This window comes from Rissa tridactyla, chromosome 1 (assembly GCF_028500815.1).
Source record: "Rissa tridactyla isolate bRisTri1 chromosome 1, bRisTri1.patW.cur.20221130, whole genome shotgun sequence".
NCBI classification, from domain to species: domain Eukaryota; kingdom Metazoa; phylum Chordata; class Aves; order Charadriiformes; family Laridae; genus Rissa; species Rissa tridactyla.
The window spans coordinates 167000081-167126632 of record NC_071466.1 but is presented as its reverse complement, the minus strand read 5'-3'; the positions used below and the strand labels follow the sequence as shown (position 1 = coordinate 167126632).

Sequence of the window (126552 nt, the reverse complement as noted above, 5' to 3'; positions counted from 1 at the left end):
AAATACTAGAGAAGAGAACTCAAAAAAAAAAAAAAAAATTGTAAAAGAGAAACCAAAAACTAGAAAAGAGATTTCTGCTCCTGCCATGCTGATAAAATAAATGCTGATCTATGGTGCCAAAGCTTTGAGTAGATGCTTAGCTGATGTCACCGAAGTGGTTCCAAATAAGTGCAAATAAGCAAAAGTGCTAACAAAGCAATCAGATACATCTGTAAATACAGCAGTAAATTTTATCTCCTAATATGGCACCAGATAGATTTTTATTTTTTCCTTAATGATTATTATTTCTTAAAGAATTTATAAAAATAATTGTATCTTACAACAATTGTATCTTACAAAATCAGAGCAGGAGAATCAGGAAAAATAAAATTATACTAAAAATGTCATTTTCATAGTTTTGTGGTTAAACAGGAGCTTTAAATGTAGCCTTTCCCCAAAAGCTTTATGCTTTAAATGCTGGCTTTACTTGGTTACAAAACAGAAAAAATCTATCCAAAATATTAAAAATAGATTTTGAAATATTTGGAACACACTACATACTATTTTTGATGCCAGCTGTGCTCAAAGCCTTGATCTGTTGTGTAAAACAAGGAAGAGAAATATTTTTTGGTGTGGATTTCTGACTTGATAGATACTAAATGCCATTTCTGCAATCAAAGTGATTTCAATATAAAGTACTAATGTTTTTCATTGTTATCCCGTGCAAGATTAAATTATTGATTAATCTGTTCTTTTTTACTATTTGGCAAGCAGGAAACTTTAAAATTAGTTGAGTTTTTTTGTCGTTTGATTGTGCATATATGCTTTATGTTTCCTAAAAAATTCCTTGCTTGATTCTTACTGATTGACAGCCATTACAAGAAAATGATTTACAGTGAAATGCCGCCTTTGCATTGCATTCGCTGCCACATTTTGTAAACCAGAGCCATAGAGCTGAAGCTCTTTGATCAAACAAGCACTATAAATACTACTTAAGCAAATCAGATCATTAACTGGCTGCTGGGTAGGAGGTGTTTCCTTATTCTCTTCATGACACATAGTACAAAGCCTTGATTTTCTACACATTGGAGAAATTAAATAAGTGGAGGCCTCTCCACACATAATTGCCAGTTTAACGGAGCTCAATCCCATGTGTAGCGCTTCTTTCGTCAGAATTTTTTCTTAGGACTCTGTGCCTGCTCGTTTTCCAGGCCCTTTCTGGTGCAGCCATCTCTTGCAGCTCTCTCTCTTTGATTTTCTTTCCTACATCAGTTCCCACAGGCAGAGCGTGGCTGTGTAAAGTGGTAAAAGGGCAACAAAAATCAGAGGGCTCTGATAATTGTTTGTTTTTTTTTTTTTTTCCGGTGATACTTGGTAAGAGAATGCTGAATTTAAGACAGTGGCAGCCTGAACTTTGTGCCTGTTGCTCTTCAGCTGAAGATTGTTGCTTTGGCATTAGGGGCTGCAGAAGGGAACCTAACCTGAGGCTCTGCATCTCTGCTCTATGGTCCAGCTGTGGCAAGCTGCCAGGCTGCGTGATGGACGTGGCTGATGAGTGGGCTTGTGTTTCCTTTGCTACCTGTTCTGTGGGCAGCGTGAGGCTGAAGGAGAAACGTTAAAAGCAGCTGTAGGTAAGTGATCCAGAGGATTACAGAATCCAGATCCTAAAGTGGTCATAGAATGGTTAGAGTTGGAAGGAACCTTAAAGATCATCTAGTTCCAACCCCCCTGCCATGGGTAGGAACACCCCTCAATAGACAGGTTGCTCAAAGCCCCATCCAGCCTGGCCTTGAACGCTTCCAGGGATGGGGCATCCACAACTTCTCTGGGAAACCTGTTCCAGTGCCTCACCACCCTCACAGTAAAGAATTTCTTCCTGATATCTAATCCAAATTTACCCTCTTTGAGTTTAAAATCTTTACCCCTTGTCCTATCTCTACAATCCCTGATAGAGTCTCTCCCCATCCTTCCTGTAGGCCCCCTTCAGGTACTGGAAGGCCGCTATAAGGTCTCCCTGGAGCCTTCTCTTCTCCAGGCTGAACAACCCCAACTCTCTCAGCCTGTCTGCATAGGAGAGGTGCTCCGGCCCTCGGGTCATCTTCGTGGCCCTCCTCTGGATGCAGTGCTCCAGGTGGGGTCTCACGAGAGTGGAGCAGAGGGGCAGAATCGCCTCCCTCCACCCGCCGGCCACGCTTCTTTTGGCACAGCCCAGGATGAGGTTGATACAGCAGCAGCGCCGAGCAGAGGGGCAGGTTTCAGGGAAGGGCTGAGAAAAGAAAAAGAAAGGAGAGTGGAAACTGTCATCTGCCAAAATGACAGAATATCCAGTGCCAGCCTCATAAGCACAGAACCTATTTTCTTTGAGATCGTGCCCCCCGCCCACCCTCTCTGTTCTAATTCCTAGGGTGCCTGTGCAGAGGGTGCTGGCTGCGGCTGTCTGATGAAAGAGCTGAACTGGGTCTGACAACTCCTGCCGCTGACAGGCAGCTGCTGGAGCTCAGATTTATTTTAGCCATAACACACGTATTGGAACGTTTCGTTTCTGTGTGTCCATTTTTGGTTGGAAATGACTGCTTTGTTAGATTGAACGATGGCGATTAGAAAGTTGAATAAATTACTCATTTTTTTTTTTCCTGTTTTGCTGTAGCAGACATTTTCTGGTGAAAGGTAGGTAAAATATTCAGTATATAGAACTACATAGAGGCTATATTGATAAAAAGGAAACTTTATTAAACCTCTGTGTTTTAAACCAAATTTATTCCAATGAGAATATTAGTCCTAGTAATTGCAAGTGCTGTCCTGAGCTGTGCATTACTGGTCACCACGTCCTTCAGGATGCCACGGTTGAAGAATTGCGTTCTCCTTCAGTTCTTTTTTACGCACGTATTGTAAGGTAAGAGAAGGTTTTGCTTCACCAGTGTTGCTCAGTTTCTTAACTTTGAAAAGCTAGTGTTTTTAAATGGAAACAGAACTGATAGCCTTTCCACTCTTTCAAAAAATCTGCAGTTGGTTCTGGGTGCTTAGCCAGCGATTTCGGCTAAGTTTAGCAATATTGTTAAAAGTCCTGCAAAAACACCTGGGTTTTGAATTTTCTAATTTATAGATTGTAAGATATTACATTATATTTAGGCACTAACATAGATTGTCAGCACTTAAAATACTAATTTCAACCAACAGACTTATTTTGCTCAGTGAAACACAAAGCTGACTTGTCATTTTAAGCTGTGTCTCTATGCCATAATCAATTTTTTAATGAGAAGGAGCTACATCAAATTTATTCTGGGGTTTATTTTTTCTAATATAAATAAGCCTTACCTGCAGTTCAGCACAAACCCAACTCCTTCCAAGGAAATCGTAGCACATGTAGATTTTAAGCTCCGCTTTTAAGACCAATGTGAGTGCTCAGTCGTCCTTCTCCCTCATCCCCTCTCAGCTCTTTGCAACTTTGAACCTATTGCCCACTTTCAACCCTTGTTTGATGAGAGGGTGATTAAAATACTAAAGGTAAAGGAAAGCTTCTAAGTTATATGGAAACCATTGGTACGTTAGAGGGACCAGCTTCGCACTTCAAGTGAGGGAAGGGCTGTAGAGTGAGATTGCTCCTATTGGACACTAGAAAATTAATGTAAGGCATTGCTCCAGGAAGGCAGGTTTTATAAATTCTCACCTTCGTATAGTTGCTGGCTCAGATATTTCCTTACATATTGAAAAGATTTGAGTTTTGACAGTACTCAAAAGAAAATAATTTTTTTCATTAACTTCTTTCATGATGTTTTCCTTAAAAGAGTTCAGATCTGGGATTAGAGGGACACAATGAACTATATGGTATAATCTGGTGACTCAATCCAGCAAGAGACTGTGTTCACAAGTCAGGTATTACCACAGATAGTTTTGAATAGGACGTTGTGCATGTACGGCCTGGCATAGATCATCGGTTACACACGGAGAGAGGACAGTACCAAAGACTATTCCCCTTTAAAATCTATTTTCCTAATAAGGGCAAAAGGTAAAACAGACGAATTGAAGGGATGAAAGGAGTTTTTGAGTAACTTGTAACAAAAAGCTCTCTAAAAACATCAAAGCAGTTTCTTGCTGATATTGACAGGCTTTAACAGGCAATAAGACACCTTAACTTTCAAAATGGTCTGTAAAATACAATAAAACTACCATAAGGTGTCACTATAACACAAGCTTTCAAATAAATTGCGTTATAGAAATGTTCTTATCGAGCTACAAGGCTTTCCTCATACTGCTTTCTGAAAGTAAAATGGACTTATTTTTAAATAGCGTAGAGTATTCCCGTATGCACAGAAATCATCATATTCAATAATATACTGGCTTTATTTTTTCCTTTTTTTTTTTTTTTCCCCTCCCTGTTAGGTGTACTGTCACCCTTTCTTAGCATTTAGACCCATTCACTTTTGGGAGAACAGTGAAAATTAGCCACAAAAATATCAGATTAAGAAAACTACACTTTTATACAGTGGTTATTTGGTCTATATATGGAACTTTTTTTTTACCTTAGAGAGGTCTTCTATGGAAGGGGTTCATGCTTAATATATTTACCTGTATGAAACTGAAAATTAAAAAATGTTTTCTAGCACTAAATATATCTGTAGTAGTTAGTGCAATGATACAGAAGCACTGCCCTTTTGAGGGGAAACAGATATGCTCCACAAAATAGCTTTCCTCATAGAAATGCTTTAAAAAGCCCTCCTACGTACTGTCTAAGGTGTAATAAATTACCATTTAATTAGCAGTTTTCAGTAAGGAAAACTATAAATCAGAATTTCTATTTCCATTATTGTTTTATTTGTTGTTAGCATCCCAGGAACCTCTATATTTATTTATTCTCCAACTGTGATCAAATTTCTCTAACAGTTACCTGATCAGGAAGCAGAAACTAGAAACTAAAGATGAACTTTTTAGCCTTTTGAAACGAATGTCGGTTTTGCCACAGACATCAGGGAAACAAACATACCATCTCAAAATTTGATTTGGGCTGACTCAATATGAAGTATTTTGACGTGGCAGGAAAGGACTCAGTTCTTGTATAAGGTAACACAGAAATCAGAATCCTGAAGTCTTTGAATCCATCTTCATTTATGGATGAAAAGCACAGATGTTGTAAAGCCATAGATTTCAAAACATGAAGGACAATTTTGATCATTTAATCTAAACCCGTGTATAACAGGAGATCCCAGGTTACCCCTTCTGTCTTTGACATCAGATGCTGTAGATCTTGAAGGCTGGATTCCTACAGTACACTTCTTTTATGTAGTATAAGAATGACTCTTACAGATGCCAATAGAAATCGGGTCTCCAGTACTCCAGGCACTACACAAATACAAAGGGAGAAATAGTTTCACCCCAAAGTTTCACATCTAATGATTACATATGTTTGTCATCTGAGTGGACCTTTGCACGTGCAAGGTGCTGAAAGAAAATCCTTTGAGAAGATAATATGGAAACTCAGCTAGGAACCCTGATCTCACCTTTGGAATCCTGAACTCATACCCCGATGCCGATAATCCCGTGTTTCCAGGGAGCACGTAGCTGACGCAGGCTCCAGCAAGCACATATGATGGTAAGGTTTGTGATTTGAAAAGTATTATTCCTTGGGTTAGCTTTTAAACTCTGCTTGATCCTGAGTTTCATGATGAATGACGATCTTCATTCACACTTATCTTTGCACGGCCTGCGACATGTCTAAATGCATGTTCTTTTTAGCATGTCTGGACACTTCTTTTCCTGTTTCTTTTATTTACTGTATCTATAGTTGTGATTTCTTTTGGAAATATAATGAAAGATGAAAGAGACTCTCATATGAAAACCACTGTTAATATTTTTTTCTTTGGAAGTAATTGGTTTCAGGAAAAAGCTAAGGCTGCTGCTGTCCCCTCCCCTGAAGAAGCTGACCGTGGGCAAGAATCACCTGAGCATTTTTGTTCCCCGAGGGCTGTGCCCTAGTCTCAGAAGTGCAGTATTACAACTCTTGTCTCCTACTGGAGGACTTTTATTTGCCTTGTTTAATGCTCTGTGTCCTGAGGTGAAGTGACAATTTCAGCTTTGAATGATTTCAGTGCTCCCTGCAACTTCAGAAAGGAAGAAGGTAAAATAAACCCATTTAGAGAAGAACTCTCATGCTTTCTAAGAAATAATCTTGTGATTTCTTAGTGCCCCAAATGTGATCCTAGCTTTGTGTCCTGCTGCTATAAAACATATGTGATCATCCTGTCTCTTCCTCTGTGTCCTCTCTTAACTTTCAAGCCAATTTCAATCCTTTTTACAGGAGTAAAAACTTCTAGGACCCTAAGTTGCTACGTTTTATAAAAAATAAGCAGCAGGGTAGCACACACATGACAAGTTACCAAAAATCTACCAGACAACTTTTACAAAGGTCTTATCCATGGGAAAAGCTTTGCCAAACTCACACTGCTGTAGATATCAAAGTCTACCAATTGTATGTCCTACGTGCAGATGAAAGCATTATTCATCACTTCTGCTGCATTACTTTCCTCCGTTTGGAAGAAAAAGTAGGTATTTAAAACTTCCAAAGAGACTTAATCTTGAAATATTGAAATGTTTTAATTCAATTTGATTTTAAGAAATCTTAAGTTAAGTAGACTGGCAGCCAGGATTTTCTAGCCTTTGAGCTCTTGGTAAGAGCTAAAAGACAAAGTCACCTGGGAAGCCCAGAGCCCCAGACAAGTAACTTGCCTTACCAAAGGAAAGTTCCTCCAAAGGAATAACAAGAGCAAACTGCGATCCAACAAGCAGCTACAAGCACCAGGGATGAGATCGCGTGGCCTTGAACTGAAAAGAGACTGATTAAAAATTAACAAGGTTATCCTAGAGTGTCCTTGACTGCCCAGGCTGTGACAACGCTTTGCACTTGCGCATGTTTCCACTGGAGGACCCCAGCAGCCTTTGGTTGTTGTTAGGGCTGACCACACAGCATGAAGTGCAACCTCTTTATGTCAGTTCAGCAGAGACACCGAATGGTTAAATAAACTTTCCCAGGATGTTAGTGTCCGGGTGTGAATGACTACGACGATTAAAACTTTGTAAAGAGTTCGAAATTTTATATTTTACAAATACCGGGAGAAGTGGCTGCTTGCAAGGCTGTATCAGGAATCGCAGGTACGAGAAGCGCGCTGTCTGAATGACACCCGCACGTGCAATGTGTGCGCTACCCGGTCTGCACTGAAACCAGTAGCAAAGTTCTCCCTTTAAATGTGGCAAAGACTTTACCCCGACCATTATTTTGAGGAATCAATAGTAAGAGTAGCATAAAGATGATTTTTCCAGGCTTTTCAACAAAAGAAATAGCTGTAACAAATTAGGTAGCCTCTAGATGTACATTTGCCTGCCCCTGTAGAAACTCTTCCTCCAGGTGAGAGTTATGTTTCTTGCTAGCTCTGACATTTTCATGTTTAGTTTTCTTTAGGGGATGCCGCAATACTGAATCTAGCCCCGTGTCTGCAAGGCACAGCTATTGTTAGCGTGGCACATCTATAAATGCACTTGACCAGTCTCCAGGTTTTTTTACAACTCACTTTATTCTTGAGCACCCGAGGTAATGACAGTATACGAGCCCACAGCAGTGGCTGTCTGCATGCTGGTTTTATGTCCATATTTGCTCTAAAATACAGTTTTAATACAGCCTTACTAGAGGTCTTTAGGGGTATGAGTCTGTAGTTTCAGCGGTAGCTACAAGTTGTATGAGCCAGGAGTATTAATTTCGCAAAATATTTCTTTGCAAGTGCAGGCCCAAATCATGCTGTGTCTTGGACTTAGATTCCAACTTACAATCATATGATATAATACAATGTGTTTTAAGAAGGTCTGAGATGTCAGAAGGAGAATCACAACGGGGTAATTTAATTTCTGCAAAAGAAAAATAAGGCATAGGGTTAAAACAGGAAAGAAAATACTAGGAACAATGACAGCTGTGTCCATGTTAGGTCTTGTTAAGGAAAAGAGATTTTCCTCAGCTGATGCTCCAAAGCGTGTACTGGGATTAGTTGCATAGGGATTGCCACGGCCTCATCCAGTGCATCCGTGTTGGGGATTGGGTGGTGCCCCTATGGACGGTGTCCCAGCAGGAGCCGGGCACTGCAAAGCTGCTGTGACACTCTCTGCAGCGGCGTTTTGGAGTCTGGGCATTTCACTACTCTGTGGACCTGGGGAGGAAGAAGCGGAGAAGCAGCGCTGCTCCAGTCGAGCAGCCTCACTGCAGAGAAGCAAGAGCGAGTAGCACCCTTTCTTTAAGCCTTAGGGAAAGGGCCAGTGAATTTCAAAAGGGGCCACGGCTGCAGCGCTGCAGAGCTGCAGGCAGTGGAAGGATTACAAGGAGTAGAGGAGGGAGAGCTGAAACCTGCTGTGAGAAATGTACAGTTCTGCTAGTGGTGAGGTGGGCAATATGTCTAATGAGAGCCCCTCCATCCACGAGGGAATGTACCCTGCCAGATGCCAGCCAGGACGTATCTCTGAGGGAGCTGCTTGAAGCATGCTCAGATGCATGAAGAACGGACTTAACACCTCCATGCTAAATGTGATTAGGGAATGTGTGTATAACTGAACAAAATACTAAATTTCAAGCATAGCCCCTTTCTTGTGTCTGCTCTGCGCTCTCTTTAACTGAAGCAGGACCATAAGTCCAGAAAGAAGGGCAAACTAAAAACCCCTCTCCCACAGCTGCTGGGGGATACAGGTTTTGACCACCACTTTCCAACCTGAGCCCCAGGTGACCTTCCAAGGTGAATTCCTTGGGAAGGAACGGTAGGAACAACCTACCAAGATTCACCTTCCAAGGTGAATTCCTTGCACTGGAATTTGCACTGTTTCCAGTTTGGACCTGGGTTCTTACATGGTTTCAGGTGTTCAACTGCCTTAAGAGCATGAAGGAAACTACCCCAAATGCTAGCAAATAGATGTTTGTTTAAAGGGAGGACAATTTCATTACATAGTTCTACTTGTATGTATCCCTAAAAACATACATGCATACCTCTGATGTCTGGCAGTTAGCTTGCTAGGGTTCATTTTCTGTGTGCCCTCTGAAAATTGGAGACCCTTTTTTAATACATGTGTGTGATTGTGTCCTGTGCTCCTTTCCACAATGGTGACCTTGCTGGTTGGGCTGTCAGCATGCCCTGGTGGGCCAGGGTGCACCAGAGCCAGGGGTCTGGAGTGAGAAGCCAGGAGGAATTGCCTCCTCTTGCTCAGCTGTGGGGATGGCCAGATTCAAGCCTGAGCGGTGTGAGGAGGAGGAGGAGGTGCAGCTGCTCCCAGGGCAGCAAGGGATGCTGCAGGGAGAGTTTACCAGGCAGTTCTTGAGTTGGCAGTGAGAACAGAGTCGCCGTTCAACCCAACTAGACAGAAATGCACCCAGAGAAGCCCTGCTACAGGCAGAGGGGTAGGCAGCGCAGGGAGCTGGCTGCCCCCACGGCCCTGGCTGCGCTTGCTGCTCGCTATGGGAGGACCATCTGCTAGGACAAATGTGCGAGTTACCTGCGCTGAGCCTGGAGTTTTCCAACACCACTCTACAGCATATGAATGATTCAAAGAGGAGAAAGAAACTATAACCAGTTCTGCAACAAAAGAGACTAGCCAAGCAGCACTTCCTCACCTCCCAAGTACTGCTCTCTCCTTCTCCTTCTCCTTCTCCTTCTCCTTCTCCTTCTCCTTCTCCTTCTCCTTCTCCTTCTCCTTCTCCTCCTTCTCCCCCTCTCCTCCTCTTCACTTTTCCTTCATGTTTATACTAGGAATAAAGGATTTCAGTGCAGGCTGCTTACCTGCCTCACCTAACCACGAGGAAGTGATTTTTTCCAATATCCCCTTCCTTGGAGGGGAGCTGGGACAATCCAGACATTTGGAATTTGTATTGTGGAGACATTTAAAACCTGGCGCCTGGTGGCCCATGCAAGGAGCCGGGGGAGGAATGGAGGGGCGGACAGTCCTTGCCCTGCTTTGGCCCAGATTTACATCCCGCTCATCCCACTCACTCAGTTCAAACACCCAAATGAGGAATCTGTAAGTGAAAACAACTCAGATTTGGTTTGTTTCTCTGGAGGAATGGCTTTCTTGCTTTTTTTTTCCCTTCTCTCTCTGTAGAGTCTGGGCAGACCGAGCTCCGAACAGAAGTTAGGGAGGAAGCATGTCCCCTGTGCCTGGAAGGATGACCACAAGGGAGCAGGGCCACAGCAGCTTGCTCAGGGGCACCAGGCGGCCGGTGGCAGAGCAGTGGCTGGGATTCGTGGCTTCATGTGGGATGTCCCATATGGCATCTCGCAGCCGAGGGCTTCCAGGGGACACCAATTCTTCTGCTGGTGGCCTGATGAGGCACTGACAGGCTCTTAATTTAACTTTCCGTGGGAGAACAAGGGGAACATGGCAAACACAAACCTCTCCATTTTTCTAACCTGAAGATTTCTGTCTTCCCCTCCAGTCAGGGGATGGGCAAGGGCTGACAGGAGCCCAAAACCAATATGAAATTGATGTTCTATTATTTATTTTTTTTTCTTGTCGTCCATAACCCAAACCCAATAACTGAGGCCTTGCCAAAAGCAGAATTTCTTCATTTGTCTCCAGCCAACATTCAGGCTTGACGAGCGTGCTGGCCAGCTGCATTTTCACAAGCGTTTTCATTAAATACTTTCTGCCATGCTAGGAAATGTGCGTTGTCATCATGAAGTCACCTTGAGTTGGACTGGTTCACCTCTTTCGGCCACTTTGTGTTTCAAAAATGCAATGCATTTAGTTTAAAACCTGTCTTTCACTGCTTAGTCAAACAGCATCGCACCAATGCATCTCTGTGTCTGTCTGCCCGATGGCCAAGGAACATCAATAATAAATGACCAGGCTGGGGAAGGTGGCTCCGGGTTCAAACCAGTGGGTGCACTGGGGGGGGCACGTAGCGAATGGGAACTGTAGCTTGCAATAATCCCCTCCCCGCAGAAAGGCCTCGTAAATGTTTAATAAACTTCTTGCCCTGGCCATAGATGAGGTCTTATTAACGAACCGTAGTGGCTTGAGGACAGGTATTGTGTCCGTTACTATAGCACCACCTTGCACAGGATCTCGGCGTGAAAGCGGCAGGGGAGGGAAGGAAGGAGGGAGGCAGGCACTGAGGATGAGCCCCAGCCAGCCAGACTGACTGAGGTTCGCCCGTGGAGCCAGCGGCAGCCGTGTCCTGCCCAGCCAGGGACTCCGGCCCTCGGCAGCATCTCCAGCTGCCCGGCCGCAGCCTGCGGACTCGCTGCCCCCGCACAGGTACCCGGCCCCGCACGGATGCGCGGCAGAGCTGCTGCAAGTGCACCGCCGAGTCCCTGAGTGCTTCCGACGGGGTTTCACTCCAGAGCTTTTTCCCAACTGACTTTCTGGCTTTGGAAGATTTGGTTTGATTTTTTTTTTACACCTTATTATTATTTTTGCTTTTGTTTTTTTTTTTTTCCTTCCATGCTCCTTTCTTGAGCAACTGGTTGCTATTGCAGAGGTCACTGAGAGGACCGGCGGAGGCTCCCGAGTCTGGCATTGGGAAATATGACAGCAGAAGTGGATGCTCATTAACGTAAGCGATTTACTGAAGAAGAAAGACAAAATGCCTTTCAAAGTGTTTGGTTCCCTGAAGGAAAGATTTTTTAACTCAGGAAAGGAAGAGGTGAAGAACACCCTTAGTGACTCGCTGGGGAATCTGAGAAGGTAAAGTCCTACAGAAAATTCCCAGACAGGTCCATTGGTTCAATTTATTAAGGAGAAATGAAGGAGAGAAAAATGTAGAAACATAAAACAGAATTTAGAGCTGCAAAATTAATCTCTGAGTTCAAACAGTGAGAGATGCCTTGCTGCAAGAGAGAAGATGTAAAAGGAGCACTGTTACAACAGTGTATGACTATAGATGGTAGAATATTTATATTAAACAGAAAATGTGTGAAAATAAGTTATAAAGGAGTGTTCTAATATTACAAAGAGCATGAAAAAGTGTTTTAATTAAAAAACTTTTAAATAATTAAATGTGAATAATTCTGTGGTTTAGCTTGCATGAGAAAACCTGATGATTTAATGGGAATTAACGCTCCCAAATGATGCCACTCTTGAAATTAGATTTAATGTTCCTAAATTACAGAGGCTTTTATGAAAATCTTGTTCCAAATCAGTAAGAGAAAATGCACTAAGTAGAGATGTGTATGTGTGTGTTTACTGAGACTAACAAATTAGAAAAATAAACAGGAAAAGCAGCTGTTTGCCAGCAAAAAGAGAAAATATTATGGATTTTTATCTTAATCTGACAGTTCATGAAGAAACAAACTGAAAGATTTTCATTTTTTGATAAATGAAAATATGATGCAACAAATGGCCAGTTTCATAAAGTGAAAGAGATTTCTTATTTAAATGGAAGATTATTTCTATTAGTAATGGCCACTGACAACACTTATTTGTGTAATCATTAGATGAGAGCCAGAGGGTCCAGTGGCATTTCTTGCGTGCTTGATATTAAGTGTTTCAAATCTTTGTACGGATCAGGACAACATTTTAATTGAGTGTATTTTTAGTGATTGAATTGTATTTGCTTTTTATCCGTCCCATTACCTTTTTTTGGGAATGCTATTTCGAGTCGAGATACAGTTCTTGGCACATCTGAACATGCCTTTGATCACAAGAAAATGTATAATATTTTATTTGTATCATACTACAGCATGTATATGCAAGAAAATAAGCACATATACTTTTAAAGAAGTTACTGGTATACACTGGTAGATTGCCGTTACACAATTTCTATACCATGTGAATGGATTACCTGTGTTCCCCACAGTTTCAACCTAACTTTTCTTCATTTACAGTGTTATGGATGAAGTCTGACATTTTGCTTTTTTTACTATTAGGATACTCTACAGTAATTCCAGGGATTCAGTTTTTCTTTTAAAACATGAAGTCATTTATTCAAATCATAAATTCTCTTTGTTGTGGGCTCTGCTGGCCAATTTGACCAAATACACGTGGGGTTTGTATTTAATGAGTGTATGATGTGGCAGTACACTGGGTTTGCTATGTGGAAACAGTATGCAAACCTTAAATTATCCAGATTCCTCTCCTCATAGCCAGTTACCAAGGATGTCATGCTGGCTCTTACACAGTTGGTACTGTGTATCCAGTACCGGCATCCAACTTCAGCAACATTGCTACTGAATCAAACCAAATCAAATCTGAGTTGAGACACAAGAAAGTTTGCTGGACTTAATTATTTTCTGTTTTAAACCTATGCGTACCAGTGCCTTTTAGATGCATTAGCCAGTGGAGGAAATAATCCAAACAATAAAAGCTTTTTTACTCTGTCTGCAATCAGATCTAAGTAAGAACTGCTGCAAGTTGAGCAGTCTCTTAGGAAATATGCAGTCATATTTGAAGGTTTCTGTAGGGAATGAAACATGCATGTTTTTAACTTGAACTTCATTCTCTACAGCTCAGCCTACGAGAGAAAGCATACACTTCTACTTTTACATGATGGAACATACGTATCGTATATGTACCAGCTGCAACCTCGACTTTGCTCTTCATCCAATCCAACTGGTTTTAATATGGTGTAAATCAGCAAAGAATTTGGTTTATCTTCTAGCATTTGAGAGCTGATTAATTATATTAATGCGCATTCTAGATTAGGTCTCCAAGTGTGATTTCACTGGCTGCTGCGCATCGACGTGGGATCAAAACTAGCAAAGTGTGCAGAAAAATACTTTTTAGCTTTGGTAAATATGACGAGTCTATGCCTTCCTACCACATTTCACTGTCTTGCAAACAACAGAGCAGACCCAGAAGCCAGTGTCCGGCAAGACCAGCTGCCGGATACCGGCTGCCCCATAGCAATTATCCACAAACAAGTTCAAGTGCTAAAGCACGAGCAGCATAAAGCGACTTACTGCCTCCTCACAGCTGTGTAGCAACCTCAAATTATTTTGTGGGTGCTGCAAAACAAGAGTCTGCTCATGGGAGGTTACTTTAGGGTAGCTGGATCCTGGAAGGGAGGCAAGGGGGACTGAACCAGTGAGACTCGAGAGGTGTCCTCTCTCTAGGCTGTTGCCAACAGTTTCATTTGTGAGATCTTGGAAGGTGTTTTAGAAAATGTTTTAGATATTTTGTACAAAATAATTTTCTACACAAAATTTGGTTTGTTCTTGATTAGTTAAATACGGCAGGGCAGCAAAAAAAATATTAGAGAATTCAAGGTTTGGGTGAATGAATATCAGAGCTGGAGCTCCTCAAGCCTTTTAAGTTTCCCAGAAAAGAAATCTTTTCCTGCAGAGCTTCTTGGTGTGCACAAACACTTTGGGCCTTCTGTGAACTTAGTGTAGTGAAAGAAAAATTAATGAACTAAAGTAAAATCTCAGGCTCCGCCTACTCTGAGGATTTCAGGAGTCTTGGACCAGCTAATGGCAACGGTGGGCTTACTGGTGAAGTGGGAAGTGACTAAGTGGGTATACAACTCAATAATGTCACGGTTAATGTGAAAAGTCATACGGGCCACGTCACCCAGCTGCTGTATGTAGGTCTGGGCTCCCATAGGTGTAGCCCTGGCTGCTGCAGATGTCCCTTGGTGAATTATACAGCCTAAACCACTAAAAACTGCAACGTGAAGCTGGGCGATGTATCCTTGCATTGGGCAGGGCTCTTCCGCCTGTGCTGGATCGTGGCCTTAGTCCTCTTAAATTTTCCCTGTGCACACAAGTACAGAGAGTTTAGTGCACCGCAGCCCGTGAGCACTGTGATCACACTGCGGGGTGCCGAGACTAGACTGGTTTGTGAGTCGTGCGAGGTCCCTTGCTCAGCGGTGCTAGTGCAAGGGCATGATACACATGTGCAGGGCTGGGCTACAGCCACCTGAGGGGCATCCCTCCAGCAGATTGAGGCGACGCTGAGGAGAAACTGCGAGGCTGCCCTGCAGCCTGGGAGCTCAGCACCTGTGGGATGCAGTCCCACGGCGCGTATGTTGGAGACATGCCATGAGTTTCATGCAAATGCCACACAGGAACCAGCCAGAGAGGTCCCACGCACGGAGCAACTTAAAAGGGTTTGCCCGTCTGTACTGGGATTTTCTACCAATGTGTCAATTGCAGGGTTTGGTATGGAAAATTATCACCTGGGCAAATCCCTAGAGAGTAAATGAGATCTCAGAATATTGTATCTGCTTTTGGATAAATGCTATTTTTCAATAGTTAGTGAGTAGGTTTCTGAAGTTACGCCAGGATCAGCAGTAATTGCTCCATGTGATGACTGATGCTGGATTTCTAGGCGTGAGGTTTGAACATTGTGTATGGTTGTGCTGCAGCTGCCCGTGAAAGACTGTGTTATCCCTTAAAAGTCATTCTGGAATGTGTTCTAACACATGGCAGGTATTAACATTTGCCCATTATTGTAAAATCTATGTGTTTCTCATCAAATTAAATGAAATGGTATGATTTTAGTCCACGCACTTTGTCATTTAAAGAAATAACTAATTCCTATGCTAGAATCCCATAAATACAGATTGCTGAACGTGTATATGTTTTAGGGATTTTATTTATTACTGATAGGAATTTTTGAAATTTCTTTCGTTCTTCCAAAATTCTGTGTATGCCAGAGCAATGTCATTCAATAAAGAAGAGAAAATTTGCATACAGTTATTATGACATTTGGGCACAGATCATGGACGCAGATCTCTTCAAATAGCTTAGCTCTTCTTACTTGCCAAATGTGGTATGTTTGCTGAAAAAAGGAAACAGACTGATGTAAGGACTGAACATTTTCCGTGTAGGTAAATGCTCTCCTGCGTTAGTCAGATAATTAGAGAAGAGCCCTGGCTCTGAAGCGGTTTTCTTCTAAATCATTGGTGTACAAGAAGTGAAAATTTTCAGTGGCACTACCAAAATAGATGGATCAATTGGAAGACATATTTCTCATCTTTTCATGGAGTTGCCATACCTTCATTATATACCTGTTCAATAAAATAAAGCCCAAAAGCTAGGTCAGACACTGGCTCCGTGAATGTCTGCGCTGTTAATGCTTCATCCTGGCTCCGTTTGGAGTGCTATTGCGAAAGAGTTTCTCCAAGACAAATCTGCTATAGAGGGGTTAACATTAAGCTTTAAGGGTATGAAATATACTGTGTAGATTTGGGGCCATGGATCAGTCCTCAACTTGTTTTTATTAATGAGTAATTGAATACAATAGCAAAACAATTAATTGCTTTGCAGAGGCATTGTTGGCCCATAGTGCTAGTCCCGGCTCACCACTTTTAACAGTGAATTTGGAGCCGAAGGATGTTTTCATGCCTATCTGAATTGACAGCCAGCTGAAAGTGTCCGGATTGGAACAGATGTTTTGGCTTTGCATGACGTGCCTAATCTTTGCCATCTGCTCAAAATAATGCACTAATTAAAGTCTAAAGTCTCTCTTATAAATAGAGAGTCTGGTAAAGGTATAAAAATTTTAGAAATTGTGCTTTGATTTAATTCAATCAGTATCTTAGATTATGTTAGAGAAAGACAAACTACTTCTTTTCATTTGTTAATAACTCTTTTGAGATGACAACAGTTCTAAAAAACTAATTATTACATTTTCTTTTCACTTCCTGAGGTCTTTATTTTTGATATTTTATGCAGTTTACACCTACCTATATTAGCACGCAGAGCATGGAATATATGGTGTCTTCTTTTTAAAGTGCCTGACTGCATTAGTCTCTGTACTCTCATTTCACTAACAAATGCTCTTTCCCTGCCAGTGAATCATAAGATCTCAATCACCTTCAATAACGCCACAGTAATATCACATTTCCTGTGTTACCTTGCGTTAAGGCAAAGTCTTCCCTCTAGCCTGACAATGAGCTAATGATCTAACTTTGCAGTTAGCACTGCTTTGAGCAAGGGATTAAATCAAATAATCCTGGGAGTTCCCTTCTAGTCCCAAACACTCTGATTCCAGTGTTTCTTGGAAATGTGAGCTGACGGAAATTTTTGCGAAGGCTAGAGCTGAAGTAATAATGATTTGATGTAAAAAGGAATAATATAGTAAATGATGCACCAGTTAGCCTGTAGCTCTAAAGCCTAGAAATGCTGAGATTTTTAAGTGAAAATTCATATTGGAAAGATATATTTAAGTCCACAGGAAGCACCCCAGGAAGCCATACTTACCACCTATATTTGCAAACCCTTTACTATAGAGTACTATCCATTAGATTGTGGGTAGTACATTAGACTTACAGCAACTGGAGAAGGCTGTGATTAAACCAACACTGTTCTCCCGAAAGACACAACTGTGTAGATCAGCCAGGTGTGGCACATCCATGTATGCTCTGTCAACATTGCTTTATAGCCAACTTTTATATGGAAAACTGAAGTGCATTAGATTTCAAATACACTCAGTACTGGGTGTATTTGCGAAAGAAGTATTGTGTATATGTGTGAAAGAAGGAAATAAGTTACTCCTTATCAGAAGAGTGAATGAAATCATTTCATCACCTTACACAGCAAGCTGGGCTTCCTTTAGATTAAGTAACTCTTCGTATTTTCACAGTACTGAGAGTAACTCCATGGCAGACACAAAAGGGGCTGGATCCTGAGCTCACTGCTTCACAGCCATGCCAAAACTGAAAGGCTTCCTAATGCAGCTGCTGATCGAGGCCTCCCTTTAATAAACCCGTAACCTTAAGCTCATGGGTAGTGTTCAGTGGGACAGTCATGTATTCACAGCTGGCCACGTGCTTAAGTGTTTCAGCATGTCAGAAAACCCATATTCTGCATTTAAAACAAATGCATGGGAAGTTACTGTAAGGGAAGGAAGCAGTTAGCTCCAGTCCAGGGGTTTGGTTCTTTCTCTCCTCACCTTTTCTACCAGAGATATTCCTTGGTCCTGCAGCACGGGGTGTTAATAGCTCCAATCAGATTGGGAGAGCATATTAATTTTTAATTGCACTATTGTGCAATTCCAGATTACATGGAAGTGCTATTTTGTTCAATATGAATCTCTCAGCTGGGGTGCTTGTAGGAAAACGAAGGGCTGGATACACAAAGCCGGAAGAGCTGCACTCCCATGTTAGCTCGTAGCCGGTGGGCAACCTCTCGCAGGCTGAAATGGCTGGGTACCATCTGCTCCTATCCCGAGTAAACGGGAGAGCTCACACCCCTGCCACCTCCCCTCCCAACTGCCCTGCAGTTGCCGCACCAAATTTGATGCCAGGCAAAGCCCTTTCAGCCTCCGCTGCAGAGGAGTGGTGAATCAACGGCCCAGGAAGTCGCCGTCTTCCTTCAGATCTCATTTAATATTAAGCATTTTACACAAAGGGCAACACGTTCAACAACAGGAGTTGCAGGGGTTCACCTTGCGACGACCTAAGAACTTGTAGTGAGAGAATGTTTCAGAGAAGGGGGGACATGTGGCTTCAAATCTCTCCAGGCAGAGAAAGTCTGGGCCTGGCCCTTTTACATCTTAAACAGGGGCTCTGATGCCAGAGCCTTTTCTCCTCTTCACTATAGCCCTGATTTCTGTCTCACAGGTGAAAACAAATTCACAGGGAATTTTGGGCTCAGCAAAACCATGCTCTGTGCTGTATTTGCCCTTTTCTTGAAACCTGCTGCCAGCTCTGCTTAGTGGATCTAATTAGAAATCATGATTAATTTCTTCATATGTATATTTTCCTAACAACCAGCAGAATTTATCACAACAGAGCTCAATATAGCACCCATGAATATGCTCATGAATAGCCTGTGAGCATTCTTCCAGCTAGCTGTCTGGCTAGGTGGCTTGGATTTACAAACTTCAGAGTTCGTTCATGAAAACATGTAGTCTATGCTGACCTTTCACAGCCTGCCCAGCATTGACTCATCACACCACCAAAGAGACAAACGCCTCGCAAGGAGATGATTTAGCAGCTGACTGGAGCGCGTAATTTTAAGGCATTTTCATTTTCTCTTTCTTCACCCGTTTAGGAAAATTGATGGCACCAACGTAGAGGAGGATCACATTGAGCTGACAGAAGAGGGGCGGCCAGTGCAGGCAAGCACCCGCAAGCCGGCACCCTGCGACTGCCACTGCTGCGGGCTGCCCAAGCGCTACATCATTGCCATCATGAGCGGCCTGGGCTTTTGCATCTCCTTCGGAATCAGGTGCAACCTGGGTGTTGCCATTGTGGAAATGGTGAACAATAACACTGTCTATGTTAATGGGAAACCAGAGTTGCAGGTGAGAAAACGTCTTCCTTTCGCTGCTCTGAGCAGACCCCATTGCAAAATCATCAAAGTCCCAGATATCAAAGTACTGTGTATACATAGATCAAAAACAGAGATGTGTGAATGTGGATTCACATAGATGTGTAGGTGCTTAATTCCTATTTAGGTCTCTAAGTCCAATTAAAAATCTGTAAGACCTGAGGGTTTGCAATATCATAGAGGGTGTAAGCAGCAGAAATGAGAACTGAGTTGGCTTGCATGTCTCTCAGGTCCCTGATCTTTCAGTCATAGACAGATTTTGTTGTAGTGGCAGAAGCTTTTACTATTTACTATCTCTCAAGAAAGCACACTCTGATGTTACTAGAGAAGCAATGATTAATTGCTGTACGTAGCACTGCACTCACTCTATTCAGACCAGTAGGTGACTTACAAGACCTTAAAGTAGTCACTGGCAACAAGGCAAGAGGTTTTTACAGGTTATTGACAGTGTGGGTTGTTGTCTAGAGGTATTCGGATCTAGGTGCCAAGCTATTATCAAATTTGCAATATATGGCATGTATTTCTCCGCAGATGCCTACAAACCTTTAACGATGCACCCAAGGAACTGCAGGTTCAATGCATATCTTAATTTCCCCAGTCCTGCCTTCGTACATGGCAGCAATATCATAAGTCCCCTTACTGACTTTATGAACTTGAACCTCATTTACAATTGCTCTACTTGTTGATTTATTTTTGGATGCTGTCATAACAAATTATTCACAGGAATATTGACTCTTACCTGAGGATTCCCAATGGGCTGAGGTCTAGGAGGAAAGCCACTGCAGAAGGACAAAGCATCATCAGACCCTCCCAGGGCACAGAGGCTTCCGCCAGCCCATGGATTCCCTTTGTTTGTCAGCACAATCCCTAAAACAAAACACATCTTCCAGAGAGGCAGATACCTTCTGTCGTGTTGCTAGAGGTGAATGAAAAGCTGTGCAATTATTCATCATCTTGTCTCACAAATATTTTAATGTTTGGTGCAAGAAAATTGCAGAACGTGTCTATAGTAAATTTCAAAAGTTAAAAGAGTGTTTCTAAACAGACTCAATAAACCCTAGAAAGATTTACCAAAGTGAATGAAGAGTTTTCTAGTTCTTCCTCATCTGCAATCTCCTCTGACCAGCTTCTGCTGCTTAAACTTGCTGCTGAATTTGTATTTATTCAGTCTAATTCCTGCTCCCCTGGGTCCCACTGTGACTTTCTGGTTCTATACTTCACCCTGGAGCACGAGAAAGGCCCGCATAGGCTGGGAAGCTCAGAAGAGGTAGTTTGAGGAAATTTGGACAAACTCATCTCACAAATCTCAAATTATTCTGTTTGAGCATGAGCACCTCCTGATACAGGAAGTTTTTCCACGTTTCATGGTGTTTCTGCCTTCAGAAATTAACACCACCTAGTTCCACTAGGAACTACACTGGAAATAATTTTTGGAAAATTAGGTATTAAGTTACAGAAATGTAACTCACTCAGGAAAGTGGGTCTCTTGTCAGAATGCATATTGATGGGGAGGGAACTCCTTTAGCCCTCTGTAAAACATGCCTGGCTAATTAATGCCACCTTTCTCCCTGCAGGTCAAATGATGAGCTGTTTTTCAGTTTGCTTGTTTGGGAAAAAAATCAATCTACCGGGGAAAACTGGTTCTTCTTTTTACACACAGAAAGTAATACAGAAAAAAAGAGATGTTAAAGTTTTTCGTTCTAGTTTTCGTTCTTCTGTAGTGTTCTAGTGACAATTTTAATTCAGAATCTAAGAGACGTCTGTGCTACTTCCTCACATGATGCTTAGCCACCCTTCCCTGCAGTGTGATTAGCATATAAATGATTATGAAGAAAAACATCATGGTTTCTCTTTGCTCCAAAACAGCTCTTTTGAACTGAGGGTTCAAGGAGGAAAAGTTGGCACTGACCTTACGTTAGTGTACTCATACTGAGCCAGGCCCTGTCCGACCTCCCAGAATGGCGGGCAGGAGGGGCACCTTGGATCCACCTTCCTTTTCTTCACTTCCTCTATGTTTTGCCCTGGGCTTTGTCTATGCCTCCTTTGAATAAAGTATGTCAAACAGGGTCATCAGGGAACAGGAATGACCTTATTCAGGAAGAGCCTTGGGAAAACTGAAACTGCTTGGTATCCAAGGATGGAGTGTAGGCTATTTCTCTTGGCTGCAGACATTTTTTGGCTAGGAACCATCTGTGACCTGTGGGTGGCCGCCTGCATCCAAATCCATCCCTACAACTGGCATCACTTTTAATAAAAGACAAACTAGTCAGATATCTAGTGTTACCTAGTTTTATTTCCAGATTGTCTTGTCTTCAGATGTTACCCCTCCCCAACACCATCCCCCTTCCCCTTTTCTGCTCCCATGCCACTTAATGCAGATGGTAGATGGTTAGAGTTTGTCCCTGACAAGGAGAACCACGGATAAGCCCCACCAGGAAGCTGATCAACCCAAAGGACCTAAGCAACCTTGATAATCTTGGGGAAATGGATATGTCCATTGGAAGGCATCAGGTCCTTCTTACAACATTGAGCAGCCTTGAAAACAAAGGTTTCAGGACTAAGCAGCCCAGGGGGGAGCAGTGACAAGTGGCAAAGATGAAGGTCCAGTGTTAGCTGCCCTCCACTCCTATCCCCCCGACTGAAAGCTAAGAGCAAAAGCAGTAATCTCACATGGGAATCGGACATCCTTTTGCCTTAACTGGGGGGTTTCAAGGTCAGCAACACCAGCCAGTACAAAGAGGCTGCCTCAATTTGGAGGAAGGGGTGACTTCTGTGTGACTTCCAAACAGTGGTTATCTTACGATGAGTATGCTTCATCTTACAGCTTTTTTTTTCTGTTTCCTTTACAGAAAGCCCAATTCAACTGGGATCCAGAGACGGTGGGACTCATTCACGGCTCTTTTTTCTGGGGTTACATTGTCACACAAATTCCAGGAGGGTTCATCTCAAACAAGTTGGCTGCTAACAGGTAAGAAAACAATAATCAAAAGAATTAAGCTTTACAGCAAGATGACTGTTTTACACTGTTTAAATGGTGATTATCAAAATAGTGAATTAATGTATTTCAGAAATAATACACATCTGAAACCGAACATGCAGTATTCATGCCTATAACCAAAAATGGGACGAGATTTCCATTATGGGTCTATTGCTGACTCTCCCAATTTCTTTAGTTCATCTCAAATATTTACACATTGCTTCTCTAAACAATACTGCTTTCTGGAGAGTGTTAGGAAAATCACACATAATGCTTCAGACAATGATTGTAGCATTTGTCTTTCAGAAGTTGCCTTAGTGCTTTTTAGCTCAGTTTAACACCAAACAAGAATTTTCCAACAAAATTTGACCTTTCTCCTTTAAAAATTCCCTGTGGACTGAAGCTGGGCAGGTAGGAGTTACAGAACAATTTATGTTCTGGAGACACAAATCCATCCTCATGCACACAGATATCTTTGCCGTGGCTGATACAGTACTGACTATAATTAGGATTGCCTAAAACTTCTAATAGAGCCTCATGATTTATGTTTGGTGAACTCTGAGCATCTATACAGGTTTCTTCTATGCTCATTGTGTTTGCGGGCTGATTTATATTTTTTTTTAGTCCAACTGCTTTTGAAAATGAGAGTAAAAAAAGTAGCTAATTTTGCCAAAGCTAACTTTGGTTTTGGGCTTTACTTCAAAAAGTCTTCAGAACTTGGAACATGATCACAAGAGAGAAGGAGATTGTCTGAAGACAGCTGGTTGTGAATGAGCTCATGAGATGCGCATGTTAAGGGCATTTGGGATCTTCAGATAAAAAAAAGATGGTTGGTACTCGCGTCATTCTCTGCAAACAAGACGTGACATCTACAAATGCTCTCGGAATTTGAAGAGGTCTTTAAGACCAGTTATATATTGTTTTGCCTCAAACCAAAATACGTTGTTCTCTGCATTCTGCAAAGAGCTATATGTGCTACAAGACTGCCTGGGCGTTCTTCCCACCCATATGCCCTTATGGAAATGACTCGAGGACAGCGAATAGCCCAGAAGTTCAGTCCCAACTCCCCTCTGTCCGTAACCAAAAGTTACTCAGCGTTCAGTTTGCACTGCTTCTTCAACACTACTAACACCCTCAATTATTCATTTCTCTACCACACAGAAGCGCCTAAGCTGAGTACTTTTCCATCTGCCTAATAAGCCAAACAAATTAGCTAAGCTTAATCATTTTCCCAGCATTTCTAGTCTTGCCACCAGCTTTTGCAGCAGAAGGGCCCCAAAACACAGATGTGCACGCTGTTGGCTAAATAATTCGGCATAGTATTAGTTTTGCTTTTGTGTCCTTAATTTTCTTGCAAACAGTAAAATCAACCATGTTTATACTGTAACTCAATGTTTTCTGTCAGTGGACTACTTCCTTAGGTACATGTTGTGCATATGCACAGAAAGCTGTATTTCTGTCCCCATGAGAGTTTCAGACTCAATCTAATGCTATACTACAACATCGTATTATGGATTTGACTATCGTGACCAGGTTTAGGAGTAGAATTTGCTGAGGAACAATGATAGCCCAAAAGCTGAGCTCAAAGAGAATTTCTGTTTGCACTAACAGGATTCACAGGTCTGGCTAACTCCATATTTTTTTCCTTTATTCCTTGTTTACCCAACAGCTTGGGTAGATTCACCAGGGGTGCTGAGTTTCTGTTTCAGAGGGGCTACTTGCAAAGACATGGGGCAGGAAACGAGGAGATCTGGGGCCAGTCTGTGAACCCACCACCCGTAGAAAGACAAATGCTTTCTTTTGTCCCAGCTGCACTCCGGCAATGAGATGTATTATTCCAGCCTATTACTGACATTACAGATTTAGGTACAGGCTCTTTTGTTACCTGTTTAAGTCCTGCTCAGCACTGTGCAACCTTGAACATACATGGACGCCCCCACCCCCGGCACTTCTCTAATGCAAATAATTATCCGTAATAATGTGGGATTCAAATGGATCTCAGAACAGCTGAAAATACTAAGAACTTTGCACCAAAACCATCTAACACCATGTAATTTGCTTTATATATTCATCCAAATTTGTTTGGTCTGCATTCGTGAACCATTTAGTGACGTTATCACTTTAAGTCGCTGCTTATCCTCAAACATGCATCTAAATGTAATTTCATCATTGTTTGGCGGTGACGAGAATACGTGAAACATAAGGCACAATCTGATTTCGGTTTTCAGTAAGAGCACCCTGCTGGGCAGAGGAGTCCGTTGCTGAAGAAGTCTGTTTTGATCCCAAAGTGGCAGCTGGCCAGGGATCATGATGGTGAGGAGAGCAGAATATGCGAATGAATTGAAAAGAAATGGGATATTTTTAGTCATGGCAGGGACCCGCTTCTTTGGGATAAGTGGCAGTGAACTGCTGGAAAGATGCTACCTCTTTGTGGAAACACTACTCAACCTCTTAAACGGCAGCAGAAGAGTGCCTGGTTCCGACTCCGTATAAATGATGCATTTACAACCTTGGCATATTAAGAGTTGGCGCTAAACGAAGGAGCAGAGATTGGAAACTCAGCCTTCAGAGCTAGCTGTTTGGATAATTCAACATGTTCTCTTTCTTACAGCTTATTCTTTCGCATGCCTATTCATTTACATAATTTATGGTAGTTCCCTGAGACTGTCAATGGCGTTATGATAACAGACCTGATATTTCTACTAGTGGCAAGGAAGCAAGGTGCAAAACTCTTTCCTTCACTGATCATAATAGAGAGCTAATACTTATTTCTCAGTTAAATGTTCACTTGGCTTTCAAAGAGTCTCTTAAATGACAAGGTATGGTCATAGGCTTTGTATTCTAGCTCAGGTTTTCAGACTGCTTTCTATATAAATCCTTTCCTTTGTCACATCTCGCCACCAGCCTACCCACCCTCTTTGCTTATGTGTTCATCTGTTGAGAGCTTTCTTGTCATTCAGATTATAAGCTGTCTAGGCATGGACTGTTGTTTTTGTCAATAGATGCAGAGAATTTAAAGGAAACAGTGTTCATCTCTGACTGTAGATTCTTCGTGCTGTAATACTACCATTAATCCTACTGTGAATAGTAAGACCAGATTCAAAAAAAGAAGTGACATATATTTCCTGTGAATAAGTTTTCAAAAAGAGAGTGAAACGTAAACAATTGAAATCCTTACTTAAAAAAAAAAAAAAGAAAAGGAGAAAAGAATGGCAACAAAAGGTTTTAAAAGTTTATAAATATTTTGAAGTGGAGCATGATGACCAGCTATGCATAAGATCAGTGTATGTCTTTGGCAGAAAAATAAAAAGGGAGCGAAATACTGCTGTTGTCCAGATCATATGATTTCTGATCAAATATCTGCCCAATGCCATTCATTTATCAGAAGGAAGCTTAACATGTCTTTCTGAAATGCCACACGCATAACAAGACAACCCAAAGCTTGCTAAATGTCAATTTAACAATGTTAATGTTAAATGAATTTGAGTAGTTTGAAAAAGGAACATAAATTATGGTCCACAAACAGCAGCATGCCGCTAGCTAACATCAGTGTAGCTGGGAGCTGAGGGCCTTGAACAAAAGAGGCTGCTTTATTCTCAGGGTGCCACCTTGAGTCCTGGAGCAAGAGAGGGCAGCTTTGGGCTGACCTCCCATATCCTAAGCGCTGGGGTCCCCAGGGCCACCAACTGCTGCAACTTTCTATCTGCAGGATGAAAGACCTCTCACACAAAGGCAGTCCCCAGGGAGCCAGACACTGTTGCTTTGAATTGCAGGCAACACAAAGAAGACGGTAAACTACTGAGGATTAATGGTAATCCATTCAATTCAAATGATGCTTGGCCGTTTTTGAGAACTTCTGCTGCCGGTTCTGATATTTTTCAGTGCTGTAACAGGATCTTAGAGGGGATCCTCATGTACATCAGCTTCCACAGATGCTGGAGTAATGAACTCTTGATATCCAGACAGTGTGTGATGCAGCTATTGAACCCCATTCGTTGCACAGAAAGGAAACCAGAGGCTTCAGTCAGATGGATGTGAAGATATATGAAATCTAATCCACGTACAGCTCATTGCTATGAATGGTAGTAATTTCAGTTATTGTTCCAGCTGGTTGTTCTCAGTCTCTTTCTTGGTTTCCAGTAGTGTTTTTCATGCTGCAGCAGCCTCAGTTTTTAAATGAGCTCCCCAGATGTCCTTTCATGAGCTGGGCACCCAGAGATGCTTTTCTCTTGCACTGCAGCATCAACGCCTGGCAAACCTGCAGCCCATGCCATACTGAAATGACGGCCCCTGCAGCCCAGCTATCCTTCATGTCTAGCGTCACTGCTGTTTATTATTGACACAGAGCAGTAAGTGGGCACCACTCTTTGGTTAAACACAGGAAAGCCCGTGTCCATGCTGGGAAAAGCTCCCACAGACTGCGGTGAGTGAGGCAGACGCAGCTTTGAGTCCTACCCCAGGGCCTCCGAGTGGCCTGGACTTTCAGGGATGCTGCTTGGATCCATTACCACTACAAAGAGGTTTCTGCTGACTGTTTCTTTAATGGGTGGTAACATTTTGGAGGCTGCGAATGATTTCCCAAAGGCCCCAGGTGCATTCAGAGCCCTGACTGACTTGCCACCAGCTGCAGCAAGTGCCCTTCCCAAGCAGGGTAACGAAATTATTAGATCATGTTTTTCGCAGAAGTTGTCTGGTAGAAATGCCCCTTCTAGGTCATAGTCACAAAGGACACTTGTAGCTGTTATTTAGAGAAATGATGTTGGAAAGGAGTTGATCTTAACCAGGCCTGGTATAGCATCAATTGGAACTAACCAGCACTCGACCATGTTCAGAGAGGCACTTAAACCAGACTTTACCCAATTTAAGTTAAACCCTATTGATATAACAGAATTTAAGTGCTTCCCAGGATAGGAACGCTTCTCAGTTCAGGACTTATATAAACAGCTTAGCCTTCAGTACCAACACCCATATCTCTTCCTCTGATACAAAGGAAAATCCAGCAGCTTTAAGTATGTAAAAACCTCTGTTCCATTCAGAGAAGAAAATGTATTGACCATATGGGGATTTATCCCCTTCTGCCAATAAAGGAACTTTACAAGTATTTGAGTTGGTGAGATCATGGTAAGTGAGATTGTCTCTGCAACTGTACCCAAGAACAGCATCAATTCTGCAAAGTAGACAATAACTATATTCCCTTTCATGTTACCTTTTCTCCATAGGGTATTTGGAGCAGCTATCTTTCTAACATCTACACTGAACATGTTCATCCCTTCTGCAGCAAGGGTTCATTACGGCTGTGTGATGTTTGTAAGGATTCTGCAAGGTCTGGTGGAGGTAGGACCACTCACCATTTTGGTCCTTTCATATATCATCTGTTTTTGGAGATTTGCTTCTAAAAAGTCATAAGATCCTTTGGTGAAGTTTTCTGATCAATTTACATTTTTACTTGTTAGTTGTATTTAGGATGACAATTTTTTTGGTCATTACAATTTATATTTTAAAGTGTACTTAAAAAGAAAGAAAAAGTTTAGGTTTTGGTGATACAGTTCAATCTCTTTTAGTTTACTTTTGTCATCCACTGCATGTACCAAACAGCATTTTTACCCCAGAACACATTACCATTTAAGTGATTATCCAAATTGGTTTGACATCTTCATATCCAAACAACAGAACTCTTCCAGGCTTACCTAACCCTTCCTATATCATTCCACGGTGACAAACAGCTAGACAGGTTGGACAGTATCAGCAACTGCTTGTATTAGGAATGTAGTGAAAGCAAATTATATGATGTGTGAAATGTCTGCCAGGGCGTCACCTACCCAGCCTGCCATGGGATGTGGAGTAAGTGGGCTCCTCCGCTGGAGAGAAGCAGGTTGGCCACCACATCGTTCTGTGGTAAGTTGATTGGCTTATATGGGTTATGTAAGTACATATTCCTATTGGACACATTTGATTCATTTCATTATTTAAAAGAGAAATGCAAACCCTCTGCCCGTTGCTGCATTCGGCTTGTTACTCTGAGCTCAGGAAACTGAGAGTCTTTTTGTTTAGTATGTCCCCATTTTATCATTTAAAGCCAACTCTCAGAATGACTCTCATAGTAAACTAAAAGGGGTCGAGAGGTGCCACAAGAGAGAAACTACACTTCCTTTTTTTTTTTTTTTTTCCCCATTTGCTCTTGTCTTTTGGGATTCCATTTATTATACATGTTGAATTGACCCTCCTAAACAAGCATGCACTTAAAAAAATTTTAAAAGGACTTGAGTACTTTAGGCTGCCTGCCCAATGTATTGCAGTGGAGGTGATGTAACTTGTTGCCGCTGGTTGTTCTGCTCCACTTTGTTTTGAATTATGATCAGGCTTGTACTTTGCTCTCTTCTCTGGGTCCCTTTCCAATGCTGACAGCTGGCCTTCTGGAAGATGGCTTGTGGGAAATTTCATAAGACTTTGGGGAGAGGAACCCGGTGGAAAGATCGGAGTAATCAAACTCTCTCATTCCCTTTGGAATGTTTCTAGCCTCTGGAAAAAGCCTTAAACCTTGTTATGAAGCAGGAACCAGGAAAAACACTGAGGTTTTACACCTTGTTCTTCAAGGAAGATATCCTCTTTTTGCTTACAGTCACACTAATAAAAACAAAACAAAACAAAAGTTTTCTATGATTAATTCCATTCTCCAGGTAGCAGTTTTTGCCACAGGTCACTCCGTGCTACTACAGTTACTTGCCACAAAAGGGAACTGTGAGTGTCAGACCTGTCTGGCCCTTTCCCAGGTCTAGTTTGAGCTGTCCCCTCCTCACACACTAATGTCTTCACATTCTTTTGGTAACCCTGCAGTCTGCAATTAGCTGCTAATTCCATGGAAAATGGTGAATGCTAGTATCTCCCTACCAGCTCCAGGCTGGTAGATGGCTAAATGTAAGGAAGGTGAGGCATAATCCAAATGTAGTCCCTTTTCTTTTTTACCCTAAAAACTCCAGATATGCAGAATACAGGGCAGGAATGGTTCTGCTGTAACTTCAAATGTGCTGTGTTGGCAGTGAAGGAAAAGGCACTGCTCGTTACTTCGCTCTGTCATTTCCCTCTAAGACACCCTCATCACCTGTATTTGGTGTGTCCCTTTCCATCTGTAACAGGGAAATTGGAACAGTGAGTGGACGTCTAATAATACTGGAGAAAAATCAGAAATAGTAGGACCTTGAAGAGTAAGTAGTTGGGAAAGGTGGAGGAGGAAACAATGAAAATAAATGCAGGTGGTGGGGTAACGCCAGCTGAAGATGAATGTTTGTGAGAGAGAATATTCAACAGAAAATGTAAAAGTCAAACGCAAAAAGTCTGTCCATTGGTGGTGGAACTGAAAGACTAGGGGAAAAACTGAAAGACTAGGGGAAATGCAGCGTCCCGTCTCTCAGTCGCAGCAGGGAAATACAGCACTAAAATACAGGAGAAAGGGTAAAAGGAGTGAAGCAAGAGAAAAAAAGTAGCTTTTCATAATATGGGACATTTTTTTTTACTACAGGATTTAGTGAATATTTAGGTGTTTCCATTTTCTGTAGAAGAACAGACCAAAAGAGAAGCTTCTCCACCATCAATGCTCTCTCCTTGAAATCCTAGCACCAGGTAGAGAAAAGATCCATCCTGCAGCCCAGCGCTCATTTTAGTGGCTACAGATCACTGATTCTTGCACTTGAAAAGTGCACGGGACCAGTGAAAAAATTAGGAAACCCTGCGTTAACCAGGTTCCTGGTTTCTCTGACTATATTATTGCCTGGGGTTTTTGCTATTGCTGTAGGAAAAATAAATTACACAGAAACGAGGGAGAAGGGTTACTGTGAACCATTGCAGTGAAGTATTTGGTAATGAGCATTAGCTATGTTATACTCTCAAAACTATGAATATGTAATTTCCTAGAATAATTCAAAGCAACACTTCTTGCATATGAAGCCACTGGCACAGTCTTGCAGTGAACCCCAATATCCATAGTGCATGAATTCTCCCTAGGGTCTTCATGGAAATTCCTTTCCAAGCACTTAAATACTCATCTCTTTCTACAAGTCACTCGGAATTGTATTTCACCAGTATTATCTGTTTCCCAATCAGAAACCTTGGCACAGACCACTTTTTAATCCTTTTTTTCCCTGTCAACTTTTGCCTATTTATTCCAGCTGTTTGTTCATGCCGCTGATATGAACTAAACATGCTCAAACAGACTCGGTTGGTCTGAACACCCCCTTCACCAGCAGCGCTTGCAGGGACACGGGCTTAGAGCCACGACAAGAGCCTTCTGCATATCTGCAACCATCAGGATTTCTGGACACCAAAAAGGGTTCTGAAATTCAGGCCATTATCTTCGCTGGAGCTCACCTCATACGCTACAGGGTTCGGGGGGATTCCCCACTTCAAGGCATGTTATGCCTGCGTGGTGGTTTACCACCAGTTTCTGCTTTGCAAATCCCATTTACCTACAGGGCACAGCCCTTCTTGCTGCAAAATGAGACTGGTGACCCCACACCAGTGAGGGCCAGTCATTCCCATCACCCCAAGCTAAACTTTACAGTTGTCACCCCATTCCCCACTTTCACAAGAAAGCATGCTGCCAATCAGCCAGAGGCATCCCTCCAGTTCTGCTCCTGTGGGCACCTGCCTGGATCACCTGCACTGGGGGCTGGGCTCACCCATCACAGCTGACATGTTTTCTTATTCCTTTTTTCTCCTCAGGGTCTTATGCAGGTGCGGTGGTCGCCATGCCGCTGGCAGGTGTGCTGGTACAGTATATAGGATGGTCATCAGTCTTTTATATTTATGGTGAGTTGCTTAACGTAATGGATCTCTGTGATGAGGCTGGTACTGCCAGCAGTTTTGTTAAACCTGTATAACAAGTATAGATCAAAGTTGTCTCAGGGACTGAAGATGTTGCAAATGGGTATTCCAATTTATTCCCTAATTATTGCAGCTTCTGAAAGCTTTTATTATGTAATCATCTGTTATAAAATGCTTTAAAACTGTAATGACCAGTCTACAGCCCATGGTCACCCAGTAACAGGGTTGGCTGCAGTTGTAAAAGTTGTAGCACAAACACATGACACGTGTCCTGGAGCGCAAACTAGCAGTGAATGCCATGGCCTATGCTGCTGATGGGGAGCTGAATGCCTCTGAAACCTTCTGCCCTGAGACATCTGCCCCATGCTGCCCACCCTGGGTAAAGCAGTGCCACCTTTACAAAGCTGTCCCGTCACAGGAGGTATGGCCTCATGGCTGATCTGTGGTGCCTCGTGCTTCCCCCCACGGTACGTGGCAGAGCTGCCTCAAACCCGGCCCTGCACATCAGCAACCCAGTTAAGATGGGTTTTCTCTGGAGACACAGAACGCACCATAATATTTGCCATCACAATCTGATTGTGAAGTTCTTTTACACAAATTTCGACCATGTTATGACCAGTCAGCTTTTTTCCTTCCCCAGGTCCCACATAAAAGCTTTGCTTCTGCCTTTTCTCTGTCCCACGCATATCATAGAATCATAGAATGTGTTGGGTTAGAAGGGACTTTTAAAGATCATAGAATCATAGAATCTTTATGGTTGGAAAGGACCTTTGGGATCATAGAGTCCAACCATACACACACAAAAAAACCCAACAAACCCCTACAATCTCTGTCACTAGAGCATGCTCTGAAGTGCCAAATCTATACGTTTCTTAAACACCTCCAGGGATGGTGACTCAACCACCTCCCTGGGCAGGCTGTTCCAGTGCCTGACCACTCTTTCAGTAAAGGAATTCCTCCTAATATCTAACCTAAACCTCCCCCGCCGCACCTTCAGACCATTACCTCTGGTCCTGTCATTATTTACTTGGGAGAAGAGGCCAACACCCACCTCTCTACAACCTCCTTTCAGGTAGCTGTAGAGGGCAATGAGGTCTCCTCTCAGCCTCCTCTTCTCCAAACTAAACATGCCTAGATCCTTCAGCCTCTCCTCATATGACCTGGTCTCCAGACCCCTCACCAGCCTGGTAGCTCTCCTCTGGACACGCTCCAGCGCTTCAATGTCCCTCTTGTACAGAGGGGCCCAGAACTGAACACAGTACTCGAGGTGAGGCCTCACCAGTGCCGAGTACAGAGGCACCATCACTTCCCTGCTCCTGCTGGCCACGCGATTCCTGATACAAGCCAGAATGCTGTTGGTCTTCTTGGCCACCTGGGCACACTGCTGGCTCATGTTAAGCTGGCCATCCACCAGCGCCCCCAGGTCCTTTTCTGCTTGGGCAGCTTTCCAGCCACTCTTCCCCAAGCCTGTAGCGTTGCTTGGGGTTGTTGTGACCAAAATGCAGGACCCAGCACTTGGCCTTATTAAACCTCATACCATTGGCCTTGGCCCATTGATCCAGCCTGTCCAGGTCCCTCTGTAGAGCCTTCGGACCCTCAAGCAGATCAACACTCCCACCTAGTTTGGTGTCATCTGCAAACTTACTGAGGGTGCACTCGATCCCCTCATCCAGATCATTGATAAAGATATTAAACAAAACTGGCCCCAAAACTGAGCCCTGAGGGACACCACTGGTGACCGGCCACCAAGAGGATTTCACCCCATTAATCACAACTCTCTGGGCACGGCCATCCAGCCAGTTTTTAACCCAGCGAAGAGTACACTTGTCTATGCCATGATTTGCCAGCTTCTCCAGGAGAATGCTGTGGGGGACGGTGTCAAAGGCCTCGCCAAAGTCCAGACAGACAACGTCCACCACCTTCCCTGCATCCAGAAGGCGGGTCACATGGTCATAGAAAGAGATCCAGTTGGTTAAGCAGGACCTCCCCTTCCTAAACCCATGCTGGCTGGCCCTGATCCCTTGGCTGCCCTGCACTTGCCGTGAGAGCTCACTCATGATGATCCTCTCCATGATCTTTCCTGGTACCGAGGTCAGGCTGACAGGCCTGTAGTTCCCCGGATCCTCCTTCCGACCCTTCTTGTAGATGGGCGTCACATTAGCCACCCTAATCCTCTAGTCCAACCCCCCTGCAGTAAGCAGGGACATCTTTAACTAGATCAGATTGCTCAGAGCCTCATCAAGCCTGGCCTTGAATGTCTCCAGGGATGGGGCCTCCACCACCTCTCTGGGCAACCTGTGCCAGTGTCTCACCACCCTCATTGTAAAGAACTTCTTCCTAATGTCTAATCTAAACCTACCCTGCTCTAGTTTAAAACCATTGCCCCTTGTTCTATTGCAACATGCCCTTGCAAACAGCCCCTCCCCAGCTTTCTTGTAGGCCCCCTTCAGGTACTGGCAGGCTGCTATAAGGTCTCCCTGGAGCCTTCTCTTCTCCAGGCTGAACAACCCCAGCTCTCTCAGCCTGTCCTCATAGGAGAGGTGCTCCAGCCCTCTGATCATCTTCGTGGCCCTCCTCTGGACCCGCTCCGACAGTTCCATGTCCTTCTTGATGTAATCACATAATACCAGTGACAAAGGGCTCAAACGCTTTTCAAGCAGGCATACAATATACACTGAGTTAGTTATCATAGTTTCTTCCTTTCCTGGGCATATTTGCCACACAGATTTAGTTGAATTGACTCTTGAAACTAACTTCAAGGCCTGCAGGTACCGAAGTGTGGCTCCACTGTTTTTTAAAACCGAGCTGTGCTTTTCCTGTTTCGCCAGGAATGTTTGGGATTGTTTGGTACATGTTCTGGTTGCTTCATGCCTATGAGAGCCCTGCTGCACATCCAACGATAACCAACGAAGAAAGGATATATATAGAAACAAGTATTGGAGAAGGAGCCAGCCTAGCTAGTGCAAGTGTAAGTAAAAAAAAGTCTTTTCTGGTTATAAATTGTGAGCACTTTGCACAAGGTCAGCGTATGACCGGATGGATACTATTAGCTGCATAAGAGCAGAATTATTTGCTGTTGATATTTAGGGGCTTCTCCTTTCACAAAAAATTACAGGATCAGGCTCATGCAGCTGGAGAGGAGAAGTTCAGCAACAGGCAAAACACATAGTGCTGTTTCAGCTCTCAGTTGATAGATGTCCTTGATCTAGGGAAGGGAAGGGGTTGGGGACAGAGGGGGGAACCACACACTCTGACCTCCTGCTCTTGAGTAACTGTTATGTTTGTTCTAAAAAATATTAATGGAAATAGCTAAATCAGAAACTGGCTGCAGATGTTAAATTATCCAGATGCCTTTTGAGCACTTATTAAGGATGAACGAAATTCTGAAAGTTTAAGGACAGGGTTTCTGCCCTACTCACTCTCACAGCAGCTCAGCTGTAAAGACTTCTCTTTCTGAGAGGATCCTGGAAGATCCTGGAAACTTAAAACTAAAACCTTTTTTCCCATCAAACTTTTCTCCGTTTCCTTAGATAATTCATTTCTGCTAGTGGTGAAAAATGAAGCAGTTTTGTGATAAACTGCTCCTTCTTGGCTTTTACTCTAGAATATTCTGGAGCAGAATAACTCCAAACTCTTTACATGTTTTGTGTAATAGCCTTGCTGAAAGTATAAAGTACCAGACTCTCCTTTTGGCCATGCTACTTAAGTTTGGGTGAAGTCACTCAGATCTTGGCTGAAGATGCACACACTGATTCCAGGTCATGGCTTTCCCCTTGCTGTACAGTGATTTTACTGCAGAGGACCCTAGTACCACCCCCATGTGTTCACAAATGACCACAGCCATACAGTTGCCTGTAAAACGCAACTACTGTTTTAATAAAAGAGGACAATGTCAATGTATATTGCCATAGTTACATATTTCAGCTTCTGATTTGAATTCTATTATAAGTGAATAGGGCTCTGAAGTGCTTTTTGTTCCTGCTGTATGGAGTATTGAGGCATAAATAGAAACCTGAAATACCAAAAGCAAGTTATGGAAATTAAATCCTCTACCATAGACTTTTTTTACTGAATGAAATGAATTGGGTGGAAGCAGCTAGCTGCCTGTTGCTGTGCTACCACACATTTCTTAGCTTGGATAATCCTTTTTTTCACAATCCTTTCAGTGGAATGTCTCAAACTACATTATGCTAGAAAGTAGGGAACAGCACAAGGCTTTCTCTAGTTTTCTTTGATTCTGTTATTGATCCTGTTATCCCAATAGCAGAATTCCAGAAGACCTTGTATAATTTCAGTAAGTAGAGCAATAATAGTACAGTAGTCATCTGAAACTTTCTAACTATTCTAAGAAAGTTTCTCTGCTTGTCTTTTGCCGCTAATCCAGGAGATATCTTTCACTTGCATTGTAAGTGATTTGCAGTGTAAATTGGATGCCATGTACTGGATAGTCCTGATAGTAAAAGACACTGGGCTCTCTATTCTGCCTTCAGTCTACTCAAAAATGCCTTCAAATTTTATTTTATTTTTTTTTCCTAGAAATTTAGTACTCCCTGGAAGAGATTTTTCACTTCAATGCCAGTTTATGCAATCATTGTGGCAAACTTTTGCAGAAGCTGGACCTTCTATTTGCTCCTTATAAGTCAGCCTGCTTACTTTGAAGAAGTCTTTGGGTTTGCAATAAGCAAGGTAAATGTCTGAGATGAAGCAGCGACCTTCAGACCTCACCCAAGGAGATGCAAAGTGCTTGAAGATCCCTAGATCTCTCTGGAGTCATTACAGTAGGTTATTCACAGCAGTTGGGATGATATACTTCTGGTCATCTGACAGAAATAAAAGCTTGATAGCATCAAATTCTTATCAAAAGGAAAGAACTGAAAAGTTGGTTTGGGAAAGAGTTGATTAGGAAAAACATATAACATGAAAACCAAAAGGTAAGTAAATAGAAATGCACATTTTGTTTAGTGCTGGCAGTTTAGCATTATTTGCCAGGTAATTTTTATCCTCTTATTTTATTTTTTTTATTTCATTAATTTTCATTCACAATGAAGGGTCAAATTCTGTATGGATTGATATTCCCTGCCACTGCCACTTCTTAAAGACGGTATTGTTACACTCCCTCTTCAGAGCATGAATGAGGACTTCAGATTATTTGTTCCAGAAAAGTTTTCCCAACATTCCTTTAAAAAACCTACTTGCTATATTGTAAATTATTTTCAAGCTAGTGTACAATACTGTGATCAGTTCTGGGCTCCCTAGTACAGGAGAGACATGGACATACTGGAGAGAGTTCAATGAAGGTCCTAAAAGATGTTTAAAGAACTGGAGCCTCTCCAGTTCCTGTGAGGAAAAGCTGAGAGCTGGGACTGTTTAGCCTGGAGAAGAGAAGGCTCAGGGGATCTCATCAATGTATACAAATATCTGATGGGAGGGTGCAAAGAAGACAGAGCCAGGCTCTTCTCAGTAGTGCCGTGACAGGACCAGAAGCAATGGGCACATTCTGAAACACAGGAAGTCCCATCTGAACATCAGGAAACACTTTTTTACTCTGAGGGTGACTGGGCACTTCCATGGGTTTCCAAGAGATGTTGTGGAGTCTCCAACCTAAGGTCACTCCATCCTAAGGTCACCCAGGTATTGATCACAGGTTCTGTTGGAGCAAAGGTCTGCAATCATCCCACACAAGGCTCCAGGATAAAACTATGTCCAATGTGGGGAGGGAGAGGTGAAGAAAAAGTGTGGTTCCTATTCTCTTCCCCCTAAATCCTGAGGAAGGACATGACCGGTAAGCACTCATTTGTCTAATTGCAGGTTGGCCTTTTGTCGGCAGTTCCTCACATGGTCATGACAATCATTGTACCCATTGGAGGGCAGCTAGCTGACTTCTTACGGAGCAGGAAGATTTTAACCACTACCACTGTAAGGAAGGTCATGAACTGTGGAGGTACTATTGGATTCTGGAAATACGGTATTTCAATTGTGTGCTGCAGTTGATGCAAATATCATAGTTTGGGCCATGTTTAATTGTAACAGGAGACAAACTACTCTAGGTTGCATTTGCAGCTGGTTAATCTGAAGCATTTAATGGAAAGCTGATGTTAGATGTCCTCATGGTATAAAACATTACTCATATGAGCATGCTTTTAAAAAGGGAGGAGGCAAGAAGCCTAGTTAATAATTAAAGGGGCAACAGGGAATGGCCCAGAAGATTAGTGTGATCAAATAGGTCTCATCCTGCAAACTTATAAAGAAAAAGTTAACCACGTACCATGGTGCTAGAGAGATCTTTTACCAGTGGATACAACCCTGCAATCACTGGCCACGTTCCCATGTGCTGCTCCAGCAGAACCCACTGGCAAGTTTAGGCTGGAAGGGTTGGAGTGAAAAAAAAGACGGGTGACAGACAGACTCATCTTCACTCAGCACAAAATAATTTATTTCCAGTTCAGTCACTGAACTGAAAGATCAATGACATCTACATGTAAGGAAAATACTAAATTAGAGTGAAAAATTTCAAGCCAGATAGCCTGTGGAGTTGCTCTCCTCTGCCAGTTCCTCGATTGCATTATTTATGGACAGCACAGGCTACCTGAAATAGAGATGCCTGCAGTGAGAGATGCCATGCAGCTTGGCTATGCATCTTCACAAAGGATTCTCAGTCACTGTGTTTTCAGAGCACATTTTCAGTGCCATTCAAAAAAAAAAAAAACCACAAAAAACCAAACAACCCAACTAGTATGTAGTGTCACATACTAGAAAATGTTTGTTTGCTGTAGTGGCAGAGACTGGCAGTTCCCCGTGATACTCAGGACTGGCCTATTGTGTTGGTGGCACACTTGTCTGAAAAATGCTCTTTTGCTCCATTTGCCAAGAACATCTCAAATCACTACAATCATGAGAAATTGAAGACAAGAAGTACTTGTCTCCTTTCCCTTCCATGTTTGTGTGTTTGTGAATTTTTCAGTGCTTTGCACGAAGTCACTTCGTCATTCCCTGTACTGCTTAGTGAGTTAATGTCACCAATGGCTCGGGCCATTTGCACAGCAATGAGGAGAAAAAAGGATATTCTCAAACAATAAATATTCAAATGTTTCTGTGAATCCACAAAGCTGCCAAGTATGTTCAAGTATAGCTGTGAGATACGAAAGAATTTTGCCTCATTTTAAGTTGCTATTCTGGCTAGACCTTATTGGTGTCTCTGTGACAAATAGCAATTTGAATGTCATTTATTCCCATGTGTTTCACTTGAAGGCTTTGGGATGGAAGCAACCTTGCTTTTGGTGGTTGGTTATTCTCATACAAAAGGTGTGGCAATTTCCTTTCTGGTGTTAGCAGTAGGCTTCAGTGGATTTGCAATTTCAGGTAAGAAGTAATCTTATTATTGGTTTTACTATTAGTGATAAAAGTGATGTCATTATCCTCACTGTTGTTACTGTCATCATTTCTATTATTCTGTTTGCTCTTAGTGTGGCTGCTAATGGGGTATTCCCTACTTCTTTCCATATCAGAAACAATTTACTTCAGTATCTATGAAACGTACTGCACTTAGGACGTGAAGCTTTGAAAGAACCTGCTCTTTATTGATTACAGTTTACATCAGCTTTATGCTGTTATTTTCTAATACACTTCTACAGTGTCAGCCACCTTTTCTTCTTGCGTAAACAGTATCCCTAAAAGGAGAGAGAGGGAATTACTCTGGAATGAATAGTTGCTCAAAGGTTATCAGTTGCAACCCTGCTCCCAGCTGCCACTTTCTTCTTTCTAGGTCAGTCTTCTCTCTGTTGTGTCCTATAACCAGCCCTTCTCCAGAACAGCTGCTTCTAACACTTTCATGGGTCTCACCGGTCTCGGACTGACTTTTGTTGTTCCACTGGTACCATTGTTATTAAAAAAAAACCTTTTTGTTATGATGGAAGGCCATCAGCTAGCAGACTGCTGAGAAGATGGATCTATTGAGCAAAATTGACTGGCAAAGTAACTGTTGTCTTCAGTTGTTTCAGGATTATGCAGATGGGAAGTAGTTTGGCTACTCAGTTACGAGGTGCTTGCATAGCAGGACATTTTAATTAATCAATTTTTATTGCAGGATTTTCCCGGTACTCAACTTTTTACTGTATTTAATCCCTTGGACTCGGTAATCATCATCCTTTCTTGTGATACCCATACCTCCTGTGACTAATTTTCATTACCTAAAGCAAGATAATTATATCTGAGCTGATTTTTACTATTTGTTTTTATTTCTTAATAAAATATGTACCCAGAAGATATGCTACAGTAAGGGTAATTATTTTTCCTACTGGTTTATGTTCTGGTTTTTTTTAACATGTTGTTAAACTGCTACTTAAAGTACCAGAAAACCTGTATTAAAAACCACTACTACCTAAATCAAAAGAGATCAGACACTTGACAAACATGAGGTATTCATTCCTTAATTAAAAATGTTCGCTGAGTGCATTGTTTCAGTATAAGAATATGGGAAGCACAGATACTTTAAGCGAGGGCAAAACAAAACGATTTTTTCCATACAACATGATGCCCATAGGTGGGGGAAAAAAGGAGGGTTGAAAAAGAATAGAGAGTTGCAACATATCTTCCATTTTATCACCAACAAAATTTCTTCTTTCTAATAAATATGGTAATGCGGTTTCCTACCTTTTTCAGGCTTCTTCAGCCAGAATGGCTGCAGAAAGCCTTGTTGGCCTGGAAGCACAAAGCTTTATAGTTGACCGTTGTATCTCATTTGTTGTAGGATTCAACGTGAATCACTTGGACATAGCCCCTCGTTATGCCAGCATTCTGATGGGGATCTCCAATGGCGTGGGGACGCTGTCGGGCATGGTGTGCCCACTCATTGTTGGTGCAATGACGAAACATAAGGTAACATTTCTCCACGTATTCTAGGAAAAGGATTAGGTAATGCAACAAAAGTTAAGACATTTTGAAGCTTCCTGGGAACTGCATTTCATCATCAATCTCTGCAGCTGTTTTCTGTTGTTGTTTGTTTTAAACATTTGTTTCTATAAGATCATGGAGGGCCAGATTCTCGGCTATTACAAACTAATTATCTGTGTAGGGAGATATTATTTTATATCACCTGAGGCTGGGGCTTTGCAATATCTCCATACCACTGGGTAATACTTATAGGACTTAGGAAACTCCTCTTAGGAACACTGGTAGGGTAACCACTGATAAGATTAAGTTAATTGTTAGAGAAATCCCTGCATTTCCAACTCCAGGAATATTTCACATGCAAGGGAGAAACTTCACTGTGAGAAAAAAAAATTCCCATGTTTTATTAGCCATTGCTATGAAAAAAAAATCTTCACAATGAGTCTCATAAATTGTTCTGTCCGTAACATCAGGAATCAAACAGTGATCATGGTCATTGTTCAATATGTGCTAATTCATGGTCGAATTCAGACAGTAATATTTCTTTTTACTGCAAACTTAATGAGACCTGCACCATTCTTTCAGACCCGGGAAGAATGGCAAAATGTCTTTCTGATCGCAGCCCTGGTGCATTACAGTGGAGTGATATTCTACGCTATCTTTGCTTCTGGGGAGAAGCAGGAATGGGCCGACCCTGAAAACCTCAACGAAGAGAAGTGTGGCATAATTGATCAGGATGAACTAGCTGAAGAAACAGAGATGAACAATGAGACTTTTGTAAGTCCAAAGAAAATGTATGGTGCTACCAGTCAAAACAGCAGAGTACAGAGAAGGGAATGGAGAAAGCAAAAGCAAGTAACTCAAGACATGGAAGAACAGACTTCTTACCATTATGAAAATGGAAATTTTCAAGATTTGTCATAATACTTGAAATTGTAAGGTTTGTATAGCAGCTACTCCCATCCCCCCTTCTGCCTAGCTGCCCCAAATCATCTGGTATCCATATTTATTTTCTTATTCAATTGTGTAACATTTGGCCATGTGGCTAGATACAAGGAGTGGAAGAGGGCTAACAACAATGGGACTGGGAGAAGTGATAGTAAATCCTTGCTCAGCTATCGTATCCCCCTTGGGAGGAGCTCCTGCACCTGTTAGGAGATGACCAGCCCTGGCAGGTCTCCTGCCTGGTGCAAGCCTATGACTGTAGGAGCAAGGAGTGCCCTCATCTTCTTGCCTGAAGACAGAAAGGACAAGGTCGTATCGGATGGTGGATCCACAGTGATATATGTAATTACTGGGGCTTCAGTACCATGGAAGTCTGCCCTGAATGGTCCTGCTTTGCCTTTTTAGGATTCCTGTAGGTTGTCATTTGAGCTGCCTAACCCATGTCAAACTGCAAACTCATGCTGAAAGAAGAGCAGTTATGGCAATAGGCTGTGACTAATTACTAATGGTCGCTCAATAACAGGAAGAGAAACATGTAGCAGAGATGGCACTGTATTGCTTCAACAGTCTCTTCAACTTGATTGACAGTCTGCTTTATATGCGTAGCCCACAGAGTCTGGATAAGGCAATAAAATGGATACTTGTGAGACTTCTACCCCTCCAAAGATTTTGTGCTGGCATGAAATAATTTTCAATACAAAATCATCGTTAGTGATGCAATATTATTAATCCTTATGAAAGGAAATCTTAGTCCTGTTGGGATTAGGTTTCTCACTCAATTCATTATTGTGAAGTAATTTAAATATATTTTTCTAGTATCATACTGATAGAGCTCCTGGCCTCAACCCCAACAGTCCTTATTTAGGTGAATGAGCTTACTCACACAAGTCCTTAGTTCTGCATCTGTAACTTTTCAATGCCTCAGTCTTGCCGTTGCTACAAATGAAGTACTGTACCGTTTGAGAGGTAACAGAGTCTCTGTGTCTGAAGGTGATTTTCTTTTGCCGTTGGTATATGTTTGACAGTAAAAAGTGGCTTTAGCCTTTTTCTACCATTTTTAGAATCAACCGGTGGAGCATGCTGTAGCATCTCAAGCAGTTAGCTGCAACTCAGAGACTCAATGTGGCATTAATACTCTTTTAGGATGGAGATTTTCAGTAAGCTGTGATTTAATTTGTCTTTCGTTATGATTACTGCCTCATTAAATTCAAGTGAAAGCTATCCTGTCTAGCCTGTGATGTGCTTTGTGATGTTTCAGTGTTATTGTTCTCATGTACTATATATAGCCACGGTGATGCACATGCGATTTGAACATTTCTAACACGCGTTTTACAATTTTGTTGAAGTGCAATTGAATACCACGAGTGGAATTACACTTGTACATTCATTTGAATCCACGGATGGTTTATCTTCCCTACAAATGTAATCAAACAGGGAAACCAGGAAGTTAGCTGATTCTCTTTTCATGTCTCTGGTTTCTTTTCTACCCATCAAAATCCAATCTACAGCTATAGATGGATGAGAAGTAAAATAAGGTGAATAGATGCATGCCTAATTTGACTCCAGTGAGGATTTTTTAATTGGTGTCAGCAGATAATTTAATGATATGGCTATCATTATGGTACAGCTCAATCCTACCTTGACACAACGCAGTTTATTAATAAGTCACTCAAAAAATTATAAATTTATTCTGTTAGGACAGAAAAGAATATTTTTTCAAAATTATAAAATTCAGTTTAAACTAGACTTGCTTATTTCACTACTGATGCTTAGAACAGACATAAGAAAATATCTCCTTTCGTGCAGGTTATAGTCAACATTTGGGGATTTAAGTGGCAGGAGCTTGAGTCAAATGTTCTCACCAGTCTATCAGAAAAGCTGGACCAGCTGTCAAACTATTTTGCAAAGTCCACTACATCCCATGAAAGAGAGAGGGCCACTTCTTTGTATATGCACAAACCAAACAGCTTCTTCCTCCCTCTCCAACCACGGAGCCATGCATGCAGTTACTACAAGAACTCTTAATAGGGAAAACAGTATTATGAAAGGATTTAATACAAGAATCTGTGTAAGTATAATCTGGAAGAGAGGAAACAGTAAGAGAATCAGCTGGCCTTAGTAAAGAGAAGACCAGACAATGGGCTATTCTAGAAACAGTAATATTTTCTAAGAAGAAGCATCATTTTTCCAGTAACGGTAAAGGGTAACTTTCCCATCTCACTAAGAGGAACACAAAGGGAGTGAATGTCATTGTTATGACTAAGAATTACAAATATCCCGAAAGTCTGGGAAACGACCAGCTGGCAAATGAGAGCTTGGTTGCCCCTGTGATGAATGTAACTGCTATTTCTTACTGTTACAGATATGTGCCACAGCTGTCACGAGTGACACGTGATACAGTGAGGCACTCAGTTTAACAGGATCATTTCGTATCCGCGAATAGACTGCACTGATTTAGTTCGGTGGAAGCTGGATTTCAATGGACATTTGAGCATTATTTAATGCCCTGAAAGAAATGTTTTAAAAACATTTGGACAAGCTTTTGCATTTAAATAAGCACTTTCTTTCTTTTCTAAATTGAACTGCTTCCAGAGGTAGAATATCATCTCTGATCAGTTGAAGTTATGCACAGACCACAGTGCTTTTCCAGGCAATGGCGTTCAGATGTTTGGGCTGCCTTCCTCCCTTTCCTTTTCATCTGTTTGAATTGTTCAGGTGCATTGCATGAAGTGTAAACATCAGCACTGGATGGAAGTTAGTTTTTTTCATGGAAATCTGTTACTTAATCAACTCTTTGATCTACACAGTGGCTTCCACAATACTGTATGACCAAGAATAAAGCCAACTTACTGCGATCAAACAGGCTTTGAAACTCCAGTTTTGCTGGATGTCTCTATCTGCCATTTGCTCCAACAGCCTTTTCTTGTGGGATCTGACAAAGCGCAAACACCAAGGGTGTTTCAGCTAAAACTGTCTGCTTAAAAGATGTTAGAATTTGGAACACTTAAACAACCAGGTAAACAGCTGGCATATCCCAACCTGGCTCCAAAAAAGTCACAACTCTAATGCTAGTGCAAATAACTCAAATGATATTTTCTAAGGAGAAATATTAGCGTGATTAAACTTTCTTTATTGCATTATTTGCATATTTTTCTGTCCCCATGTCCAAAATAACTTTTGCATATTTTCAAATATAAGACAGTGCTCATACACTCAGAGTTTGATTTGAAAATGGCTTTCTGATGGCAGAAGGAAGCAAAATTTTGTTTATACTGGAAAAGAGATCTTAAACAAGCTAGAAGAAGAGTTATCTCTCCAGAATGTGAAATGGCAGAATAGGTAGGCCACAGAGTATTAATTTAAGTCTGAGGAGAGAAAAAGTAGGACAGTAAGTCCTAGCTATATGTTGTTCAGTGTTGTTATCCATTGATCTTTCTTAAAAAAGAAAGATGCAGCTTCTATTTCCTTGACACCTGATGTTTTCTAGGCATTACTAGCATAAGTGTAATGGTAATTAATACTCCTCTTTTATTTATGGAAGAGTTAAACAATATGTCCCCTGTAGTGAGAAAGGAAAAAATAATGACAAAAATGAAGAAAATTCACATGAGTAGAAACTTACTCAGGGAAATAATCACTCGGTCCAAAAGAATATACAGACTTTTGGCTAAAAAATAAGACAAGGGCATCCAGATGTTAACCAAGTGCCAGGAGGAGTCTCATGTGTGTAACATAATTAATTTGAAAGTAGCATGGCAAAAATTAATTCAAGGTCACGCAAAATGTGTCGTGGTTTCACATGAATGTTTCCAATTGATTCCTGTTGTCAGATAGTTACAGAGATCTTTAAGTTTAGTCATTATTTTAAGGATTTTTTTACGGAAAACTTTGTGAAAAAACAGATTTCTTATCTTAATTTTTCCCATCTTCCATTAAAGACCTTAATTTGAGAGTGCTATTTAATTATTTATATTTTAAGAGAGAGGACTGAGTATTTCTTGTGGTTAAAAGAACAGAAAGGAGAAAAAGAGAAAAAGAGAAAGCAAGTTGCAGCTAACCCCATGCAGACAGAGGGCTGAGGATGGACACAAAATGCAGCTTCCAAATCCTGTAAATAGAATTTGGAGTTCTCTAGATTTCTGAGTTAAAAACCTACAGTTTTGGTCAAGACCTGATATTCTGCATCATCCCAAGGTTCCGGCAGTTCACTCACATCTCATTTCAAAGCTTAACTCTCATGAAATCAGGAATAAGTAAATGGAGAGATTAAAAACTCCTCATTCTTATGCCATGCAAATGCTTATGTTGGATTAGATAACACTGCTAGTGAGATCACACTACGAACACTACCGCAGCTCTATATGTACGTGTAGAAGACAGTCTGGCAGGCTTCTTTGTAAAAATGCCTTTAATTACTCACATACTGATATCAGTTATTTCTTAACTTCCATTTGATAACAATGTTTAGCTGTGACAGGAAAAACTGTCCCTTTTTTATCTCAGCCTCTTTTGGTTTTAGTGTTTATACTGTTTATCATTTTTACAGCTCTTCTATATGCAAAATTACGTAAGTAAAGAAATTTATGTAAGAAATGCAGTAAGATTGTACTTCTTTGTGATGACCTATCTTTAATAATAACATAATAAAAGCCAACATATTTTTCCCCAAAAGCATTACCATTTGGGTATTTTAAGTCTCTATCACAATAAAATCTTGACTCATTTAACTTTTTCTCCCCCTCATTAAATTAGTGTAGTGGATATCTGCAGCAGCCATCAGACTATGTTTGCTTATGTCTAACCACATTTATCTGCTCAGTAAAGTCAGTGCTCAGACTTTTGCTGTACGAACTTTTGGCATCTACTTTGATCCTTGTTTTAGGCTTAATTCTACCTGCACGATAAATTCAGAGCTCCTTTGAGCTTGTTAAATATGTGTTTTGTTAAATATGTGTTTTGTTAAATATGTGTTATGAAAACACCGGAACTCACGAAAAATAAGTCTCTGTTGGCTCAGAGTTGTTGGTGCCCAGAAGTGTCTCACAAACTAACCTCAGGTAGACAACAACTTTTGTAAACCAGGAAATATTTAAGATAATATTAATATTATCTTAAATAATATAGATAAAGATAGCTCTGCTCTCAGGAGCTGGTAGTCATCACCAGAAGCACCATGTCAGGTGCTTTGTCTCTGCCGGGCATAGCTGTAATGAACATCAAAGGAATTAGTCAGAGAAACTTGCTGATGCCATGATTAAGATAAGGTGAATGGGACTTTCTCTTGTTTTACAGAGGGGACTTTGATCCCATCTGCTTGTTCCCTGCCCCCTCCCATGTGTAATCAAAAGAAAGACGTCTGCATGTCCCTTATCTTTACTCTGTATCTTCTTGTTTTCACGTATGGCTTCTCCTGACCCTTACTAACGCATAGAATAGTACACAAGACCCCAGGGCAACACTGAGTCAATAATAGCAAGGGTTTGCCTTTAGCAAATTGCCTATTTTCTAATTTTTGTATTTTTTAATTTTGCTACAAATAGGGACATTTTGTGCTGAGGTCCCTGCTTGGAGCAGCAGCTGGAGCAGCCGGGCCATGGCAGGTAGCTGAGGAGCTCCCCTGGCTGGCCAAAGGTCAAGGCCGCGCTGGCCGGCTCTGCACCCTCTGCTCTGCCAGGGCACAAAGGGAAATGTCACGCTTGGAGAGAGCTGGAGGGCAAAGTCGCTGACGAAGCTGGGAGGTAAACTGCAGTCCAGGATCTCTGTCCCCCGCCCTTACTGGCTGCATTGGTTACAGGAACTTTCAGAGCATGATAGGCAGCTGGTGTTTCTAAGTCTTTTTCTGCATCCCTCATCCACATTTTTACCATTTCATAGAACCATAGAATGGTTTGGGTTGGAAGGGACCTTAAAGATCATCTTGTTCCAGCGCTCCTGCCATGGGCAGGACACCTCCCACTAGACCAGGCTGCTCAAAGCCCCATCCAGCCTGGCCTTGAATGTCTCCAGGGATGGGGCATCCACAACTTCTCTGGGCAACCTGTTCCAGTGCCTCACCACCCTCACCGTAATGAATTTCTTCCTAATATCTAATCTAAATCTCCCCTCTTTCAGTTTAAAACCGTTACCCCTCGTCCTATCACTACACTTCCTAAAAAAATAATCTTTCTAAAAAAAATCTTTCCTGTAGGCCCCCCTTCATGTACTGGAAGGCTGTTATAAAATCTCCCTCTTCCGAGCAACCACCTCTATCCCAGTTTCATTAAAACTGTGAGCTGCTAAAAATGCACCTTGCTGAGGGACACCCTCTGCTGTTATATTTGCTTATGACAAGGAGCAGCCCACAGTTAACTCCTTCTGTCTCCTAAGCTGCATGCAGAGCTGAGAGTCCATTCTCCACAGTGCTTTCAGTCCAAGCTTCAGGGCTCTTGAGCCATACCTTTGGCCCATGGTACCCCTCTGCACCTAGCCCCACATGTGGAGCAGGAGGACATATTTTTATCCCTGCTCTGCAGGAGCTTGAATGACTTCAGCTATCTCTGGTGGCTCTTCTCCTCCTTAACACTGCAGAGTCCCTTCAAATTGCAGCATGCATAAGGCAGGGGTGAGAGGAGGCCCAAAACCCACTAACCTGTTGGCTCTCTTATGCCATGGCTTAGGCAGGAGGATTAACTAGCAGCTGTTCTTGGGCAATTTTATCTTTCAGAGAAGATATGGTGCTGACTCGTGCCAATTATTGGGAAAGACTTTCCCAAAGTTTAACAAAAGAATCTGCCTCTTCAAAAAAAGCACGTAGGAGAAGTTGGCTAACAGGTTGTTCTCTGGTTTGTGTCAATGATTTGGATTGGTTTTAGAGGACACAGGCACATGTTAGTTCGAAAAAAAAAAATTACAGGATGTTTCCTTGAGCCATCAAATAACTGCAGTAGCTGAAGGTAAGCAAACCCTCCAACCCAACACACCAAACATGCAGATTTCCTCGTCAAGGACAGTTGGTACGAGTCCTTCTAGGGAGCATATTGTTTTCTTCAGTAATATTTTCATTAGTGCTTCCCCTAAGAAACTATGAAATAGCTAAGGATGAGCTACTAAAGTCTGCCAAACTTGTGCAGAGTTTGAGTTTCCACAGCTGGTGTGCTCCCCAAAGTGTGAGTAGGCTTAACATTTTAATTTGTTTAGTGATGCTACATTTTCTTCGGGGAGCTACATTTCTGTAACTAGTGTCTTAGCGAAAGGTGGCCAGGTTAATTTTGTTACTCCACAATACATCACTTCATAAAGCATTGCAGAATAGTTGAAGTTGGAAGGGACCTCTGGAGATCATCTAGTCCAGCCCTCCACTGCTCTAAGCAAGGTCAGCTAGAGCCAGTTGCCCGGGACCGTGTCCAGCTGTGTTTTGAATATCTCCACATGGGAAGATGCCACAGCCTCTCTGGGCAACCTAGTCTAATGTTTGACCACTCTCACAGTGGAAAGTTTTTTCTTATGTTTAAATGCTTTTTCCTGTATTTCAATTAATGCCATCTGCCTCTTGTCCTGTCATTGGATACCACTGAGAAGAGTCTGGCTCCATTTGCTTTATTCCACCCCATCAGGTATTCATACACATTGATAAGATCCCCCTTGAGCCTTCTCCAGGCTGAACAGACCCAGCTCTCTCAGCCTCTCCTCACATGTCAGATGCTTCAACCCCTTAAACATCTTCATGGCTCTTCGCTGGACTCACTCCAGTAAGTCCATATCCTGCTTGCACTGGGGAGCCCAGAACTGGACCCAGCAGCCCAGATGCATCTCATCAGGGCTGAGCAAGGGGGAAGGATCACCTCCCTTGACCTGTTGGCAATGTTCTTCCTAACACAGCCCAAGGAGCTGTTGGCCTCTTTTCGCCATGAGGGCAGATTCCTGGCTCATGTTCAACTCATTGTCCACAAGGATGCCCAGGGCCTTCTCTGCTAAGCTGCTTTCCAGCCCACTGGTGTCTACTGGTGCGCAGTATTATTCCTTCCCAGGTGCAGGGCTCGAATTTCCCTTTGTGAAGTTCACAAGATTCCTGTTGGGCCGTTTCTCCAACCTGTCAAGGCTGCTCTGAATGGCAGCACAATGAACTGGTGTATCAACCACTCCTCCAAGCTTTGTATCGTCTGCAAAGCTATTGAATTTGTGCTCTGTCACATCAGGTAGGTTCTTAATGAAAGTATGTTGGTCCCAGTATTGATCCTGAGGATATACGACAGATTACTGCTTCTAGCTGGGCTTTGTGCTGCTGACCCCAAACCTTTAAGACCAACAGTTTAGCCAGTTTTAAATCCAGTTCACTGTGTACTTATCTAGTATGTACTTCATCATTTTGTCAATGAAGTTGTTATGGGAGACAGCGTGAAAGCCTTGCTAAAGTCAAGCTCTCCCCTTGTTCACTGAGCCAGTCTTCTTATCGTAGAAGTCTATCAGGTTCATTGCCTCCTTCTTTAAGATAGGAGTGATGTTTGCTTTTTTTCCAGCCATCAGGAACCTCTCCCAATCATTATGACACTTCAAAGACAATTGAAAGTGGCCTCACAGTGACATCAGCAGCTCCCTCAGCGCTCTCGGTACATCCTATCAGGGCCCATAGACCTATGCACATCTAATCTCTTTAGATGTTCCCTAAGCTGATTCTCCTCCATGGAGGGTAAGTCTTTCTTGCTCTGGACTTTCACACTGGTGTCAGGGACCTGGGATTCCTGGAGGCTGGTCTTACCAGTGAAGACTGAGGCAAAGAAGGTATTGAACACCTTGGCTTTCTCTATATCCTTTGTCACCCGATCCCCTGCCCCATTCAGCAGCAAACTCAAATTTTCCCTAGGTTTCCTTTTGCTGCCGATACACCTGTAGAAGACTTTCTTGTTGCCCTTCAAATGTCTCACCAGATGCCATGTCAAGTGGGCTTTGGCTTTGTTAACACCATCTCTGCATGCTTTGCATGCTCCATATTCCTCCTGGGTCACATGACACTGCTTGCACCACTTGTATGCTTCTATGTTTTATTTTAGTTAGGAGCTCCTTGCTCATCCATGTGGGCCTCCTGATACCTTTGCTTGATTTCCTGCTTTTCACAATGGATTGTTCTTCAGCTTGGAGGAGGTGATTTTTGAATGCTAACCAGCTCTTCTGGACCTCTCTTTTTCTCCAGGGCCATATTCCATGAGATTCTTCCATGCAAGTCCTCAACAGACCAAAGTATGCTCTCCTGGTACAGGGTTATGATCCTGGTTTTTGCTTCGTTTCTACCTCTTCAGATCTTAAACTTCACTGTCCATTGTCACTGCAACCAAAGCTGACCATGACCTTAATGCTACCAAGCAGTTCTTCCTTGTTCTAAAGAATCAGGTCTAGCAGAGCGTGTCCTCATCGTGGCTCCTCAATCACTTGTTATCAGTTATAATCAGTTATCAGTTACCAACAACGCACTCCAGAAACTACCTGGATTGTTTGTCCCTGCTGTGTTGTCCCTCCAACGGATATTGGGGTGGTTAAAGTCCCTCAGGAGAACTATGCACTGCACACATGAGACTTCTTCCAGGTGTCTAACGAAGGTCTCATCTACTTCTTCCTCTTCAGACAGTCTGTAGGAGACACCCACCACAACATTGCCCTCATTGGTCTGTCTCTAAGTCTGACCTGTAAACTCTCAGCTGGCTGAACCTCCATCCCAAGGCAGAGCTCCATGCCTACTTGCTGCTGTCATGTACAGGGCAATTCCACCTCCTTGCTGACCCAGTTCGTCCTTCCTAAAGAGCCTATATCCATCCAAGGCAGCACTCCAGTAATATGAACTATGTCTCCATGATCCCAATGAGATCAGTGCCCTGCAATTGCACACATACCTCTAACTGCTTTTATCCTGGCCCCCCGCCCCCTCCATGCTGCATTAGGGAGTGGCTAATTTTTTGGCAGGAACTGCATGAGTATCCACGATCTAAAGGCAAAAAACAGAGGCACTCCAAATTTTTAATTAATTTCTAAAACTCTGGACTAGGAAGTAGAGTGCTAAAATACTGTGATTATCAAGTGGAGGGATCAAGGGTGGGTACAGGAAAACTGCTTTTTCACACCTCAGTTATTGCCTTGAAGTAATCCAAGGTCAGGCGTAAAGGCAGTCAAGGTCTCATTTCATTTTAACACCTGCTGGCTGACGTTCCTACAGAAATCATGACGTCTCTGCCCACTTTTACTGGCAAGCTCAAAAAAAAGAAAGGGCTGTATCTGGTCCGTTGTAGATCAAGCTTTTCCAGTTGAAGAAATGAGGAGCAGTATATTTACAGAACAGAGATTTATTACATTCAAGTAGCCTAAAGTATCTGGTTAATTACAGTTAAATTCCTGGAATAAATTGACAATATTCCAAACATGACTTTATCAGCTTCTTTGCAATACAGTCCATTTTACTGGCATGCTGTTCAAAGGTTTCTGTTGCAACTCATATTTAGGAGAGTTACGTAAAACTTGATGTAGGAATGAGTGACAAAGGTTTTATTTATTTCATATTATTATCTGTTGACTTTTAAAGACCTAAGTAACAAGACAGGTTAAGCAACAAGTCAATGATTAAACTGATAAAATGTGTATCAACTACGCTAGTTTTAAAAGAGATTTAGAAAGTATGAAGTATAACAAGTATAGTTCCCTGAGTCGTAAGTTGAAGTACTAAGATTTTCAACTTCAGTTATATTTTTCTGTTCTACTGCTTATTCACAGTCTCTGATATTTATTAATTATCCTCTTTCTCAGGCAATTTATTTTTGTATCATCTTTAATGTCAGAGGAGAGGCATATGTTTGGTAAATTTCATTTTTAGATCAACTTTATGACATGACTGGGTTATGCTTTGTCAAATTTTCCTAAAAGATTAAAGAATCGACGTTTCTTCAAGCAAAAATTTTTTAATACATAGAGAATCATGCTATAGCAGTGACAGTGAGGTCTTGCATAGTTCAAGGTTATAGTTCATCACCTACTTGAATAGCAATTCCATCACTGGGAAAATAGCAGCTCCCTCACATTTTCTAATTTTGAGTTATCTTTCTTGGACTAAATTGCAAGTGGTAAGAGCTAAATATACCCTTCCCTGTCCCTCTCTGTAATGAATTGGATGTATGGAAAAAAAAATGCAGTTCCAGGGTTTATGTACATTTCCAGGTTGATATCACATATCCAGGAGATCAATATTTTCTTTTTAAAAAAAAATGTGATGTTGCTACAGGCATTTTTTTTACCCTGTATCAATCTTTTATTTGGCAGGATGTACGTTGATTGGCTGCACATTAATAAGAGACAATCTAAAATATAGAATCATCTGCTAGCATACGGGTAATTTCCATGCATCCAGGAAGGAATCCCTTGTCTTGTGTTTACATGAGGATGACTTTCTGGCAGCGTGCATTACATGTGGGAGGTTATCAGTTTAATAACATTAGAACAGCATCAGTTGTACTTAGTAATCATACTATTGCTCCAGTATTTGGTACATTTGATGCTACCATCAAATTCCACTTCTGTGCTTATCATCAGCAGATATTAATGGGGAAAGACTACTGGAAAAAGAAGAGCGCACAAATTTTGCCCCTCAGTTGTCAGTGACATTAACTTCTTTGTTAATCACATGTACAGATCCTGGTTCCTTTGAGTAGAAATAGCAACACTTGCACATAGGTACACACATCTGCTTCAGCCAGAAAAAAAAATCACGTGTCATTTTGCTGCAGTTAAGACTCAGCTGTAGTCCACACGATAACCAGAACAGCAGCTTCCTGGTTATCGATCATTTGTGCTGTCTTGTTTTAAATTTGCACTTAAATTTAAGAGATCAGAAACTGGAACTTCATTCTCTCTGCTACATTGGGGCTGGTTCCTGTGGGCTGAGGGTGTTTTTGTTAAGTAGTTCTGTATATCAAAGTGGCTGGTAGGCGGGCTCCTGATTCCTGCCGGAGCCCATTTCTCTACTAGTTCCTGCCAGACAAAAGAGTTAGCACCAGGGGTGGCTGCTTGGTCCAGCCTTTGCTCCGAAGAACTTCCTAGACAGTATTTCTGTAACAGTAGCACCTTCCTTTCCCCGTTTGCCATTGTGGTAATCAGTTTCTATGTCCAAGAAATGCAGATATGGCTAAAATGGGCTGGTGAAACATAAGGACCGATCCCCCAGGCTCTTGAGAACTTATTCCTCCATGGATTACCAGTTGAGAAATGTTGTATGAGCGTGGCTCATCCTCAGGGTGGGCAACTCCATTGCTCAGGGGAAATAACAGTTTTAGGGGAAGGCTTGTAAATTCAAAGAGTTATAGCCACAGTCCCCCACTAACTTGATACTATTTTGAGGAAACCTTGAGGGAAAGGATAGAAACCCCTAACGAGGCTCCATATTTGTGAAGAGCTAGAACAGAGGGAGGAACAATGGTTTATCCTGCTGAGTAGGTGAACTGCTATGCTTTGAACTGGTTTTTACTCTTTTTCACATAAATTGTCTCATCCTACACACCTATTTAGAGAAACAGTTAAAACCTAAAATTCATGAATTTGTTATATTCCCTTTGTTGTGAAGGTTTGGTTGGAGGTGCTGCTAAAGACAAGAAACAGAACTAGACAAATTTCCCATGCATGTAATCTACTCTACCACTATTCTCTAGATAAACTGCTTTTGTTATACCTTTTCTGTTGTGGGATGAGATGGGAACATGAAATGTATCTGCCAAGTGAGATTTGAGATAAATGAGGGATCTGCCAATGCAAATGATCCGAATTTTGGGATATGACCAAATTTTGGACAAAAAGCGTATTCAGATTAGGTTTTGATAAATGAAGCTCTTCTTCAGAGGGAGTCCAAGTTAATACTTCTATGAGATAAATAACCTCTGCATTTCCTCATTTGTGTTATTTAAATTCAATAATCTTTATATTGCATTTAATTTCTTTCTTCCAAAAAGGGAAGTAATTTATTTTCAGAATGCAATGATGTAAACTGAAGATTAGGAAAGAAAGGCAAATAAGCTAAATCCTTTAATTCTCACATGGTCTATTATTTAACATCCTCTTAACTTCCTCTTCAACCACCCCACTTTTCTTTGGCCTTCAGATCTCTTTCTCTCTTCAGTACCAAGTGTTTCCTGGGTGGAAGCCAAGAGAATGATCTGACTGACCTGGGCCCTAGTATATGAAATAAGGAACATCTGCCCAGTTGTCTGTGGTCTCCTTCACTCTCCTCCATTTCACCCCTGTGTTTCTTAGCCCCCACTACATGGGCAATGCCTTCTCACTTGCTTGTTACTGCTAATTATGGCAGTTAGTACCTCATGCTAGGTACTAACATGGACAAGGAGACAATTGTCCTAAGGAGAGCCATGGCCATTTCAGAGCTCTTTGCTGTAATGTGCCTAGGAGCTGTGCACCAGTTTCACCAACACCTTCCACAATGAGGTGGGAAGGGCTCCATCAACACAGTCATGGCTGACTGCAGGAATTAAGGTGGAGGCAATTGAAAGATAATATGATATACTTCCTCAGTTTTCTGAGTTTGGCAATATCTCAGCTATGTCCAGGATGCAATGTTATTTAATTTCCAGCCCATTTCATTTTTCTTTAGCTAGGTGGAGTCACGCACAAACTGAAACACAGGATATTCTATCTGAACATAAGGAGAAACTTTACTCTGAGGGTGACCGAGCGCTGGAACAGGCTGCCCAGAGAGGTGGTGGAGTCTCCTTCTATGGAGATATTCATAACCCACCTGGATGTATTCCTGTGCTCTAGGTGAACCTGCCCTGGCAGGGGTGTTGGACTAGATGATCTCCAAAGGTCCCTTCCAACCCCTACCATTCTGCAATTCTGTGATGAGTACTCTTCAGCTGAACTTGTGACATTGACTTTTTAATATCTCAGTGTTTCCAGTGCAAGTTGGACATTAGGGGTCTAGTTCTGCAGCTGTTCCTCTCACCTGCCACAAACGACCACAACCGTATTCACCATGCATCCAAATTCCCTGGTAGGGAAGAAGGCAGAACTAACAAAAGCTTTGAGAGGTGCTTTATGTCAGGCTCCTGAGGACACTAATAGGCTTTAATAGCCCTGATGTGCCTCACATGGGGCCTCCCCCACACCCTGCCCATGGGCTCAGGGTGCTATTTAAGCTCAAGCCAGGCCTCCTGTGCTTGGTACTGCCTTCACCTCTTCTGGCTTACAGGTGGTTTTTTCCTGGGTGGGCTGCTGTAGCCTGCCTTATCTCCAATCCTGCCTCTGCCCAGCCCCCTGAGTGGACCTCAGGTTGATGCTGCAGGTAATACGTCTCCAGTCTTGCATCTGGTCCTATTTCTTCCTGCTGCTCTTGGCTGATCCCTGGGTAGCCCCTGGTCCTCTTTCACCACCTTGCCTCATCTGGGCCTGTTGCTGTCAGCACCCTGGCCCCACTCAGGTACTGTGGGACTATGCCCTCTCAGTGGGGCTATCCTCAGCTCATGGATCCTCCTCCAGTCCTGCTCCTCCCTGATGTACAAATGTCTTCCTTGCAGAAGAAAGAAGGTAGCTTCTTCCAAACTGAGTTCTGTATGATTCCTCATAGCCAAATCTGAAGTTCCCCTTCCTTCTGGATGTATAGGCAAGTGTAATGAGCTTTCCATCAGCTGCTGAGTGTTTGATGTCCCCCTGTTCCCTGGATGGTCATGGACCTCTTGAGGCAGGATGAGGCAGTTCTCCTGGGCTTTGCTCTGGGGTCCTGTGCCTGCTTTGCACACCCCTGCCTTCCCCCCAGCCCCGCAACAAGCACTGAGAGTAGTCATCTGTCTGCAATGCTTCAGAGCATGGTAGGGCCTCCTCTAGAACAAGAAAGCTCAGAACTGAGGGTTTAAAAGCCTAACAGCGACTCTGGGTTGCCAAATAGCATTAGCAGAGGCTCCTCCTGCACCTCCAATGGCTTGCACTGTCCGTTCATGTGATGCCTTGATTACATTTCCTCTCCCATCCTGAAAGAAATGATTTCTTGTTAGTGATTGAACGAGTCCTTTTAAATATACTTGTTTCTCTTTGATGCTAGACACAGTATGAAAAACAAGTAGAGATTCGAATGTTTGCAGAATTAATTTACTTAGTGTGAATATTTCAGCAAGTCAAAAGCCCATTTAAAAATATCCTAATATTTATTTATTAATAATACTTCACTCATCACCTTTGACATTTAGTTTAAAAGAACTACTTATTAATGAAAGGACAGTGCATTCATTTACTGGAATAGATCAACATTTCATAATATTTTTATCTCTCCAAATGTTTATATAAATGAAGGCTAACTCCTATTAACTCAATCACTATCATACTGTATAACATCAAAATGTCAAGAGGAAAAAAATGGAAAGAATAAAGCATTTATTTACTCCAAGGCCTCTAGGAGAACTTCTTATCAGCTAATAGTGTACTAACATATTTAACTTAAAGCTGTGATTCCTCCAGGCACTTTTAAACTTGTAACCCCTAGCAGGAGGGAGAAAAGAGAGCATGTAATATCAGTGCCTTAATTAAAATTTAAAATAACGAGAGAGAATCTAATGTGCAATAACCAGAATTTATTTATAGAAAAATACTTTTTTTGATTTCAGTTGAAGTCAGCTAGAGGAAGGTAGACCAAGTTCCCCACACCCAAGTTTAGTATGTGATACTGTAGCTGATTCCACATGCGCTCAGCTCTCCTTTTGCACCCAGACGGCCGTAAAATGGTATCTTGTTAATGACATATATGCTCTTGCTAGAGCATCTTGGCTAACTATTAACTGCCTGCCACCAGGGAAGAATTCCCCGCCTGAGGACAGACTATTCCTTTGTCATTTTACCCTTTCATGACACTCCACTTTAAATATGCAATTGATAAAGACAGAATATGGGATTTCATCAGGGTGCAACACAGGATTGTAGGACAAATTTTGCCCTGTTCAAATGATCAGAGAGCAACTTACAATGAAGTGGCTTGATTAATGAAAGACTTATTCAATAAACTAAACTAATCTTAAAAGTGGAGTTATTCCTGCACTTCTGAAATGCAGGAGGCAAAAGGTGAATAGCTACTAAAGTTAACTCACTGAAACTTTGCATCCCATTCCTTTCCTATTTTTTAGTCTGTACAGAAGCAGTCTTATCTGTTAAGATTACTTAATTATCTTCATATGATAAAATTTATTGTAAGCTGGTGATGATTTTGGCCATCCTTCAAGAAATGAAAAGCTTCCTTTATTCATCAGAGCGGTGAATAGTGATGTTTCTGAGAGTGCCTCAGAGTAAGGAATGGCCGGTCTGAGGAGACAGACCATGACCCGAAGTGGGGTAGATAATGTGTCCCCTCTGTGTAGCAATAATAAATGAGGGGTGCTGCAGGGATGAAAGAAAAGGTGCAGGTGACTCTACCGTTTAGTGTCAACTGTTTATGATCAAGGTGGGAACACTTCCCAGGCTGTAATAGGTGGCTTGTGCTGAGGCACGGTTTGTTTTGGATGAACCCTCAGGTGTCTGCAGAACCATTCATGCTGGGAGCTGCCAGCACGGGGGAAAGAAGTTCTTGAGCACAAGCAGATCTCAGGCGAGACACACGTCCCTTGGGTTATCAAGCAAACACAGACCCAGGGTCTCTCCCTAGTTGTGACTGGTTGTCATCTGCACAGTGCTGCTGGAGCTCCAGGAAACTGGCTATGAGTAGGCAGAAAGTTGTACAGCTGTTGACAAGATTTTTCTATGTGAAAAGGAGAAGGTACTGGTCATCTGTGGGTGTATTCTTTTCATATTTTTTTTTAATGTGAGGTGATGCGTTCATAGGGGTGTGAAGAGAAGGAAACGTTGAAGATGAATGCCCAACCTACCTTCTCTTCCTTTCCCCTTATATCTTTCTGTGCTAGATTTTCACTTTTGATGACAAACTACTTTTTTGCCAGGATTTGTCTTGCCTTTCCATGGCTGAGGCTGTGGAACTACCTTGTCAGTGCAAGTGTGGGATGAGAATTATGTCAGTGGAGGAAAGGCAGAGTAGCAGGAGGAGGCGCAAACAGGAGCTAGAACAAAACTTCCAAGTCTTTCACGGAGTGTGGATTTTATGAAGCAGTATTTTCTAGGCAGACAGATTTCTAGCCCTGAATGTTGTATATAACCCTATTTTTGTAGCTGAACATGTATTTGCACTGATAATGGCATGGATGTACTTTATTTGTCAGTTACAGAAGTAATTAGTATCGTTTAGAGAAGTTTTAGGATGTCAGTTTTCTGAAATTTTAAAAATTATAGCATGTAATGCTATTTTAGAAAAGATAGTCTATTTATAGGTAACTGGATTTGCATCTTTTCTCTTCCTCTTCTCTCCCTTGATGCTGTGTAGGTAGTCTCTTGTAAAACTACAGAAGATATATTTGATTTGCTCTAATTCCTTTCTGTTCAATTTTCATTTGCACATCAGCCACAATAAAATATGAACACCTGGCTCGAACTAGTAATGCCACATGTCGTTGCTACAGGCAACATCTCCTCTTTTGATCCTGTGGATTCTTTCTTTGCTTTTTCCAATAATGTCTTGAAAGTATTGATTAGTGGACAAAGCACCACTTTGCCACTTGCCTCTTTATTATTGTAGGGAAAGGAAAAATGTTTTAATGCAACAAATTTGTTAGTGAATAGGGGTATTAAATTCTGCTTCCTTTGTGGTGAGCTCTTTACTGTCTGACAAACAGCATCGACACAGAGGAAAATGCTTTTTTGGGAAGAACCGTTATTGAAGGTTGGTCTCTAGGGACTTCTAAACAGTAACTGCTCTGTGCCACCACCTATCTAGGACCAATGCTGCAGGAGACTGAAAGCTGAAAAAGAGACTTAAGGTCTTCAGAACTAGCCGAGAGATGGAAAGGTCCATGAGATGTAATACAACATTTGCTGGACTACTTGGCTCAACCTCCACTTTTTCACCTGATAAGGGACAAATCCCATCACTGGCCTCAGGATGACCCAAAGAGAAAGGGTTTTTTTCTGGCGTGTGTTTCCTAGGCGCCACCGGAGTGGACAGTTACTAGAAAGTGTCAGATGGGAGGTTGACATATTTGGAGTTATGGAGACCACCTGCCTCCTGTGGGTAGGGTTGTTTTGAAAGAATTCTCTTATTTGACAGTACTTTGTCAGTTTTACTAAACATGAATTTGTAAAACAGAAATCTCATTGCTTATGGCAGTCATGGCTTCCAGAGGGTCAGCAATGAGGACTAAGAGAACCTTAGTCTTAAATGTACGTATCATATGTCCGGTAGGCATAAATCCCTGAAAACAGTACCCCCGTGGGAGCGCGAGTAGCTGGTGACAGCCTTATGGCATTATTCTCCCATTGATCTCTTCAGAAACCTGTCATACCATGTGGGTTTGGCTGGCTACCAGCTGAATTTGCAAGGGACATAACACATGAGAAAGACCCTTTATTAATTATATTTTAAAGAAAAGGATAGAGAGTTTCGGTTTCCTTGATATAAACTTGAGGATGAATATATATTTTTAATTTTATTTTCTCTTAGCTGATGGAAAGCGAGGGAATTGTACTCTTGGTGATTTCAGGGCCAGCGTCTGTCACCTTTCTCCTAGAGAGGACTGTGTTTGCTGCCCAGTGCCTCTCTTTTCTGGAGTAGGAGGTACAGCTTGTGCCTCTGTGTATTCCCTCTTGATCAGGCAGTACAAATATGTAAAGAAGGACGGGGAGCATATACCCTGTGGCAGACTTGAACTCACTTACCATGAGTGATGCTGCCAGCTGTCCCCTCTGGCTGAAATTTGCCTCAATAACCACTGCCAGATCAACTCATCCTCACTGGATATGTTTATCAATGCAAAACAGGGAATTATTATCCTTGCTGTGTAGGTGGGATGTTAAAACAGAACAGCCTGGATTCGTTCCAGTTTACTTTAAATTCCTCTATTGGGTAAGTGGGGATGTAGTGGTTCAAGGTTCCCTTTTTGTCAGTGGCAAGAGATCGACATTTTCAGGAGCAGTGCAGCCCGCCCAGGATGTGATTCACCATCTACAGGTACCAATTTCTTTCCCTTGTGCACAAAAGTTGCATGAGTCTACTAGGTTTAAAGTTAAGGGCCCCAGTTTAAAGCCTAAAGCTTTATGAGATGAGCCCAAACCAAAATAATGCAGTTTTTCAGTGTGTGTGGCAGATCCAGGAACCAAATTTTAATGACCCCAAATCCCTGTAATTTATAGCCCACTCTGCTTCAGTGTAATTCTTAGATCCCCTAGAAAGTGCATAGAATAACAGAAATACTTAAAAATTAAGTCCATGTCTTGGAATGACATCTGGGCTCCTTGGGTGGGGAAGACACCCGAGAGAGAGAGCACGCATCATAAAAATGTACATGTGCAAGAAAAGTGGTATAATCAGCAACAAGGTACTGTCACCCCAGTTCTTGAGCCAGCTTCCCCCCCTGTACCCTGCTAGAGCGTTGATGAGCATCTCAAATCTCTGTGCTGCTAGACAAGCTGGGATTCACAATGTTTTAATACAGCCTGTGTTTGGAGAGTTTTGCAAAGAAAGAATTGTTAATGAGTAATCCTTGTCCATTAGGGCACTGAGCCAATGAGCCCAAGCTTTGATTCATTGTGTTATCACTACAGGCTTCTGCTAAACCTAAAAAAAAAAGCAAAACAAAAATGTTCCTGTGTGAGAATCATTAGGATACTGAACTGAGCGCAGAAGTGTCTTGCATCCTGCCATCCGCAGTCTTCCAGAAAAGAACAGTAAGTAATAATTCCTTAGAGTGATAGCTCTTGCTGTTGTGCAGTATAAAAGCAATTTTCTGACCTGAATTATTTAGTGGATGTTAATGGATTTTTGACCAGAAAAAAAAGAAAAATATTTTTAAAGCTAGTATTGTATTGGAAAATAGTACAAGGAGAAGTAATTTCATCTACAAAACTGGCTCAACATCAGGAATTCCCCTTGGGAAAAATGTTAAGGTCATGAAAAATAATGACAGTGTTGGAATTTGTCTTTAGAAAGCTGGTTTCTCCGTATCTGTGTCACTGGAAAGGAAAGTAAAACTTTGATACTGAGTCTTTCCTGCAATAACACTATCTAGTTAATTATGTGCATCAGCTTTAAAATTGTACTGGTTTGTTAGTGTGTTATCCTTTTAGGAACAGAAAATGTTTTAAATGTGATTAATGGGAAAACAGAGGACAATCTAGAAATGGAATAGTTATTTTTTTTTATGTAATTCCTTTGTTTGATGGTTTTGTGTACAGATTCCAGGTGCATCTTGCAAAGTCCAGGACTTTAGCACTTATTTCACATAACTAGCACAAGAGATAGGGGTTTTCACATTTCAAGCGATTACTATTTGAATCCATTGCTGATTTTTAAGAAAATATCCATTTATTCTGAGTGGTCCCGCTAGTTATTTATCTTCAGAAAACTATAATTACGGTGGGACACATGTGGCTTTTGTTATTTTTATTGCTATTGCTTGTGCTACAGAGAATCGAGAGATCCCAGACTAGATTGGGATCCCACTAGGCTAGAAGGTTGTCCAAAAACAGGTTAAGAAAGGAGATTTTGCAGTTTTATCAGGTGAGACATGATGCTGGAGAAAGGAAGACACAGAAATGGTGTTCAGCAGGTCATCCCAGGGGCAGTCAAAAGCTGTCCCCCTTCTTTGAAGTTACTTGGCTACTTACAGAAATGCCACTGAGACTTCCAGTAGACTTTTCAGTTCTCCTTGTGACTGGCTTACAGATACTTATTTTTGCTTCAGAATTAAGCTGTAGGAATATCCTATATTTTTTTTTCTGTGCCCTGTGTCTCTTTGCTGCTCTGATTTTAAATGTCATATTAAAGAATCTAAAGAGTAAATTTCAAACAAACACAGTTACACCAGTCCTGCCTCTGGTTCTCAAACTTGCCCATATCGTTGCTTATATTTTGCACCAGTTGCTGCGTAGCTGCCTGAGGTGCCGCGCATGCCAAAATGACCTGGCAGCAAAAGGCTAGAAACAAGGAGCATAAATCTTCCTAATGCTTTCATGTCTCTTTGATACACTTTAAAACAAACAAGCAAGTCAATAAAAAAAAGAAAAAAGCCTCCCAAATAAGTGAGGCACTGCATTAAATATTCTACAAAAAGGCTATGAGGCCAGATCAAAAGCGTGTGAACTAGATGGGAATCTTCCTATTGATGTTAGCGGTGTTTGGATCGGACCATAGTTTAATGATGTTACTGAAATTTCTCTTTGAGCAATTGACAGCCAGATGTGTAAAGAATAGGACAATATTACGGGACAGAAGGAGGGAAATGTACCTCACTAATATTTGTGAAAAATTTTGCCCCTGCTTTGATATATCTTCCTTTACTGGGTAATCAAAATAGATTCAACCATTCTTCTTCTGAAGGTAAAATGCAATTAGACTATCATGGAGATTTCCTGATGATCGAATGTCATTTTACTTTACCTGAAAGTATGGGGCTATGATGCTTTTTTCTTTCAGTGAACCCAGTTGATTTAAACTTCAATTATTTCATTAAGAGGCTTGGCTTTGCTTACACAGAAGCCAGGGGAAGCTTTACTATTGACCATAGTAGGGTCAGAGGTAGTCCACTGATAAGAGTCCACAATAAATCCGAAACTTACACCCACGTGAATATGTGTATACATATATATTTGTATACTCCCATGATCATATATCGGGTAAGAAAGCTGAATAAACATGCATGCACATGTGTACGGTGAAAGAACAAGGCACATATATCATAATATACAACTTAATTTTCTCAGTTAAACATATAATACATAAATATGTATTAATTACCTGTTCTTAAGTATGCTAAAGGATACATGTAATAAAATTTTATGTATTTCAGAGCTTTTAATAATGCAGTTGATGAAAATAATCTCAAGCCATTGGACACATATTTTACATAATACATATTGGTTTCTAGTTTGCTGTATACTTTTTGCTTACGAAAATAATTGCAAAAGGTGGTGGAGTAAATAGGTTTATTAGCAACTTAACTAAAATAATTACTTGGAAAACAAAAAGAAAGCTTTGTAACTTATCCCATGCCTCTTAATTTCTCTTGAAGGGCTCTTATTTTGGAGACCAATATTGATTTCCTGTGTACCTATTGCCTTTATTTTGGCTTTTACCTATCTATCTGATGCATTATTTTTTTTTGGTTACACCTCAGGATGGAGTATCAGTCAGTTGGCTAAAGTCATCTAGATTCATCTTGATAGCAGTAGCTAAAAGATACACTTCATATAAGGAAGCAAGCATGAGGTAGACATATCTATGAATGTGTAGTCATACCAAAGATGCCTGCAAGTACCAAGAAGCATTCCACTATTGTGTGGTTTTGATGGATAAAGAAATCTGAATTAAGACAGTGGTTACTGATCCCAGTTCCTGTAGATGAACTTATTCTGGAAGCTGAGATAACGAGTCTTTATGCTATCAGCCCAAAAAAGCACCTCTGACCCTCTATCTTTGGAAGGAATACTTCTGCCAAGAGGTTTTGTGCATAGGTGCTACACATGGCACCCTTTGTCACCCGACTGTGTTGCGAGCAATTTGGGTACCTCTCTATGTCTGCTGGGTGTGACTAGCCCACTGGCCAGGGCAATGCTTCCGGAGTTGCTCCATGGGAGTTGCAGCCGTCTGGGACCACAACATAGGAAGATTAGGCTGAGAAGAGGCTAATGATGGGATGTGCATTGTGGAACTGGCTCTTTGAAAGTGAAGTCCACCCCTGGATCTGTGATGCTTTGTGACACTGACCTATACTATTTCCCAGAACTGAACGATGTGTGGAATAAGTGGTGCTTAAGTGTTTTATACTGTGTGTCTGGTGTAGGTCTGAAAGCTGTAAATCACTAGCTGTTGCTTTTAAATACTGGTGAAATTAATTGGATAAATCTACTATAGGTTAGATGGCTCACAGCAGGCTGGATTCAGGGGCAAATCAAAGCAAAATGTCAATCAGTATTTAATGTAGATCGTGGTGTTCAGGCAAATTTACAGTAGCAAAGCTACATGTAATGGAAAATATATTTCACAAAATCACAGAATGGTAGGGGTTGGAAGGGACCTCTGGAGATCATCTAGTCCAACCCCCCTGCCAGAGCAGGGTCACCTAGAGCAGGTTGCACAGGAACGCGTCCAGGCGGGTTTTGAATATCTCCAGAGATGGAGACTCCACAGCCTCTCTGGGCAGCCTGTTCCAGTGCACTTTAATGGTGATCATGTTTTGTGCCTTGCAGATATCCCCAGAAGGTAGGATTAACTTCCTCCATGAAATCCAGTACATCAGCTGAATATATTAAAGAAAATTAAATATTAGAAAAGGTGGGAACTCTAAAATCATCATGAACATTTGACTCTAACTGAATCCATCCAGATCAAAATTAATGTGGCAGGAGGGGTAGAGTTACAAACCTGTAAGGTCCTATAGTACTGGGAGGTTATGACAAATATATCCTCAAGATTCTTACTATAAACAAGGCAGTATTAATAGCACCAGGGTGCTTTTTGTGTGTGCATATGTAAAGAATAATAGAGTCTAAGAAGCCTATCTTGAGGTTAAAGAATGACATTAACTAATGACACATTAAAAAATGGAATGGCCTCAAAGAAGCAAGAAAGGAGTCTACAGACATTTCAAAGAGACTGTAAAAACACAGACACTATATTAGCATTTAAAAATATAGCTTGCTTGCTTTCTCCTTTATTTGCAGCACAGACTAGACAGATGCAGGATATATACCTTACAAACTAAGAAGCTATGCATGGAAAGTCTGACCATATACTGACAGTCTAACAAAATACTTTAAAATGGATGTCATTTTGGGACTGTCTTTAAAGTGTTTTGATATAACATCCAACATTGCCTAAGAAGATAAGTTCTAGGCTCTCTATGAAGATATAGAAATTCACAATCCCAATGCTTACATGTTAGCTGTTGCAGTGTTAGCTCCTCATATAGGGTCTGAGGAGGAAACACAAGAATTAGTAGTGGTGGAATGTAATCTTCAAGTCTGGCTGCAGGGAGAGATAATCCTGCAAGGAACTGCAAGGGTTGCATACCCATGGGCTGTAACAAAGCTATTGAAGGACTTGGACATGAGGAGAGGTTGGAGATGGCCTCTCTCCTCCCATCTTCAGTAAGAAAATCCAGAGAAACATTCAGGAGCCCTCTGGTGATGGTTCATTTTGATGTTTATCTTCCTGACCACTTTAAGTGTCCTGACTGTGCTGCTGTTTTCTCCTGTCGCAGAGCCTTTGTAACAGGCTGTAAGAGGAAACCCCTCCCAAGGGTCTGTTATGGGCAGTTCATGAGAAAAATGGCTGTCAGGAATTATAAGACCTTTGCAGCTATGTGGGCAGCCCCGCATCTTGAGTCCAGCTGATACCTTCCCCAGAAAATGTGGTGGCGAGGCAGTAAAATGGATGGAAGTAGACGTGGGCCTACTGGGGTGGCTGGGCTGGTTGCCAACCCCCATCCCAAGATACATGGAGTTTTTTGTTGTTGCAAAACTATGTTTCTGTGCTAGATTTGAGACTCTGTGTTTACATGTTATTTGCCACAAGAACCCTATCTGGTCTGTGATACAAGTAGCTTTTGACATTTCTGAGTAAACTGTTTAAATTATCTGTGGGCAGACATATAAAATGCATCTGTCTAATTAGAGGACCTTTGTTTATGTTAAGAAAAAACTTAATGAATCCTTATGGACAAATCTGAATATAATTACACAGTGTGCTTGCCACTCTCACAAGCTACTTCCTAGTCTGCTCAGCACTGGGGCCTCCTGCTGCATTCACGTTTTTGTCAGATGACTTCACTTCTGCTCAAGAAACATGCCGAGCCCTCACTGGGAAGCAGACCGGGCTGCAGCGAGTGGAAACACAGCCCAAGGGACAGTCCCACAGGAATTAAACCAAATAAAGAATTAAGACTATAAGACAAAGCAAAACAGATTTCTGTCAACTTTATGCAGAATCCTCTTGGTGTGTCTGCATAAACGCTTGAGACATCTCCTTGTTAGAGCTGTATGTTCTCCTGTTGCTGATGGTCCTCCCTCAAATGAAATCTTGAGTTGCCCCATTCCCACCCACATGAGCCAGACCTGCGCAAGGGAGCCTCTTGCATACCTTCCTCCTGGATGAGGTCCTGCTCTAGCTGTAGTCTCTGCTCAAGTAGGAGGCAACATCAGGCCTCTTGCCTTAATAACCTAGTGGCTGGACTTAGAAGGGGAAGACCTGGATACAGAGGCACTGGATAGCCATAGGAGATGAAAGCTGCTCCATCTGACCTGCTAGGAAAGTACACTAGTGAGCAGGCACATGCATCTCCAAACCTCTCCAAGCTAGGGTTATATGGCTGCTTGAGACCACAAAGGGAGCGGGTGAGCAAGCCTGGTTATCAGACCAAGGCTTTGCTTTTTGTTTTTGCTGCCATTTATCTTGTTCAGACAGTAATTACTGAAGGCAAGATAAAGAGCAAGTTGCTGGAAATTAAACTCGAGTTTCCTGGCTTGGTTCTTCTGACCTATCCAGAAACTTACACTTTTTCAGTAAGTGAAAACGATGAAACAATGAAAGGGTGATGAAAAAATAATGCAAACAACTGGTATTCCCTGGAAGGGGGGCTGGGCAGCATGCCCTCAGCAGGTCAGGCTAGTGCTTTGTTCTGTGAATATTTGAATAAGGCTGAGCATAAACTGCCATTAGTTTTAAATGAACAGCAGAAGGATGGCAAATAAAATATACCACAGCAAGCAAAAACCAAACAAACTAGATGCAGCATTTTATTTAAAGGCTGAATTAGGTATTGTAACTTCAAGCCGATCTTTGTTACAGTAAATATTGGAACAACCTCCTGAATCCTGCCTTACAATAAGTACACAAAAATTAGTTATCTTGTTTTAAATATTTGTTGCTTTATATCTTTCAGGGTCTCCTTTCAATTTATATCTTAATTAGCATATTTCTCCTGAAGAATAAATGGGATCTGAAATGAATTTAATAGGACATCACCAGCTAGCCACTGCTGATGGATTTTCTCTTGCTGAAGGTCCTCATTTGTTTGGTAAGTCACCAAATTAGGTTAAAATAGCAAGCTATCCTTTACTCAGAAACCTAGAAGAAAAAGCACTGAAATCTCAAGTCAAGGACATGTGGTTGACCTATACCAACCTTCTTGAATCTTCAATACCTATGGAAGGAATAACAAATAATGGATCTGTGGTGTTAATGTTATCTTGTTCACTATTGCTCTCATCGCTGCTTGTAGCAGAGCTTGTAGGTTGTTTTCATAACACTATTCTAATACCTGAAACCATTCAGCAAAGACAGACCTTTGCACGTAGGCTGGATGTTATCTTCACACGAGTCATTTAAATCAAGCTGAGGAGATACATTCTCAGTTAATTTCTAATAAAATTATACTGCAATATATTTGCATTGCCATATTTATGCAAATTTATGGAAGTAATTTCACCTAAATTAAAACCATTGCCTTATTGAGACCATTAAAAACTTATGCTATTAATGTCAGTGCACAAGAAAATTTGTAATGCAGGCTGGAAAATTCTCCTTGCTCCAGTTCCACTGAATTTTTCAAGGCTAAGCATGCCTTTTTTAATGAATGAAGAATTCTTGGTCAATATTTTATAAGCATGGGGAAGCTATCTTCTGTTATATGTACTGCTAAGAAAAAAAGATAATACATTTTTTAGCCTTTCTTTTGGCAGCAGAGGGGGACCTTCGTTGAGTAACATGATACATTCAGAGCCTCACACACAATACAGACCCCCACAGAAAGCTGCAACACTTCAGAAGTTTCCAGTCCAAATAAGACCAGAATTCTGTCTTTTTGAGTGCTGGAAAAATTGAAAACAGTCCAGTTCCATCCGAAACAATAATAGTGGCTTGGGCACGGAGGACTCTGACACAAGGAGCCACTCCTGCTGCAGAGCTCTTAGAAGTCGTGAGCACTTCTCCAAACCAGATCACTTCCAGTGTCCTGGCTCCATGCAGCTAAACTAAACCACTATCACTAATGACAAGCAAAACGCATAGAATTACTGTGCATTATTGCTTTTTTTCCATAAATGTGTTGGGTTTTGGTGGGAGAAGTGTTTTTGCAATTGTTGAAAAGTGTATATGAATAGCTAAAACACTTCCTTGCTACCTGTTAATTCCAATGTCAGGCCATGATATACAAAGAGGAGAATAATCTTAAAATCTAGGATGCCAAATTTTACATCCAGTCATCCCTTTAAAAGTCCTCTATAACTGAACTATTCCAAATTTTTTTCAAGAAGACTTTCCCCCTAATGTCTGTTTTTTCTCTAATTACTTCTTCATTTTTAAAGAATGATGATCAGGTAGCTTCAAAATACAAGAAAGCATGTTGATGTAAAATACATTCCTTCCACACTGAAATCTTACTCGGAAATTGTGAGGTCTTCAGAAGAGGAATTGTGTCTCCCATTATAGGTATTCAGAGCTTAGCACAATGTAGATTTAATTCATACTGACATTTCTGTAACAGAAATAATGTATTAAGGGGTTGAATCAAGGGTCCCATTAGGAAGGAGACTTAGCTCTCCTGCTGTGTTTCACTTAGGGTGACTTCTGCTTTGTATGGCCACTTGGTCCTGTTCTGCAGGATGTCACTAGTCTCAGAAGTGAATTCTTTACAAATTTGCTGTCTTTTGTTTTTATATCTGAAAAAAAACATCAGAAATACTACGCAACTGAGTCCACAGAGAAGGTTACTCACTGTGAAGGTATGACTCCATCCCTTCAAAATGCTTGTAGGAAATAGTGTTGCCTCTCAATTTTATATTTGTAAACTACTTGCGGTTTTTTGACATTCAGTTTTGACAGGTGAACCCAAGGACATGTGAACCCAAGGAAACAGGAAGAAAGCTTTACTTCTAAATGACCCACAGAATATACATTTCTCCCAGGACTTCTCACGCATTACCACTCTGATGTAATACAAGTGAGAAATTGCTGGCTTACAGACATCAGCCTTTATACAAAAAAAGTCTTTCTCAAAGATGCATACTCACATTCTGTAAAAAACCTTGGAAGTATATTATCTTTTCATTATGCTTCACTCAGTCTGTGGAGAGGGTGTTCTTAGACCTTCAAAAACAAATCTAAGTGCATCTCCAAACATTGGCAGCAGGTCCAGGTCTCTCAAAAGAAATGTTGTTAATCGTGAGTTGCTTGCGCTTTGAGCCTCATCACCATGGTAATTCCAGGGCACTTCTACCTACTTACCGTGAAGATTTCTAGTTGCAGCAGATTTCAGAAGAGCTTAAAGGAAAAAAAGGTTTTCTACCTTTCAGTATTTGGAAATTGTATGTTGCTATTTCACTGTCTTTCTGGAAAACTGCTTCTATTTTTCTACCTCACTACTCAAGTGATTTAGAAACATCCTAGGCCTCTTTACAGAAAATATCTTTTTGAAGAAGTGGCCAAAATCAGATACATAAAATGATACATCCTCTATAGCATGTGCATGCAAAAGGTCAACTCTTTCTTCCTTGCAGTTCTGGTTTTTCCAGTGAGGGAAAGGGACTCTTGATGACAAGAAATCCCAGAGGTGCATGGGTCTCCAGAGGACTTGTCCTGCTAAGATATTTCTCTTCCTCAGTCAAACCCTGTTCTTATTTCACAAGACCCATTGAATTGAACAGGGCCAGCTATGTGAAGACTGGTCCAATTTCATATCCTGAATGAAAAGAAAGCGTCACACCTACCAATCTGCATTTTTGAACCCCTGTAATTTAGGACTGAAATCTTGATCTTCTTTAAAACCTTTGGGAGCTTCATAGTTCACTTTAATGCAATGAATTTTGCCTGTGGACACTTCCACCGTGGTAGACACACACTGATCTGAGCTCCTCCACTTTGCTCCAGATTGGCTGGACACAAGCTGTGACCTAGAAGACGCTGAGGTGCATTAGCAGAGCACTGTGCTGCAGCTGTCAATCCTTGTTCTAAGGCAATAAGGCAATTCAGCTGGGACAGCAGACTTGCAAAAATGTATTTGATAACATCTTTCAATTGCCTTTGAAAGTTTTTCATATTAGGGCCAATACATGTGTTAAATACACATATCTCCGTTGTCTTATTTCTTCCAATGGTTGTCACTTCCCCTTTTTTACAAGGGACTGAACTAATTTTCAGATATCAAAAATGTCTCCATATTTTATATGTGGAGGGCAAGCTTATATATTTTTATGGCATCTGAAATATATACAGCATTTGACTCAAGCTATTGTTTATATGATAAGTAAGTAGTAGGCCTTTAAAGTAATAGCCCCATTCTATTTTCTGTGAAAGCACCTTATGTAGGAGTTATTAATATGCAAGATATTAAGTGTCAGACTTCAGCTATCAGAGATTGAATTATTTTTAAGAACCAGGAAAGATAAGTCTAGTACTATTATATGTTTAATTTGTATAAAGACCTATTTTAAGTACTTTTTTATGGCCTGACAATGTTTTCTTGTAATACGACATAAAAATATAACCAGTCAAGAAATGCCACCCTCATTGTACATGTCCCTAGCTGAGAAAGAAGTTTTTTTGGGGTGAATGTGCACTCTTAAAAGCTGTGTTGAAATGGAAAAGGAAGAATGAACAAAAAATGAAACCTAGGGAAAAAGGGAAAAAGAAAGCAATACATCTACACTTGTCTTAAATATTTGACAATGTAAGAACAACAAAATGCCATTGAAAATTGTTGTAGGCATAAACAGTGCATAAGTTGAGCTTAAAAGTCTGACTTCTTTTAGATAAGCTTGTATTTGTTCTGGTTATGCTGGGTTTTTTTGTTTTTCTTTTTTTTTTAAAAAAAAAAGGTAGTAGGATGAAGTGTCCAAACTGATTAAACAGTTTCAAGATCATAAGATGTGTTAAATAACTACTTGTCTTTAGCACCACCTGGCAGACCATGCAACATCTGGCTTCATCCCTACAGAGAAGATAATTAGGCCTGTAACAGACCCCCAGATCAAAAGGAAACAAACCAACACAAATTAAAACAGAAAATTGTGTATGTATAATAATTATGAAGAGAGCCAAACCAAACAGAGTGGCAATCTGAGAGAAAAAGAAATTAACGAGAACGAATGCAGATGAACAGGGCTCTGAGGGTGAAGGTTGCACCACTGAGCAAGGCAAAACAAAAAAAGCCTTTGTGTGATGCTTTCTTTTGTGAATGTGTGAGTCATTTGTGGATCTTAGCCTTGAAAGGAGACCTTTATTAAATACGGGGAATCTTGCAGTCTGGGGCTTGATTCTCTGCCTGTTTACTTCCAGATGTGATCCTCAGACATACTTTTGGTCACAAATCTGATGTTGGGTCTTAGTGGGCGCCTCTCAGCGCTAAATGAAAGAGGCTGAAGATTGAAAGAGGCACAGTGCCCTTGACTGTCCATCTTAACACTACTCAACTCTTACCTTGCTCTGGGGCTCTGTTAGGATTGCTTTAGTAGGTGTCTTTAAGACATGGGCTTACTCCAGGGACTGTTCCCAAATAGCCAGCACGGGCAAGACTGCAGTAGGTTTGTCTTCTTTGACCCTGTACTGTGCTCTAACACTGTCTCAGTGGGATTTGTACCTTCCTGCATCAGCTGCCATCAAACCAAGGCACGCCACACCATCTTCTGACTTCATGCTATCCCAGGACTGCTGTGGTAGCATCCAACAGAGCCCTCACAATGTTACAGATGCTTTGAACTGAAATTACATATATTAAACAATAAAATCTGAGCGCCACAGGGAAGCTACATGGGCCCAGAAGAGTAAGGTCAACAACAAAGGCTATGTAGTGTAGATCCATCCTGCCCCCTTTAGAGACAGTTAAAGGTACGCCTGAGCTACACAGTTGAGAATTGTTCTTTGATGCTTGGCCAGGACATCTCTCTGGCACTCTTCTATCTTGTCATACAGATGCGTCCAGTATAGCCTGAGCACTTTGGCCTTTTTTTTGAGAATACATTTCTGTGCTTAAAAAAACCATTTGTTAATCCAGTCAGCTAAAACCTGCTTCTTGTGATATTGAAGTGGTTAATTCACTGCACAGAATCACCTGCCATTACTATATATTTATTGATAAAAAAATTTGTTGTTAATAAATCACAGTAGGTGCAAAATTACAATGGCTAGGCTACCTGGAGACGTCCCTTTGAATGATAATCATATTTTATCCAGGTAAATCCACACAGGGAAAGGACATTGCTATTGTTTCAGACATTTAGAAACAAGCTTCTCTGTAATGAAGTTAATCAGTAAACTATATAACCTCTGGCCTCTGTCACTCCTTTGCTAGTCTTAAAGAAAGTTCTCACAGTAAAGAAGTCTAAAGGAAACGGACAAAGCAGAATTAAGAAGTTTTATTTATACGTAGTCTTTAGGGGAAAAAAAGAAAAAGAGAGGGAAGAGCACTGAATACCTTAAGGAGAGTATTTTTCTTCAAGAAATGGTCAGACCGAAGACAGCCTAAGGTAGGATATTGTCGTGTTCTCGCTTGGCTATGTTTGCCACCTGATCTTGTATTCTTCCTTGAAACTGTAGGATGCTAGAAGGTTGTTTAAACCAAATCATCTTTAAAGATCTACAAACAATTTTTTAGAGTTAAACCAGAATTTCATTAATGGTTATGTTATGATTTCCAAATTAATCCTGAATCTTGATCTTATGTCTTTAAATTCCTTCATGAACATCCTACTGAGAGCCAGAGGTTCATATTTTAAAACTGCTTAGAATTCTTTTCCCTTTAGTATCATAGAATGGTTAGCTTTATGTTAGCTTTATATTTTTTTAATTAGCTTTATATTAATGGAACAATACCTTTTATATCGAAATGTGTTCTCATTGTAATTTCTGTAATATTCTGAAAAAAATACATTCTTCTTCAATCTGTACATAACCTCAGTGTAATTCCTCAAATTGAAAACACTTTCTTTAGTTCCTACAAAGAAAATTCCCTTTTACTTCTACAAGTGGTTAAGCCTACGTCAAATATTCTTTCAAGTCTTATGTAAAATATTCTGTGTAAAATTTAAAAATCTCCAGTTTCAGTTGCAAGTAGTATTGGGGAAAAACCATGTGAAGGTTTCACTTTGATATTGGTAAGCTTTCCAGATTTCTGTAAAATGTTTTTCATTGAAAGACAGGTATTTGCAAAACATAATGTAAACAATTTAAAGCTATAAGTAACATCGCATTTGTGTGTGCTTAAGTAATCTTTCTTTAAAGATTTTTTTTTTTCCTTCCTTTAAATCTTCCTTTAAAGATTTTTCCTTCCACAAGGAAAAACAGATAAAAGTTTCAAAATAGTTAAGGCCATACAAATATAAAATACCGTTGTATTCCCGTGAGCTCGTGTCTGATTTCACTTTCACTGCTTTATACTACTGCGACTCCAGCTATTTCAGTGGGCTGGCTCATGTGTTACAGCGGCAAGAGACCAGCCCATCTCAGACTTCTACAAATACCTGGATAAAAGCATATGTACATTCCGGTTGGTGAGATAAGATTAGTTTTCTTTTGCAATAAGAAACTATTTGTTCTAGACTCGCGTGTACTTTGCAAAGCGTTAACTCCAAAAAATCAGCGTGGTTTTCAAATACCACGCAGGACAGAGCAGTGCGCTGTATGCCTCGGAAAGCATAAGCCCTTCAGCTTTTATTGGAAGCCTCACGCACGCAGAGGGCTGGGGAACACAGCTCAGACCATGCTTTTTGGATCAGGTCATAGAAATACCTCGTCCCAGTAATTTCAAGGCATCCGGTTTCTATTTCAACCTCATAATTTCTTTCAATTTTTTAAAGATAATATTACAGAGTAAAAGGGCAACTGAAAAAATGAAACAGTTCCATTTTGAAATCATCTTTATGGGATGCCTCCACAGTTTTGAACAATTATTTTTAGGAATTATTTTAGATCAGTAATGCTTTGGAGCATACCATTTTTTGCGATATTTAATTCTAGACTCATTGACAATTTTGTGGAAAAAATAAATAAACTTGACAACTGTTTTTGATCTGCTCTGGGTAGAGAATGGCGTCTTACTCAGTCAGCCAAAGTTGGCTGATTTCTAAGGGTGAAACACAGATACCCACCAAGCCCTAGAAACAGATTTACTTTAAAAAAAAAAAAAAAAAAAACCAAACCACAAAACGACTACAAAACCCCAAAAAAACCTTAAAGCACTTTAAGCTCAAGTGGGAAAACTTACGTAGTTATAACCCAATTATCTTTAAAAATCAGTCTGGTCTCCTGTAGTAGTATTCTCAATACTGTAGTATTTGAGCACAAAATACTCAATAACTGTAGTATTTGAGCACTTCCCAGAGTTTTAGCTGTAAACCTGGTTAACATAAAACAAGACCATGTTCTCTCAGTCTCTCTCGACCCTGCCTATTCTTCCTTTTTCCCTTCCATTGCTCTGAGCACGGTCTCAAATCAGCTGAATGGTTTAACTATGTGTCTGACATAGAAGGAAAAAGGAGGAGATACAGGCTGGTTGGTTTTTTTCCCCTCGTATTTAACTTTACACATTAAGACTCAGATTTGTTTGTTTCCTCCAGAAGCAGAGCAGAATTAATGATTGTGAAGATTTTTCTAAATGTATCTGTAACCCAAATGGATCTGCAGTGGTTTAAATAAACACCCAATATTGTCTCAGCATGTGCTGCAGTTAAGTTAGCAGTCCCGAGTTTGTTAAAAAGCCCTGAGATTATTTATTTGCTGCAGAAGGAGTGTTGCTTTCTCTTCTTGCTCTTTCAGAGACCCAAGCTGTTCAGGTGGCTCGTATAGAGCTTTTGTGGAAGTTCCTGTGGATGGCATAAAGTTAAAAATCAACAGTACCTTCCTTATCTTTGTGGGATTGTCCCACTTTCCTTCAGCAAACTCAATCAACTAAGTAATTACTAACTAGTAAATGACAATTTAGGTCTCCATGGTGAACAGATTCCTTTCCAAAGAGACACTGAATGATTTGTATAATGATTTTGTATCTCACAATTAACACCAGGTTTTGTACCTGAAATACCTTGACCAGTCCTAACGAGCAGCGGTCTCAACAAATGGTAAATATAATTAAAGAAAGACCACCGGCTCGTTAAACCTATACTGAACAATAAAGGTCAGCATCAAATTGTTGCTGTCCTCACCCTTTACAAGTTTTGTCACCACTGCAGCTGGCAGGTATCAGTGACAGTGTGTATCTGAGGCAAGAAGCTGCACCTTCACCTCCAGGCTCTTCCATAGAGTCCCCAGATGCCTGCGTTTTGTCTGAGGTCTCTGTATGTCTATGCTGTTTATTTAAATGGTATACACTTGGGTTTGCGGAGTGCCTTCTGCTCTTCTGCTTCTGCTAGCGTAGTACTTCAGGGCCCTGACGTCTTCTGGAGAAACTAAGCGCAACCATAATCAAACTGTTAATAATAAATGGCACAATTATTCTCATTTGGTTTTTATGTCACATTTTTCCAGAAGTACCTCTTGCTACTTACTCTTAAACTAGGACCTCAACATTTGCTATTGGCAAAGATGTGCTGTGGACAGTACAGCAATCACGCAAATCCAAAACACTCGTATGGTTTCTGCAGCTTGGTAAAGTAGGAAGGACAGAAAGCTGCAGAGCAAAAGCATGAGACCTTGAGAGTGGAAAAAGTAGGTGAAATGAAAAGGTTAGTTTCTGGCACTAATTCAAGTGAGAGAAAGGAGAGGGAAGAATCCCCTGCTACAGATTTTAATTATTGTTGTCATTACAGATGTTCCCTCTTCTTAAGTGTTAGCATTTCTTCATTGTTTCCGATTCCCCAGAAGTGAAGGAGACTTGCCAGGGAACCGATTTTCTGTCAGCAAAAATGTTTTTGGAGTGCTTCTGAAGCACTGTTAAGCAATGGTCACCAATGAACATTAATCTATGATTTCCTTGTAAATACTGCTTTTGATTCCAATAAAAGTAGGACTCGGCATCTTCCTGGAAATATGCACTATTTTTCTCAGAGTCTCTTCTTGGAACTAATGAAGGAATTGTCTCAATATTTTCATGAACCAGCAAGATGTGGCTTTCTCCAACAGAAAATATGAAGTAATTTGCAAATAGCTTTTAAATTACTCTTTTCAGCTGTTTGGCATGGGCTTGATTTTAAGTACACCACCCAGGGACTGCTAGATGTTGTTGTACTTGTAGTACAGAAAAAGATGAGACTTAGGTTGTTGGCATTTTTACATCTGCTATTTAATGGGAAAAGTGAAGGGAGCCTCCGGATACTGTGTCGATCCTGACGGGAAAGGTTGCTATTCCTTGTACCACCGCCAGGTTTGTTGTTGGCTTAGAGGGGAATAGTGATGGCTTACAGAGGTGTTTCATAAGAGAACCTCAAAAATGCACTGAGTGGCACAGGCTTGTAGGGGCTGGAGACCAGGCTGCAGAGGCTGGCTGGGTGGCCACTGGAGGCTGGGTGGTGAGAAGGTCACACCTCACCACTTGTATTAGGAATATCTTCCCTGTTCCTTCATGGTAGCCTCCCTTTCCCCTTTCAGGCTCTTCTTGAAGGTTTATTTCATGTTCTTAGTCTTCTAATTAAGCCTCTCTCTTGTCACCTTTCCCCAGGGCAGGTTTTCCCTGTCATGGTGTATTCATTCAGAATTAAACAGAAATGAACGTGATGTTTGAGTCTTGATCTAACTTTCACCAACACCACAGGATTTTTGGCTTTCCTTTATTCTGCTGCGAGACCTAATTTGCATTTCTAGCTTCTCTGTGGTGTGGATTGCTCTTTCTTGTAAACTGAACGTTTATACAATTAGCTGCACTGTATCTTTTAAGACTTTTTTATGTAAGTGCCAGCGCCAGACATTTCCACCAATGATAAAGGAGTGGCTGAGATGGCTAAGTTACTTTTAAAATATCTCACAATGTATTTGCATGGGACCAGGACCACAGTAAATCTGAGCTCAGATAATGCAATCTTTATGATTATGCCTTGTTTTTGAGATGGATGTCTGGAAGTGGAAACTTCTCTGATAACTGCAGTTTCATTGTAATAATTGAAATTGTTTTTGCAATGTTATTTTTCAGGTGTCCTTTCAGAGCCAATGAGTTCTCCAGTGCAAGAGGCAGATGTGTCACCTTACACACAGTACAACAGCGTGCCATTTCCCCAAGTACAGCCCCAGATTTCATCGCCGTCTTATTACTCCAACCTAGGCTTCTACCCTCCACAGCATGAGGAATGGTATTCCCCCGGGATGTACGAGCTCAGGAGAATGCCCTCAGAGACCTTTTTCACAAGGGAGACAGAGATGATGGATATCCCTGCAGCCAAAAAGCCTAGACTGGGTCACTCCACGGGAAGAGTGAAAGGAGAAGAGCTCTGTGTGGTCTGCGGTGACAAAGCCTCTGGGTACCACTACAATGCTCTTACTTGTGAAGGATGCAAAGGTAAGATGAAATCAATTACAGAATACAATTGAGCTAAAAAGCACAGCAGTTTCTGAATATTTTTTTTCTTTCTTGTTAACTTTATCTGACTCATTAAGCATTTTGGAGATTTACGTTTGCATCTGGCGTACGCTATTCTGTATTTTCCCCAAGACAGATTGGCAGTGTCTTCCACCATTGCCCTGTGTTTACAGAGCACAGTTGGCCAACCTACAGCTCGTGAGCCTTCATTAGCTCTTGATAAACTGAAGAACAGCTTCCATGTGGTGGCCTGGCAGCCTGGCTCTGCTGTCTTGGAGGCTGTTCATCCTGATCTCTGCCTGTGGAAGGAACCAAACCCATGGAGGCCAGTGCGAGGCTGCCCTAGAAATCAGGCGCAAACCCAGCCTAAATGCGTCCTGTAGTGTGCATTAAAAGGAAGCAAAAGCTGTGCTCACCTGCAGATTGTTCCCAGAAAATCTCTTTCCCCCATCTCACAAAGGACATGGTGGGCGTCCTCAGGTTTGGGAAATGAAAGGGTTTCTAATTCTAGACTTTCTTCTAAGGATATCCCCATCCCTAGGGAGGGAGCTTCTTCAGGAAACGGATGGTATCTGTAGGATGAACACCTTGCTTCTTAGGAGAACAGTATTCACAAGTTGGGGTCAGGATAAAGGGGTTATAGAAAATCATTGCCATTATTGGAAACATGATTGCCACATATTTTAGCAGACAGGGACAAAAAGTAATGCTGATGGAATAACTATTACACCTAAAGACAGTTATTCTGTGACAGGGCTGAGGTACATTACAGAACGAAAAATAATGCCCCAGTTTTTCATTCTACTTTGAGAATAAATATTTCATTATAATTTCTGTTCTACGGATAAAGGCTACAGCATGGACATTACTCAAGCATTAAATTATCTTAATGTGGATCTCACTGTCACTGAGTGGACTTTGAACTAATTTTGAGGTCTTGCTTTGTCTATTACAAATTCATTTCTGAGGGCACAACAGACCACACTGGTCAACTACTCTAAACGTGAATAGTCAAGGGTCATATAGTTTATCTCAATAATTCCAATAAATAAAAGATTAATTTCTTTCTGCTGTCCACGTGAATAGTCTCAAAGTCAAAAAATATGAATTAACTCATATGAATGCTGTCATCATAAACCAGATTAAACTCAGTTTTAATGTGAAGATTCCAAGTAATATTACATTTAATCTGTTAGTAAGCTATTCTGTTTACTAATTTCATTATTAAATGTCTTAGCAATTTTTCAAAGACTTACAATTACAAACTATGGAATTTGTAAAGAATGTTTCTATGAGAGAGGTTAAAACACCAGGTAAATACTCAGACTAAAACCCATGGTGAAAGGAAATATGCGTTCATCTCTCTACTGATTCAGTTTGAATCACTCTATGTAACCATAATTTTACTGCTTTATTGGGATAATTTATTTTATGTTTTTGCTCCGTTTCATGACTGCAACATCAATTACCAAGCGTAGTGTCCTTGATCAAACATAGTAAAAGTTGAATTATTTAAAGATAATTACATTCTGTTTCTACAATAAACTTTAGAGGTGATTAAAGTACCAGCTGATTCAGTAAAAAGATGTGCTGAGGATAGTAATTCTGTTTGATGACGTGAAGGGGATACCGTGTTTTCTAGACCTCTGATCATTCCTGTGTGTCTGTGGAATTTTTCACATGGGTATACGTTACCCTCAAGGCACGGTTACCAAAACTGGGCTCAGTACTTCAGTTGTGCTCTTATCAGCGCAGTAGGTGAACTACCTCACGTCTCACATCCAAGTATGAGATTAGTGCTTGTTTTTGGCAACAAGACTGCTAATTCATGCTAAACGGGTGTCCAAAATAATATGCAGATCTCTTTCTTCAGGACTAGTGTGCACCTTGCAGCACCCCTGCTCCATTGATGCCGTGGATATTCTTATTTAAAAGGGGAGACTTTGCACCTATTTTTATGGGATTCAATCCTCTGATAAATATGTTAATTTTTTAAAAAATTCTTTCTTGGGTAATGCGTTCAGCAACACCCTCCATTCTTTTTGTTTGTCTTTCTTGGGAAAAAGGAACAATAGTAAGATCTTAATTATCATCCCTCATGAGAATATTAATCTAAAGATATGGGCAGGATATATACTTCTATATATTTTTTTAATACACTACCATCCATTAACAAATTATTTCCTTAATATTTTACATATTATGCAAAAGCAGACTAAACAGAACATTTGCTCTCATACAATGTTTGCCTGTGGTACTATAAAAAAAAAAAAAAGGCTTCCTTGAGGTTTCTCTCACCTCTAATACATCAGTTTAGAAAATGCTGCCTTGACTAACAATAATAGCATCACAGTTGTGGTTCATAAAAAATGAGGCGGTTCAGGCATTGTTACAGTATAGGGAGCAATATACTGTGCTTTAAAGCCTGCTGCATAGAGGGCATTTCTGAGACAACCTTTGCAGACAGAAATCAAAGACTTTTTGGTATATCCTCGGCCTGTATGGTGATACTGGGTTTTAAGGGCCAAGAATGATCCGAGGGCTGGAGCACCTCTCCTGTGAGGACAGTCTGAGAGAGTTGGGGTTGTTCAGTCTGGAGAAGAGAAGGCTCTGGGGAGACCTTATAGCTGCCTTCCAGTACCTAAAGGGGACCTACTGTAAAGATGGCAACAAACGTTTTAGCAGGACCTGTTGCGACAGGACAAGGGCTGATGTTTTTAAACTGAAAGAAGGTAGATTTAGACTAAATATAAGGATGAAACTTTTTACAATAAGGATGGTGAAACACTGGAGCAGATTGCCCAGAGAGGTGGTAGATGCCCTGGAGATACTCAGGGTCAGGTTGGATGGGGCTCTGAGCAACCTGACCTAGTGGAAGGTGTCCCTGGCCCTGGCAGGGGGGTTGGACTAGGTATCTTTAAAGATCCCTTCTAATCCAAACTATTCTATGATTCTATGATTTTCAGATGTTACAGAACAAGTGTGACACAGTATCATGCTTGTTCAATAAAGCGACAGAATAAGTTCTGCTGAGAGAAAAGCTAGTTGTGAATTCCCTCTGCACAGGCTGGTGGCATGAGTTTTTGCAATCTTCAAACCACTCCTGATGTTTGATGTCTCTCGTGCCAGACTGTGAATACTTCTTGCAAAGAAGGGTCCTGCTTTCATCTTCTCCTCGCACTAACACCCGCCACGTGGGCACGGGGGGAGGGAACGCTGTAGCATGTCTTATAGCCTGATAGAGTGGAGCAGGTGCTCTGTTGGCAATTGCGAACTTCAAAAACTTTTAAATTAAAAAAGCTAAAGCGGCTGACCATCAGGGTGGCAAACGGAGATATTTACAAAGCTTTCATCTACACTTTTAACAGCTGCCCGCCATCAACTTTCATAATTTCCATAAGAAAAATCAGCACGAGTAACATTGGAGCAGCTCTAGCCATAATTAATCGTATTTATGACTAGCTAAGAGAACAAAGCAAATTCAACATTTCCAGGCAACGTAAGCTTTTTGTAATTTGGAAAGATCAGATAACAGTTAGACTGCCAGAAAAACCTTCAGCTTTTGGGGTTACCCCTTCATTAATTTAACAGATGTCATTTCTGTTTTACCTCTGAATTTTTGTAAAACTCTTCCTGGTATAGAAGTTCACACACAGAGTATTTCAGGCAGTTTAAGTTCATTTTGAATTATTAGTGAATAATATATATAGAAATTCCATTCATACTGAAAAGTTAATTTCAAAATTAATTATGAAGAAGTCTGTTCAAGAAGACAATGATTCAAGAGTCACTTCATGATAAAACTGAAGCAAGAGTAGGTTTAAAACTACTTTTTTGCCAAATAAATTATTTCACTTTTCATTTCACATCATTTCAGTTTTCCAAAACCTTTGTTTTCCAGAGAAAATATTTGACTGCTTGAATCTTTTTGGTTCCTAGCTTTTACATGCATATTTTTTCATTTTTCTTTCACATTCTTACCTACTTAAAAATATTCATTTACTAAAGCTCTTTTTCTTTGCTCCTCCAAACGCACACCTTGTGGGTAGGGTGAGTGATACAGTCATCAATCGGACTTGGAATGTCATAAATATTTGTGCAGAGCTTTTCAACATTTACTACTAATTAATATGTGTTGTAAGTTACAGGATTTAAATTTAACAAATAAAATTCATAAATGATGTAAAGCAGATGCAGTTGCCTTTAACTGACACTAAGAACTTACACCTTAAATCCAGCTCTTTTTCTCCCTTCCCCGACCAGCAAATGGTAATGTATTAAACACCATGTGAATGATGAATAAAAATAATGCCTGGGGCTGCTGGAGGTTCCAGGCAATCTGCATTTCAAAAGCGACTGATGCCAGTCAACTGTATTTATCTGAAAAGCAGCCAATAAAACAGACAGCATGGAGGAGATTTCAAGCAGGAATTAGAGAAGATTCAGAGAAATGCCGGATTTTTTGTGACCAGATAGTGGAATTTTTTTACTGGTAGCTACACGTTGGTGCTTGGAAGAGATGATGCAACTATAAAAACATGGGCCAAAGTTGGGAAATTGTCATCTGACAATGGCAAAATCATGACATCATCTGTTATCTTGCCTAGATTCAGCGGCAGAGTATCTTAGCTGAACGCACTCTGAAAACACACAGTCAAATCCTGCAATGGACAAAAATTCAGATCCACATCGGAATTTGCCCTGTGATTTGAGTATGGGAGACAGGTTCTTACCTGGTGCCTGTCTTAGTGCATCAAAGTGCCAGGCTGGAAAATGATGGTGGTTTTATTGTGCCAGCCACTGGTGATACAGAAGTAAAAGCTTTGTTAATAGCTTAGGTTAATGCAAATTTACACAGAGCTCTAGTTTGAAGTGCACTGTAAATCACTGACGTACCAGCAGAAATTCCCAGGAGCCTGTTTCAGAAACCTGCCCTCAGATGAGAAGAATTGATTTCCTCTGTAGTTGATCCTAAGTAGTTTCTGCCATACGAAGGGCAATGTAAAACGTTTGTGTTGGCACACTGAGTTGCACTAAAAATTCAGGAAATGTTCAAGTCGTCATTGGCAGCAAAGACTCTGTTATTTTGTAACAACTCTTTTATTCAATTACCTTTAATATCTTGAGCACTCCACATTTTGCCTACAGTGCCGCTCTTGGAGGTGTGAGCTAGGCAGCAGCGAAATAGGAGATTTGGACAGGCTGAAGAAAGGTCCTCTCAATTTCTTCGATCAGTTGCTGTTTGCAGTTACCACTGTGCAATTTTGGAGTGAATCCAGTGACAATACCAGGGGAACTGCCTGCGCAGGTGATATTCAGTAACTGCGCAACTCATCAGGTGGACAATATTTAGTGGATGAGGCTGGAGTATCTTTTAAACAGGGGAGGGGGCCTCATGTAGAACAGGCAATGTTGCTTCTTTATTAAACTTGGGGGTGGGCAAGCAGACCAGTATGTGGAGCTTCTTAGGTCCTGAGATCCCAGATCCCGGATCCCAGGAGCTGAGGGAACACTGATGAGTTAACTGAACTCTCTTTCTGTGCATCTTGTACCTCAAAAGACTTAACAGACTCATATTTTTTTTCGCTGGCTATTTGTATGGTATCAATCTACAACTCTATTGCTGGTGCTCAGCCTGCTCCTGGCAGGTTTCAGATGTGGGTCTGAATTTTCCCAACGTTCACAGTTCCAGGACCTCGCTTTGGGCTAATGTCTAATGTCTAGGTCTACATTTTATCATGTTGATTTATTAAATTATATGACTTTGACGCTGTTGTCAGTACAAATATCAAGAATATAGTCATCTAGGCACTAAAAGAAACTCATGGTACAGAAGAACATGCGTCATTCAGAAAACCCAATGGAGATGGAAGTGCTCTTCAACTTGATTACTTTGCTTCTTTGAGTGTTTTCTTTTACCTGTGTCACTGCTGTGTTGTGCAGGGTTCTTCAGAAGAAGCATCACAAAAAACGCAGTATACAAGTGTAAAAATGGAGGCAACTGCGAGATGGACATGTACATGAGGAGAAAATGCCAGGAGTGCCGTCTAAGGAAATGCAAGCAAATGGGCATGTTGGCTGAATGTATGTATACAGGTATTTGCATCATATAGTCAGAGTGCGCATCAAATACTGTATTTGTTTAATTATGTTGGTTTTAATAATGAAGCTATAAAGATGTCATCTGGCAGGTGGAAGGCTCACTAGAGATGATGCTGTGCCTGTGCATCAAATCCTGTTGAAAAAGACAAATGCACCTATAAGCAATGGGATTTAGTTTGTGGTCAGGGACACAAGGGTGTAAGAGCTGAGCAAACGGTGAAGGAAGGGCTGTCCTGCACTAGATGACAGCCATTAGTCTGCCTGAGCAGGAAGGAAAAGCCATCAGGGGAAGGGAGTCTACATGAGACTCCCCAGGAGCAAGAAGTTTGCAATGTTGTGGAAGCCAAAGCAGGAAAGTCCTGGCGCTTCCCTTTGCTACTCTTTCTGGGGCTCTCCCTGTCAAGTTCTTGTTTGCTAAGTCCAAATTTTGGCTTTCAAACAGTGCCATGGTCAAGAAAAGCAGAAGACTGGTGCTAGCAGGAAGTTTCTATGGACTTGCCAAGTGTATGTTCCCAGACCTCACCCAGCAATCAGGCAAAGCCTGCTAAGGGCTAGCCCTTTTTTATAGTCTGGTTAGCTCTTCACATGGTACTATAGATTTTCCTGCCTTGCATATAGGCACGTAGGTAGAACCGTCACCAGAAATGAAGCTGACGGACTCTAAAAATGTTTCATATTCAAGTGAATATTCTATTCAGACTGACAGCTTATAAACTTAATTGAGCTTCACATTGGGTAACTTAGAACAACAGGGATACCGGAGCACAACTTTAAACAACTTTAAAACTCCATTTTGAGTAAAATGTTGGCCAATCCATTATTTTTGCAAGCTTGTTCCTGAAAACAATCCGTAAACATCTGCTCTTCCATGAACAGGGCTACAATTTATTTTTCTTGATGGCTCCAATCATTTTAGCATACACGTATGTGTGAAACCAATTTAGGTTCATACAGGAAATTAATCTACTTGGAATTTTTAATATACTTCTGTCCCTCAATCTGATCAGAAGATGCTATATTAACTGTTGGTTTTGTGAGAAACAATAAGCTCCATCAATATTTGGAATGCATTGCCAGCATAATGTAATTAATCTTTCATTCTGCAAATTGAACAGGCTACAAAGATCCTGAGATATGACATATTCTACTGCAATACGTAAACATATGAGCAGACACCACCACGGCGATGACAGCGCTCAATGTGTCCCTAAGAGTCAGAGGAAAATGACTCCCCTGTGGTGCTGATCCCAGACCCATTGTTCCAAAATTTTGAAGGTTCAAAATAGCCTAAGTGTTTCAGTACAACAAAAAACCCAACCCATCACTGAAAAAAGAATAGGTCAGCGTAAGTAATACTGACTGGGCCCACATGAAATTTTTAAACTGGCCTATCATTTTCACAAGCTGGCATATGTGAAATAAAAGCCAGCGAGTGCCGCTGCCATCCGACCCTCTCTCTGCAATGGAAACACTGGCTATCTTGTGTTGCTCATGACTTAACCATAAGCATGCTCTGATGCACTGCAATGAGGATGTTTGGCAAGCTAGTATTTAATGGCTTTTAAGTAGGAGTGTGCTATATAATTGCTTTTACTTCAAGGCAATCCAGGACAGTAAAACACGAAGCTTCTAGTAGTATAGAGCATTTATTTGGAAAAAAAAAAAAAAGACTAGGAAATAAAAGGTTACCTTGAACTTTGTTTCAGTTACTCATTCTGTAGGATTGTAATTGCAAGCTCTGTGGATTCTTTTTTCCCTCTGAACAAGGAGGTAAATTCTTATAAATATTTATGGCACGGCTACTCAACAATCCTACTCCTGCCCTTTATACACAAACTACAGACAGATCAAAATTACTAACCATCAATTTTAGTCACTTGCTGTCATTTTGATATAAACTGCAAGTTTCTTGGGTGAAATGTCTGCCTAGGGAAGACCCAGGTTCTGCCACCCTTGCTGGAAGGTAATACCCATTTAATACCCATTGAAACCTTGCTATTTCTGAGGGAAAAAGTAAAGTCCTGTCTCTTACATAGTTTCCCAGATAACTTAAATAATGGAGCCAGAATAAGATGTCAAGGTACTACTCAATAGCAGGGAGCATGAGAAAAATCTGTCTTATTGCTTAAGGCAAACGTAAACCAAATTTTCCCTTGGAAGGTAGTAGACCAGATCCTAAGCTGGTAGAAAACAGCACAAGCCCATTAACACCACTAAAGGATGCACTGAATAATTCAGAAAAAGAAATCTATGATGCTGTGCGGCAGCACAAATTACATGGCTCGATACCAATTATTATCTCCACCATTCCTATTCCCCCCCTTTCAAGGTATTATTTGCAGGTCTTATTTTAATCATGTAAATTTCCTCTTCTCTCAGCGGTTCAGGTAGGTTATTTTATATAGTGCTTAAACAGGAAATTAAAAACATTCACAACGAAATTCACTGGTTTCATGGTATCTTCCTCCACCATCATATACTCACTGAATGAGCCTCTTTTCCAGCTCTGCATTTTCAGAGGTGAAGAATGGGAAGGATACTTGAAAGGAGCTCAAAAAAAAAAAAAAAAAGAAAGAAAGAAAGAAAGAAAGTCCTGTGCTGATAGGTTTATTTTTAGATGAATACTTAGCTGTTTACTTTTTCATTTGTGCTTTCTGGCTGTCTTCCACAGGTTGTGTAGGGTATCTATTGTCCCTTTCTTTTGTTAGCACAAGCAAATTGCTAGTTTTTATGACATCCACACAAGGATGCTCCCTGGTCTAAAGTACTGAAATCTAGTTGAGACCAAAAAAGATCCACAAATGCAAAAATCCTTTTATTCGGGCGAGTGACATTGTATAGTAAAACCAGGGCCTTATTCAGTCCTCTAATACAATGAAATTCAAAATAGCAAGACCAACTGGATAACATTTTAAATAAATACATTTTAAAGGTACATTTGCCAGCCTGAGTTACTTCTGAGCCTACACTTTCAGCTGTTGGTCTATCTGTATAGTGATGCTGTGATGGATAAAGCCCTGGAATCGTCTCTTCTGAGTGGGCTTTCTGTGTGAAGATTCTGCGCTGCAGCCATAATATCGCTTAAAGATTACGGAAAACATCCAATGCCCTTTGTGTAAAAACAGCTGCACCTCAATTACTGTTTTTGGATTGTATGAGGAGCACACTTTTGATGACAGTCTTCCAGTTGTTCCCCTTTACTGTGCCATGGTTCAGGTGTTGGAGCATATGAAAGGCTTCTCTTTTGGATGAAACTAAACCAAAGGCACACTCCAGCACACTCCCATCGCTAATGGGTTTTTTTTGTCTGTAAAACCAGATTAGAGCTGGTTCAAAGCAAGATCCCTGACATGTGTGGATGCTGGGTCACCAGAACCAACTGTTTTGCTCTGGGGACAGGCTCCTGCTGAGCTAGACTACTCATTATTGTGTGCTTAGTATCTCTCATTAGACTCATATACAAAGATAATGACACATTGAGGAAATAATCTGCATAGGTAAAGGGGTTTGTTAGTGTGAAGGGCATTAATGGGCATGTTTATGTACCTGTTCAGTGCCTGAGGCATATATAAATCCAACTGCTATCTGTTGTATTATGTGTTCAAGGTCTGTTAACAGAAATACAATGCAAGTCAAAAAGGCTACGCAAAAATGTGAAACAGCCCCCAGATCAGACAGTCAATGAAGATAACGAAGGCCATGACATGAAACAAGTGACATCTACAACTAAAATATATAGGGTAAGAAAATTCTTGTAACAGTTCGTACAATAGTGGCGATGTTTGAGGTAAATGCAGCTAGTACAGTGAATATAGAGTACTTGCAAACTCTCTGGAGCTGTCTGTATGAATTAGAACTCCATCTCCCACCAAGTCAAGGAAATACCTCATGTATAGAAGTAGTTCTGATAATTTTACTCAAAACTCAGTAAAGCATTTATGAAATACATAAAGTATTTTTTCTGTGATACACGTCAGGCATGTATCACATATGGTGAGGTGTGATATTAAAGTGTGAGCATACCTAGTTATTTGCTAACCATTTCCTTATTTCTAATAATAAATCACACAAACTCATGCAGTTTGGAAGCATTATACACCTCTCTTCTGTACATTTCTACAGAAATCTTAGTGACAAGCAAACCTCTTGTCTCCGAGCGTGAGAAATAGATGTATAGCTTTTGCCTAAAGCAAGAGATGCTAGATCATTTCTACGACTGCATTTCATGACGGGCTTTTTTTTTGCCAGTATAGGAGAAAGTAGAATTTACCCCAGAACAGCAGAACCTTCTTGACTACATCATGGATTCATACAGTAAACAACAAATACCACAGGAGGTGTCAAAAAAACTAGTAAGTATGTTGAAGAACTAATTTTTGAGATGCAGATAATGAAGATGAGGATTACAAGCAGAAAATATTTGTGCTCAGTATAAGTAGGCGTTGTAAGTAGCAGAGCTATGGATAAAATGGATTAACTATGGATAAAGGCTTACAGTTAAGACATGCTGCAAGGGGGGCAGGATCTCTCCCATTCAGTCAACAGCTCAAAGCAAGCTCAAATGCTAAGAAAAATCTTTCAACTCTCGGAATACACTTTTATGCTCAAATCTAACACTTGCTGATTGGAGCTTTGGTTTTTTGCATTGTCAGTATAGGCAGTGATTTGAGTTCGACTTGCAGCCAAGCTTCCTTTCTATAAAGACACCAGCCTGGAAGCTTGAAAATAGTTCATTTTTTTGAACCCAAATTCCCAACATTTTCCAGGTTTGGATTTTTGTTTAATCCCCTCTTCTTTCCTTTCCCTCTCTACCTTCTAGAAATTTCATTTTCCCTTTAAGAAATCACAGTTTCCATGGTAGGATGGGAAAAGGTTGGGAAACAGGGAGAAGGGGAAAAAAAGGCTTTAAAAGAGATACGTTTTTTTTACAAAATTGTCATGTTCAAACTTAAAAAAAAACCAAACAAAACCAAAATGACTGTAGAAAATTATTTCCTAAATCATCAACTTTGAAAACTAAAGGGAAGACACTTACAGGGGGAGAGTTGAATAATCCATAACTAACTTGTGTAACTTATTTCCATGGGAGGTTGAGGAGGTGAAAACCAAAATATATTAAAAAAAATAAATAGACAAATTCATGGCTAACAAGGCTTTTGGTTAAATATTATGGTACACATAGAACTTCTAGCTCAGGAAGTGTCTAAATCATTGATTGCTAGACGTGACACTGGAAGTGAAACAGGTATTCCAGAGGAAAGGACACTGCCTACTTCTTTTTCTTCTTATGTTGCCTTCCAAAATACCTGTTTTTGGCAACCATTGGAGACAAACTGCAGTATTAGATGGACCTCTTGCCTGATCCAGTCTAATAATTCTCGTATTTTACATTCTTAAATGTGCAGAGACAATGAATATTAACAGATTTTGTTTGGTTTGATTTTCAACAGTTACACGAGGAATTCAGTGCTGAAGGAAATTTTCTGATTTTAACAGAAATGGCTACCAGTCATGTGCAGGTTCTTGTGGAATTCACAAAAAAACTACCAGGTATATCCAGTGTGTGGGGACAAATTTTGTTATTGCAAAGTTTACCTGCCTTTCAGTTGCCCTTTGGTGATTGTTGTGTGTATTTTGAAGACTATATAAAAATGCCTCCTCCTCTGACACATACGCATTCTTCACGCACTGCCTAAGAAAAGGAGCTTTGTGCTCAGAGGAATAATATGTTGAATAATTCAAGCTCTGCCACTCTGAGATGTGGCACTCTTTACCTACTGACAAACAAAATGCTTACAGAAGGGGTCATATCTCCAGAGAGATTTTATTTTCATATATCACTGCAATGCCAAATAGTCTGCCTCTAAATTACCACTAACGCTTGCCAGACTCTGCTTCGCTCGCTTTGCAGCCTCTAAGTCATGAAATCCACTGAATTGTGAGTCCTAAACAAGAACTTCCCCTAGTTGGTGCCGCCAATATTTACAGTTGTTGCCTGGTGTGTTATGGACAGCCACTGAAAAACGGAGTTTATCAATCATTAGTATTTTTTTAACTCCCAAGTTGATGTTACCTCAAGAGTGAACACTGGGCATGGTACAGATTCCTTGTAATTAAGGAAGGTGTGCTGTAAGGTTTAGCTGCATGAAAACATTATTTTCCTGGCACTCCCATCATATTGACCCTTCCTCTGTGTGTTACGGGCTTGCTTCAAAGCCTAGCACTGCAGTCGTAACTATATTTTTTTATGCTAACCAGGATACTGGCTTGCAGCAAATGAAGAAGGGAAGAGCTTTGTAACTGAATAATCTACAATTTTCAGTGTTGACTTAGAGTACATCTGGCAGGATTTATCACCTTTTTGTTTAATTCACGACTTTATCTTTTTCTGTGCTTCCTCACAGAACCAGGGGGTGGGTATAAGGTGGGTACCTGGAATGGTATGAGGTACCCACTCTCCATGAGGAGAGTTTCCCATGATCTTCAGCTCCCCGTTCCTCTTTGGAGGAGCAGCTGTGTGTTCACACAAGTTACCAAATTTCTTCTGATTTCTTCAGTGGATTTTAGAGTCTTTCCCCTCCAAAAAGAGAAATGCATATTTAAAGCACAGCAGGAAGCTTCTATGTAAAATAGTGTATTAGTCCAAAGGCAAGATGAAATATTTAAAATTAAATGCTTCAAATGTTGATTTTGCCATCAGAGCATGGAAAGAGCTGAAAGAAGCATGGCCGTGGGAGAATCATATAGAGACTTCTGATGGAAACATGGCAGAAGATGTTAGGGAGCAGCACCAGGCTAGACAAAATCCCCACTATTGGTAATACTACACCACTAGCATTATGATTTTGCTTATCATGTTCCTCTTAAAGTACCATGAACAATGAAACACAGATCTAATTCTCATAAACGTCGGTGAGGTCCAAATCTGTGTCATTTTCTGGAATCTGCGTTTCAATTTCCGCAGCGCTTGGCAACCCTACTGACATCAACATCAAGGTTATGCAGATGTGTAGCACCTCACATGCAAGAACTTCAGGACAGGAAGCAGCGGGGACTTTTCTGTTGCTGTCTTACTTATCTCTAACATCTCCCCAGGCTTCCAAACCCTTGATCATGAAGATCAGATTGCTTTGCTGAAGGGCTCAGCAGTAGAAGCCATGTTCCTGCGTTCAGCTGAGATCTTCAGTAGGAAACTTCCTACAGGACATACCGTCCTTTTAGAAGAAAGAATTCGCAATAGTGGTAAGTATCTTGTTTAACAAGGGAAAAACAAACACCACTTCTGTGTCAGTATTTTGCCCTTGGAAAGCTGGTAAAATTGTTTATTAGCACTGAAACAGGTTTATCTGTATGTTGTTCTTTATATTAACCAGAACAACTCTAACTCAGCCTTGAGTTGAAAGGTCATAAGGTAAAGGTTTATTTATAAATACGTTGCAAGTATTATGAATAACGCCACATCAGATAAACCCAGTGCAAGTCTCCAATGATAAGCATGAAAGAACGATGAAGAAAAAATACCACCATTTCAAATTGTTCACATAAAATATCAATATTTATGCTTTCAAAGGCAACCATTATAAGACGGAAAGAAAAAAAGATTTTAAGATGTTACTGGAGATGACTAAAAGGAACCACCTATTCTTAGGGTCAGTTTGGTAAAATTGAATCACAAGATGCATAGAAGAATTATAAACATGGCATGTTCTCAGTATGTTTTCTGCTTCTTAAGGTCCATCAAAGGCTCAATGGCTGTGATAAATTCTACTGGTTCTAGACATAAATCTTAATAATTATGAAAAGCCAAACAGGGCTGGATATTGTTTGTTCCTCAAAGCAGGCAAAGTCATGTTTTGCATTGTTACGTATTCTTTGTGCTCCGCTGATGCAATACTGAATGTTTTGCTTTTTTCTGTATTGACCAGAAAGCTTTATCCAACCCTCAGCTACCTATCATGCAAAATTCAAATGTGAAACCAATTTTGAATTCGAGAGTCTGTCTATAGATTCTGGCTCCTGGCCTTTCTTTTTAATGGTCAGAAGAAGAGATAGGAGAATGTTTAACCTCAATACTAGTCGTAGAAATGGGCTTGAACTCAGTTCTGGAACTCTTAAAATCAGTTATGTGTTACTGATATATGCAAAAATTAGGCCAACACTTATATATTTGAAACCCTGAAAAGGAGTTAGGAAACTTCAGAATAACTGACTTGCTGAAGGTATGTATTTAGTTTGACTTACCACATTCATTTCTAGATTTGTATTTTGTAGTTTTTTATATTTCTTTCATTTTGATTTATGATAAGAGGCTATTGTTTGATGGTCTGGAAATGGTGACTTTCAGAGTGATATGAATGGCTTGTGGTCAAAGTTCTGCAGGCAGAGAAGTACGCGAAGAAGGCCAGAGATAATTTCTGGAAACTGTAATGAGTTGTCATGGATCCAAATGTCTTCATTAAGAGATTTTCTATTTGATTATAACCTAAATCTTTCATAAAAATAGGTCTTTGAGAAATGAATCCGTATGAATACATGATTACTGAAAAGCTTCTCTAATCTGTAAAGTATCAACCTTTGCATTCAAGGTGTCAACTGATCATAAAAAATAGAAGCAGGAAATACTTTGATCCAGGACATTACATAAGCCATTATGTCATTCCAAGAAATTTTCCTTACTCATAATTTTAAAATAGCCTGTTAATTCTCTGTAGCTATTGAGTCCAGATGAGATGCAACATTATTTTTTGCAAGTTTGTACTAGACTTAAAGATGGCATTTCATATCATAACATGATTAGCTGGAATATGACATCATATCCTACAGTAATATTATTTACCTGTCATGAAGCAGAATAAAAAAATAGCATCTTGCGTAGAAGAAAATTTCAAGACAAGTAACGATTTCAAATGTGGCATTGTTTATCCCAAAGGAAGATTTTGTGTAATACTTTTTTTCTGTGGGGAAAAAACCTTCCAAGGTAAATTGAAAATGAGTTCTGGGTCGGAAGAAAACCTGGACTGAATAGTTTCCAAGAAATTAAACACAGTAACTTTTTTAGTGTGTATATATACACATATATATCTTATTGCTCTTGGAAAAGGCTCTCTAAAACATCTTCCCTCAAGGTCCCCAGGATCTCAAGTTGGGGACGTAAAAGGAAATACTGCTGCTAGAATTTCTCCCTCCCTATATTGCAGGAGGATAATATATTACCCAGCTTACTTGAGGCTGGCTGCATTCTTTCCTCCCATTTATAGCCAGAATACGGGACAAAATACCCTTTTTCTTTTTTTATTTCTCCACCCTGTGCAAATTCAAGCCTACTTAAACACTTTTTCCTTGGCTGCGCTTAATGGGGCTGTGACAATAAATGACAAAAGCAGCTTGTAAATCTTTGCATTTGTTAAGTGAAGAAGTGCTGCTACCGATGGTATTTAACTGTAAGTGCTACTGCACAGAGCCAGAAGTCACTCAAAAATTCTAGAGTCTCTCGTTTTGGACTGATGTTGCTGCATGCTAGAGCGTATCTGTCAACGTGGCAATGTCCCTTGCACGAAAAGGCTGAAATGTGTTTTTTATTTGGCCCTCTGCCTGTGTTTTCAGCACTGGTAGCTGCCTGTCAGTTAGTGGCATCACTTCCTTTGCACCAAAAATGCAAGCACGTTAGTTTATAAGAGGAAGGATTTTTACTAGGCAGGTTTGGTGCTCTCATGCTTCCCAAGGGTATTTCTCAGTCTTCACTGAATTTTCATAGAAATCCTGTCTGTCGTCACACAGGCTACCAGAGTTTTTTTGTTTTACTTCAGGAGCTGCATTGGCACAATTTTTCTGCACGTTTTGTCTTAGTTTATGATAAATTCCAGAATTACGCATTTAGGCAAATTGAATAATTGTTGGAAAATATCTACTAGTGAAACATCTTCTTTCTGTCGTTTAAATCGTGGTCATTATCAGTTGTCCTGAGTTTAAACAAAATGAAAGAAAGGCATCCTAATTCTTCTGTTATCGTTGCTTACGCATACAGCTTTCATGTATATTAAATATGCATTTCACACCCCTGCATGTTATAGGACCCAACACCAGGGCTCTAGTCTAATAGCCTGTACTAAATATCGTATTAGGATAGACATTTTAGCAGCCTCTTCCAGCCTTAACCAGTAAGGACACATGGTACTAAAACCTGCAGCTAGCCATTATCGTGTTATAGATTGGTCCAAGAGATAAAATAGCCAGAAGAGATTAAACCCAAGTCAAATAACATATTACACATAAATTTGTAAATACGGACTTTTTTTTTCTTTTTTTTGCATACACCTCACTGAAAAACAAAACTAAATGCAGCAAGATGAAACACTCTGCAAAGACTAATAGAGAGCAGTAGAGCAAATGCAGTGATAGCTGAGTGAGAGTTTAGAAATTAAATTTATAGGTAATTAATGAAGAAGAAGCATCAGGATTATTCATGACTCCTATTGAGGTCCTAAACACTGTCAGGCCATCAGCCATAAATTATTGCTGTTAGTCAGAACTTCTGTCCACATATTTTTAGGTGCAGACAATTGTCTGAATGTCACATTGCCAAGCCTTGATGTCTGTATCCATAAAATCAGGGGTGGGCATCCTGCATAAAAGTCACAAGCTGTCCAGACTCCTGTCATCTGCCACCATGTCCACTTGGAAGCTGCTCTCATCCATTAATATTTATGCCTTCCCCAGTCTGATTGTATGGAACGGATTTTTTTTTTTTTCTTACTGACAAAAAAGCCAGAGATCTGGTGGTGATGACCTTTGAGCATTGGCAGCCTTCGTTTTTATTCTCATGCTGATGAGGTGTATTTTTATTTCTTAGCTTGAGCATATTGCTCAAGTCCTGGTACATCTCAGTGACTGCCTTTGTTTGTGCCCTTATGGTCTTTCTTCATAAGGTGTTATAGAAATTCTTTCATTAGCTGCTCCTGAGTCTGAAATCCTCTCCTACTCACTCTAATATGGAGACTTAATGAGAAATAGAGACATTTTATTTAATGTTAATGAGCGCTTGTGCCACTTACTCATCTTAGTTGATGTTTCACTATGCATACACCAAGTTGTGACCGATTGATTCGTTCTGTGAAAGGCTGGCAGCCTACTAATTTAATGCTTAGTTTCTTTCTCTTATTTTGAAAGCAAACTCTCCCCATTATCTAGCAGTACAGTATTTTTAAAACCCGTGCTGAAATACTGAATGTTTTCTCGGTGAGCATTTATAGCTTGTTTTCCCAAGGACACCTCCTTTTAGTGGTGTTGAAGAGCCACAGATTTTTATTTTATGATTTTATTCTACAAAGCAGTTCTACTAATTTCAGTATCGGGGAATAAGATACTATCTGATACGGACACAAACAGAAGAATCTGGACCTGAATTTTTGGTTGGCAGCAGGACACCTGACATCATTGTGAAATATACTGTTGTCCTCCTGGATGGGTTACAGGTGCTGAAGTACAGGGAGATCCAAGGAAAAAAAGAAATAGCCACTATTTCAAAGCATTGGCAAGAGGCCACTTTTTGCCCTTGAATGTGGGATACAAAGTTCCCATTGATTTGGACAAGATACTCCTGCAACCAAGGGCAAAATTTGGCACTGGAACAATGGATACCTAATCATTTCCGCTACCTTTGGCTTTTATTATTTGATTATTAGTACTGAGTGGCGGTAGCGCTTCAAAACCCCATTGTGCTGGGGTTTGCGCAGGGAAACAAAATGAAATGGTCTTCATTTCTGAGTCCAAATAACCTAACCTAAGAGAAAGCAACCTGTTCAGTATCTAGCACCTTGTTTCTAAACATACCTGCAAATTGTAGGTGTCTAACCCTCCGAATGGTCAGATGCATCCACACAGGAGGCACTTACCATTCTATGACTCGACCTCAAAGTGGCACACTGCCCAAAATATTTAGAAATTAGGACCACTTTAAATTACAGAGTATAGGAAAGAGCTTTTCTGTTCATATGCAGTAGTGCACAATCCACCACACTGAGTTAGGCAGTGCCATGTTCCTGAATGTCAAATAAAATCGATAAAAGCGTTTAAGTCGTATCTACAGAGTTAATTTATACCCCTGAAAACAAGAACAGATGTCAGAGGACCCAACCCCTTTTCTTCTGCACAAGTGTGCTTCTCCAGGCCAAAAACTTATTTAAATAGACTGAACGTATGAAGCCTAGCTCAAGGCAGCGCAGATGCTGCTGCTGTGTGCCAGACCGCACTTCCCCCCTGCCTGCAGGCACTCAGGCCACTGCCAAAGGATGGTGTGTGGCAATGTCATTTGCATCCTCCTTGCAGGTTTGGTTTGTTTGTTGTTTTGTGGTGCTGTTTGGTTGTTTGGGTTTTTTTTTTTTTTTTGACTAAGGTTTCTTTGCTTGCAATGGTGGCTTCATAGTGGTCCTATTGATTGCTTTTGAGATGATGGGTTTTTGCTATCCTGATTATGAGTTCTCCTTGGCACATGCTAACCTCTCATTTAAGTTGGCCGTTTAACTTCTACAAGGTGATGATAGAGGAGAGAGTCACATGAACATGCTCTGGTGTGTCTTCTCTCTACTGGCTAGATTTTGCCCTTTTTGGCTCTCAGCATCAACACGATGAATTTAGTCAGTGTTTAAAGGGCCACTGATGCATTTGAACAGGTTAGGAGGCAGAGCTCATAAGCAGCGTGGAAAGCAATTCTGGTAGATGAAACACTGTGAAAGATAAGATGTAATTTTGCGAGTAATTAATATATTTATTTTCATAAAACAGCTGCTAATATACCCTTGGTTTAATATCCACGGCCACCTTCATGTTTATCAAGAAAAAAAGATCTCTTTATCCATATTAATCACACAGTGCTAGTTACTGTTAATTAGTACTTACTCTCAAGATTTCCTCTTGCAATAGATTAATCTATTCAGTTTTAATCAACAGCCAAAATCGAAGAGAGAATACTGGTCTCAAAAAGCTGGCAATATGACTCAATATCACAGTAAAAAACATCTATTCCAATCATGTTGACCACATAATTGTTTATGGCCTGAAATGGCAAACCTTACAAAAGCAACAGTCCTTTTACCTTCAGAGAGAAATCATAGGAACAAAACCCTAAAAAAGGCAAGGTCTAAACCAATGCTGTGTCTTAAGCTACAGATAAGAGTGAAATTGTGCAGGAAGTAAGGGATGCTGAACGAATAATGCCCAGGGGTTTAAATCTGCTCCAGTCTAACGCCGCAAGTCTGTACTCAGTAAAGGTAGTGTGTCCCATTGACTGCCGCGGGGTTTACAGCCCGTCATGCATTAACGTAGCGAAATCAATCAAATGAATTGCAGGATCTTCCGCAGGTGACAGAGTCGGGCTGGTGGTTAGGTAGGAATCTGTGTAATTCAGAATGCTGCATAATGCAAGATGAAGGAGGGGCATGTTCTTAGTGCTGTAACGGTGCATGAAACAAAGATTTTTAAACCTTTTTGAAAAAAAGTTAAGGAGGAGGCAGCAGTAACACTGCCCAGGAAGCTCTGCCTATCTGACACAGTACACTGCAGGGCTCTTGTCTGGTCTAAATAAAGAGGGTTTGACAGAGCAAACTTTTCTGTTCTCACTGATGCCAGGTATATAACTTTATCTATTTGATTTTTTTCACTTTTGGAGTATGATTTGTAACAATGGCATTTGAAAAGTCATATAATTCACTTCTCTAGCTTTTTCACTCACGAGTACCAAATTGCCTTTAATTCTTTTTCTGATAACCTGAATTGAAGTGACAACATCTTGTACAGTAGATAAGAAAAAAAAAAAGGAAAGAACTATAAACATCTGTTTCCTGCTTTTTTTCTTTCTGGTGGAGCTTATTAAATTCAAACTGAAGCGTTTTCAATCACATTAGAAAACAGCCCCCTCTTGTGATGGAACAGCAGTTTGTGCATACAGGATGATGACATAAGGGAAACTCCAGCACAGATGGGGTGAGGGCAAAATTAGTAACCAAGAAAAACTTCCATTATTCTCGTCTCAAAATTGCTCATTTTGCATGGTTTCATTCATAATTCTCTTGTGATGTATATCTATTTAAAGATTTCAAAGTTCTGTTCTCTTTAGTAAAAGCAGTAAATCAGTGGCGTAGCTGTAACATCCCTTTTTACTCCCTTTCACCTCTTCCGTTTTGCCTTTTTTTTGTCTGTTTGGAGTACAGTAGTGCAGAGCAGCTCTCTGCCGTAATTTGATTTGCTTCCACATCTGTGCTCCTTTTTTGCTTTAGTTTCTTAATGTTGGATTATAAGCTTTCTGGGGCAAGGATTGTTTTACTGCATGCTTATACGGCGCCTGGACCAGTGAGGACCTGAATTAGTCATCCCACACCCTGTTCACCAGCACCATTTTCATGCCACTTCTGCTATATTGACAGCAGGACCTGAGGAGCTTTGTGGTCAGCAAAACAATTCATTCATCCAGTTGAAAACTAACCTGACCCAAAAAAGAAAGAGGAAAAAAAATAAATCATCAAATGATGAATATGAGAAACAAATGGTGGGAGTCTTAGTCACAGCCCACTTCCTCCCATTTCCTGTCTGCTGCCGAGGCGATTGTGCCCAGTGGCGCGATACCTTGCACGGAGACTTCTAAAAATATCCAGTTTGCCTTGGACTTTTCTCATGTCTTTGCTGAGCTATTCACTTCCACGAAAGGAATTAATTTGCTCTGCTTTAGGGCTCAGCTAGACTTATTTTTTCTCCCGTCTCTAGATTCACGTGAACTTTAGGACTTTGGCGTGTCATATGTATGTGTTCTTTACTTATGTTGTATTGTAAGGAACTTTGGCATTTAAAACTGCCCAGTAGAGAGACAGGCGGTTCCCCAAAAGTTAGCAATAAGTAGTGTTCAAAATTTTAAATAGTTAACGCTGATGACTAATGACATAAACCTCACAGATCATTAGATGCTATGACTAGTGTTTGCTCTGTAGAGGCTCCAGCTGTGTTACTAACTGCCACAGGATGAGCTGACCCACATCATATATATCTGCTGAATTCACTTAGACTCTTCTTAATAGTGTTGAACTTGTTACAAAAACAAGATTTGTGGCTTGTAATCTGAAGTGAACATAGGTTGCTCATGTCATATGCTTAAACAAGTCATCCAGCCACAAAATAAACCGCACCCTGCAAGACCATACTTTCACTGTTGGGACACGTAACTATTCCACTGACTGAAGTAAGTTCTCACTGTCACAGCAAAATGTGACTTGTTCGTAGTTAAGTCAAGTGACTTCATGTTTCCTTTCTTTGAGTTCCATCTGATGACTTTCATTTTGAATTTCCCCTACTGGAGGCACTCCAAACCTTACCAGTCCCGCATTTCAGCTTCATGATGTATACAACACTCAAAATCACATTATTTCATGCAGTTTCCACACCAAGTTATAAAGTCTTCTCCCAGAACAGCTCAAAATTAAGAGTAAAATGACAAGAAATCCTATGGCCCTCGTCTGTGGGAACAGAAGAGGTTTCCACCATTTCAGCCAAGGAAGACCAAAAAGCTTCTTGCTGCAGAACCATTGCTTCAGATTTCTACAACTCGTCCATGCCACCACTTCAGAGTTGCAAGCAGCCGTTGTCAACAGTCTGGTGGCTGCTCTGAGTGACTCACACACCAGTTTAAAAAAAAAATAAAAATATATTTTTGTCACAGGACCTACTTCTCTTTTACACCAAAAAGCAGAATGAAGTATATCTGTAATTTAAGGCTAAGTAAGAACATTGTGACCTGATGACAAATTCAGTAAGAGGAAGCCCAGCCGGGGTGCCCCAGTTCGGTAATCCCAAAGGGTTTCACTGATGGCAAGAGAATCGCATGATCCCACCCTTAAACTGGGCTGGATTTTAATTATTTATGGCTCCGTACTTTATAATACCCCAGTTTATGATGGAAGGCAGTAGTAGTTGCAAGAAAGTTGATCTTGGACTACAGGTAATCCTAGACCTAGCTAAAGTTTCAGGCTACATAAAAGGAGCAATTAAGACTCTTTATGGAGACAACTGAAGCAACTGCCCAAGGCAGTTCGTTGTAGAGTAGAGCTGGGCTAGAATTAAACCATATGCCCTGAGAGGTTTCCATATAACTAATGGAAAGATAGGGAACATGGGGACTGTTTCGCAGACTGTGCATACTGGAAACAGAAGGCAGCTAGAATATCAGCAGACAGCGAGAAAAACATGTATGAGACTTGTCCTGAAGAGCTAGACAGACAAACCTGTAGAGGAAAAGGACTTGCTTGAAAGAAAGACTTTGAAACCATGTGAAAAAAAATTCCCAGAGCTTGCCTGTTTCTACTCTCACCTGGAAAACAAGGATGTGCTTGTACTTTTGTAACTAATTGTCTTGCATCAGGCCTGATTTGTGTAGTAAATCTGTCCCACCTAGACAGTCAAGGCTTCAAATACCAAATAATTTATCTGTGGCAAGAAAACAGATTATTCCAGTAATTAAAAAATATTATAACTTTTTTTTTTCTCTCACAGGTATCTCAGATGAATTCATAACTCCCATGTTTAATTTTTATAAAAGCATTGGAGAGCTGAAGATGACACAGGAAGAATACGCGCTGCTCACAGCCATAGTTATCCTGTCTCCAGGTAACTTCTAATCCAGAATCAAATGTTAGTGGATTTGAAAAGAAAGCATGAGGAGCGTGACGTGAGATTTGTAAAAACTTACATTCTACATAGAGTAAGTGAGCATACATGCTTATTCAGTATATTCAGTTGTTAAACCAAAAAACAAGCGCACAAATCCAAACTCCAAATGTCCTGCTACACCATCTGGGTTTGCATACAAGGAAGAAAAGTGCCTAAATACCCTGCTTAAAAAAAAAAAATAGTTACTGGTATCTCTCCACTGCTTAGCAGGACAGGCTTCTTTCTTCAGAAAATCCCAGATGTGGTTACATGCACATCACTACAGATCATTGCGGACTGTCACGTTTTTTAGAGGGAAACTGGGAAACCCTATAAATTAGAATAGAGAACGGCAATGAAGGTCTTCAGCCTTTATTGAACAAACACCAGCAGGGAAGAGCAGATGGACAGTAGCAAGTTGCCCTCTTGACTATGAAGTGTTGGAAACTGACCTTTTGGATGTATCGCCACAGTAGCGTCTCAGCCCCGATGACACCTGATTACAGCCCTTTGCTGTAAAAACTAATTCTTTGACAACACAGAACTAACTAGCTCTGCCCACAACATATGGAGATGTCTCCGGACAGAAGACAGACACTGAGGTTTCCCAATCAGGTTTCATGGAAGATGGGAAGGTGAAGCAATTCCACCGCTCTTTGTCTCAGTGTGGCTTAGGAAATCTTTTTACGCCAAAAATTTCAGTGACAAAAAAAACCCCCATCCTTCTCTTTTCCTCCTTCTCCAAATACCCAAACACATACTTCTATATGAACAAAATAAAAAGACAAGTATTTTCTAACAAAGAAATTTCATCTGAGGATGAAGATGTTCGATTTCTCCCCAGTGACCTGCTTGTACACTCTTCTCTACCGGCCAAATTCCCAACTTGTACTACACCTCCAAGAACTTATGCTGTGCTGCTCAGTTGTTGCAACACATCACAGGATGTATTCGGGTGCAGAACTGCGCTGGGAGATGATGATACACCCCCAGGGAAACATTTCCAAGTTAAAACTCTTCAGTTTTTGAAAAAGATGAAAGTTTTCCTTAGCTAGAAGTGGGAAGCTTACATGAAAACCCCAAAGCAAAAAGACAACGTTAAGTATTTTTATTCCCTCTTCATTTGAAAATAAATATTCTTGGTGGGTGTGAACATCAGTGCCCAGTGTAAATATTAGAATATTTTATATTCTTTTATCAGTGCAAATATTTACATTGTATCAGAGCATATATTTGCTAATTACTTCTTTTCTCTTAAAACCATAACCAGATCGACAATACATAAAGGACAGAGAGTCCGTGGAAAGGCTTCAAGAACCCCTGCTGGATATTCTACAAAAATTCTGCAAACTTCACCACCCAGATAACCCTCAACATTTTGCGTGTCTTCTGGGCCGTCTCACAGAATTACGGACATTTAACCACCATCACGCAGAGATGCTGATGTCATGGAGAGTGAATGATCACAAATTCACACCTCTTCTCTGTGAGATCTGGGATGTGCAGTGATGGGTACTTTTTATTTTATTTTAGGAGAAATATCTTTTTAAAGGACCACGTAGCATTTATTTTAATAGAAAAATATCCCACAGTACATTCAATTTTCTTTACTACATTTTTATAGAAACATGCCATGGATTCATAAAAGTAATTTTGTTCACTATACACAGAATATTGTATAGCTATCAGATTGTCACACGTGAGTATAACTTTCTCTGTATTTATATTCTCTGATCAGAAAGAGCCCACCAGCTCCTCAGAGGAACCCCGTTAATTCCTGCTGCAATTATGCTGATTGCAGTTATGGTTCCTCTTGACAAATGGGGAAACGCAGGTTTCCATTCATATTTTTTCATTGCAGTGTTTTTGTGCTTGGCCTCCATTAAAGAATGTATTTCAGATATTTACGGTAATAAACCAGCTGCAATGGTTAACGCCACCGTCATTTGCTGATCAACTGCGAAATGTGTTCACGTAAGATGTGCAAGATGCTATTTCTTCAGAAGATGAAAAATTATGTAATGGAGAAAAGCCACACCCACGCACACACACACAAAACCCCCTTCTCATGACATAAACATGTAGCTTCATTTGCATTACTGTTTCAAAGTAAAGATAATACAGTATCTAGACTTTGTGAAAATGCATCACAGGTTATTTTGCTTTATGGCTTTTGATTCTTGGTGCTTAGTGGGTCTGAAAATTACATCCCCGGTAGAGGTAAGTGTGTTTGAACGCTGTGCGAGGCGGTGCAGGCTCCCTGAGGGGTAACAGGGGCTGTTCCCTTGTGCCTGGGTCTGCTCCCAGCAACAGGAAACCGGGTGGCTGGGACACCCACGTGCCGACCATGCTGTCCTCCAGACAACGTCCCTGCACTGATGGCAGTGCGGGAAAGGAGCTGGGTGCAGAAACGGCTCTGTGCCCTGCTGCGGAAAGGCCTCTTCAGGTGTCAGCTCCTCTGTGGGCAGGCGTGCACACACGTTACGGTTTTAAGAACACACAATTCTTGTTTAGACAATTATTCTCTCACCCCATGACCCCTCCCCACCCGGGAAGGGGAATCAGGGAAAACAAGGAAACCCGAGGGTTGAAATGGAAACAGATTTAATAGACTAAGACTAGATAATGAACATTAATAATACTAAAGAACCAATATTGATCCCGATACCAATATAAAATACACAAGGATTATACTCAGCCCATTCTATCAGCAGGGAGCTGTGGACAGCAAGTGCCCGACACTGCGAGTGCTACGGCTTTGGCTTCGGGGGGAAGGGAAGGGCTCAGGGGTCCGGCACTGGGGCAAGGAGTTCTCAGGATTGCAGCCATCATAGGAAGAGAGAAAACTCCTCTGCAAACTTTGTAATTTATATTGAATGTGATGATCATGGTATGAAACAATCAAGTCGGCCAGCTTGGGTCAAGTGCCCGGGCCTTGCTCCTCCTCACCCCTGCACCTGTCAAAGCTCAAAAACACTGAGACCTTGAATCCTACACAGCCTAGCTGGCTACAACGTAAATATTTTCACGAATTCAGATACTAGAGCCTTCTAAAAGTGCATTTTTCCCAAGCATTAGAAGAGACCTTACTGAAAAGTAACATTGCCGAAAGAGAAATTAATCCTGTGTTGCCCAAACCCGGACAAACCCGCACCCCGCTCCCACCGCCGATGACCGAATTCCCGACCACGGCCCCGGGGAAGCAGAACTGCTGCCCCCAGGCAGCTGGTGACACAAGCAGGTGGGGACGTCGAGGCCCCTGCTTTCCTGACAGCCCCAACCGCCCGGCCATCTGCCGCGGCCCCCGAGCCAGCAGCGGCTGGGGGGCTGAGGCCTGACCCGCCCCCCGTGGGGGAGACCCGGCTGCCAGCGGGACCACCACCCCCTCCCCGCCTCAAAGGCCGCTGCCTCCCGGTAAATGGGAGCGGGGCGGCGGGAGCGGCGGCGGGGGCTGAGGGCCAGGTGCGGCGGGTACGGCCCGGCCCCGCCCCGCCCCGGTCCCGCCCCGCGGGCGCTGATTGGCCCTTTCGAACGGAGCGGCCGGCGCGGTGCGGGCGGGGGCGCCCTGGTGCGCGGTGAGGGGGGAGCGCGGCGCGGCGGCGGCTGCCGGTGAGTACTGCGGGGATCGGCCCGGCCCGCCACCATCGGGCAGGGGAGCGGCGGCGGCGGGGCGGGAGGTGGTAGCTGGTAGCGGCAGCGCGGCGGTACCCCGCTCCCCCCCTCCCCGCACCGGGGTGTGGCGGTGCCCCCGGAGCCGGCCCGGGGCGGGTCCGGCGCTGCTGCGGGGGTCCCGCTTGCGGCGGTGAATCGGGGGAGCGGCAGCGCAGCGGCGGCGCCCGGTCAGTTACGCCAGTCTATAGGGGCAGCGCTTAAAAAGGTACTGAGCATCGCGGGGAGCCCCGTGCGGCGGGGACAGACCCCGGTGCTGGGCTAAGCCGGTTGCCGGGCTGGGCAAGGTCACCCTCCCGGGGGCGAGTTAGCATCTCTGGCATCGGTGTTGGATGTGAAGTGCCGCGGAACTCACCCAGGGGAAGGGAGAGGGGAAGGGTTTTTGCATACCAGCCTTCAAACCAGTCTCTCCTGTGCCTCGCGCAGGCGTTTGAGGATGCGGCGCTGTTTTTGTAGGAAATTTGCCCTAGTGCTGTCGGCTAAAACGCTCATTCAGGTTGCTTAGTAAGGCGAAAAAACGTCTGGCTCCTTTCTTTGCCCGAAAGCTGGCTGTATGCCAGGGATGCTGCGTGTCACCTCTGGCACAGCATCAGATCAAGACATGGGGGAAAAAAATACATGTAAGGCTGCAGGCTGGCCTGTGCGTTTGTAATTCTATATGTACTGGGTGGATCTTTCATAATAAGACGGGTTTTTATATTTAACCGGTAATAAATGCCTACTGACCGTGGCCAGCCGGCAGCCTGCTTCTTGGCCATCAAGCCATGCTCCCCTCAGTGTTGCTTTGCTGGAAGAAGTGTGGTGTGGAAACAGGAGGGAGAGAAGGGTTTGTCTGTGATCGGGAGCAAGTGGGGCAGGGGTAGAGCGTCTCCTGTTATCCAGCCTCTGCCCAGAACTGGATGCTCCTGTGGTAAAGGAGCCGTCTGTGCGTCTCCTGTGGGGATGCCAGCAGCTGAGATGAAGTGCTCCTCCCTGATTTTCTCTGGGTTTCTCTGCCCTAGCAGGTGAATCCAGGGCCTTCACTGCCCTTTGGAAGGGGAGAACGGGCTCGCTGCCGTGTGTGCGGTCCTGGAGGGGCACGGTAAGGCAGTCCTGGGGAGAGCAGTCAGCGTGCCTTAATGTGAGGAGTTGGTTGCCACCCTAAAGCCCTTCACCTTGGACCTACTAGTCTGGTTCTTTCTCTTTCTTGCCTCTGAGGCCACCCCAGGGAAGCAGAGCTCCTGCTGACTCAGTATTGCAACAAAAGGGCTCTGTAATTGCTGTAGTGATGGGAGAGAGTAGTGCTCCGCTCCTTGGATGTCTCTTGTTGTGCCTGCCTCTTCTCTTCTGCATGTTAGGATATGTGTACCCAAAAAAATCTTGGCTATCCTGTAGTAGGTTTCAACAGATACTGACTTGACAGCTTCTTTCATTTCAGGGTGTTTAAAAACGTGGGTTTCGGTAGGTACTGTCAAGACTAATCTACAGTTTCCAGCTGCTCTGGGTTAGTCTATTGTGACTGCTTTTGGGTGTTGATGGAATAGAAGATGATGTGTTATATATCTTAAATATAGGGTGAAGACATAAAAGTGTTTCTACCCAAGGCTTTTTTAAAAGTCTGTGAACCCAAGGCTTTTTAATGAGTCTGTGAATCCCTTTAGGTTTCAGTTAAGTGGAATGGCTGCTTCAGTCCTCCAGTCAATGGCTGCTTCATCTATATTTTGTGTATCTGTAGAGTTGTGGATTTTTGTTTTGTTTTGTTTCTTTGTAAGCTGTGCAGGCGAGTAAAATGGGGCTTGGACTCGGTTCATCTTGTGCTACAGATGGCTTGTAATTAGTGTAGCGCGTCTTGCTGGTTGGGCCCCAGTGAATGATCTATAAAACCTGATACAACTGATAGTAAGCAGGCTATCTTGCGTAGCATCTAAGAGCCATGTGTTCAGCACCCTGAAGTATTTGCGTAAAGTGCTTTAGTATTTGCTGACTTTGCTGTTTCTCAGATTGCCTGGGGGCAGAGTGGAGGGCATCTCTGGAGGGCAGAGGCAGACTATGGTCTTGCGAGGCCGTCCTTTGTGGGTCATGTCTGGGGTGTGTCTTCACCCCCTTCCCCAAGGAATGCCTCTCCCTATGCCACGTGTCAGCAGATAGACACATTTTTCTCACCTCTCTTTCCTCATGTTGATCCACGGCTCTAGTCCTTTATCGGAGGTTTGGCAGTTGGCCAGCCAAAGGCAGCTCCTGCCTTCCCCAATCTATCATTTGGGGCCGACTGCCTGTCTCGCAGTAGATCAGTGTTGCTGTATTGATCCAGCCGTAAGATGCTACTAAGCAGGATTTCTCCTCTCTTCCCATCCCATGGAACCTGTTGGCAGCAGAACCAGCAGAAATGAGGTGTTTTCTGGGAGCACTGCTGGGGGTGGGGGACCTCTACGTTTGCTGAGCTTGGCGCTGGGCTGATTGCCCCCTTGGTTGGGAAGCGCTTGCAGGTTTCTGGTGCTTCCTCTGTTTTAAGAGGTGAAGCAGGTAGAGAGTCCTCCTTGGGGATACCAGCTGGCCTGGAAATGGGAATGTCATGGCCTAAGGATATGGGTGGGACATGATACAGTGCATTTTTATTCTGGGGTCTTTTCTCTCACACCTGTGATCCCTGAACACCAAATGTCTGTTAAATGAAGGTGAGTTGATAAAACTGGCATGCGTGGAAACTGATATGGTTCTAGCTGGAGCTGCCTGAATACAATATCAAATACTTGCTTCATTCATTATGTACAGCTTTTTGATGCAGGGAACCCAACTGGTTTGAGAAGGCAGCAGATTTGGTTATGACTCTACCTGGTACTGCAGTATTCACCTCATCACAGCACCTTCTGCACCTTTGCAGGCTGACTACTTGAAGGTGGCAGACTTCTGGGTCTTCTCATCCCATGCCTCTCCTCGTAAGTGATAAGGCTACATTAATATGTATTCCCTGCCATCTCAGAGCTGGACTGTTTGGGATCTGAAAATGGGTAATTGTTACTATATTAATTTTTCAACTCAAAATTCATGCAGGGTAGTCTGTATCATCAGAGGGTTTTTTTGTTAAGTGTTTTTCAGATGCCCTGGTAATAAGCGAAGCCGTTTGACTTTCTAGAAAGCCCTTTGGCATATGGGCTTACAAAATAACTTGTTTTAGAAGAGCAGACCCTTGAAGTTCATGTGCCACAATTTTCCTTTTTCTTTTTTTTTTTTTAGACTAGTTTTTGTTAGACATGCCACAAAACTGCAGATGCTGAGCATTCTTGTGATAGCTGCTGTGTGAATATTTTGCTTTGTTCGTGTTTGGAGTGCTCCCTGTGAATTAGGCTGCCTTTTGTTTTCCCTTGGCAGTTAGTATGCTAGAGCTCTTGTTAGCCTATATGGAGCTCCTTATTTTAATGAGACCAACTTCTCTACTGGCTGTTCTGCTGTTGTTTTATTTATTTTTTTAATCAATGAAGCCTCTTACTGCGGCTCTCTTGGGACAATAGCTTTCTTATGCTAAAGGAAAATGTATTCCCCTGGACAAAGCTGTGGGAAGCATAACATGCTCATTAGTAATGGTTGGTATATACACTGCCCTTCTCTTGTTCATTCATAGAAGGAAAAATGACATCAAGGAGAGGATGTCTCTTTTTTTTTTTTTTTTCCTTCTTCTTCTTCCCTAGAAATAAAAGGAGGGGGAATGATATCACTTGAAGTGTCTCTGATAACGTTTGAGAAGTGCTAGCAGTCCTGATACAAGGGAGGGGCTTCAGTCTGAAACCAAACTGTTTGTTGGTCGTGGAGGTAAGTTGTTTGAAATGCCTGATGTGTGGTCCTATGGCGCGTGGGAGGGAAAAATGGGGAGGAAACGGCATCGTTCTGCTTTCTGGGTAAGAGGAAGGAGGAGAATTTTTATGAGAATTGGATCTTCTGTGGTGGGCTATTTGGCCTTTTGCTGTAGGAAGACCAGGTTCTGCAACAGATGGAGAAGAATACTGTCTATGTATAGAGCTTAAACATCTGGGACAGGAGAGGGGAGTTATTCGTTTTTAAAGGAAAACAGATGAGTTAAAATTGTCTGGCTATGCCTGCAATCTGGTTGCCAACCTACTCAGTAAGATGAAGTTTTATTGCAGCTATTAAGTAATGGAGCAAAAAAGTCGTTTTTAACTGCCTTCAGGACACAGATAGGTACGTTTTGAGGTTGTAGTGCCCTCCACTACCGCTGTGGAGAATTACGCTGAGGAAATTCCTTCTGGTGCGTGTGCGTGCAGCTAACCTGGTAATACCGCGCATCTTTTGAGCTGGAGCCTACATGGAGCGACTTACTGATCCCCATCCCAGTGCAGAGTTTGTGCTGGGTTTTCCAATGATTGAAAGCATTGCTGGAAAACACTGCATTGGCTTCAGGAGAGAAGGCGTTGACCAGACTGCCTTTAAAACTTACCTTAAGGATTGTTCTGCCAGGGAATCGTCCTGATAACCATATTGCTGCAATAGTTTGCAGCGTTCTGTTGAAAACTTGGGCATGTGCTAGCTGCCTGGAAATATATGTCAATATCCCAACAGAAATTAATAAAAGCATTGATTCCTCTCGTGTATCTATGCAAGAAAAAATCTCATTCTTCAAAATTATTTTTTTGCTTTAAGATTTTCATAATCTTCAAAGTATTTAATGTAATCTCAGGACGCTCATATGTGTATGCAAGCATGTACAAGATACACTTGTGATAGCTGAGAAGGAAGGAGTGAATGCCAACATTGTTAAATGCAAGAATGGTTTGAAGTATTTATATTTCTCTTTGGCAAAGCAAATGCCTTACAGCTCCTTAAAATCATGCAAACCTCTGAGTATTATTTATGCACACGAAGTTAGTTGCTACTTTGTGCTGTAATAACTGCTGCTTTATTTAAGGGCAGAGAACTGGAGTTGACTGAATACTGGATCAAAACCTTAGCTACTAAGAAACTACCCTCTCTTCCCCCCTCCATTCCTGATTAGACTCGCATGTATTTTGCCAAAACAGCACCGGTGGTTTTTTCTTGGGATTTTCATGAAAGCAGGATTGACTGCATTAAAAATTCTCTTCTCTTTCCCCAGGGGGAGAAGCTAATGTAAATGCAGATGACCATGCAGAATGCAGTTCAGGTAACTGCCTTTTGTAATATTTGAATTCTATATAATGCTTTATTTATTGAAAGGTCTACCCCGAAGCAGATGAAATGCTAGAATCCCCAGAATCATCTCTGGTTTATTAAAAAAAAAAAGTAATAATTTTCTTACTTTACAAATGGAGCAATGGTGACAAGATGGATAACCCAGTGTTATATCAGATGGGCGATCCCTTCTCTTCCTAAGTGCTGTTACCTGAGAAAGTTTTGAAGTCAAAGGCTCAGATTATTTAAAAACTTGCTTGATGATTAGGAGGTGTTTTTAAAACCCCCATATTGTAGTTAATCGCTTAAGTATGAATAAATAAATATATTTTATACACATGCTGAACTAAAGGAAAGTAGCTAAGCATACCAGAACAACTCTTTGTCTTTGGGAATTTTGTACATGAAATTTAAGTGTGGTCCTTTTCTTGAAATGTAAAGGTGCCTTTCAGTTTGAAAATATGCAATTCTTAAGAGAAATGCTAAGGATTCATGTTCAAGAACTGTGCTCTGTTCTTGCATGGGAATATGTTTCCTCTTTTAACATCATCATTTTAATGATTTAAACACAGAATGCCTCTGAAATGTTTGATCAGAGAAAATCAGTAGTCTGTAGTAAATTATATGATAAACTGCAGATTTCATTACTTAAAATGTGCCGAGGAAATAAAAAACAACCAAACACAAATTTAATGCGTGTTTTCTTTATTTAATATTCAGGAAAGTATGTAATTTTAAATCCAAAGAAGTCGAGAGAAGGAATGTAGTAGTACTTTTTATGCAAGAGTTACTAATGAGAGCTGCACCGATCGTGATTACTGTTGTGTTGGTTTGGTGTATCATCTGTCTGAAGGGGAATAAAAACTTACTCTTTGAATAATAAACCTTTAGCATAATTCAGAACTTCAAGTTTTCATCATCTGACTGCAAATATTAGAGCTTACTGTCTTCAGCTCACTGGAATCTCCTGCAGGTGTGGTTTGGAGATGACCTTCCCTTAAGTCCCCGAAGTCCTCTGACTCCCAGGCACGGGCCAGGTTTGGCAGATGTCTGCCTCTACGACCAATGGATATCCGTGCGGCACGAAGCAACTTTGGTGCCTATGCAAGAAGATCTGTCCATCTGGCTGTCTGGCTTGCTGGGTGAGGTTAAAAATAAATTGCTGTCTATTAAATTTTCAAAGCGCTTTCCAATATTCCAGTCAGTGCTGACATTAATATCTATAGTACTATTAAGCCCTGGTGTATTTGGGCCTGAATGGCTAGGAGAATTACATTAAAATGCATGCTTTGGTTTTGGATTTTATTAGCTGCCACCTCTTAGAGGTAGGATGATTAATCGTTCTAATTTATATTTCTGAATCTTGTTAGTCTAATTAAAATCAAATTAAGTAGATATTTGATTTTTAGTTTACTTATATATTTCTACTACTTTTCAGTCTTTAATGCTGGAATGCTGTTTGAGTTGCCTCTACATTCATATGAAACTTCTTTATCTTCTGTGGAGTAACTTGAATATTGATGTTCAGGTCTAATTTTTTTTTTTTTTTTTTAGGAATAGAAGTCAAAGCAGAACAGCTGCTTGAAGAACTTGATAATGGGGTTCTACTCTGCCAATTGGTTGGGGTTCTTCAAAACACAATTAAAAAATGTTGTAGTTCAAATAACTTAAGGGTGAGTTATATTGTGATTTTTTTTTTTTTTTTTTTTAATGCATCTATAAACTTTTTAATTGTAAGTAGTAGTAAAAGGAAAGCAGGTGAGTGAGGCTTCCCAACGTGGCATTCTGTGTGCTGTGTATCTGGAGACTGATTAACAATAGTGTGGCCTTATACATGGATAAACTGTCCTTTCGCAACAGATGACTTATTCTTTGTTAATCAAATCCTAAAGTCCTTACTAGTTTTTTAGTTTGATTTCAGTAGAAGTCTTGCCAGAGGAAGATCTAGTTCAAGTCTGGAGTTTGTTCCCCAATAACATCAGTGTGGGTTGGTAACGAGGTATCCATTGGTACTAGGTGGAATGTTTTATTCCAGAAACTGGTAGTTAAACTCTAGTATATAGGTTAGCCATGAAAATATCTGCATTGAGATATACCTGGAGATGGGCTTCAGTTTTTTTGTTGGGAACCAAGGCTGAGTTGAAACGTGAATCTCAAGCAATTGTTTTAAATGAAACTGTTTTAAATTAATTGTTTTAAAGGAAACTGCCTGTTGCTCCCTTCCGATTCCCTCTGCTTTCTAGAACAGGCTCTAAAATGTTGAGATCTGACAGCTAAGTATAGTTTAGTTGATTTGGGGTTCTGTCTGTTCATTCTGCTGCTGTGAACAGAGCTTGGGAAGTGGGAATAATTATCTAGACCTGTGAAATCACTAGTAAGACTTTTACCCCAGCGTGTGGGGAAATGGGCAAGCAACTGTATGGGCCGTTCTGGGAGAGGCTGCAGAGCTAAGGATGGTTCACTCAGTGACTCTTCACAACGGTAAGGTGGAACGTCTTCTACATTAGTGTATCTTTTTTTTAATAGAGTACATGGTGGGTTGAACACAAAATAGTTACTAACCACTGTTTCTGTATTCTGAATTTAGGGTTTATTTTCCTTTGCAAATTTGCTTTGAAATCCGTTGGCGATGTTGATGTGCACAATGTACTCTTTGTTTTCTTCCCTTACCAGAATTTTCCTATGAGAAAAGTTCCATGTAAGAAGGATGCTGCATCAGGATCTTTTTTTGCCAGAGATAATACAGCCAACTTTCTTAACTGGTGTAGGGCCATTGGAGTTGATGAGACTTATCTCTTTGAATCTGAAGGTTTAGGTAAATCTATCTTTTTGTAAGACTTGCTTTGATCTGTATGTGGATAACTACCTGGACAGGGAGATCTCCTGTGTGTAGTCTTGTGAAGCCTTTGTCACAACTGTACCTGTCTTCTGCAAGCTACTAATGCTTTTATTTATTTTAAGGCAGTGTTCACATAAAAGCCTCAAAAAAATCAGCTCAGTGACTGCTCTAACTTGCATGATGCTTTTCCAAAATTCTAAAAGTTGCCATGTGGGAGAAAAGGAGGAATGACAGCTGTGCAGCAAACTCCCATGTTTTTCCTTCCGTAAAAAGACCCACTCAAAAACAGAGGAAAAAGGCGTTTTGCTTTCCCTGTGCGGGAAGACCACAGGGCCACGGAGCCAACTCACAATAAGATCTTTATTTGGTATTAGAGCTCATTCTTGTTGCAGAAAGTCCTCAGAATAATGCATTCATGACTGCTAAATTTGGTAACTGCATCAGGGCCTTGTGCCTGAAGTGGCAACAGTCTGGTGGTAATTAACATTTACTGCAGGACCTACTTGACATGACTCTAAACCATTTTTATTTTCCCATTTAATAAGATAGTTATAAAAATAAATATTGCCAACTGTGTGTATGCCTGCCCCAATGCACAGTCTGTCCCTTATAACAAACAGCTTCTTGACTGATACTTACAGATGGAATAAAATTTTTTTGTCTGTTAATTAAGAGGAACTGTGCTTTCATCATATGGTAAATAACGAAACACTCTTCTACCTGCTATTATGTCAGTAAAAATTAATTAATACAAACCTTTCAGTGGGGAGCCAAATACTGTCTTTTTGGTGTGTTTGGTTGTTGTGTTTTTGTTTTTGTTTTTTTTAAAAAAAAGGCAAAATATCTGCCTGTTAAGCAGAATAGCAAAAAATTGTGAAGTACCTTTGTTTTCAGTATTTAAATGAATTAGTCACAATATTTACTAGATTTTCTTGATGTCTTTGTGCCATTTAATGCTATTTAAATGGGAGGCACTGTTTTCATTAACTGCTTTTCTTTTAAGCTCTCCTCCCTGCCTTCTCGACTGGATAAGTCATCTTTTAAAATAGTTGAGAAAATATCCTCATTTGCATCTGTCTCATTCTGATTTAACTAGGGAGTGTATCTTTTCTGCAGTGCCATGAAACACAGATGAGTAGAAGAACTGAGCTATAAGAAAATTAGTTTTAATATTTCTTTCAGTTCAACGTGGTACGAATTGCATTGCTTAAACATCTTAGTTCCTGTAAGTGGATGGGTAACTAGAACCTGTTGAGCCTCCCTGAGATACGCAGACAGGATTTCCTAACGCTGTGGCTTTCGCTCATAGACGAGAAGTGTTTTGAAGTCTGATTGTAACTCTTGACACAAGCTTGCTTTGTGGCATAAATATCTTCTATGAGTCTTTTTGGCAGTTGAAATGAGCAGACTTGCAGCCTCCTTGATGAAACATTCTTTCCACTGATGTTCTCCATCAAACTTTCAAGCTATTCTTTATGAATAAAATGGGGGAAAGACAATTTGACCATTGTTCTTTTCTGATCAGATACATCTAGCAACACCTCCTAAAAAGTGTGAATGGCTGTGAAGGAAATAAATAAAGTGGCTCCTGACACAGCAGAAAGGGAGAGTAGTCATCGTGGGATGCCCCTTGACATGAAGACAAATGTCTTGATCTCTGATAGAGGTTTTTCTCTTCTGGATTCAGGCAAATTATGCCTCTTCTGTTACAGCTGACAAAACCACTTATTAAAAAACAAACAAACAAAAAAAATGATGAAATGACCTCTAGTACTTTTTAGATGATGGCTGTGCCAGCTTTCTTTCCTAAATTTACCCTTCATAATAAATCTCTTAAAAAGTAGACTTATAAACTGTAGTAGCTGACGTAAACAAGAACATCTGACTTCATACTCAGCTTATACTTTAGGAAACGCTTCAGTCTTTTTTAAAGAAAAGTCATTTTAAATATCAAATTGAACATCAGAAAGATGTTAGATTTCATCTGTAAATATAGAGCTGGCTCATTAGGCTTCTCTTCAGAGTGAACTTCCAGTTTCTACTGAATATTGTTACTGCACAGTATGAAGATAGTCAGACTTGTTTATATAAATGTTACACCATATGAAAATTGTATCTATGGCCTTTCACATTTCTTATACTTGATGGTTGTGGAGGAAAGAACAGTGCCGCGTGTGCAGGTGGAGGGGAGTCGAATGACCTTTCTCCCAGCCTTTGGTTTCTGAGTTATTAGGTAGTATATGTAGTTGGCCTTGTTTCTTTTTTTTTTTTTTTTCTTGCACACCTAAAGATTGAAGTTGCAGAAACCAAAACAGACATTGCTTTCCTCCTGCCTCTTCTATTCTACAGTGCAGCAGTAAAAATAATTGAAGGTTTTCATTTCAAAGTTGTCAAGAAAGCTCAGAAAAACTGCCACGGTCACCTACACACCGTTTGGATGTTACTTCACTCTTCCACCTCATTCTTCAGCTCTCCTGGTCATGAGTCAATGTGTCTGCGTGGTTGAGTGCTTGCAGCTGTTAGAGCTGCTCGGAACTGAGGGGTGCAAAGCAGCCTCTGCGTTGGGAACTAGCTGGGTTAATGTGGGCACAGTCCTTGAGAAGCAAAGCCTAGTGCAAAACTCTGCCACTAACATATCTGAAATAGCGTTGCCTCTTCTCTGTGATCACAGCCAGTATCTGATGTTTGCATCTGAGAGTTTACCTCTTAAACCAATGTCGTTCTCACCTCCTTCTTATGCACAGGGGTTTTGACTCTCTTTCTCAGATAGATGCTCACAAAGTTACCAAATTCTGAAGAAAACCTTTGGGTGAATGGGGCAGGAGATGGGGGCTTATAAGGAAGGTTGAAATGAGGGTATAGCATGGGGTAGGGGAGCTGCCACTGGCCAAGTGGTATCTTCTGGTGCAACTGGGTGAATCTGCCATATGGATGGACCCTGCTTGTGCCCAGAACTTTTAAAGTGATAAGAAAAAGGATCTGTTCCTTACTGAAATGGTAACAATCTCCCAGATTAGTCTTTCCCAGCCAAGGGTTTAAACGAATTAGGCTGGGTGGCTGCATAGCCATCCACTTGTTAGCTAGATCCTTTGCAGTGTGTTCTCCTACGGTTGTTCACCTTATAGCGTATGTGCCCATCTGTGTGTATTGCACAAGCATGAGCAGATGGAGTATGTTTTCCTATTTGCAGTTGTTGAATGCTTTTCATCTTTAAGACTACTATAATACATTTGGGGCTAGGGAAGGGAAAGTTCTCAGATCTCTTTCTTTCCAGATCACATCAAGAACAAACAGCATAAAATCAAATAAAGTGTATTTCTCTTAGGAGTGATTTCAGGAGTCCCAGGATGGGTTTAAACACCTTTTGGAATAGAAAATTAGAGTTGGAAAACATATAGTGCTTTATCCATGATAATGTAGCTCGCCTCTGGGTAGAATGGTGGCAAAGTTAGTCACCTATTCCTTATCTTCCCTTCTCTGTGCCTAATTGCATAAGCCTGCCCACAGTAAATATGAGCTCTAACTCCCTTTTATTCTCTTCCCTTTTAGTTTTGCACAAGGATCCAAGGCAAGTGTATCTTTGTTTGTTGGAAATTGGACGCATTGTATCCAGGTATGTGATCCCTACAGACTCTAACAAGAAATTGAAGAACATATTCTATTAAGTTAAAGTTAAGACAATCTGCGGTCATTAACATCTACTGCATTGCACTTAATTTCGTGCAGAAAATAATGAGTAGCTTTTCTAGGACCAATACAATATCAGTGGTTTTTTTTTTTCAAATACGTACCAGATTCCTTTCACAGAGAAGTGCTGATCAATACTGGTTTTTATAGCTGTATGTTTAAGCACTATATTCAGCTTATAGATACATGTGCATCTTGGAAGAAGTCACTGAACATTAAATACAGTTTTACAGTCTTCATTTTCTAAGCTTTTTGGCAGATATGTCTTTATCATTCCCTAAATTTAGATTTCTAATTTATATCTAGTGCAGAGCTGGAAGCTTTAAGATACTTGATATAAATTGGATGTGACCTAAACTGTGTAGTTTTGACAGTATTTTTACTGCCTTCTCTGGTAGCTCCAAGACCACCTTTGGGAGGACTTCTACTAGAAACTCAAGACTTGCTCCTTTTCTTTGTGTTATCAAGGCAGTTACTCCTCTGACTCGTGTAGTGCTGTTCCCTGTCGGTCAAACTACTCAGAATTTTGCATGTTTGTTATCATCAGTTTCTTTTTGTTTTCTTTAGCAATTAAACTCTCTACTTTTGTATTTGTGTTGAGGTATGGAGTTGAACCTCCTGTACTAGTAAAACTAGAGAAGGAAATTGAGCTAGAGGAAACGCTGCTGATGACCTCTGGACCACCATCACCTATTAGTACAGCAAAGTCATGTTGTCACCATGGGGAGCTACATGAGGCAGTAAGTACTACTTATTTATTGTCATATGGGCTTTAAATCAAACTCTAATTTTAGTACTTGTATGATCTGGCTTAGTAAAGAAAAGCTGGTTTTCATCTAATATTTGTGAGCCTCCTTAAATAGAAAACAGAAGGGTATGCATCTCTTTTGAACAACTAGTTTTTTTTAAATGTAAGCAAAATGCAGTTATATATATGTATTTTGGAGTTAGTGCGTCAGTGCATATAACTTGCCTTGATTTCCACCCACCCTCCACCTTTCATTGCTTCTTTAAGAAATACTCTCATTCAAGCCTTCTGGTCTGTCAATATCCTAAGACTGTAACGTATGCTTCTGTTCAATTTGATGTTTTCATAAAACTTCATCAAATATTAAAGTAGACTTTGATGAAACCCTTTTGAAAAAGACTTTAAATAAAACCTCTGTAGCTGTACCAATTGGAAATTAATACGTATGCAGAAAAGGAAATGATGTATACATCTTGGGAAGTGGTCCAAAAGGAATGGTGAACAACTTTTCCATTTTGCTTTAAAATGCAAGTTGAGACTTTAAGATTCATTTATTCTGAAGGTCCTCTGTGTTGTAATATAAAACTTCTGCTTCTTTGGGAATATCAACCACCAGATCCTCGCTCTCCCTGAAAAGTCTTACAATTTTTACTGCTTGGCAATAGTCTTGACCTTCCAATTTGTTAAGTTTCTAAGTGTCTGTAAGAGGCACATCTTCTCTAACCCTGGACTTATACGGGGACTACCTTTCTTTTTTTTTTTTTTCCCCAGTGCTTTCCTTCTTGTGTGTAACAGAAGATTGACTTACAAAAGCCTTACAAAAAGTTAAGGAGAATGCTGAAATAGCCCTACGTCAGGTGTAGCAAATGGATTCAGTCACAGGAGAGGCTCAGGCACTTGTTTCAATTTCTAGAGACCGTAACAGTGTCTTACAAGGTGGTGGTTAGAATTTGATGTTACTATGCACAGTGTTACAGATAAAAAGGAAAGTAGAAATAACATAAAATCGAAGAAATCATGAAAATTGGATTAGAACGTCTCAAAATATTTGTACATACAGTTTGTTCTTTCTTTTAATCTTTTATTCTACATTTTGAAGCTCTATGCAGCTAAGATCTTCTTTTGAGGGAATAGAACTCTAGTGTTTTCTTAGATGATGAGATGAAGATATCGATATCTTTTCTTATACTAAATACCTCAATAAACTGTAAAACACAGGCTTCTGTTAAAATACTAACAAATGCTTTTGATTTTAATAACTAGGTTAAACATATAGCAGAAGATCCTCCCTGCAGTTGTTCCCATCGATTTTCAATTGAATACTTATCAGAGGGACGTTATAGACTGGGAGATAAAATACTTTTCATACGGGTAAGTAGTTTCTCAAAATTCCAACTTATATTCATAATAGGGAGAGAAATGCTTATTCCACTTAAGTGGAATACCTCATTTTATGGTATTGTTTTAGAATTACAGAATGATTTAGGTTAGGACACCACATCATCCAATCTCCTATTCAAATTAGGTATAGCTAATTAGATTTTACAACTATTGATTTTTACAACCACACTAAACTAAGCAAGTTAATGTTTTTTGTGGTGTTTCTAACATTTCAGTACCAACTTGCAATATAAATAAAGGTAACGCAATAGAATATCCTGAGAACATTGCTTGTTCAAAATCTGTATGCTTGGGGTTTATAATTTGTAGGATAGTTGAGTGTTGTCTTTCTTCAGCAGACATAAGGGTTTCTGGGATTAAAATGTTATGACAACATCCATAATCTGAACAAAACCTGTATCCAAAACTCTGTACTAAATAAAGATGCTGACAGAATGGTTAAGCTGTCTTCTGTGTATATGTTTTCATTATTTCCTGACACATAATGACTCTCTCTGCAGGAGAAACTACCTAATAAAAGAACTGGGAAGTATAAGCCTTATTTGTTGTATAATTTCTCCTTTTAAAAATGTTTCTCTGTAAGAAAGGAGGTCCTATTTTTAGTCAATTTCAATAGATTTCAATGTAAGATGAAGATACAGTGCTGCATAAAACACGATAGAAGTTTCTCTTTTTCTTCTCCTGCTCCCATCCCCTCTTCCCCCATTTTCAGATGCTACACGGCAAGCACGTGATGGTACGTGTTGGTGGAGGCTGGGACACTCTTCAAGGTTTTCTGCTTAAATATGATCCGTGCCGAGTGCTTCAGTTTGCAACTCTGGAACAAAAAATCCTGGCGTTTCAGAAAGGGGTCACCAGTGACAGCGTCCCCAACTCGGCAGCGAGAACTCAGGAGCCTCCTGTCATGAATCCCATGTCAGCTGTCAGTATGTTTCAAAAGCAGCCATCGAAACCCCCTACTCCTGTTTCAGCTTTCGGGGCCGGTGCCAAGAAGGCTTTATCTAAACGTCCTCAGTCCCCTGCCCTGGCATCACCGAAAGTGCCGGTGCCCCCATCCTCCACAGCCAAGCCATTGACAGTCAGGTCCAAATTACAAGGGTCTTCGGGGACAGGCGTGCAGTCTCCTCTCAGACCATTAGCTGGCACCTCAAAGAAACTGGAGTCTCCTGCGCACAACTCGGCAGCTTCTGCCCCTTCACAACCTGTAAGCAAAAGCTCTTCATCTGCAAGAATGAGAACGGCTCTTGTTCACGCTGAAACATTGCGCAAACGTATTCGGTCCCCCGATGCTCCCAAGGTGAAATTTGCCCTGGCTCAGAGCTCCCCGGCACCAGCGCTGCATCCTGCCCTCTCGTCCTCTAAAAAACAGCCGTCTCGCTTGCCTGGGACAGCTGAAACGATGGCTTCAAAGCAGAAGCATGTTGCCGCTAAATGCAAACCTGTATCTGTCACTAAAACCAAAGCGAATTCAGTTGCTCTGAGGGCTGCCCGGCCGCCTGTTACAAATCTGCGTGCCGTTGCCAAGTTTGCACATTCTCAGCAGCTCCTTGCCAAACCTCCTTCTGAAAACACTATTCAGACCTCGGGAACTGGGTCTCGGCATCCTCAGAAAGCTCCACAAACAGCTTCTGACCTGGCAAGGAACCTGAAAACGGCTTCAGTCCTAAAACACTCAGCTTCTGCACCTTCCCTTGTAGTTAGCAAAGCATCAAAGTCACCACCTACACTGGTATCTACAAGCAAAAATGTATCGTCAGGTGTCAATAAGCAGCCAAATGTCAGTAAACCCCCTCAGGTTGGACCCACTTCATCCAAACCTCCTGAACGCACTCCCTTATCTGTTGTACGACTCCCTCAAACTTCAGCCAAAGCAGCAGTGACCAAAAAGCCAATGCAGCCTTCCACAAAAGGCCAGCCTACAGCCAAAAACCTGCAAGCAAATGAAGGCTTGGCCCCAGCAGCCAAGAAGGCTCTCCCTAAGGGAAAATCAGCAACAGCGTGTAACAAAGGGACACCTGGTGTGTCAAAAGGTCCTCTTACGAAGAGCAGGCAAGATGATCACTATTTTGTTATGACAGGGAGTAAAAAACCCAGAAAGTAAACTTATTTGTTACTTTCTGCGGAAGTTTTATTTCATTCAAAACGGGCCTCTAGCATCTGCTACGCTGAGGACAAGGAAAAAAGTTAAATAACACTACATTTGCCATGAAATATTAGATATAACCTACATTTTGCTGCATAACTTATGGTAAGAACTGTATTTATTTTGCAGTTTAGAATCTTCTAATGGGCTATATTCAGAAGTGAGCTTGCTTGCTGTGGAGCGCCGTGGAACAGAGAATCTCTCTGTGTGCTGCTAGCCTGACCTGCTGCGGGGAAGGCGGGAGAGAGGGAAGGGGAGCCAGGGCTGCTGCTTTTGCTGCTGCTTGTTTCCAAGGGAGTGAAGCCTGCCGGAGAAACACCTACCCAGGGCAGAGCCTGAGCAATTCTGGTGGTTCTGGCACATCTGCATCAAGGCCTGTGGCAAGCGATAGAGCTGTGCACAAGATGTAAAAGTTCTAATACCTCAAATGAAGCTATGTTTTGGTTTTTTTTAGTTCACAAGTGTCTCAGAACCCAAATTTGGGTCACCTGCTTGTATTAGTAAGAAAGAAATCTCTAGTCACGTTTAGATTTGACAGCTGCCATTTCCAGTGTTCACTGTGCCCCCTATATGCCTTAAAGTGGCTTCAGCTCGCTTGGAAGTGGAGCCTTCTTGGTTTGTGTTAAGTTGGACATGGAAAATCGTGGCCTGGATCGCTCTCACTTGTGCCTTAGCCTCTCAAATTCATGACAGATCTCTTCAGTGAGCAACACTACTTTTAAAACCCTGGGCAGATAACCTTGCTTAGTTCATGTTCAAATCTGACTATAAGTGAGCCCCGTCTGTCTTAGAAAGCTCTTGCTGCATGGAGAGAAGCTCCTGAGGTGCTGGGAGGGTGCTTTCCCCTGGGATAGAGCCCCAGAGCAGCTCCTGCTCCTGGGATGCAGAGCTGCAAGTACTGACCTGCACAGCCTTTACCGCTCTGCAGGAGTGGCCTTTTACATGTAAAACTGAATTGCTAAATACTTCTTAGTGCCACAGGTTAATTTTTGTGGGCAGTCTTAGTCTGCAGTGGCCTTTTATCGTTTTATTTATCGAGACCTTCTTACTGGCTCTCGTGTATTACTTTCTGGAGGTGTGGAGTAGTTTCCCGAGGGGGGGACTACATTTGCCTTTAAACATCCAAAGGTGCCAAAAAGCTATGCACTTGTTTACGCTCTTAACTCCTGAAGGCTTTCAGTGGGTTAAACGTCTGTGGTGCTTAACACCTTTACCCTTAACAGAAGTGAGTTTCATGGTAGGTGAATAAAAACTACTGTCTTTGGGGGTGGCCTTGTTTAGGAAATTTTGGTTCTAAGGAACAGTCATTCCTACAAACACCGAGGAGCTCTCAGGTTCTGTGAAGAGACACTGCTGACTTCCACGGACCATCACTGCTGCTCTTCGCTCCAAGGATATTTACTTATGAGCAGGAGAAGAGATGCATGGAAACTGCAGCTTCTGATGTTGTATATTTAATTATTTTTTTATTTTCCCCCTGGAACTAGAGTAAGCAAGCATCATCAACTAATGATGAATTCTCATGCACAGTGGCAAAGTCATTGAGCTGCCTTTCTGAGCACCTTGTTAGCTTATTTTATTTATGATTCTATTTATGCATATCTACTGTACAATACTGCTTACAACCTGCTGGGAGTAAACAGTAAACCCCAAGATCCGAACTGTAGGAGGAAAACAGATCAGTTTTAATTACATGGACACAAGTCCCGCAAGCTTGCATACGAAGTTGTATGTTTGGGGAAGGCCTTAGGCTTACTCATTTTATAAATACACTGGTCAAAGCCACTACTGCAAATGTTAAGAATAGCATTGACTGTAGTGGACTGCTTTCATGTTAAATGATAAACTTGGCACACAGCTTCATATGCTGAAAGCATTTTACAGTAGATGACTTGCTTTTGATTTTGGGCTTCCAAATAGCGAGCTACGATGTGATGTATCTCAGATTAGTAGCTGAATATTTGGGGTTTCTTTCTGTACCGGGTCTGACTGAGATGGAGTTAACTTTCTTCATAGCATCCCATATGGTGCTGTGTTTCAGACCTGTGACTAAAACAGCGTTGATAACACACCAGTGTTTTGGCTGTTCTTGCACAGGGACAAGGCTTTCTCTTGTTCCTCCTCTGCCCCCACAGCAAGTAGGCTGGGGGTAGGCACCAGATGGGGAGGGACACGGCTGGGACAGCCAACCTGAACTGGCCAAAGGGCTCTTCCGTATCGTCACCCTCAGCAATAAAAATGGGGTAGAGCAATAAGGAGGAGGTTGGTGGGGGTGCTTCCAAGTTTGCAGACTGGCTGGGCATCAGTCTGCCTTGTGGGAGGTAGTGAGTGATTGCCTTTGCATCACTTGGTGGTTTGGTTTTTTCGTCTTTACTTGTTAAACTGTCTTTATCTCAACCTGTGAGTTTTCTTGCTTTTGCTGCTCTTTTTCTCTCCTTCATCTTGCTGGGGATGGAGGGGAGTGAGAGTGAGCGAGCAGCTGTGTGGGTGCTTGGCTGCTGGCTAGGGTCAACCCACACCACCTTTCGAACCATTTACAAGATTTTTAGCAGTAACTTAAACACTGAGACTCTTGGATCTCAGTGTAAAGCTGTCCCCATATAGAATCATAGAATGGTTTGGGTTGGAAGGGACCTTGAAGATCACCTAGTTCCAACCCCCCTGCCATGGGCAGGGACACCTCCCACCAGACCAGGCTGCTCAAAGCCCCATCCAGCCTGGCCTTGAACACTTCCAGGGATGGGGCATCCACAGCTTCCCTGGGCAGCCTGTTCCAGTGCCTCACCACCCTCACAGTAAAGAATTTCTTCCTAATATCTAATCTAAATCTCCCCTCTTTCAGTTTAAAACCATTGCCCCTCGTCCTATTGCTCCACTCCCTGATAAAGAGTCGCTTCCCATCTCTCCTGTAGGCCCCCTTCAGCTACTGGAAGGTTGTTATAAGGTCTCCCCAGAGCCTTCTTTTCTTCAGGCCGAACAAGCTTTTTAAACTCTAACTTCAGAGAAAATTAAGCAGATGGCTTCGTCTTTGTGATCCGTTATCTCGTGTAATAGACTGAATTTTATGGTTCAAAATGAAATTAAAAAAGGTAAGCTTTTACAGTTGAAACCTCTATCAGCTTATCTAAAGATGGTTCACCTGTTACATGTGGATAGGCTTGGTTTGGTTTTATTACAAAAATAGTATATTTGAGCATGGTCTAACTTCTGTGTATATTGCAGTCTCCAACTTTATAGTCATATTCTAACTATAGGTGTCATATGTAACATGAGGTGAGCCAAGATTAAGATGTAACAAAGTACCTCCTAATGGAAATACATACTGTTTTTGCAATGTTTACACTGCCAAATAGCAAGTCTAATATTCAGCTTGTATTACTTTTTGTGAGGGAAAGATTACTTGGTACAAGAATCTGACTGAATTCTCCATGTGTTATCAATGTCCTTCTGTACGAGTACTTATTTTAAATAAACATGCTGCACTTTTTTTATGTGCACACATTTTTTTTCTTCTACTGTCATCTTTTTGTGGGGAGGGAAAGGTAACTTATTTCAGAAGGCTTATGTTTTCCCTCTACCACCACATAAATAGTAGCTTCCATCTCAGGCTATTATGAAGATATAAATAGCTGTTTCTAATCCATTGTTTTGTTTGGAGTTCAAGACCTCTTTACTCTGCTCCCGGTTTCAGTATGACTAATTGAGCAGAAGGGGCTTTCTACTCTTCCCTAGCTGACAATGTATCCGAGTAGTTTCAGATATACCTCTGAGAGTTTTATTCTTTGCAGGTCTACTTGAAATATAAAGCATTCGTGTGCGAATATTTTCCATGCTTACATCTTGTCAACAAACTTTAGACCCACCTCTGTGTTGCCAACAATAACAGAAATTTAATTGGCTCTACTGAGAGGAGAATTGGGTCTTCTCACTGGAGTTATATAATTAAGGGTTTTTTACTCCCCACTTGATTTTCAAAAAGTGTTTTAGTACCCGCAGTTCTCTGCCTGTTCCGAAGGGGCTTCAGTTCCCGCCAGTCTGAGGCTGGTGCCTAATTATATAGATACACTTATCCTTCCCCTTCAGCCTTGCCTAGTAAGTGCGTTCTTGCGGCATCTACCATACTCGTGCTACAGGACCAAGCTCTGCAGAGATGTTGGTTACAGCTTTCTTTTAAGAGATGGTGGTATTACAACTGGCCAATAAAATATGAAGACAGCCCAAGACTCTCTCGGGTAACTATCCAACAACAGTGTCATGCCTCCTTGTCCCCGGGAATCTTAAATCACTTACTGTCCACCGGTAAAGCTTTAAAAGGAGATATGGAAGATGTTTTTTCCTCCTACTGCAAAACAGCCTTCATTGCTGGTAGGTATTACGTATTCTGGTGAAATTGCATGGTTTATTCTAAATGAGGATAAAGTCACCTCACTCGGTTAGCTTTCTTAAAGCTAACCCCTCCTTCCTGGGTTAGTTTTCTAGCCTTTTGACCTTAATAGAAAAGATGGGATCACTCACACTTTTTATGGGTAGGTATATAGGATGGGTACTCACTTTTATTGTAAAAAAAAAAAAAAAAAAAAAAAAAAGGCTTACTTCTAGTATCCACAGTCCAAAGCCATTCTCCTAACTCGGTGGAGAGGCATTCCTGAAGTCTTAAACTCTTGCCTCTCAAACTCCATTGAAGAGTGTAATTTCAGGTTACGGCCCTGCTTACAACTAGTCAGTGGGAAATGCTAGTTCCTCACTACACCTATAGGTGCATTAAAATCAGAATAGCCTCACTAGGTGCTTAGTTTAGGACTCTGGCTACTAGTTGTGCACGGAGTTCCTAATCTGGGAAAGCCAGGCACTCTACCTTGTGCTGACAGTGTAGGACTCCCCAGCAAAATGTCCTTTGCCAGAAGTATATTGCTCCATGCAACTGTCATGCTCTTCACAAAGTTATCCATACTTTTCTAGTAATTGCATGGCTGTTATATCATCTTGTACTTAATAGATTTCCTACAGTAGTCACGAAAATTCTCTATTCTTCATTAAGATACTGTAAGTCTGGCTGTCAGAAAAGCGCGATTTTTTGGTATTGTGGCAATTTGCACATTCAACAAAAGATCAGCTGTTCAGTCAGCAGAACGCCTTTCTTTTCTCCCTCTTGTTCTCATCGTGATCCTTCTGTGTCCGAAACAATTCTGGATCCTGGATGCCCCATGGGTTTTGTACATCTAACTGCAGCCTTTAAATCTCTTTTTGGATCTGCTGTTCTGAAGAGAAGGAAGGAAGGATGCTTGAAGCTGGATCTGTGCTCCCTTTACTTTTTAGTGTTTGAGCTGTAGAAGTGCTGCATAGAGTGACCTGCTGGTCAGTACTACATAATAGTGTAAGTTAGGTAAATAAAGTTTATTATATGCTTTAGTTAGACCAGATTCCCTTTGGTACAAGGAGAAATCCTCGCAATATTCTGTTAATATTTGCTTCTGGAATGACAAGCTGGCGTAGATCCTGTTCTTCACGTTGATCAAAGTGTAGCTAGCAGTGATTTTTATTGTACTAAAACTTGAGGGAGTCTAGGCATGCTCATGCTACAGGTTCCCATCTAGTTACCTCAGTCTAGTTCTTTCAGCTTGTATAAGTCCTTCATTTGAACCAGCGTAATTGCTTTTGTTGATGCCATTGCTATCAAAGTCCTTTGGTAGCCAATGGTCCGTCACCCATTACCAATGTCTGAACTGCATCAAGTACCCTGAGGACATATTCCGAAGCCATACTGAAGCACGTATCAATCTTTCTGTTTTTTCCCAAAGCCCTACATAGTCATATAGTGAAATCTGGCTGTGCTACTAATGGGTGTTTTATTTATAATAGGCAAAGCCAAATGGACCATCCTGTAGGCAAATTCTGTCCAGAATGAAATAAGCATAAGTCAAAGGCCATCCAAATGGATTTTGGACCCCATAGGAAGATGCCTTGAGATGGCTAAAATGTACCTCACTTAGGATTGGTGGCAAAAAGCTAAAGAAATAGGAAAGTCACTGGAAACAGTAGCTGCCTTACACTTTGTTGTTGCTGCTACAAGGGCCCTGCAGAACTGTGCTGCTCTGTGACACCTCAAAACTTCATTCTCCTTTCTGTGCCAGTATCTGACATAAAACAAACCCCAAAACACGAGTACTGTATACCTAGTAACATATGGAAAACTCCTGAGTTTGGATTGGTGAAGTACATATGCATGAATGCACAGTAAAATATGTATGCAGTTCAAAGAACTTCAGTTCTGGCACAGCAATTTCTTTTTTATATATATAGGTACACACATACACACATATATGTAAATCTGATGAAATACAAGGCAGTTTTTCTTCTAAAACTTTGAGCAGCCATAGCTTCGAACATCAAACTATGCAGCTCCTTCTATATTTCCCTGCAGGGAAACCGAAATCTGTTTGTTAGATGAGTGAGCGCTATGGGGCCATCTGGTGTCTATGAATTTAATAGAGGCTACTCCGGCAATGTAAGACCTTTACCTTCTTTTAAAATCCACCGGCAAAACCTTTCTCTTTGATTCAAATTAAACCTTTTAGCTAGCGCAATCCAGACGTGGCATGCATTAAGTAATGCAAGAGACGTTTCATTTAGTAAGACCCTTTCATTTCATGCAAATAGGTTTTTGAAAACCTCCTTTTCATTATTTTCTTTTTTTAAGAGCCAAGATTGACTGGAGATCACTTCCTTACTAAAAGTTTTGAAAAATAAATTGTGAAATGTAAATAAGCTC

General features: G+C 41.2%; 3 protein-coding genes across 5 annotated transcripts; all 3 read left to right on the top strand.

The window, feature by feature from the left end:
• Positions 1-11539: 11539 nt before the first annotated feature.
• Positions 11540-40818, top strand: SLC17A8 (solute carrier family 17 member 8). The gene is made up of 12 exons (XM_054216587.1): positions 11540-11682; positions 18936-19188; positions 22064-22182; positions 27411-27525; positions 27999-28086; positions 30907-30993; positions 33837-33976; positions 35545-35694; positions 36817-36949; positions 38257-38367; positions 39755-39882; positions 40480-40818. The coding sequence occupies exons 1-12, from the start codon at positions 11540-11542 to the stop codon at positions 40816-40818; spliced, it is 1806 nt and encodes a 601-aa protein (XP_054072562.1).
• A 19641-nt stretch (positions 40819-60459) lies between these two features.
• Positions 60460-103464, top strand: NR1H4 (nuclear receptor subfamily 1 group H member 4). 3 transcript variants are annotated; one of them, XM_054183282.1, is made up of 10 exons: positions 60460-60603; positions 66816-66950; positions 76986-77348; positions 83313-83465; positions 87078-87211; positions 87725-87823; positions 88922-89021; positions 90567-90713; positions 100002-100115; positions 101428-103459. In XM_054183282.1, exons 2-10 carry the CDS (start codon positions 66866-66868, stop codon positions 101664-101666), a joined length of 1434 nt encoding a protein of 477 aa, XP_054039257.1. In that variant the 5' UTR covers positions 60460-60603; positions 66816-66865; the 3' UTR covers positions 101667-103459. The 3 variants fall into 3 exon arrangements, with proteins under 3 accessions (XP_054039257.1, XP_054039267.1, XP_054039274.1); XM_054183292.1 differs by having other exon boundaries at positions 83313-83453; positions 101428-103456; XM_054183299.1 differs by lacking the exons at positions 60460-60603; positions 66816-66950 and adding an exon at positions 66963-72393 and having other exon boundaries at positions 101428-103464.
• Positions 103465-103915: 451 nt separating this feature from the next.
• GAS2L3 (growth arrest specific 2 like 3) lies at positions 103916-123251 on the top strand. The gene is made up of 11 exons (XM_054188861.1): positions 103916-104034; positions 106687-106813; positions 107492-107612; positions 108910-108957; positions 109939-110107; positions 110520-110638; positions 111639-111780; positions 115354-115417; positions 116093-116231; positions 117503-117610; positions 118353-123251. Exons 4-11 carry the CDS (start codon positions 108928-108930, stop codon positions 119739-119741), a joined length of 2160 nt encoding a protein of 719 aa, XP_054044836.1. The 5' UTR covers positions 103916-104034; positions 106687-106813; positions 107492-107612; positions 108910-108927; the 3' UTR covers positions 119742-123251.
• The last annotated feature ends 3301 nt before the right edge of the window (positions 123252-126552 follow it).

What these genes read in the sequence shown, in the direction of transcription:
- GAS2L3 (XM_054188861.1), top strand. Translation starts at nt 108,928, where the DNA reads ATGCAGATGACCATGCAGAATGCAGTTCAG. An exon ending in GTAGTTCAAATAACTTAAGG is followed by an intron (nt 110,639 to 111,638) that starts GTGAGTTATATT and finishes TTCCCTTACCAG; the next exon opens with AATTTTCCTATGAGAAAAGT. An exon ending in ATTGGACGCATTGTATCCAG is followed by an intron (nt 115,418 to 116,092) that starts GTATGTGATCCC and finishes ATTTGTGTTGAG; the next exon opens with GTATGGAGTTGAACCTCCTG.
- SLC17A8 (XM_054216587.1), top strand. Translation starts at nt 11,540, where the DNA reads ATGCTCATTAACGTAAGCGATTTACTGAAGAAGAAAGACAAAATGCCT. An exon ending in GGCCACCACATCGTTCTGTG is followed by an intron (nt 28,087 to 30,906) that starts GTAAGTTGATTG and finishes TTTTCTCCTCAG; the next exon opens with GGTCTTATGCAGGTGCGGTG. An exon ending in CAGTGGATTTGCAATTTCAG is followed by an intron (nt 38,368 to 39,754) that starts GTAAGAAGTAAT and finishes CATTTGTTGTAG; the next exon opens with GATTCAACGTGAATCACTTG.
- NR1H4 (XM_054183282.1), top strand. Translation starts at nt 66,866, where the DNA reads ATGGGATCTGAAATGAATTTAATAGGACATCACCAGCTAGCCACTGCT. An exon ending in AGGAGGTGTCAAAAAAACTA is followed by an intron (nt 87,824 to 88,921) that starts GTAAGTATGTTG and finishes GATTTTCAACAG; the next exon opens with TTACACGAGGAATTCAGTGC. An exon ending in ATTCACAAAAAAACTACCAG is followed by an intron (nt 89,022 to 90,566) that starts GTATATCCAGTG and finishes ACATCTCCCCAG; the next exon opens with GCTTCCAAACCCTTGATCAT.